The sequence below is a fragment of the Polyodon spathula genome, chromosome 42 (genome assembly GCF_017654505.1).
Source record: "Polyodon spathula isolate WHYD16114869_AA chromosome 42, ASM1765450v1, whole genome shotgun sequence".
NCBI classification, from domain to species: domain Eukaryota; kingdom Metazoa; phylum Chordata; class Actinopteri; order Acipenseriformes; family Polyodontidae; genus Polyodon; species Polyodon spathula.
The window spans coordinates 382,129-526,307 of record NC_054575.1 but is presented as its reverse complement, the minus strand read 5'-3'; the positions used below and the strand labels follow the sequence as shown (position 1 = coordinate 526,307).

Below are 144,179 nucleotides of genomic sequence, written 5' to 3'. Positions count from 1 at the left end.
CCACCGTCTGAGGGTGAAGTCGCCACTCCAACAGATGCAGGCTGCTCCTGGAGAGGAGGTCCGCTGCCCAGTTCGCCACTCCGGGAATGTGTGTCGCCCGTAAGGGACAGTAGATTCCTCTGAGCTCATATCAATAGCTTGAAATCTATACAATGTAACCCTGGGGACCGTAGGCCTCCCTGGTGGTTTACACTGTTGTGTTGTTCGTCTGGATCAGCACATGTGTACTGCTCAGCACTGGAAGGAAGTGGTGGAGAGCAAGGAACACCGCTTGCAACTCCAGCATATTTATGTGCAGGGATGACCAGTGGTCCAGCCAGGATCTGCAGACTCCTCTGCCTTCCCAGACCGCTCCTCAACCCAGCTTGGAGGCATCTGTCGTCACTTGGCTATTCAGTATCACTCCCATTTGCACACCTTTGTGCAGGTGAGAGGGAACCCTCCACCAGCATAGGGCTGCTGAGCACACGTGAGACACAGTCAGGTGATGGTGTCTGTCGCATTTCGCATTTAGGTGAAATGCATTGAGCCATGCTTACAGCAGGCGCATGCGAAGCAGACCCAGCTGAATGGCGAGACAGCTGCGGCCAACAGAGCCAGTAGTTTTTGGCACAATTTGAAGGTGATCTGTGATCCTTGTTGAAACGGGGAGAGGCACTTCTGTATAGCTGCAACCCTGTCGTCCGATAGGAATGCGTGCATCGTAGTGGAGTCCAGCCGGAGCCCCAGGTACATGGTACACTGCACTGCTGTAAGCTGTTTATGGTGAGGCCCAGCTTGAACAGATGCTCTGTCACAATCGCTGTGTTGGCCAGTGCTCCCTCTCGCAGCCATAGGGGAGCCAGGATAGCATCTACGCACTTTGAGAATGTACGCAGAGCTAGGGAGAGGCTGAATGGCAGCACAGCAAACTTGTACATGCTTCCCTGACAGGAAAAGCGCAGGTACTTTCTGTGATCTGGATGAATGGGAACATGAAAGTATGCATCCCTGTCACAAAGACGGCTGCAGTGGGTGACGTCAGACCAGAAACAGGAAATAAACGACAGAGAGAGGTGGAGTTTGGTGGAGCTGAGCGAATGGTTTCGCTCAGTATTTAATAAATGAACAGACAGCCAGAAAATAAACGGTTGTAACAAACACAAAAACAGAGGACACGACACATTCGGCAAAACAAAAGAGACAAACAAAACGGACTAACACTACACAGTGAGCAGGTAACTTAATTTGAGGGGGTTGTTGTTCTCTGTGTGGTGGGTGCGTGTGGGGTGGATGTTATTGTAGCTGGAGGAGGGGGTTGTTGTTCTCTGTGTGGAGGGTGTGTGAGGGTGGATGTTCTTGTAGCTGGAGGAGGGGGTTGTTGTTCTCTGTGTGGTGGGTGTGGGGTGGATGTTCTTGTAGCTGGAGGAGGGGGTTGTTGTTCTCTGTGTGGTGGGTGTGGGGTGGATGTTCTTGTAGCTGGAGGAGGGGGTTGTTGTTCTCTGTGTGGTGGGTGTGGGGGTGGACGTTCTTGTAGCTGGAGGAGGTGGTTGTTGCTCTCTGTGTGGTGGGTGTGTGTGGGGTGGATGTTCTTGTAGCTGGAGGGGGTTGTTCTCTGTGTGGTGGGTGTGGGGGTGGATGTTATTGTAGCTAGACTCTGTGTGAGGGGTGTGTGAGGTTGGGTGTTCTTGTAGCTGGAGGGAGTTGTTCTCTGTGTGGTGGGTGTGGGTAGATGTTATTGTAGCTGAAGGATGGGGTTGTTGTTCTCTGTGTGGTGGGTGTGAGGGTGGTTGTTCTTCTAGCTGGAGGAGGGGGGGTTGTTGTTCTCTGTGTGGTGGGTGTGTGTGGGGTGGGTGTTCTTGTAGCTGGAGGAGGGGGTTGTTGTTCTCTGTGTGGTGGATGTGTGGTGGATGTTCTTGTAGCTGGAGGGGGTTGTTCTCTGTGTGGTGTGTGAGGGTGGATGTTCTTATAGCTGGAGGAGGGGGATTGTTGCTCTCTGTGTGGTGGGTGTGGGGTGGATGTTCTTGTAGCTGGAGGAGGGGGTTGTTGTTCTCTGTGTGGTGGGTGTGGGGTGGATGTTCTTGTAGCTGGAGGAGGGGGTTGTTGTTCTCTGTGTGGTGGGTGTGGGGTGGATGTTCTTGTAGCTGGAGGAGGGGGTTGTTGTTCTCTGTGTGGTGGGTGTGGGGTGGATGTTCTTGTAGCTGGAGGAGGGGGGTTGTTCTCTGTGTGGTGGGTGTGGGGTGGATGTTATTGTAGCTGGACTCTGTGTGGTGGGTGTGTGGGTTGGATGTTCTTATAGCTGGAGGGGGTTGTTCTCTGTGTGGTGGGTGTGGGTGGAGGTTATTGTAGATGAAGGAGGGGGTTGTTTTTCCCTGTGTGAGGGGTGTGTGAGGTTGGGTGTTCTTGTTGCTGGAGGAGGGGGGTGTTGTTTTCTGTGTGGTGGGTGTGGGGTGGATGTTATTGTAGCTGAAGGAGGGGGGTTGTTGTTCTATGTGTGGAGGGTGTGTGAGGGTGGATGTTCTTGTAGCTGGAGGAGGGGGTTGTTGTTCTCTGTGTGGAGGGTGTGTGGGGTGGATGTTCTTGTAGCTGGAGGAGGGGGTTGTTGTTCTATGTGTGGAGGGTGTGTGAGGGTAGATGTTCTTGTAGCTGGAGGAGGGGGTTGTTGTTCTCTGTGTGGAGGGTGTGTGAGGGTGGATGTTCTTGTAGCTGGAGGGGGTTGTTCTCTGTGTGGTGGGTGTGGGGGTGGATGTTATTGTAGCTAGACTCTGTGTGATGGGTGTGTGGGGTGGATGTTCTTGTAGCTGGAGGGAGTTGTTCTCTGTGTGGTGGGTGTGGGTAGATGTTATTGTAGCTGAAGGATGGGGTTGTTGTTCTCTGTGTGGTGGGTGTGTGTGGGGTGGGTGTTCTTGTAGCTGGAGGAGGGGGTTGTTGTTCTCTGTGTGGTGGGTGTGTGGTGGATGTTCTTGTAGCTGGAGGGGGTTGTTCTCTGTGTGGTGGGTGTGGGGGTGGATGTTATTGTAGCTAGACTCTGTGTGATGGGTGTGTGGGGTGGATGTTCTTGTAGCTGGAGGGAGTTGTTCTCTGTGTGGTGGGTGTGGGTAGATGTTATTGTAGCTGAAGGAGGGGGTTGTTGTTCTCTGTGTGGTGGGTGTGGGGGTGGACGTTCTTGTAGCTGGAGGAGGGGGTTGTTGTTCTCTGTGTGGAGGGTGTTTGTGGGGTGGATGTTCTTGTAGCTGGAGGAGGGGGTTGTTGTTCTCTGTGTGGAGGGTGTGTGAGGGTGGATGTTCTTGTAGCTGGAGGAGGGGGTTGTTGTTCTCTGTGTGGTGGGTGTGGGGGTGGATGTTATTGTAGCTAGACTCTGTGTGATGGGTGTGTGGGGTGGATGTTCTTGTAGCTGGAGGGGGTTGTTGTTCTCTGTGTGGTGGGTGTGGGTAGATGTTATTGTAGCTGAAGGATGGGGTTGTTGTTCTCTGTGTGGTGTGTGAGGGTGGATGTTCTTGTAGCTGGAGGAGGGGGTTGTTGTTCTCTGTGTGGTGGATGTGTGGTGGATGTTCTTGTAGCTGGAGGGGGTTGTTCTCTGTGTGGTGGGTGTGGGGGTGGATGTTATTGTAGCTAGACTCTGTGTGATGGGTGTGTGGGGTGGATGTTCTTGTAGCTGGAGGAGGGGGTTGTTGTTCTCTGTGTGGTGGGTGTGTGGGTAGATGTTCTTATAGCTGGAGGAGGGGGTTGTTGCTCTCTGTGTGGTGGGTGTGGGTGGAGGTTATTGTAGATGAAGGAGGGGGTTGTTTTTCCCTGTGTGAGAGGTGTGTGAGGTTGGGTGTTCTTGTTGCTGGAGGAGGGGAGTGTTGTTTTCTGTGTGGTGGGTGTGGGGTGGATGTTATTGTAGCTGAAGGAGGGGGTTGTTGTCTCTGTGTAGTGGGTGTGGGGGTGGATGTTATTGTAGCTGGAGGAGGGGGTTGTTGTTCTCTGTGTGGAGGGTGTGTGAGGGTGGATGTTATTGTAGCTGGAGGAGGGGGTTGTTGTTCTCTGTGTGGTGTGTGAGGGTGGATGTTCTTGTAGCTGGAGGAGGGGGTTGTTGTTCTCTGTGTGGAGGGTGTGTGGGGTGGATGTTCTTGTAGCTGGAGGAGGGGGTTGTTGTTCTCTGTGTGGTGGGTGTGTGAGGGTGGATGTTCTTGTAGCTGGAGGAGGGGGTTGTTGTTCTATGTGTGGTGGGTGTGTGTGGGGTGGATGTTCTTGTAGCTGGAGGAGGGGGTTGTTGTTCTCTGTGTGGTGGGTGTGTGTGGGGTGGATGTTCTTGTAGCTGGAGGGGGTTGTTCTCTGTGTGGTGGGTGTGGGGTGGATGTTATTGTAGCTGGACTCTGTGTGGTGGGTGTGTGGGTTGGATGTTCTTATAGCTGGAGGGGGTTGTTCTCTGTGTGGTGGGTGTGGGTGGAGGTTATTGTAGATGAAGGAGGGGGTTGTTTTTCCCTGTGTGAGGGGTGTGTGAGGTTGGGTGTTCTTGTTGCTGGAGGAGGGGAGTGTTGTTTTCTGTGTGGTGGGTGTGGGGTGGATGTTATTGTAGCTGAAGGAGGGGGTTGTTGTCTCTGTGTAGTGGGTGTGGGGGTGGATGTTATTGTAGCTGGAGGAGGGGGTTGTTGTTCTATGTGTGGAGGGTGTGTGAGGGTGGATGTTCTTGTAGCTGGAGGAGGGGGTTGTTGTTCTCTGTGTGGTGGGTGTGGGGTGGATGTTCTTGTAGCTGGAGGAGGGGGGTTGTTGTCTCTTTTTTCTTGTGGCATGTATTGTATCACTGTAATGTAGAAAAAGTAGAGACAAAGTTTATCAACACTCAAATATTTGTAGAATAACAGCTTATTTACAAAGAAAGTTACCAGTGCCTCTTGAACAGGCTGCTCGTTGACAGACAGCTGCGCCCTTTTCTCAGCAGCGCACATACACAGACAGAAAGGCACCTCCTCAAAGAACAGAGAATCAAACCTGTCAACAAACTGTCTTGGTAAGAAAATAAATATGTTTAGCTACAGTAAATAGTGGAATATTTAGACAAAAGAGTGTTCTTCTCCAAAATCACATACTATACTGTACAAACGTAGAAACAAATAACAGGCTCTAACTATAACAATCAATCAGTCAATCAATCTTTACTTTATATAGCGCCTTTCATAATAATAATAATAATAATAATAATAATAATAATAATAATAATATGCTGCATTCATCCCACATTATGGGAATTCTATTATTTCAAAATGATTTGAATTAATCATTAATTCATCAATATTACAAATAGATAATGATATCTATTTATAATTATATAAAAATTGTCATTTGAAAGAGTATGAAAGGTGTAAAGTATTGCATCTCCATTTGTGTATATTCTGTTATAACTACAGTATTTTGATTAGGCCTATGTTTTTAACAAACGTATAGGAGCACAATACATAGGATATTTCACGTATTTATACAACACTAATATTTGGATTAACAGGTTGGTTTGCATGATAGAATATTACATTGAAAACGAACTTTTTAGCTTTTATATTTAAAATGACGTTAACGGGGTGTCTGAGTAAGTTATTTAACTAGATTATTGAGTTTTATGTGTGGCGTAAATATGATATACTCGTGGGTAAATATTATAATTTTGTAATTTCTTGTTTCTAATATAATATTTGAAATTACATACATAGTGCATATTACTATATGACCCAATGCCCATTCGCGTCTTCATTCTGCACACCGCTTTGCAGGGCTGTAGGTCAATCTCGGTTGAAACGTTACTGTTTTGATTTGATCTTACGGAACACTGAGACAGGGGTGAAATTAACCGCGCGCTTGTTTTTGGAAAAAAAATCAAACAAACAAACAAACAAACAAACAAACAAACAAACAAAAAAGACAAGAAAAAACATCGGCGTCTTTTCAGGTTATTATTATTATTATTATTATTATTATTATTATTATTATTATTATTATTATTATTATAGTATCAAGTGAGCTAAATGATAGATAGATAGATAGATGGATAGATAGATAGAATAAAGTCGTTTGATTTTTACAAAATGTTTAGGGTCGAGCGGATTAAATCGCTCTACAAAATCCTGCAGATCTGTACTAAGTCAGTCCTGACTACAGCATGCCAAACAGCGACTTCTGAAAATTGATTCAGCTGACCTGAACAAGGGGAACAATTTAGATCGATAATGAAGACTAGCCCTTAATAAGCCATTACAAATGCGGATGGAAATTCACAATTTAAAGTATAAAGACAAACTCGGAAATTTACCTGTACATTGTCATAACTAGCATTTGATAAAAAAAAAAAATAATAATAATAATAATAATAATAATAATAATAATAATAATAATAATAATATAATAATAATAATAATATGATATAAAAGCGTTTTTATTACATAAACGTGATTCGGTCAAACATTTAAGTAGGCTACACCTGTATTCATAATGTAGACTGCTACATCAATATGTCTTTTTATGCACATTCCGCACACAGATCATACTCGCATTTTAACTTGCTGGTAGCCTATTGCTGCTTGACATTGAACCTTAAGTCCTGAATGTTTTGTTTATATTTATACACTGACATTTCAGGTTAAATTGAACACATCAAGCGTGCGTGCTTTTTATTATTTAAAAACACAGTATCTTATTGTGCGGTACTTCATTAAAGTTTTTACAATATTTTAATGAAAATAACGAAAACAATCTATTCAGACACTTTGTTCCTCAACCATAATAAATTATATAAAAATGAAAAGGGTGCCACATTGCTATAGTGGTTTATTTAATACCGGATTTGCTGTCTACAGAATCCCCGTTGTTGGGTGGACCTCGCTGGCTGTGTAGGCCCGCCCACCTCGGTGAGTCGGGCCTTGTATACAAACAGTGTGGTCTCCCCTATCCATTCTACCATGGTTTTCTCTGTCTGCTCTGACTCGCCCACTGTGGCGTCGGCCCTCGTGTCTCCCTGGTGCATGCTACGCACTGACCAGGTGTGTGCCCGCGTGGTTGGGGTAGGCACAGTTGCATAGCTGCCCCCTGGTGCTTCAGTACCACGGTGCACGCATAGCCCTTGGTACTTCGGAATCTCGGTGCGCAAGGTGCTCACTGCGTACGGCACACGGTGCCCAGCGCTGCAGCATCGGTGCACAGTCACAGCACTGCACGGTACACGTTGCACATGGTGATCGGCAGATTGCAACAATGTCAGTGCACAAGTGCACAGTGCTGCAAGGTACACGGTTCACATAGTGCTTATGGTACCCGGTGCGCTCAGTACGCATAATGCGCACAGTGCACAAGGTGCTAGGTGCTGACTGCTACACTAGTGCAGGGGCATACGGTGCCCTTCGTTACAACCAGTGCAAGCAGTGTTCGGTGCACAGCCGATGCAGAAGAGCAAACCCATGTCAGGCAAGTCGGGGTTCCACCCCTGCATGGCCTACAATGTAAATATCCAGCAGAAGGATAAGCATACCTTTTGTGCATGGTGCTTGGGTGTCCAACATGCCACCTTGACCCTCGAGGGAGGTGGCCTGCAGCATCTGTGCGGCTTTTCAGCCCCGGGTGAAGAAAAATAGGTTGGAGAGGGCCACGAAAGCACGTCCTCGAGGGCTGGACCTTCCATCCTGGAGCCCCAGAGCCCCTCCTCCATGATCTCCCAGCTGCAGTCCCAGCTCCGTTGCAGCCCCAATTGCCACACCCGCTAGCGGGGTTCCCCCCCAGTAGACTCCAAGTTAAGTTCCCGCTGGTGGCTGGGTTGGCTAGAGACCTGGCGTGCCTGAACCCTCAATGCATGACGACAGTGACAGGCTTGCCCCCACCTGGAAGGGTAGCCACACACTCCACTAAAGGGTTGTCTACATCTTGGGCTCTCTTCAGAGGGACCGCGATGTTCGATATTTATACTGCGGCTAGCTGGGCTGCGCCACATACCTTCTGCAGGTTCTACCACCTTAATGAGAGCTCAGCGATACCTACCCAATGGGCAAGCATATCCCATACATAATGTCATTGGTGGTTGTCTTCTCTTTCAGGGAACCAGGGTTACAGAAAGCAACCTAACATTTTGTGACTCAGCGAGCGAACCTTAGTGAATCAAATACTGTAAAGGGTTCACTAGTTTTTAGACATCAATTCAGAGAACAATGGTGCTGTCTTTGTGTTAAAATGTGCTGTACAAATGTAGGACGAGCAGGCATTCTAAATTTGTCTTATGCTTCATAGTACTAATTTATTCCACTGAAAGGATCATCTCATTTGGTACGCTGCAATCAGGATCTTGTTTAGTCCGATTTAGCAGATGATCCGCCTGTGGTGATTATCTTCTGGTACAAGTACTAACTTTAGTCTAAGCCAGTGGACTAAACCTGCTTAATCCGCCAGTTAGATGCATCAAATGGACTAACTTTGAAATGCTGCAATCGACCCTTACTGTTGCAATGCATTCTGAAACCAGGGATAATGTTGCTAGTGCTTTAAGAAGTGCACACATTGATTTTAAATCTGTCCTAAAGGAGAGTAGTGATAATGTTTCTATAACGAGACAATAACATAGATTTAAAAATATCGATAATAATTTCCATATTGAAATTAAGGTATAGATTTTAAATACCGATAATAATTTTTATTAATATATATATATTATATATATATATATATATATATATATATATATATATATATATATATGATATATAATAGATATATATAGACGATTAGATATATATACTTAATAGTATAAAATAAGAGCTTAATACTGCTAAAAATAGAAACTCAGTTTAATCAAGTTAATTTTATATTAAGATACAATAAACCCGATACATACCAATCATTGTCAGCCTCGTAGACAAAGAAACACACACAAGTATTATTTAACTATTTTATTCCATTGATTGTGGTGATATATCTCCACTGCAGAGCAAGCGGGTGTGTAATCCAGCCCTATTATAGACAAGATGTACTTTTTAACATCAAAACAATATAAAAGCATAAAAACACATCTCAAAATAATGCAAATTTCAGCATGACATCATACTTAATACTTATAGAGCAGCTAAGGATTCTATTAACAACCTCGAAGTGAAGTAAGGAAATATTTAGATTTTGAGGTGGAGGATGATCTAATTCTAAAAAACATAACAAGACCTTGTTTTTCTCCATGGATATTTATTTAGCTAAGCACCACTAAGTTAAATTAAGTTATTGTTTTTCATATGGAAATATCTGTTAACTTCTATAGAATAGAATGAGTTACAGGAAAATAATTTCATCTAGGGTTTCTGTGACGTCAGAAATTATGAGAGCGAAGGTCGAGATGAAATTGTTTTCCTGTAACTCACTGAAGAGGACCCATCTATTATTTTTTATAATACACGGACACCCTTGTGATGCAAATATTAAAGAAGACGAGGTTCAGCAGGACATTTCATTTTTTTAAACATAGTGTTTCAGTGCTGTATAGACGTTCTATGTCATTATCTGCTTCTCCAGTTTCTCTTGAGTGCTGTACAGACGTTCTGTGTCATTATCTGCTTCTCCAGTTTCTCTGAGATATGAATGTACCAGCTTTACATCTCATTTTGTTGATCATTAATGAACATTTCTGTACTGTGGGTGTTGTCGAGTGATTGAAAACGAGACATTTTGTGTTTGAGTTGAAAGTGATGGTCTCGAGGAGTCGAATGGGTCAAAGTTCAAGTATATTTTCCTCTAGAGGAATTATCACTTTTGACGTCACTACTGTGGTATTACGCCTTTTTTCAGAATGGCTCAGGATGCAAATATGGCCTTCATCCATGTATTATATATAGAATACTTTAGATTTATAAAAGAAAATAATGTTAATACAATCGTATAAACATTAGTAGAAGCAAGCAAAGACACACAGGTCACAGCATGCCCTAATGTATACGCTTGTATCATAACACAGACAACCATGGAGTCAGATCAAAGAATTGACTGACGATTAGAACAGAAACATTACATTAAATACTATGAATATATTAGCCTTCACACCCCCATTTCTTATACTCTCTTCCAATCAGTATAGATCCACCCTGCTATCACATACCTCCTGGTAAGGGGGGAAACTCGCCCAAATCTATAACATATTCTATAATGCATCACATTTAAACATTTTACAGACTGTCTTAACCTAATCTGTTTGAAACTGATTCAAGCTAGCCCTTTGTTTGTGGTGTTCTGTTTTCACACTGTGTCTCCACTCCTCCACACATCTTGATTAGACACCTGCTAACTTTCTCTGCATCAAAATATGACTCATACAAATATTACAACTTTATATTAGAACTTTAATATATATATTATATATAATATATATATATATATATATATATATATATATATATATATATATATATATATTATATATATATATATATATATATATCAGCTCAAAGAGTATACAGAATAATTATATTGTAATTGTGTGATTACATTTTTCTTTTCTATTGCTAGTGCTTAGAGAAAGAAAATGAATAGTAAATCCTTGGTTAACTCACCTTTAAACCAGGGATAATGTAGCTAATAAAAATCCTAACATTACCCTCTATAAAGCTCTTAGGTGCCACACAGCCAATCAGGAAACAGAATGGACAACAAGAACACGCCAACCCCTGCCAACCCCAGTCCCCCATCGAAGGAGCAGAAAGATAAAGCAGAAGCTGGATCTCTAGCAACAACCGCAATAAAAACATCAGCTAGCAACATGGTTACCAAGCCAACCAAACACGAAATGACCAACAGAACCAACTGGCCTAAAACCACTTTGGTCCTGTCTGCCCAAACCACCGGAGGAGTCAAAGCCCTCCAGCCAGGTCAAGGGTTAAAGGTCATCTGCCTCGCCCCAGGTTCCAACCCAAACGATATCTGCAGCTTTTCCAAAAATGGCAAAAACTTTGTCATTTCCAGAATGGTCACACCAAGACTACCCCCACCCCCTTACAACAACACCCCACCTCCCAAATCCCTGCCCCCTCCGATGACATCACCAGCCTTTATGACCTCACCACCCAATTTCAATGGAATCGGAGCCCTTTTAAAACCCCCTTTCTTGAATAGCAACAGTAATACACCGAGTCCATTCCGGTGGTATTTAACCAGACCTCCCTGGCAGCAGAGCAGCCCAGCTGCCAGGCCCCAGCGTGTGTCTGTGCCCCTGCTCCAGCCCCCTGCGCCAGCTTCAGTGCCAGGATTACCAGCGGGGTTGAGGTTTGAGCCTCCTAGTCCCGGCTATTCAAGAGGCGTGTTTGAGAACTTCCGAAAATGGCAGGAGTATAAGGAGCTGGCTAAGCAGCACTACTGCACCTCTCCAGACCTCGAGGCTCTCTCCTGCTTCTTCATGTGAGTAGAACTAAGACATGGCGATATAATCATTCCACAAATCTTACACCTTGCACTAGGCTACTCAAACGGGCAGTTTTAAAAGAAACAACTCTACAATTTTTTTGTTTTGTTTTATCTTGTTTGTCTGAAATAATAATTGCAGCCCAGTGAAGAGTTCTCCTTTTGAGATTGAAGTAGTTGTCACATGTAATTCTTTATTCATCACTAGATAGTGAAACAAAAACAGACCCCATATTTTACATAAACGGCACATTTTCATTTTAGCACATCTGGGACTACACTAGGTTAAAGAAAGTTCTCCATTTTTAGGTCTGATTCTTAAGTTCTCTTGCACTTCCTGGGCCGACAGTGTCTTTTGGGTCATGTTACTGGGGGGAAGCAGCTGATTGGTTAATGGCAGAAAAGACTGGAAGGGTGGGGACAAGTTCACCTACCATGTGACCAGGAAGTCTAGTTCTAGTGAATGGAAGTGCAAGGCAGGTGAGAGTGATGAAGGGTTTTCACTTTACAGGTAGTATAAACAAGGTGTGCAAAATGAAATCATTCTCTCACTTGCGGGTCAATTTATTTCTGTCTTTCATCACATCCTTAAACTTATTTTTAGTTTTTTTTTTTTTTTAAGTTTTGCAAAGGTTGACAGCAATTTCTACTGTTACATTACTAGTATGAGACCCAGTGATAGACAGAACTGGTTTGATTATAAAGACCGCTACACACCAGACGTACAAGCGAAAATGTGCAGCAGTGCAACAGAATGAATAGAGCCTATACTTCAGGGGAGTATCTTTCACACCACAGGAATCCTATCTTTTGCAATTTCTTCATGCGACAGCTAGGGAATTGAAAAATCAGAGAACAGCTTCCATGCACAGTGTCCACTTTGGGCGAGACACTATCCAAAATGACGGAGAAAAAAAATGCTTGCCATGGAAAAAAAAAACAGAGCTTTATGACAAAGATCTTCGGAATTATAAAGATAAAGAGATGAAAGATAATATACGGGAGTTCATTTCAAAGGCGTTGGAAATGCCTGTCTAATGACAACATCATTTCGTGCCATCATTTAAAAATACAGATGACCCCATTTTATACACCTTCTTAATATAATACCCCCTTGTGCAAACATAGGTTCTTTGAGAAATTACCTCTCAATACCCAACATCACCAATAAACATCAAGTGCAACGCTTACTTGATAGCTCTCATCAGTCGATAAGTCATGTCTTTTTTAGATAATACAGCTTCGTTCCAGTTAATGATACAAAACATATTTGAATGGGTATTTGTTTAAATGTAAAGAATGACTAAATGTACAGTATTAAAACACTGCTCTTTAATTCACAGTTTTTTGTTTTTTTCTCACACTCGTAATGTGCTGTGTGACAGAAATAGAATAATTCTTGGTGGTAAATCTCCCTCCTGATCTGTGAGGGCGCTAAGTAACGGGAACAGAGTACCCTGGACTGGTTAGCCTTACAATTCATTCACAGGATTAAAAGGAAGTCAGTCATCTAGAAAGGGAGCAGAGCTTTGGTGCACTTACTCATCAACCCGGAAGGGAAACGATGTGGCAGCCACGGATTGGAGGAGCAGCTGCAATCGTTTATCAAGGGGTCATTAGTGACGGTACAAATAGGGGACGAAGCGACGTGATCTGTTCCTTTGTTGTGGTTAAACCAGGAAGGACCCGTATTGTGCTGTATCATAAGTGTTTGTTCATTTTGTCTAATTGTTACTTGTTATTATTAGATGGCTAACAGGCTCCGGAGCTGTTGCCAGAGGCCAGCACAAACCTGTGACAGCACTACACTTGAAGCAGAATAAATTGTGTTTACACCATGAGCGCTACTTACTGAGGACTGGCGACTGTGTATGAGTTTTGTGTGTGTGTTTTTGAATACTGTGTACGTTGTTTCGGACTGCCCCGTGAATAAACTATACAGTCTACAGATCGAAAAAACTAAGAACAAATGCATTAAAAAACCCAGGTATACCAAACATATCACTAACGGTTATAAAAAAAGTATAGCAATAAGTTGCACTTTACTTAGATGGTACGACTTGGAAGTTGAAGTTACTTTCTTGTTTGTGTTTATGAATTATGGGATGACAGCACTATGATGACATTTCGGCTTGGCGTGCAGTGCCTGTGTCTATATAACAAAGTATACTGGAATCCGTCCTCTTGTCCTCTCAGTCCGGAATAGAAACTGAACTTTTGTGAGGATAAGAGGATGGATTCTGGAACGCGTTCTCTAGCATTTACGCTGCTAAAATATTCTGGAATCCGTCCTCTTGTCCGCTTGTTCTGGAACATTTGTGGTAGTGCAAATGCACCTATTGGGTCTCATCTGTATCAATCACTGCTTTTCCCGTGACTGGTGCGTTTTCAGTATTAGTTCCTTCCTGTGCCCTCTCAAAGTACAGCACTGCAAGGACTGCTCAATTACACTTTCTTCTCTAACAGCTTCAAATAAATTATCAATGAAAAGTCAAACTCACCATATGCATTTTTCATGCTGGAAAATCTGAGACCTACATAATGATAGCAATATATATTAAGTAGGTAAGATTTATTGCAATTATTTTGTTAGTACCGTGGATTTTAAGGCAATTGCTTGTAAAATCTGAATATCTGCACAGCCCTAACAATTCCTCATCCCTCTTCTCTTCAGCCCTGTCCTCCGATCCCTGTGTCTCCTGAAGCCTCAGCTCAGCACAGCACAGCAGGCAAGCCGGGCCGCGCAGGAGTGGAGCCAACTGTCCAACTTCGATCGTATGATATACTACGATATGGCAGCCAAGTCAGCAGCTTTCATATCCTTACACCAAACACTGCTCCTGTCAGCCAATTTCATATCCTTACACCAACCACTGCTCCTGTCAGCTGCACAAGACATCACAATGCATCTCCTTTTATTGAAACATCCTGCCTCCTGTTTGTTGTGCAACAGCAGATTTGCAACTCAATGCCATCATTTTCAGTTTACTATTTGCTTCTGACCAGAGATTTCCAAGCTGAGGAAAATCCAATGAAACAGCTGTCAATCACACCTGATGCTTTCCTATTGCTGACTTTAGATATCTCCACCCAACTCAATCACAGCTGGGCAGAAACGACTGCTAAACTGAAAGGGGTGAAGCCTGTTCTGTGATTAACAAGGTGTTCCAATGAAGAACCACAAGAAATACTGTACAAGGGGAGGGATTTCAATTCAGTGACAAACATTTCCACTATATGTCTTTCTCAGTGTCTTCAATTCAGTGACAAATGTTTCCACTAGAAGTCTTTTTCAGTGTCTACATACTTATATCACTGGGTGATTTATAAAGTCTGAAGGATCTCTTTATAGTCCTATTTGGATGAACGTGTGTCCTGGTTTTTAATCCATGGTGTGTCTGTGTCTCTTATTGTATAAGATGTCATCTCGTGCAGTTTAGGCGAGAGGACCGTGAAGCAAAGCTTCGTGAAATGATGTCTCTTATACAATAAGAACCACACTCCACACAGCATACTGATTTATATTCAACACATGAATAAAAGTTCACAGAAGAAAGACTCCACTGCATGATATAATTTTATAGTGTAAGAATAATAATAAATCTTGTCCCCATTGGAACCTATTAGCAGCAACTACACTTATACTGTCACTCAAAGTGTAGATCTCATAAGAGCATAGGAAACTTTACAAATGAGAGGAGGCCATTCGGCCCATCTTGCTCGTTTGGTTGTTAGTAGCTTATTGATCCTAGAATCACATCAAGCAGCTTCTTGAAGGATCCCAGGGTGTCAGCTTCAACAACATTACTGGGGAGTTGGTTCCAGATTCCCAAGATTCTCTGTTTAAAAAAGTGCCTCTTATTTTCTGTTCTGAATGCCCCTTTATCTAATCTCCACTTGTGACCCCTGGTCTTTGTTTCTTTTTTAAGGTTGAAAAAGTCCTTTGGGTCGACCTTGTCAATACCTTTTAGAATTTTTAAAGCTGGAATCAGATTGCTGCATAGTCTCCTTTGTTCGAGACAGAATTCAAGACATTCTGAGTCAACTCCTAGATCTTTTTCATAGATTCCTTCTTCAATTTCAGTATCTCCCATATGATATTTATAATGCACATTCTTATTGCCTGCGTGCAGTACCTTACACTTTTCTCTATTAAATGTCATTTGCCATGTGTCTGCCCAGTTCTGAATCTTGTCTAGATCATTTTGAATGGCCTTTGCTGCTGCATCGATGTTTGCCACTTCTTTTATTTTTGTGTCGTCTGCAATTTTAACAAGTTTGCTTACTATACCAGAATCTAAATCATTAATGTAGATTAGGAATAGCAGAGGACCTAATACTGATCCCTGTGGTACACCGCTGGTTACCACACTCCATTCTGAGGTTTTTCCTCTAATCAGTACTTTCTGTTTTCTACATGTTAACCACTCCCTAATCCATGTACATGCTTTTCCGTGAATCCCTACTGCATTCAGTTTGAGAATTAATCTTTTATGAGGGACTTTGTCAAAAGCATTCTGGAAATCTAAATAAACCATGTCATATGCTTTGCAATTGTCCATTATCGATGTTGCATCCTCAAAAAAATCAAGCAGATTAGTTAGACAAGATCTCCCTTTCCTAAAACCTTGTTGACTGTCTCCCAGGATACTGTTACCATATAGGTAATTTTCCATTTTGGATCTTATTATAGTTTCCATAAGTTTACATATAATAGAAGTCAGGTGTATTGGTCTGTAGTTAACTGGTTCGGTTTTGTCTCCCTTTTTGTGGATCGGTATTACGTTTGCAATTCTCCAGTCTGTAGGTACAACCCCTGTGTCAAGAGACTGCTGCATGATCTTGGTTATCGGTTTGTAAATTACTTCTTTCATTTCTTTGAGTACTATTGGGAGGATCTTATCCGGCCCAGGGGATTTGTTTATTTTCAGAGCTCCTAGTCCCTTTAACACTTCTGCCTCAGTTATGCTAAAGTTATTTAAATCTGGATAGGAACAGGTCAACATGTGGGGCATGTTGTCCGTATCCTCCTTTAGTACTACATTTAAAAAAAAACAGCCATCCTTTTTCTGTGGATGCTTTCTCTATTTTACTCCAGTCTACTTCTGTTAGTCTCTGTTTCATAGTCTGCCTTTCTAAAATTCTAAACCTTTGCTTTACTCTTTACTTTTTGTGTTTTAAAAAGTGCTTTAAATGAAACCATGTTGCAGTCTTCATTATTTGAAAAGAGTAAATCAAGGCATGCTTTCCCTCTAGTCGGTGCCGACAAATTGCGTTAGAAAGCAGTCATTTGTCATTTCCACCATTTCAGTTTCGTCCGTTGTGCTCCCCACCGGGTTTTCCCATTTTAAATGGGGGAACTTGAAATCCCCCATTAGTAAGGCTTCTCCCTTGCTACATGCATTTCTAATGTTATTGTATAACAGATTATTTTGCTCTGTGTCTGAATTTGGCAGTGTATAGCATACTCCTATTATTATGCTCTTTGAAATTGTGTCCGTTATTCTGACCCATATTGATTTGGCTTTGTTTTCTTTGTCCAGGTTTAACACCTGGGCTTCAAGACTGTTTCTTATGTATAGCGCTACCCCTCCACCTCTTCTGTCCTGCCTGTCTTTCCTATACAGAGTATACTCACTAATATTGTATTCGTCTCCATCACTCTTGGATAACCAAGTTTCTGTAACAGCTATCACATCGTAGTTACTTGTTATGCAGTAGTTTCAAGTTCTAACATTGCACTCGGAATGACAAAGTGTTCGAAACATTTAAACCACAATAAGCTCTATAGAAACAGATTAAATGCATGAATATCCGCTTTTTATCTGCTTCTTATTTCGATTTAATGATTTATAATATGTTTCTAAGTATTTGGTGGCTACCTCCATTCAAGTTGAGGGTTTATCTTCTCTTGCACTCTTGTGTGACAGAAACAGCAAAGAGTGCACAGGAATAAAAACGCACTCTTAACTAAACAGAGGCAGCCACCGAAAGCTTGTAAACATATATTACAGTAATAATGACAGCCATGATGATGTCATCGGTGATGGCGATAACGCTCATAATGACATAGATGAGGGGGGTTGTGACACACTCTGGTCTTGCAGGTTCACTGAATTTGAGCTGGAGGAACAAGGCTTAAAAACATCTCAGCCTCCCACACAGACTCCCAGTACAGTCGGCACTACTGAGAAGGGTGGGGCTGTCAGAGGAGCCAAACCAAGCAAGGCACGAGTCAGGGATAGTGCCGGTAAGTAATGCTACAATATTTAAAAATACTAAAGGAAACAATGACAGACATTTCCACTTTCTCAGTGTCTTCAATTCGATGATAAATGTTATTAGAAGTCTTTGTCAGTGTGAACATGTATTTTTATTGTTCTTCCCAGCCTGTGAGAGGATTCTCTTTCGGTTTCCAGTCCTCACCCCTGTATCTCTAGTCTAGTTGTGGACGATCAGATGCATTCTAAAGCAGTTTATTAACTGGCCACTAGGGGTCAGCACAACAGGAACTAACAGAACAGAGATCTTCAGCAATATCAGTGTCCGATGGTTCCTGGGGCAGAGAAAAAAAAAGACCTCAAGAAAAATAAAAGGTTGCCCAAAAGTCTTTAACAGAATAATGCAGATTCTTCATTTCAACAAGCAGGCAGACATAATGTAATCCTGCTGTGCTGTGCTGTGCTGTGCTGCTGCTCAAAGACCAATTGCCTCCTGTGTCAGACATGCCCTTTTATATCCCTAAGCCCCACCTCCCCAATTGGTTAAAGCCAATGAGCTTCTAGTATAAGCTGCCTCAACCAATATGGCCGACCTCGGGAGACGGCTTCAGTAAATGAGTCTGGAGTGCCCTTCAACAAACAGCCTTTTCACAGAATGAACCCCTTTTTTGCCCAATGCTGGGAAGAAGCAGGCCTGGCAGTCCATTCCAGTGCCTCTGATGTCAGGAGGCTGGAGATATCTAGTTCTTCACTAACTCTGTTTGCAGGCCACGCTTTCGGATAGTGCTGGACTTCCCCGCTCATCCAGTCTGTGTCATTAAGAACCAGCTGCAGAGTAATCTGTTTGTTTATACTACATGTAAAGTTGCAGCTTTCCTATGGTTATATTATTTAGTTTACTATGTTGTTTTTATGATATCCTTTCTCATATCTCTGTCAGTAGTGTAGTCCTAAATCTGAAAGTACCAGAACGGCAATTAAAATATAGATTTTCTTAAACAAAAATTATACAAATTTACATTTTATTTGAACTTGAGGTAACATTTAATAGGTAATGTATGTGTCTCATGTGCGACTTTTATAGGCTACTCCTCCTGGTCAGTGTTGGTGTGGAAATAATGGGTTGTCAGGGAGGAGTTGTCATGGAAATGTGGCTGGAGCCATGAATTGTATAAATAAGGCGATCACGGGTGTTAGATTAGTTAGGATAGGATTGATGTTGGTGTTAGAGGTGGCAGTGCATGTTCTGTGTTACGCGTTGTCCTGTGTTTTTTATGTCAGTGAGTGGTTTGTATAGACCTTTTCTTTTGGCCCTTGTGCTGTTTTATTTGTGTCTAGTGTTTTGTTAATTTATTTATAATTATTAAACATGTGCTTTAGCGCTTCACTGTACTTTCTCTGTCTGAGTCTCACTTCCAGGTAAACAACAGCTGTGCCAGTGATGCTGTACTGTCATACAACCTAACGATTTGCTTTACATACGAGTAGGTGTTAAAACTTTATGCTGATATTGGACTCAGCTCTCGCCAAGATAAGCACTAACTAAAACATTATTTTACTGTAAACTAATGTAATCCATTTGTGTTTCCCTCCATCTGATGATGTAGATAGCCTTCTACCTGGTGTTGAGGGCTGAAGCATAATGCTGGCTCCAAGGATCAACCTATTTTGCCTCCCTGGTCCATCAACACACAAAACCACAACCACAGTGTGGCCGCCCTAGTGCATCAGAATAACAACCATCTGGACTGAGCTGCATATGTCACTTCTCTGGGTCTTCAATGGACACCTTCCATCCTTGGTGTTTCATCGTCTAGCCCACAACACCTTAAGAGGGCTCGACAGTGATTATGGTGTCCCAGCATCACCCCCCTCCGTCCCCCACTCTTCATATGGCATATATTTCTAGAATTGGTGGCAAGCTGTTGGTCATGCTGCGCGTCTTCCAATGCTAAGGCCAAGCATCGCAGCACCCGGTCATGATGCCAAGTAAACTGTCCTTAGCTATGACCCACCTGACATCTTGTCACAATGAGTCTTAATGTAGCTGGTATGAACACAAAGGACACCACTGATCATCTCCTACCCATAGATTAAGATTCTGTGGTAATGGAAGGAAACTGACCCTACTCTCGTCATAGATCTTGCTAGCCGATCTTAAGTTGTTCCACACTTTCCCATCTTGTCCATTCTCCCTGCTTGGCCTGGGAAACTGCCTTTAAGCAACTCATCCTCTCCTGCTTTTGCAGCTCGTTGACTACCAGCTCCCTCCGCTGATCTGGGGCTGCTTTGTACCGTGTAGGAGGAGCTGAACTGAGACCGAGGCCTCCTCTTCCATGCTGTACTTCCCCCATGATATCACTGATACGAAGGGCAGCCTTTGCATCTTCCACATCTTCCTTTGCTATCTACTTTCTTCCAGTTTTCAACACAGGTGCTGCCTCCGTCAGACATTCGTTGTGTGACCCTACCAATGTCATTTCCAATCGAACCTTGGTGCACTTAAACTCCTCGGTTAGAGCTGAGACTGGCAGCTGCAGTATCCCTTTACCATAAAGTCTCACTCTGCTGAGGCAGAGTGGAATTCCCAACTATTTCCTGACGTATGAACTGATTAAAGCTTCCAGCTTCTCAACTGTTGTCAAGGAAACCTCGTACACAGCCAGCGGCCACAGCAGTCTTGGCAGTAGACCAAACTGAAAGCACCAGAGCTTCACTGTCCTTTATTACACTTCGCACTGCTTTATTGTGCTTTATTACACTATCAGTGGGTGCATTTTGAATAAAGTACTTCAAAATCAAATTTCGAATGTCTCCCCCTAGTGGGCAGGCAGACCAATGACACCCTTGTGTGTCTCCTGCAGGTTATGTGCTGAAGAAAACCAACAGGAAGGGATCTAGAGCACCCCCTGGAGTTGAAGCTGCTGCCCAGCCACTGCAGTTACCAGGGCTGCCTGAGGGGGTGGTGGAGCAATACTCGGAGGTCATGGGGTCACTGAGGAAGGGGGAGAATGAAGAAGAGGAGGAGGAGGACCCAGAATTCATCCAATACCTGGATAAGTTGTGTGAGGAAAGCAGATTCATAACCCAGGTAACTTCCAGTGTGTTTCTTAGTGTTCCGTGGCTCCTGTTAATCCAGTTTATAGTGTATTGTATTTCTCGCACTCTCAGCATTGTCAGTCTGTCACACAAAGAGCGCAAGAGAAAGTCCACCAAACACTTAGAAACACGTGTCATTAAATCTAAATAAAAAACAGATGAAAAGCTAATATTAATGTATGTAAACATCTAGAATGCTTTGTCATTGACATTGTGAGTGTGAGACCTACACTCTCAGCAAAATATAGGTGTGGTTGCTGCTAATAAGTTCCAATAAAGTATACATTTTGTTGTATGTACTAAGAGCAAATATGTTAATGAAGAGACCAACTGCCCCCTCCCTGCACCGCCTAGGGCTGTCAAGCCTGCAATGCCCGGTGGGGCCTGTCCCGCATTTGTTGTGTCCAGCGGCTGGAGCCCAAACAAAGGAAACTGTCGGCAACAGAGAGGAGTGTAGAGGTGAGATGACCCCCTCCATCTGCAGTAGTTGCACTGCCAGAGTACACAGCGCCACTGCCGGAGTGTCCTGTGCTGAGGGTAGCAGGACCGCTGCCAGCACCACCACTGCGTCCTGAGTGTCCATCGCCTCTGCCACTGCCCGAGTATCCTGCGCTGAGGGCAGCAGGTTCTCTGGCAGCACCACTACTGCGTCCTAAGTGTCCATCGCCTCTGCCACTGCCCAAGTATCCTGCACTGAGGGCAGCAGGACTGCTGCCAGCGCCACCACCACTTCCAGAGTGTGCTGCACCACTGTCAGCATTGCAGCTGCCAGCATTACCTCTGCCAGCATTGCCATGGTCAGCCTTTCTGCTGCCAGGAGCCACCCTTGGAGCTGTCAGCATTTCTGCTTACAGCTTTGCTGCTGTCAATATTTCCTCTGTCAGAATTGCCCTTACAGAAGGAGCCACCATCACCCAGGCCAGCATTGCTACTGACAACATGACCGCCTGTGGGCTCATTGATACCTCCATTCCTGGCCAAACACCCTGACCAAGACTTTGGGCTTTTAAGGGGGAGGTGGCCTTAAGGCCATGTGTACTACGCATGAGGGGGGATATATGTGATGGGGTACTCTTCATCCTTGCGTGTTCTTTATGTTTTGTGCTATTTTGTATTTTCTAGTATTACTGTTTAGAGGTACTGTTTTTTGTTTGAATGTTGTTTAGTTAATTATTTTACAGTTTGATAGGGTTAAACTTGTGTAGAATGTGACTCATGCAGAGTCTCCAGATTGATTAATTTGTTGCTAATCTGGAGACGGTCACATGTGTAAAATGGCTGAACGAGGTTGGTTGTTCAAAGGCGGAACGAGAGTAAAGAGAGAACTGAAATATCGAGAAATAACAATTGGCACGCGTGCTGGTTATACAACAGCACGATGTTTGTTTCTTTTGTTCCATGTCTGATTTGGTCACCCTGCCGCTTTTGTTTTCAAAAGTGTTTTGCTTGTTTAAATGTTTTATTTTATTATTAAACGTTTCCATCAGCGCTTTCATACCCCAGTACTGTTGTAAAAGAAAAAGCAAATTTTCTGAAATAGAAAAGCTAGAAATGAAATCGCTACAATCTGAGCAAGGTAAAATATGTAGGCTTACACTTATTATTCTGTAGCAGGTGATTGTGGATTGAACCATTCCATGATCGGGAGGGGGGGGGGGGGGGGGGGGGGTTGAACATTATACTTTACAGAGATATTAAAGCTATTCCTGAGTGAAATCTTCATTTTTTGTGACTTTTGTGAATTTGTCGTGTGTAGGGTCTCTTATTGTATAAGATTTCTCACAGTTTTGATTCACAGTCCTCTCAACCAAACTGCACGAGATGACATCTCTTATACAGTAAGAGGCAATGACACACCACGGATTAAGTTATAATTTCATGTCTTCAAATATATCCTCAGGTAGAAGCAGTAATTCACCCAGAGTTTCTAGCAGACCTTGTATCTCCAGCTGAAAGGAGTGATCTGAGTCATCTGCTTCAGGAACTAGAGCTGGAAGAAGGCTTGTCACTTTCACAGGTAGCAAACTACAAGCACTGTTAGCTATGCATTTCAAATATTGTCAGGGTGCTGCATACAACGGTCCCACAGTCATTCTGCACTGGCAAGAAATTTATATTTGGGGTACCGCTGTTCCTGGGACCGCTTATCTACTCAGGGTTACCATGATATTTAGTGATTGGGGGCCTCAGTGGGAAAACAGTGATAAAAACCCCAGCCCAAGTTCCACATTCACAATGGATTTCAGGGTAACTGCACCCACAAGCTTTTTGCATTATCAATGTGAGAGTAAAGGTAACAGACCGAGACTAATTGGATTATTAGTCTTCAGTACCTGTACAAGCGTCACTTGAATTGAAAAAAAAACTAATTGTATCTTGTTAGCAGCAGCAATTAACTCAATTAGACATTTCTTGTTCAACACTTGATCTTTGTTCACACACATTGTTTGGAAAAGGTTGAGAAGTTAGAATGCATTACTCTGGGTTTGCTACTGAATGAATCTCTGTGTGCGGACCCTTCCTTGCAGATCATGCAGAAGCGGATGTGTGAGAAGCCTGAAGCTCAAGCAGAGAGCTGTGTCTCTGCAAACAAGGACCATGATCTCCCATTGACTAGCAGCAGCGTCACCAGGGTCTCCGTGCAGCCTTCATCCGTGCCTGAGACTGCCTTAATAAACTGCACCCCTCCGCCGGCCACAACCGCAGCACTCCACACAGACTGCAAGCCCCAGCATGCACTTTTGTCCCAGCTTCAGAATTCCCCAGAGGCACCTGAAATATCACAATGCAACTCCAACATCCAGCCCTACTCCAACTCCCATGATGCACCCTCACAGAGCAACTCCAGTTCCCAGAATTCATCTGGGGGGATCTTCCGGCTATACACAAAGGCCAAGGATACATTTCAAACCCTCCGTATAGCCTTCAACCTCCAGGATGAACTTCAGCCTGTTCAGTCAAACTCCAACCCCCAAGATGCACCTTTGAATACCCAGGTTTCAGACTCCAACTCCCAGGGTGCATTTCAGGGCCTTGAACTAAGCAGCAACTTCCCAAATGTGCTTCCAATTCCCCAACTGTACCCAGATTCCCAGAATGCACCTGTGGATATTCAGTTAGATGCTAATCCCCATAATGAAACTCAATACACTCAGTTGGACTCCATGTCCCAGAATGCACCTCTAGACACCCAGCTGGACTCAATTTCCCAGAGTGCACCTCATGATATCCAGCTGGACTTGATTTCCCAGAGTGCACCACAAGAGATGCAGTTGGGCTTCAATTCCCAGACTGCACTTTCTACACTCCAGCAAATCTTGTTTGATGAACATCTAACACTCCAGCAAGACTCCAGCTCCCAGGATGTACCTGTAGGCCATCAAAACTCAGAGGATGCACCTCCAACACTTCAGCTAGACTCCATCTCCCTAACCCCCCAGCAAGACCCTGCTTCCCAAGATGCACCACTGGGCCTCCAGTCCAACACTCCACAAAAAGAAGCGACTACACCCAATCTAGAAACCTCCAACTGCCATCATGCCTTGGCTGCGATGCACACCGATGAAGTTGCAGACTCCATCCTGTCAATCCTAAGCTCAACGGAGGTGTCAGCTCTACTGGGGGAAGTCTTGGTGCCCTTCTCACCCGAGCCCACCATCCTCCAACTAATGGAGTCTGTGCTGGTGAACAAAACAATCGACTACACTGACTGCCCCAACATTCTTCTTGGACCCTGTACAAGCATCACCACCCAAGAGACCACACTGATCCCACCCAGCACCTTTGAGATCCAAGCAGACCCTGAGATGGGCTCCACTGAAGCCATGGAGCCTGTCCAACACCCAGAGAGTGACCAAGAAGGGCAGACATCCACACCAAGCCTCGAGGGAGGACTGCAGACCCCATGCGAAGCTCCGCTTGCCTGTCTCCTGACGTCAGAACTGAGTCAGGAATCTGCCCTTTTCCAACCAGATCAAGGTGAACTTGCAACTTCTCTGAAAGGAGAACCAGCTGGAGAACTGAATCATGACGTCAGAGCTTTCAGGAAAAGCCAGACCTTAACTTTAACAGAGCAATCAACCAATGAGTCAACAGCAGATGGAAAGATAGGCGAAAAGGACAGAGATAGAAGCCCTCATGGTGACAGCCCATCCACAGAGTTCATCATTGGCCCACCCAATTCCCTCTGCTCCAGCCCGACTGCCATAGAGCCAAATGCAAACCCTGAAACAGTTCAGAAAGAGCGCTCCCAGGTGTCACAGGACAATCTTGATCTTGCAAACCAAATGGTTTTACTTGCTGCTCCATTTACAGAAGATTTGGCAAAATGTGATAATGTAAACCTTCCTTTGTCCCCAGTCATGGATTCGAACTTGGTACAAGAAAAAGACCACACCGTACTTCAAGTTTGCCGAGACGAAGCTGATCGAAGCTGCACAGATGATCCGGTCTCTCCAAATCTGTCTTTTAAAAACCCCAAAGTGGTCTGCCAAGAAGATTTGCTAAAAAATCCAGACAATTCTAGCATTTCCTCCGATTCCAGTGCTTTGTGTGTCAAAGATCAAAACACATCTCCTTCTGACAACTCCCAGGAAAAGATGGGAAAAGGAGGTGCATATCTGTTTGACCTCAGATACATCTGCACAGATACTGTAGGAAAATATCCAGATTTTTCTATTGTTTTAACTGTAGGAGAGAAACCAGCATCAGACCACGAAATGTCAGAAGATAGGGACCCTTCTGAAGGGAATATGGAAAGAAAGGGTGATATGACCCAAGGTATCCCCGATTCAGACATCCAGGCTAAATCAGAAGCCCAATCTAGTGAAGGACAATCCAAACAGATGGTGTCTGAAGCCCCAGGTGGAAGTCTAGAAGACCAGGAAATCCCAACCCTGGTGGAAGCACGACCGTCTGTGAAGCTTATTGGATGTTGCTGCTGCCGCAAAACAAGAACGACATCTGCTTCTTGTTCTTTAAACAGTTTAGGGCAAGCGTGTCAAAGTGGTACCCTAAATCCAGATCCTTCACTGAGTATCGGGGAAGCCGACCAGCTACCCAACAACATGGGAGCCAAGACAAAATTAAAAAGAGGTCGCCCAAGGAAGCAAGACAAACAATCCAGCCATTCAGATGAGATCCACCATCCTACGCTGCCTGCTGAAGATTCAATTTCAGAACTAACCAGTGAACCACTGCCAAAGAAACTCAAATGGCAAAGACGTGGGAGAAGGAGAAAGAGTCCAAGCCCAGATTTGAGACAGATGAGCGATCTCATTGCTGGGGAGGACAGCATTCAAAGCGGTTTTCCAGAAAATGATTTAGAGGGTGGCCAACTAGAAAGTGATCCAGGGTTATGTGAAGAAAATAGACAGGGTTGTGCAGCAAAGGTCAGCAGTGAAACAGCAGTGTTTGGTGAAGATGTGCCAAGGCATGGTGGGCAGAAAAGTAGGACCAATCTAGTCAAACGGTTAAATAGGCCAGGAAAAGGACAGTGTCTGGGGACAAGAAATTCAGAATCCGTCACAAGCCCAAACACGTTTAAAGCTAATTCCAGTTTGGCTGAAATTCCTTTGCAGAGCAAAGCATCTGGAAGTACAGAAAACGAGGCGACGAGAAGCAATCAAGATGAGGAATCAGACGACGCGCCAGCTCTTTCTGTCTCCAGGTCACAACGTTGCCAGAGTAAACAGAATGATGCAGTTCCTGTTCGTACAAGGATCACCACACAACACCACTGCTCCGATTATGACAGCATCGCAGCACGGACCACCAAACGCAGAAAGAAAAATTAAAAGGAATACAAAAATCAGGAACCAAATTGAGTTTCATTTTTTGAATACTAGCCAAGCTATCATTCATACTAGGCTCATTTATCATTCTTCAGTGCCTTGTAAAATTAATAAATCCCTCTCCTTTTAGAGTTATTTATTGGGTTTCATCATTGGAACACCTGTTAACCACACAACAGGTTTCACCACTTTCAGTTTAGGAGTTGTTTCTGACCAGCTCTGATTGAGTGGGTGGAGATTTTCAAAGCCAACAATACAAAAGCATCAGGTGTGATTGTGTGGCGGATATTTATAACTTAATATTGATTATCTCGGGTAAATTAAATAAACCACATAGGTTAGTATATACACTAATTATAGTATCTCAAAAGAAATTATTATCTAAGTTGTATCAGTTAATGTAAATAAATTAAATTAAAATACCAAGACTAATTTACTTCAATATATACTTTTTTATGCTCAGTGTATATAGCTAATTTAATATTTTTAAAATGTTCCCCATTGACTTAATAGGTGTTATTTCTAGCAATGCTTGATTAACATTCAAGATTTCCATTACATGAGAGTAGATGTTGAACTTCATGCTGATTTGAACTCGGCTCTCGCCAAGATAAGCACCAACTAAGATGTAGCTTTACAGTAAACTAATGTGATCCATCTGCATCTCCATCCATTTGAATTGTTTTCCATCTGATGTAGATATCTTTCTGCCTGGTGTTGATGGTTGAAGTGTAATGCTGGCTCCAGGGATCAGCTCATTTTGCCTCCCCAGCGCATCAGCACACATAACGGCTGCGATGCAGGCTCCGGGAATCAACCCAGTGTGGTCGCCCTAGCGCATCAGCATGACAACCGTCTGGATTGAGCTAAGTAGGGTACATGTCTGGGGTCTTCAGGTGGGCCCCTTCCATCCTCTGTGTTTCGTTGACTAGCCCACAACACCTCAAAAGGGCTCAATAGTGATTTTGGCATACCAGCATCACCCCCTTCATCCCCCACTCAGCTCAGCCCAGCTACTTACCTGTACATCAGCGCTGCTTTCTTTCTATTGTGCTTGAGATCCACATCCAGAATCTTTACATCTCAACCACAGCCAGTTGCTGCTCCTGGATGGAGGAATATTGTCTTTTGTGTGTAATGCTTTGATGGAACTGGTGGCAACTTATTGGTCAGGTTAACGCTTGTCTTCCAATTCTAAGGCCAAACATCTCAGCACCTGGTCATAACACCAAGTAAACCGTCCTTGGCTAAGACCCATCTTACATCCTGTCAAAATGTGCCTTAATGCTGCAGGTGATGAACACATGAGGGATCCTCACCCACCCAGAGGTTTAGGTTCTGTGGTGATGGGAGAACATCATATGCTGATCTGATGAGGAAACTGATCCTGCTCTGTTCCATTGTCCATAGGTCTTTCCAGCCGATCTTGCATTGTTCCACTCTCCCATCACTTCCTTGCTTGGCCTGGGAAATGGCCTTTACACACCTGATCTTCTCCTGCTTTTGCACCTCACTGACTACCAGCTTCCTCTGTTGAGCTGGGGTTGCCTTGTGCCATGTAGGAGGAGCTGAACTGAGACCAAGACCCCCTCTTCCATGCTGAACTTGCCCCATAATATCTCCGATTCGAAGGGCAGCCTTAGCATCTTCCACAGCTTTCTTTGCCGTCCATTTTCTTCCAGTTTTCAACACAGGTGTTGCCTCCCTTACACATTTGTCACGTGAATCTACTAATGTCATTTCCAGTCTGACTTTGCTGCACTTAAACTTCTCGGTTAGAGCAGAGACTGGTAGCTGCAGTATTCCTTTACAATAAAGTCCCACTCTGCTGAGGAAGTGTGGAACTCCCAACCATTTCCTGATGTATGAACTGATTAAAGCTTCTCAACTGTTGTCAAGGAAACCTCGTACACAGTCAGTGGCCATAGCAGTCTTGGCAGTAGACCAAACTGAAAGCACCAGAGTTTCAGTTTGCCTGGTAAAGCGCTGCTGTCCATGCTCTTCAACCCATGCTCTTCAATCTCTTGATGAGATTTTGGGATCAATAAGCTACTAACAACCAAACGAGCAAGATGGGCCGAATGGCCTCCTCTCGTTTGTAAACTTTCTTATGTTCTTATGTTCTTATGTACAAATTAGGTAAGATTGATGGAAAATTTTATTAGATACAATGACTTTAACAGTGATAACTGATATTGCACTGAACTTAAAATGACCTCTCACAATTGGAATGTTGAGATGCATGCTCGTGACATCACTGTGATCAAGCCAACCTGCAGCATGACGACGTAATCCAGGGAGCTGGAGTGCGTCGCCACCACCAGGGTGGAGCTTCGGTGGGCGGAGCCATTTGTCCCCTAATCTTTACCCTCATGAAGCCCGGCATGAAGAAAAGGACCAAGCCAGCACTTGAAGAAACCGCCTGTTAAAAAAATATGATAAAAAAAGCTTTATAATATAAAACCAATGCAGGCAAACTTGATCCAAAGTGGCAGATCAAGCGATGATAAAGACACTTGGGTGCCACTTTGCAGCTGCAAAAGGCCCATATTGCTGTGAAAAAAACATGTTTAGCTGGCGTAAAGTGGGACTTTAGCGGTCACTAAAATGCGGCGTAAGTAAAGAATGGCTTTCATCTGCCATTCTGCACCCACTAGCAAATCAGCACTTTGTAATCATTAATCCATTTAAATTATACTGAAATGTATTCAGCTGAAGAAAAGAGCATGGAATTGGGCGGGCATCTGGAATACTAAGCGGGAGCAAACATAGTAATGAGATGTAAGGATTTTGCTTTGCACTTGAGCAACTCTTTTTGGGAATTCATAAGATGCATGAGAAATTTCAGTTCTCAGCACTGAGACAGCACTTACTCGACTGGTAAATGATGTGTTGTTATCCTCTGACATGGGCACACCTTTGGTTCTTACATTACCAGATTTATGTGCTGCATTCGACATTATCGATCACTCTGTTTTAATTGATCGCCTTAAAAACACGGTGGGATTGTCCGGTAGTGAGTGAGTGCAGGATGTGCCCTATAGTCTGGGCATCGCTGGTTTGAGTCTGGGCTATTCCACAGCTGACCGTGGATGGGAGTTCCCAGGAGGCGGCGCTCAATTGGCTAAGTGTTGCCGGGGGGGGGAGAGGTCTAGGTCGGCCAGGGTGTCCTCGGCTCACTGCGCACCAGCGACCCCTGTAGTCTGGCCGGGCGCCTGCGGGCTTGCCTGTTAGCTGCCGGGGAGCTGCGTTGTCCTCCTATCCTGTAGCTCCTGGGCGGCTGCAAGGTGAATCCGCAGATGTAAAAAAGCGGTCGGCTGACGGTCTTCGTCTTCGCCGCTCCCGTGTCAGTGCAGGGGTGGTAGCGGTGAGCCGAGCCTGATGAATAATTGGCCATTTTTAAAATGTGAGAAAATAAAAATGATTGGCAATGACTAAATTTAAAAATAAATAAATAAATACAAAATACTGTTTTCTTTGTATATTATACCTTTGGGCAACATTATTCATAGACATGGACTTTTTATTGTTATGCTGACGATACTCAGTTATATCTGTCTCTCAAACAGGGTGACATCTTGCCTTAAATATTTTGAATACCTGCTGACATAAGAAATTGGATTCTTAAAAACTTTTGAATGTTAACTCAAATAAAACAGATTCTGGGATCTCAGAAACAGCAAAATAATCTACATCTGTTTGATTCCATCCTTCTCTCCTGAATTTAGAGTGGAAATGAGAAACTCAGGAGTGAGCTTTGACCCAGATCTTTCTTTTGAACCACGCATTAGAAATCTCCTTTTTTCATAAAAGAAGTATTGCCAAATTGAAAAGTATTCTTTCCCGACCAGATGCTGAGAAACTGATGCATGCTTTTATGTATTCTGGGATTGATTACTGTAATACTCTATTCTCTGATACTCATACTCATGCTATTTCTCATCTGCGAATTGTACAAAATGCTGCTGCTAGTTTTAACAGGGACTAAGAGACAAGAACACATTGCCCCTATGCTAGCATCTGGCTTCCTGTCCAGTTTAGGGTAGATTTTAAGGTGCTGCTTTTAACTTATAAGGCTTAAAATTTGTGTAACATTTTTTAATGTTTTTATCCTTGTAAAGCGCTTGCGTCAATCTATAGTGAGTGAAATAGTGAAATATAAAAATAAAGATTGATTGAATTGCTGACCATCCAACACTTTGCTTTTCCTCTCGCAAGGTGCAGTCATTGTAGAAGCGAATAACTGGAGCTGTATAAAACCACACACCTTCAGGGGCCTGTCATTGGCTCTTCCAAATAACTAAATTCAGAGTAAGAACTCTCAGCTCCTCAGAAAACTTTTATTTTATTTTTTGTTTGGTCTGATTTTCGTGCTCCACAAATCTCATACAGCACCTACAGCTCCTACTTCACAAGCCTCTCTCAGGTTGGCATTATTAAACACAGAATCTTTAGGTAGCAAGTCCTTGTTAATTAACGATTTTATTTTGGACTCAAAACTGGATATTTTGACTTTAGTTGAGACTTTGCTGAGACCAGATGGCACTGTACCACTTGTAGAGACTTCTCCATGTGCTTTTTCCTTTCATCAGAAGGCACCGTCAGGGTGGCGGTCTTGCTTCAATTTTCGGTAAAGAGTTTCACCTTTATTTTGAAACTATAGACGGATATTCATTGTTTGAAATTCTATCTTTTGAGGTTAGTGGTCCAACTCCATTTCAGCTTGCAATTATTTACTGGCCTGCTGGTCCCTATTCTCTATTTTGACAGAGTTTAACAAACTTCTATCAAGCCTAGATATCAAGCACGATAGAATTGTGGCCTTGGGTGCTTTTAATGTATATGTTGATGTAGAGCAGCGGTTTTCAAACTGGGGAGCACAACGACTGGAACATACCTGACTGGAAGACCTGACTGGAAAATATCTTTTTCTGACTTGCTGGCTATTGTAAAAGCTCTGCGGTAAATGTCAAATCTTAAACTCTGGGGTAAATGGACAACCCCCTCTTAAATCTGACCAATCCCCATCCACAGAGCCTGTGTCGTTTCAGACCTATTGTAGATCAGCCAGATTGCCCAGCCCGCCTTCATCTGAAAGTGCAGCAGTGGTGGGTTTTAATAGCAAATACATTTTGTTCACAAATAAAATTCAAATAAAAAAGTAGATTTAGATACACCTGCAGTTTATATATAGTGTGGTTTAGATTTTCTGCGTGCAGAACATAGAAAACAGACAAACTAGGGTGTAAAGTTATAAATAAAAAAATTAAGCTGGACAAACATTACAATTACTATTAATAATTACATTAACATTAACACAGACTGGTCACTTATTAAAATGTTGAACTTGTTTACTATTTCTTTATTCTGCTTTTAAATGCGAAAGTAAGGTCTTGAGGAATTTAAACTCTTATTTAGTTGTTTCACAACAAACACTGTAGATGAAACTGATTTTATTATTAATAGTATTGTAGTATTTTTAATACAGTATACCTTTTATTTTACAAACATAAACAAATTGAAATTTCAATGATCGTAGAAGCACTAAGGGAGTTATTACTAGTAAGACCAGACTCTGATATAAAGAAAAGGTATACTGTAATAATAATAGTACAATCAGTTTAATTAAATGGGTTTTTAAATCCTCCACGTCCTTACTTTCTCATTTAAATGAGGAACAAAAAAGAGAATAAGTGACTGTATTGATGTTAATATAGTTACTAATAGTGATTTTAATAAAGTGCATTCTGCTTAAAAAAATATTATAAAATAATATAACTTTATTAAGATTAGTTGCTTATCTAAATGTTCTATCTTTGCCACTGTCCCAGCTGCATTGTATCTTGGTAGAACCTACAGCACGCGCAACGATACAATATTGTAACGCCTGGAGATTTCCATGACTGTCCTGGGGGGTGTTGGTTGGCAGTCTGTCCGGGTTCAGCAATCCTGGACATGCATGTGTACCCCTAGAATACTGTTGGGAGATTGGGGTCCAAATGGCCCGCCTGGGCTTGGTTAGGGCGGATGGACGGCAAGTTTAATGTGAAGAGATAAATAGGAATGCGAGTGAGTGACAGTGAGAACAAGAGGTAGACTGGAATTTAACTCAGAGAGCTGTGTTTTTATTATTTAGTTTTGTTTTGGCCTGGTCCTAATTGCTTATTTGTCCTGTGCTAATCAACTGCTGAATTTGAGCACAAAGCTGCTGCCTGTGTTGGCGCCTGATTTCATTTTACACACAACGTTACAATATGGTGTTTTAGGAAAATCATATTTTTCTAAATATTGTACTGTTTACTAGAAGGCGAGGTAGCAAAAACAAAATCTCGAAAGGAGGGCGCAGCTAAAAAAGTTTGTGAACCCCTGCTCTAGTGCCTGCCCTGTTGGGAGGCCAGATTTCCTTCCTCAACCTGCCACAATATTGTTTAGAGTATGGTGCTCGTATATACAAATGGATGCAAAGTTGGAAGAACGACCTTCAAGTCAACATGAAGTCCAGGAGGGTATTAATGGAGAAATAAGCCTCCCTTGCCTACGGGATTAGCGTCAGGGTGGATTAATGGTAGAGTTGCTTGAAACAGCAGAGCTCCCCCATATGTTAGAGAGCAATTAGGAATGAACATGCAGCTTAATTACTGCCCTGCTGCCCTCTCTATTCATTCACTCCATGGCTTAGGAGTCTGGGACTAATTGTTCTTTTGATTCTGCTGCCTGGGAAGAGATGTGCTAGAACAAAGTCTGATCTGAGTTGATTCTGCTGCCTGCTATTCAATTCTTGTGATCCGCTTAGACTCGAGACGACGGGACATTATGATACTGCGGCCTACCGATCGCTCTCAGCCCTCTGAGAATCTAGAGAAGACTCTCGTCTCTTTTCTACCGACTCTGTCATCTCTCGCTCGATCTCTCCTCTCTCGTCGATCTCCTCTTCAACCGAGACTCTCTCTTTCTCTCTCTCTCTCTCTCTCTCTCTCTCTATCTCTCTCTCTCTCTCTCTCTCCTCTCTCTCTCTAGCTGCACGCTATAAAACTGGGTAGACCTATTGCAGCTACCCAACATGGTGTCTATATAGTGTTTTACATTTTTGAAATTTCTGTGTAAAATTATTAACATCCTTGATTGTGATATTTTCATATTGTTGCTTCCCTATATTTACAATAATAGTAAAAAGATATACATTGTGTTTCTAAAATGTGATATGTTGGTGGAGGGAAGAGGGGGTGCTGGGCTGTGATGATACAGTTCTATAGTTTGTAATCCTGTTTTAAGCCACTGTGAAGATTTGGTGACAGAGCAGAATTTGAAAATTGGATTATGGAACATCACTGGATGTACACTCGTTGTCCCAGAGAGAGAGAGAGAGAGAGAGAGAGAGAGAGAGAGAGGGGGGAGGAGAGAGAGGGGGGGGGGGGGGGGTTGAGGGGGGGAGAGAGAGCTCTCTCCCTTCTCCTTCTGTGTGAGAGACTAGGAGAGTACTCTGAAAGACAGAGAAAGAGAGAGAGAGAGAGACAGAGAGAGAGACTACTGAGAGAGCCACAGAGGTAAGAGAGGAGAGACTGACGAAGCATTGGTGAGAGAGAGTCAGGACACGCCTCTCTACCTCACCAAGACTCAGAGAGAGAGTCTGAGTAGACTGAGATGAGAGGAGAGAGAGGAGAAGAGAGAGAGACAGAGAGAGAGAGAGAGAGAGAGAGAGACAGAGAGAGAGAGAGAGGAGAGAGAGAGAGAGAGAGAGGAGAGAGAGAGAGAGAGAGAGAGAGAGAGAGAGGAGAGAAAGAGAGAGAGAGAGAGAGAGAGAGAGAGAGAGAGAGAGAGAGAGAAACAGAGAGAGAGAGAGACTAGTAGTACTGTGAGGAGAGGAGAGAGGAGAGATGAGAGAGAGAGAGAGAGACAGAGAGAGAGGAGAGACTAAGAGAGAGAGAGAGAGTAACAGCAGTACAGTACAGTGCCGCCATTTTTCTACCCTCATCTCCAGAATGGTTTCACTCACATTTTAAAGGTAAGCTTAATGTAACCATTACAACTCTAATGTTTTAAAACAGATGAAGAGTCAACTAGCTGGATGGAAAAGTGACAGTGACCTCAGAGGCTGCAGTCGAAAAACCACAGCCTTCAGTTTCAAGGCAACTTAAAAAAAAAAAAAATGTATAAAAAATGTGTATAGTGTGTACTAGTAGCGAACCAACAATGTCAATATTTTAATTGTAATCATCCATATGGAAAGAATATTTTCAATATATTATAAATATATACAAGCCTATCCTCGATCCTAATGTGCTTAATAATTACAGGCCTATTTCTAATCTCCCTTTTTTGTCCAAAGTGGTAGAAAGAGTAGTGGCTGAACAATTAAATAGATTTCTTGCTGCACAGAACATTTCTGAGAAATTTCAGTCAGGTTTCATGCCTAATCACAGCACCGAGACGGCACTGATTCGAGTGGGAAATGATATGCTGTTGACCTCTGACATGGGCTTGCCTTCTGTACTTGTTCTACTGGATCCAAGTGCTGCTTTTGACACCATTGATCATTCTGTTTTAATTAATCGCCTTGAACATTTAGTGGGATTGTCAGATACTAACTTGTCCTGGTTCAGATCCTATCTCTCTAATAGGTTCCAGTTTTTGTTAAAGTCGTGGAGGAGACCTCTTTTATGTCAAAGGTTACATGTGGGATTCCTCAGGGTTCAATTCTTGGCCAATCCTGTTCTCTCACTATATGCTACCTTTGGGAAATATCATTTGTAGACACAGAGTTCATTTTCAATGCTATGCTGATGACACTCAGCTTTACCTGCCTCTCAAACAGGAGGGTATCTGCTGCTAATATTTTGAATACCTGCCTTGCTGACATTAAACACTGGATGTTTAAAAACTTTTTAATGCTAAACTCAGACAAAACAGTATTGGTGATAATGAGACCTCAGAAGCAATACAAGAACATAGATTCATCTGATTTTCTACTTGACGGTCTCTGTACAGATTCTAGAGCAGAGATATAAAACCTAGGTGTCATTTTTGATCCAGACCTCTCCTTTGAATCACACATAAAAAATGTTACAAAAATTTCCTTTTTTCATTTAAGAAACATAGCTAGACTGAGAGGTATGTTTTCCAAGCAGAATGCATTGAGATTGATGCATGCTTTTATATCTTCAAGGATCGATTATTGTAACAGCCTTTTTGCCGTTATTAGTAACAATGTTATATCTCGGCTGCAACCTGTACGGAATGCTTCTGCAAGAGTTTTAAGTGGGAGTAAGAAATGAGATCATATCACCCCTGTGCTGACATTCTTGCATTGGCTCCCTGTTCAATTTAGGATAGATTTTAAGGTGCTATTATTAACATATAAGGCTTTAAATGGGTTAGGTCCACCCTATTTAAAGGATCTTTTAAAACCATATGTTCCTAATCATCCACTTCAATCACAGGATGCCAGGTTACTTTCCATACCAAGTATTCAGAAACAAAACAGGTGGTAGATGCTTCAGCTACATTGCACCAAAATTATGGAATGACTTGCCTAGTACTATAAAGGACGCTCGCTAGGTGTTTGACGTCATGACAACTACTTGTTATTGTTTATATTCAAATCCATGATTTATTCTTATATGATGTAATGGTGTTCTATATGTGACATCACTTTTACTTATATCTTTAAATCTATATTAATTATAATTAACATTATTTTACATAAACTTATATTTATATTATCATGCAATGCTGGCTCTGAGGATCAGCCTTGATACGGTCTCCCCAGCGTATCAGCATGCACAACTTTTGAATTCATTTTGTTTATTTAATTATTTTTAACTTTTATATATATATTTATTGGAATTAATTAGTTCATTCTTTGCTGTTGAGTCCCGCTGGTATAATTGTGTTCAGTCTATTTATCCATTTACTTTCTTTTATTCTTCTATATGTCGCATTATCTAATTTTACTTGTTCTAATACTACAAACTTTACATCATTTATGTCATGTCCTTGACTGGTGAAGTGCTGTACTATTGGTTCATTCATTTTTTTATTTCTAATTAATGAAAGGTGGTATTTCTATGTGTGTTTTATTACTGATTATATATATATTTCTATATGTGTTTTATTTGCCGATCATATGTGTATGTGTTTTTTATCATGTAAAGCGCTTTGTGGCAACCCCAGTTAAAAGCTCTATACAGAAATAAAGATTGATTGATTGATTGATTGAATGTATACTGCTTCATATGTTACATATATGCATCACATATCCATATATTGATGTACATCTGTTCTTAATGTGTTTTACATATAAGCAAAACAGGAACATGCATGATCAGAGTTAATGATATCATGCAACTTCATTTTTCTGCCATAAAAAAATAAATGAATATGTGTGCATATAGAATGGTAGAGTAAATAAGGAATACGTTAAACATTTTCACAAAAATGTTGTACAGTTTATATACAAAAATGTGAGTTAATGCACTGATTCGAAATATAAAAATAACGAGAATAAGAATTACAAGATTTTTTCTTTAATATATCTTTTTTAATTGATCAATTTACATTTTTATCATAAGCCATAGATTTTTGTAAATAGCATAAAATTACTTTCTGCTTAAAGCTGCTTTTTACCTGCAAAGTGTATATCAAACACACAGGTAATATAAGATACAAGATAGCTTAGTTACACAAGATACAATTAAAGCTAGCGTAGCACCCATATCATCTCATTTTAACATTTTACCAAGGAACAACCCCTGAATAAATATTTGATTGTCTATCCGTTATTACAAAACACAGGGACATATTTCCAAAGCATTTATTTTTTCATTTAATTCTCTTTATCGCTTTAATTCCTGTACTGGAATTAAGACACTAACAAAAAACCTGCTAAGATTTGGGGATCCATTCTCTTGTGAATGAATTGTATTTATTTTATTTGCCTTCAGCTTAATAATTACTTTCTTGTATCAGTTGTGCCCCTATGAAAGCTACCCCTAGTAAAAGCACAGCCAAGTGTAATAAGTTATCGATCATGAAAGCATGTATCAGATTAAGCTTTGTTGCTCAAATTCAGCTTTTTTTAAAAGCTGAGGAATACTAAATCAAATTAGTACATCTTGCCTTTCACATGGATAACACAGAAATTCCCTTGTGGGAAACTAATTAGGAGCATCTTGTACTGGTCTTCTATTTATGGACATCCTATTTATTACCTTTGAAACATCGATTTGCACTGTTGCATTGTAAACCTGTTCAATCCAATCTCAAATACTCTAATCTAGAGGAATATTTCCAGATTCAATTTAAACTTCATGTTTTTTTTTCCTTACAGGTGATTCCAACCACAATACCTATTTGCTATGAAAGAAATGGGAGCCAGCTTCTGTACTATACTGTAGGTAAAACTGTAGGTTATTGGCTGTCTTTGAGTGAGGATCCCGCGTTCTATTGGGTGTCCCGAGGTATCTGCAATGTCATTGGTTGTTGACGAGACAGTGGGGGACCTCCCAGTGAAAGATGTGGGACTGCAACCCAACATCATCGCCGCAGTTCAAGGTACAAGATTGCAGGAGGCGCTGCACAGTCGCAGCTATGGGGAAATGTGCTTGAGAATGAATTCAATAGTGTTTGTAGTGGCATCCTTTTTAAATCATCAGAATCTTATGATATAGTTTACCACAGCAGGAATGACGTGTCCCTTCAGATGTAATATTAATAGAGAGTCACTCTTGGTTCAATGTTTAACTATGCTGCACTTAAATGACTTAACTGTGTCAACTCATTTTAAGATTTTACAGACTTCAATCATGCCCCCCCCCACATTCCTCTTTGCTCTATGCTAAATAGACTCCATTCTTTCAGCTTATTTCTGTACTTTAGCAGCAGTACCAGCCCCATGCTAATCCCTCCATCACTGTAGCAGCAGTAACGTTAGTTTACCTACCGTAAACCTGGTTCCCTGAAAGAGAAGATGGCCACCAAAACATTGTTATGGGATACACTCCTGCCTATTGGTAGGTGTCACTGAGCTCTTTCTATCAAAGCTGCCGATAGGCCCTCTCCCCTCGGTGACAACCTCGAAGGTACTTAACCGCATTGGAGACTCGCTCTCTTCGTGATGAAACTGTGATGTCGACCCCGTGGTTGGTGGCCATCTTCTCTTTCAGGGAATCAGGTTTACAGTAGGTAAACTAACATTTCCTTTCAATTCAAAGAAGGTCATAAAACATCGTTATGGGAAACGTGTACCAGAGCCGTCGTGAGGGCGAAAAGAATGGCAGCATATGAGGGACGCTAAGTCCTGCCTGACCAAGGCCAGCGGTGTGAGCGTGCAACCTCAAGGTCAATAAGGGATCGAACCTGGAAAAAGTATGTGGGGTAGCCCAGCTCGGGGAGCCACGTCATGCGGTCGAAAGATGGAATGGCGTGGCTCTGCCTGCACTGTCCAGGGGACCTAGTAACCGCTAGTAACCGAGGCAACCTCAGAACTGGGGGCCATTGCAGCCAGGAATTCAGGCTTCTCCTCGACCTTCATATCCAGAGGGAAAGTGGACTCCCCCCACGAGGTGACGATGGAGAGCGCTTCCTCGTCCGAACAAAGTGCCCGGTCAATCCGCTCGCCCTTCTCTCCCACAGAGAGGTAAAGGGGCGGTACAGAGACTGCAACCGGCACAGGGGGTGGGATAGATGCCACATGGGGGCCCACGGCCGGAGCCGGAGGGGCCTGCCTCTCCAAAAACTCCATGATCTGACCAATCTGAGCTTTCATATCCATAATGTCCCATGTTTTTAAAATACAAAAACAGTTAAAATATTACAGGACAGATGGGGGAGAGCACACTATCTATTGATTGTGAGACCTACACCCAAGGGTGAAGGCCACAGCCCGCGTGGATCTCAACCCAACAACGAGGGAAGCCTTGGTGAAGAATATATGGCTGGCCTGGCTGAAGCAGCCACGCTGCGGCTAGTCCTCTGCACAAGCACGGGGATACGCAGCTACCATCAAAACAAGACCCAACCTGCAGCCCACAGGTGGCTGGTGGGCTAACTCGACAACGGGGACAAGGCAAGCCCAGCCCCGTGGAGTAACAATGCTCTCCGAAGGAAGAAAGAGTGAAAAACACACACAATTCATAACAATAATACTTACCATACTAGGTCGGACAGACAGAGAGAAGCAGCCTGACTCAAGCAGGTGCTGATAGTTAGAAACAAAATATAAAGGCTACGAATTTAAAACTACTGATTCCGAGAAAAGCAGCAAAGGCCAGCTTTCACTACGAAGTGCAGGGGAACTTTTTTCTTTTAGAAGAAAAAAGGGCTCAATGCAACACAGAGAGGTCTTATCGTACCAATCTTGAGAAGCGAAAAGAGAGCGAGTCTCCCCTGCGTGATGGCTAAGTACCCTCGGTAGGCGGGTCCAAGGGGGGGTCACCGAGGGGAGAGGGCCTATCGGCAGCTTTGATAGAAAGAGATCCGTGACACCTACCAATAGGCAGGAGTGTATCCCATAACAATGTTTTGGTGGCCATCTTTGAATTGAAAGGGAACAGCCCCATGCTAACCCCTCCATCGCTGCTTCCAGCATCCATCACAGCAGCCAGGTTATTGAAGACCTGCAGACTAAGCATGGGAGACTTCTTATTCAGACTGACTGCACAACATAACAATCTGTTTTTTATTTTTTAGATGCTGTTCACAGTGTAAAAACTTGGAGGAAACCACAGGTTTTAAAAATGAAAGGTAAGTCAAAGAAAGGTGACACTGTAAGAAACAAGTTGACAAATGTTTTGGCTCCGTGTCATCTTCAAGGGACTTCATATTCTTGCATATATCTGGAGAGCATGAAACTTGGTATGAAAATTATTTAGCTCAAGTTATTGAAAATATCAGAGTCTGGTGGTATAAGGGGCTGCCAGTCTGTCTGTACATCTGTCCATCTTTAAGACACACTTACATTTTTCCATTTATCTGTAAAGCCGTTTATTAAATTGTGATTCAACATTTCATTGCTGATTCTTGTTCTCAGTACATTTTTCATCATACTTATGGCTCTGATTTGAATTCACAGCCTGGGCAGGGGGTGTATGTTACTGACATGCTTGTTCCACCCAGAACTGCTCTGTGTAATCTGTGTGCGTGTGTGTGTGTGTGTGTCTGTGTCTGTATAATCTGTGTGTGTGTGTGTGTGTGTGTGTGTGTGTGTGTGTGTGTCTGTGTCTGTATAATGTGTGTGTGTGTGTGTGTGTGTGTGTGTGTGTGTGTGTGTGTGTGTGTCTGTGTGTGTGTGTGTGTGTGTGTGTGTGTGTGTGTATCTTTTACTCAGAGTCGGATGTGAAGGCCCGTCAGCGTGTATCTAAAGTGACCCGCGAGGCCCTGGAGGATCACTTCCTGCGTCAGCATGAGGAGAACCTGCTTCTGAAACAACACATTCGCAGACAAGAGGAGAAAAGCAAGAGGTACCAAAACCTTTAAACATGGCTGCTTCACTCTCAGTTTCTTCTAGTTCTTTAAGTAGTTTGTTTTAAATTAGAGTGCCCAATTATTTTACCCCCAATTTTTTCCCCAATTTAGAATATCCAGTTATGTTTCCTCCCTGCATCAACTCCCCACAACAGCTCAGGTGAACTGAAGGTCAACGGACGTTCTCTAATCCCCAAGCCAATCAGCTCTTAACACCCAGGAGCTCCACAGTGGATGTCAGTGAGCTACCACCCTCTGGAGGACAAAATCAGCCTTGCAGGTATCCTCCTGAGCTCACCAGGTGCCTGGCCAGTAGGGGCCGATGTAGTGCAATGAGGAGAAACAGTCCCTGATGATTTTACTTGTGGGAGCACCAGAGCCAATGTGACTCTCCCTCCGGAAAGCCCATTGAAGACCAGCGCCAGACTCAATCTCGTTAGCAGCACATCACAACGCAACTGTCACTAGGGAAGCTCCCACAGGTGTAGATAATCTTTCCTTTAGTCTCACATTGGTGATGCCAAAAGCCTCTCAGCAGCAAGGCCTGTGGCTACCATGCTGAGATTAAACTGTTTAAAATAAGTTTCAATGATGTGATGAAATACAGAAAAAAACATAAGAACATAAGAACATAAGAAAGTTTACAAACGAGAGGAGGCCATTCGGCCCATTTTGCTCGTTTGGTTGTTAGTAGCTTATTGATCCCAAAATCTCATCAAGCAGCTTCTTGAAGGATCCCAGGGTGTCAGCTTCAACAACATTACTGGGGAGTTGATTCCAGACCCTCACAATTCTCTGTGTAAAAAAGTGTCTCCTGTTCTGAATGCCCCTTTTTCTAAACTCCATTTGTGACCCCTGGTCCTTGTTTCTTTTTTCAGGCTGAAAAAGTCCCTTGGGTCGACACTGTCAATACCTTTTAGAATTTTGAATGCTTGAATTAGGTCGCCACGTAGTCTTCTTTGTTCAAGACTGAACAGATTCAATTCTTTTAGCCTGTCTGCATATGACATGCCTTTTAAGCCCGGAATAATTCTGGTCGCTCTTCTTTGCACTCTTTCTAGAGCAGCAATATCTTTTTTATAGCGAGGTGACCAGAACTGAACACAATATTCAAGATGAGGTCTTATTAATGCATTGTACAGTTTTAACATTACTTCCCTTGATTTAAAATTCGACAATTTTCACAATGTATCCGAGCATCGTTAGCCTTTTTTATAGCTTCCCCACATGGTCTAGATGAAGACATTTCTGAGTCAACAAAAACTCCTAGGTCTTTTTCATAGATTCCTTCTCCAATTTCAGTATCTCCCATATGATATTTATAATGTACATTTTTATTTCCTGCGTGCAGTACCTTACACTTTTCTCTATTAAATGTCATTTGCCATGTGTCTGCCCAGTTCTGAATCTTGTCTAGATCATTTTGAATGACCTTTGCTGCTGCAACACTGTTTGCCACTCCTCCTACTTTTGTGTCGTCTGCAAATTTAACAAGTTTGCTTACTATACAAGAATCTAAATCATTAATGTAGATTAGGAATAGCAGAGGACCTAATACTGATCCCTGTGGTACACCGCTGGTTACCACACTCCATTCTGAGGTTTTTTCCTCTAATCAGTACTTTCTGTTTTCTACATGTTAACCACTCCCTAATCCATGTACATGTGTTTCCTTGAATCCCAACTGCGTTCAGTTTGAGAATTAATCTTTTGTGCGGGACTTTGTCAAAAGCTTTCTGGAAATCTAAATAAACCATGTCATATGCTTTGCAATTATCCATTATCGATGTTGCATCCTCAAAAAAATCAAGCAAGTTAGTTAGACACGATCTCCCTTTCCTAAAACCATGTTGACTGTCTCCCAGTACCCTGTTACCATATAGGTAATTTTCCATTTTGGATCTTATTATAGTTTCCATAAGTTTGCATATAATAGAAGTCAGGCTTACTGGTCTGTAGTTACCTGGTTCAGTTTTGTTTCCCTTTTTGTGGATCGGTATTACGTTTGCAATTTTCCAGTCTGTCGGTACAACCCCTGTGTCAAGAGACTGCTGCATGATCTTGGTTAGCGGTTTGTAAATTACTTCTTTCATTTCTTTGAGTACTACTGGGAGCATCTCATCCGGCCCAGGGGATTTGTTTATTTTAAGAGCTCCTAGTCCCTTTAACACTTCTGCCTCAGTTATGCTAAAGTTATTTAAAACTGGATAGGAACTGGATGACATGTGGGGCATGTTGTCAGTATCTTCCTTTGTAAAAACTTGTGAAAAGTAATCATTTAACATATTTGCTATTTTTTTTTCTTCCTCTACGATTTTGCCATTTGTATCTCTTAAACATTTAATCTCCTCTTTGAATGTTCTCTTGCTGTTGTAATATTGGAAAAACATTTTGGAATTGGTTTTAGCTCCCTTAGCAATGTTTATTTCTATTTCTCTCTTGGCCTTTCTAACTTCCTTTTTTGACTTGCGTTTGCAGTTCTGTGTACTCTTTCTGCGTACTTTCTTTTTGGTCCTTTTTTAATGCTCTGTAAAGTGCCTTTTTTCGCTGAATATTTTTTTTTAATTGATCTATTAAACCATTTTGGCAATTTAGTTTTACATTTAGATTTGTCTACTTTAGGGATGTAATTGTTTTGCGCCTCTAGTACTACATTTTTGAAGAACAACCATCCTTCTTCTGTGGGTGTTTTCTCTATTTTACTCCAATCTACTTCTGTTAGTCTCTGTTTCATACCTTCATAGTTTGCTTTTCTAAAATTGTAAACCTTAGCTTTAGTCTTTACTTTTGGGGATTTAAAAAACACTTCAAATGAGACCATGTTGTGGTCTGAGTTTGCCAGTGGTTCTCTGACCTCTGTTTTAGTTATTCTATCTTCGTTATTTGAAAAGACTAAATCAAGGCATGCCTCCCCTCTAGTCGGTGCCTTGACAAATTGTGTTAGGAAGCAGTCATTTGTCATTTCCACCATTTCTATTTCATCCTTCGCGCTACCCACCGGGTTTTCCCATTTTATTTGGGGGAAGTTGAAATCCCCCATTAGTATGGCTTCTCCTTTGCTACACACATTTCTAATGTCATTGTATAACAGATTATTGTGCTCACCGTCTGAATCTGGCGGTCTATAGCATGCTCCTATTATTATGCCTTTTGAATTTTTGTCTGTTATTCTGACCCATATTGATTCGGTTTTATTTTCTTTGTCCAGGTTTAACCCCTGGGCTTCAAGACTGTTTCTTATGTATAGCGTTACCCCTCCTCCTCTTCTGTCCTGCCTGTCTTTCCTATACAGTGTATACCCACAAATATTATATTCGTCCCCATCACTCTCAGATAACCACGTTTCTGTAACACCTATCACATCATAGTTACCTGTTAGTGCAGTAGCTTCAAGCTCTAGAATTCTCTAGAAAGAAATGGAAACCAAGTACCATGAATAACACGTGTGTAACTAGGGGTAGATCGTCTCGTCGAATAGTCAATGAATTATTATCCTGTATTTGATAATATCTGGTGCTCTATTTGCATGAGTACAGTTTTGTAACACTTTGCTGTTTTATACTGCTTGGAATTTTTTTAACAATTTATGAATGTTCTAAAATGTCATGGATTGCAACCACACTTCTCTCCTTCTAAAACCTTCATAATTACTTCACAATCACGCGTGATTAGTCAACTGCCAGTTTCTTAGGTAGACCATCAGTTTTGTATTCAAATAGTCGACTATTTCATGCTCCCCCTATTCCATGTCCCCCCTATTCCATGCTACCCCTATCTGGTGCTCCCCCTTTTCGGTGCGCCCCCTATTGGTGCAATAATAATCTGTTGTTCTAAACACTTTCCAGTCCCCCTTTAAATCTCTGTAGGCCTATGTAAATATTTGAGTTGCTCTGTACTGCTCCCCTGTTCCAGGATGGCTACAAAGCTGCTACGCCTGTCCAGTGGGGCTGGAATCCCAATCAGGGACTCTGAACTGGAGGATATGGTGGAGGAGCTACAGCACCGTGTCAGTTCACTGGAGCAACAGAGGGAGGCGCTACGCTGCAAGCTGAGTTCGGCCCGCCAGCTGCTGCAGATCCAGGGGGACCGGCAACACTCTCCATACAGTCACGTCCCCTCGCGAATCGACATGGGGCAGAGCAGCACACACAAAGGTCAGGGAGCCACGCTGGGACCCCCGTTGTTTCTAATAAAACAAAATATTATAAATGTTTGTCATGTTATTTTGTTAAAAGAGCTCAAAAAGCATAATGCATTTGCTCCTCTTTGAGTACCAATCATTGCCATTCCTATGACTGGCCTGTTTTCATAAAGGAATGAAGTTGACCAAAAGTGTAGCATTGAAGTGTCTGCAAGGAGTGGTTAATAACAGTTTTTTAAAAAAAAATTCCAGGTCACATAATGTGTGTGTCTTTCATATATGAAAGTGTGATATCTAAGAAATGATATCTAACTCATATTAGTTGAGTGTACTGGAATTATTTTGTTAGCACCATGTACTTTAGTGTTAATAAATGTGTTACATGCCAGTCACAAACCTGTAAGATCCAAATGCTAAATGTGTGTTATAGAAGTAGAACAGGCTCACCAAGAGAAAGACCTTGGTGTTATAATAGACTCATCACTGTCAGCAACCAGTCAGTACAGGGCAAGCAATCAAAAAGGAAAACAGAATTCTGGCTATATGATGCACTGGCGAGACCACAATACACTGTTACACTTAAATACTGATGAATTTAAAAAAAAATGCTACAAATATAGTAAATTCAGTGACAAACAAGTATTTCCAATGTCTTCAATTCAATGAAAAACATTTCCACAGGAAGTCTTTCTCGGTGTCTTCAATGTTGAGACCAGACTAGAATACTGTGTCCACTGTGTTCACCACAATGGACAAAGACATTGTGGCCCTGGAGAGATTCCAATAAGCTGAATAATATAATGGATTAAAGGAATGAGCTGGGCGTTTATTTAGCCTAGAGCAAAGAAGAATTAGGAGGGACTTGATTTAAGTCTTAAAATCCTAATAGGAGTTGACAGACCACAGCCAATACTCTGCCAATACCAGGACCAGAAGACACAGTTGGAAATTAAGTATTGGACAGGGGTAGGTGACATGAGGTTACCTAACCATGTAGTTCATGTGGAATCACTGCGATCTTTTAAAACCTGACTTGACAAGGTGTTGAATCTGTGATATAATGATGGTGTGTGTTCTTTCTCTCAGGTCTGAGAATTCAGGGCCCTAATATGGCGGCCAGGAGGTCGACTCAAACTGCCCCTCCTAGATACAGACCCAACATGCTGGACGAAGCGAGAGCTGAAATCGAAAGACTGTGAGTATCAGCAGTGACAGGATCCCATGGGAACAGCACAGTACGGTGTAGCAAAAGATCCCATTCAAACCGTTTCACTAAAAGAACTTGAAAAAGACTTCTAGTTAAAAGTTTGTCATTGGGTTGAAGTTTCTTGTAGTATTTCTATATTCAGCACGGCTCAGTGTTCAATAGTTATGGATGATATGCGTGCCATAGTGTTTATTATATAGAGTATGATGAGCTCCTTTGACATTTCTTCCCTTCTCTCTCTCTTTCTCCTCCCTCTTTTTTCTGGCAGTTATTCCCAGCTGAGGTTAGTACATTCTCAGCTCATTCACTGTAGAAAAAAAAAAAAAATAGTGCTTTACTGCTTTGGTATCTGCAAACTGTAATAAAGCACAGAGCAAATAAGGAATCAACCCCTTTTCAAGCATAACTGATTTGGTATCCCCCTGGTAAAACACAGCACAGTGTAGTAAAGCACAGAGAAGATAATGAACCAGCCCCCTTCTCAAAGCACAAATTAGATAATGAACCAGCCCCCTTCTCAAAGTGTACTGCTTTGGTATCCCCCTGGTAAAAGCACAGCACAGTGTCGTAAAGCACAGAGAAGATAATGAACCAGCCCCTTCTCAAAGTTTACTGCTTTTACTGTAGTTTTTCTGTTTCGATCTCTGCTGCTGATAGAAATGAACGATCACTTTCAAGTCTGTGACAGTGGCAGGTGGAAATGTGGCACGTTCCTCAAAAGCAGTTTCCTTTTTGAATTCCTCGATACAGAGCCACGATCAACGAGGCCCAGCATTCAAAGATGGCTGAGCTGGAACAGACAGCTCAGCTCCTGAAGGAGACTCTGAGATCCAAGGAGTCTGCAATTGAAGACACGCTGTACCAGTTGAGGAACCATCAAGCAGAGGAACACAGGTATGAGCCAGGGGTCCCCCAGAGAGGAATACCCAGACAGGGGTTCCCCAGGGAAGAACATCCAGACAGCGGTCCTCCAGCGAGGAACACCCAGACAGGGGTCCCCCAGTGAGGAACACCCAGACAGGAGTTTCCCAGTGAGGAACACCCAGACAGGGGTCCCCCAGAGAGGAAAACCCAGACAGGGGTCCCCCAGTGAGGAACACCCAGACAAAGAGTAATGTAAGGACTGACTCCAGTGAACTGGCCCCACTGCCTCACCATTCAAAAAACAGATGAACATGTGCTGGTGGGTGAATATTACCAAGTGATTTGTTGTTGGGAATTTAACACACTGAAAGAGATTCAAAGGTATAAAAAATCTAAGTACAATCTTTGATTATAAACATAAAGATAATTTTGTGCGCTGAACACATTTCATAAAGGATGTGTTTAAAGTCCATGACTAATATATTTAACTATAATGTATTTCACCAGAGTAAAACTAGAAAATACACTTTAATTGAGAACAAGTACGTACAGCAACAGCCCAATTATGTAGTTATGGTGTAAGGCCAGGAAAAAAAGCAATTATGGTCAGTCTAAAAGCAAAAGCACAAAATAAATACAAAAACATTGCATTATATTATATTAGAGATCCAAAGTAGCGGATGGAACGATCCCTATTTAAATAAGAGGATCTACTATTTTTTTTTTCGATTTAACCCTAAATTGCTAACGTAAAATTAGTCCCTGGAAAACAAAGCAAAAGCAAAACATAAAAAGCAATCAAACAAATGAAAACAGACTACCGGCACTCTGCCCTGCAAACAAATACTTTGATGCCTTTTGGTTTAAACTGGTCATGTGACTCCACATGCCAGACCCCTTTCACTTAAATGATGTATTTTTAAAACATGGATTAACGATAATATAATGTTATTTGATGGGAACAATTATGCACATTTATAAACTGAGATTTAAGAATGAATGAAAATAACAAGCAGTAGAAAATAATAAATCAGTTATCGAACTAACGACAAGCAAAATGACAGCTCAGACATGGCTTATGTCCCCCTCAATTCAGGATGTCCCAACAAACAATGCGCCTAGGAAAGCTTCTCACATCAACCTGTGTCGAGTTTTATTTTTATACATTAACAGTACATACAAATGCCCAGGCTGTGAAAGGCTTCATTCAAATCCCATCTGTGTGTGTTTCTCCAAGAAGTGGTTAATCTTTCAATTTTCACTTTCTTATGCATAATGTAGCCTCACTGCCTGTGGGTCGACCCACTGTAGCATGTACTGCTAACATTGACTTTGACAAGCACAAGAACTTATACATTGAAAAAAAAAAAAAAACTGCTGTATTTTCTTACTGCTGCATTTGTATTTTAAACTTGGAAGAAGTTTTTTAAAAAGGTCTACAGTTTGCTTTTGGAAACACAATGTTATTTGTGCCACATTGTATTCTTTAAGTAATATTTTAAGTACTGTATGTGCATTTTGACTTCGTTGTTTTTTTCTTTCTTTTTATTAATAGTAAAGGCACCTCTATTGATTTTTAGGACAGTGTTTCAGATGTAGAAATAAAGACAACTACAAGCTGTTGGTGTAACAGCCGGGGTCAAAGATACAATAACACAGTGTGCTTTAACAATGAGCCACAAGATGGCGCAAACCTGCAGTGTAACATCCATAACATCTCCCTTTTTTAATAAACAAAACCTGCAACTTGAATTGCATTTAAATTGGAAATTTTGAAACCGTTAAAGCAACTGTCTTTCTTTACATCGTGCTGTATGATCAGTACCTAGAGCAGCAGTCCGATACAGACCCCACTGAACTGTTGTTAATGAAGCAGCTATGTGATCGTGCAATGACCAAGAGGTCCTCTAATCTAAAGCAATTTAATTACCAGATTACTTCCAGTCCTTATAAACGTGAGTATGGTTATACCACTGTAGGCTATATTCTATTGCAATTTTGTTAGCACTGTGCCTACTTTAAACTTTATTATTACTGTATTAAAAGCCTGTATTGTTTTCTAAAATATATATTTTTTTGTATACCGGTATGATCTAAATGTTTCATGTTTTATTCCTTTGCAAACTGGATTAAAGCAGATTGGATAAACGGGGTTCTACTGTATAGAGAAAAAGTGAAACTTAAAAGTGAAACCAAATGGAATGTTATAGCAATGCTCATTATATTTCAAACTGCTATGTGCAGGTTGTTTTTTTTTTGTTTGTTTTTTTGTGCTGCTTTTTCGACTAGATGATCTACCGAATTCTTCTGATGAGCTGCAGAGATTCTTTTGAGAGGATAAGATTTAACTCATAGTTTGAGAGAAAATAAATAAAACTACCCAGGTAGAACTTAAACTAACAGAGAACCATCCTAGGACAAATTCCTAAAAGGAAAAGAATCCTGTAGATTCTTATTTCTTTCATTATTTTTTTTAGCATTTAGATATGCTAATGAGGTTGCAACCGATGTGCAATTGGTGATTCATTTTTCTGTTTTAGTTTTTTTCTTGTGGGGAATACAAACTGTAAAAATAAATTTGCCAGCTATTACAACATACATTTGTAACTTACTGAGTGATTATTAATCTTAGTGTTAAGAATTGTCATTCCTCTTATTTCAGGCCTTATCAAGATTTGTGCTCAATGTCACAGGAAGTGGTATACCTATAAATTACAGGTGTTGCAACATGATACATACATTTTGCTTCAGAAAGCCCTCTTATCCCAAACAATCAGTGAATACATGTCAAACTTCACATTTTAATCACATCTGACTATCAAATAAGTGTTTAACTCCAGCTGGGTGAAGACGGGCCCTTCTTAATAATCTTGAGATAAGCAGCAAAACTCTAGTGCCTGTAATGCTGTAATTGGAAAGGTAATAATACAGCTGGAGAAACATCATGTTCCTTTATCTGGAATTCTAGTATTCTCCTGCTTTGTCAGGGTTCTAGCACCATAACATGTGAACAACAATTTTGAAATTTTTTTGTTTGTTTGTTTGTTTTTTTTTTTTTTAAAGATATAATCAAACTTGTTTTATTGAGGACAGAATGTTACTTTGATATTTGTACTCCTAGAATACACTGGAAGACCCCACCGTCCTATGAAAAATGCCTAAACATATTTTCAACACACAGGACTATGCAAAAATGCATTGTAGGTGTGGTTGTGCCTGTGGTTCGAGTGCAGGGTCTCCACAGCTTGCAGTACTGCCTCTCGCTAACCCACTGTCTCCCCCCTCAGGGTGACTATCAGGGAAAATGTGGATCTGATCAGACTGCAGAAACAGCTGTCAGACAAAAGTACTGCCCTGCTGGTAATGCAGGAAAAGTGCAAGACACTGCAGGAGGTCAGTCTGTCAGTCGTGTGTCTGTCTGTCTGTCTGTCTCTGTCTGCACCTGTGTCTGTCTGTCTGCTTCTATTTGTTTGCTAGGATCTGTCTCTGCCGGTGTCTGCCTGTGTGTCTCTATCAGTGCTTGTATGTCTGTATGTCTCTATCAGTGCTTGTATGTCTCTGTCAATATCTGTCAGTGAGTGTTTCTCTGCCTGCCTGTCTCTGTCTGCATTTTGTGTGGATGTATCACAGGTGTTTCACTTATTTTATGCTTTCTGTTCTAACAGGTATATGAAACCCAACTGGAAGAGGTAAATATATTTTAACAGATTAATACAGAGCATACATGTATTTATTCACTGACTGCTTACCAAAATACAAAACACAGGCTGTTTTGGTATTGTTGAATTTGCACATCTGTGTATATGTTAGGACCCCCAACCCAAAATACGCACCCATCTAGATCGAGTTTCGTGGTGGGCTTGTTTTTCGAATGACCCATTGCGATACTGCTACAGTACCACATTAACTGTGCAGTACACAACAGAGTACCATCATAAAATAACACATCAGCAACCTAAATATTCTATATTTGTTTCATTCTAACAAATAATAACATTAATAAAATAATCTGACTAGTGCAACAATTCTACATTGTTGGAATGTATTTTTTATTGCTTTGTCCAGGTTACAATATTTCAATCAATCAACAATCAATCAATGTATTTTATATAGCACCTTTCATGGCAATGCCATCCCAAACCGCTTTACAGGAAGAAAAAATATATAAAGTACAATGTCATAACTCAAATAAAAACAAGATTACAAAAAACTATTTATTGCCAAAAAACAAGCGTTTTTTAGCAGTGCTTTCACAAATAGTGGCAATGAGTCCGAAAGTTTAGGAGCACTAGTGGAGAAACTCCAACTTCCCAGAGTGACACACCTGGTCAAGGGAACAGCCAGCACCTCCCAGATTGACACGCCTGGTCAAGGGAACAGCCAGCGCCTCCCAGACTGACACTCCTGGTCAAGGGAACAGCCAGCACCTCCCAGACTGACACGCCTGGTCAAGGGAACAGCCATAACCTCCCAGTCTGACACACCTGGTCAAGGGAACAGCCATCACCTCCCAGACTGACACGCCTGGTCAAGGGAACAGCCATCACCTCCCAGACTGACACACCTGGTCAAGGGAACAGCCATCACCTCCCAGACTGACACACCTGGTCAAGGGAACAGCCAGCACCTCCCAGAGACTCCTGGTCAAGGGAACAGCCATCACACTGACACACCTGGTCAAGGGAACAGCCAGCACCTCCCAGTGACACACCTGGTCAAGGGAACAGCCAGACTGACACACCTGGTCAAGGGAACAGCCATCACCTCCCAGACTGACACGCCTGGTCAAGGGAACAGCCATCACCTCCCAGACTGACACACCTGGTCAAGGGAACAGCCATCACCTCCCAGACTGACACGCCTGGTCAAGGGAACAGCCAGCAGCTCTGAGACTGAAGAGCACAGATGACCCCTAGGGATGTAGGGATGCAGTTTTAGGGCCAAATATTTAGGGCCAGTTTCCCAGACACTTGAAGCTCAACAGAAGAATCTTACAAATAACCGGATATTTGAATGGTAGCCAATGCAAAGTTTCCAAGCAGATGTAATGTGTTCAGTTTGTTTTGTACTACTCAGTGTTCTTGAAGCAGCATTCTGTGCCAGCTGCACGCTTCAGATTATTTTATTAATGTTATTGTTTGCTAGAATGAAACAAAATGTAGAATATTTAGGTTGCTATTTGATGTGTTATTTTATTCTGTAAAATGGAAATTAGCCCTATTAGAATGATCACTTTTACAAAATCTACCCGGATAAAACAATCTCGGTAGTGACTAACACTTAACTTTCTCCAGTGTGAATGTGTTATTCTCTCAATGAAAACAAAGACTTTGGTAGGCTAATTCGAAGATTGTAGCACGAATCATGTGCAACGTATGCAACCGTTGCTGTCTTCACACAAACTGCAACCATGGTAACAGACGAGAGGCGGTAACAAGATTGAAACAGCGTGCATTGAGAAAACCACAGAAAATATTACTGTATTCAGCATGTAAGCGTATGTTTTGTTTGTTCATTTCTTTACTGTTTTCTTTTAAATATGCAGTTTAAATGTTTCAAAGAACTACTGTATACTGTTTAAAGACGTTAAATTCAATTTGAGCGTTTCTTCATTATTCTAATACAGCAAATTGCCAAACCCTATTATAGTGAACAACTTGATATGCTGATATAACGAACATTTCTCCAAGTCCCACAGGGGTTCGTTATAATGAAGTTAGACTATATATATATATATATATATATATATATATATATATATATATATATATATATATAGTAACGTTATCCTGTCTTGAGGCTCGAAGCAAGAGACGAAAACGGAATTCAGGGGCTAACAAAGTAATTTATTAATTAAACAGGTGTCGTGTTTGGGTCAGGACGACACCACAAAACAGTAAATCTTTCCTCCTGTCTATCCTGCAAAAGCTTGCGCACTCGCTCTCATCAACACACCACAGCCTCTCCCCATCTTGATTCGGCCCCTCCCACTTACACAGAGAAGAGCCTACCACTACTCTCATGGGAGGGGAGGCAAGGTCTCTAGGTCACCCGGTCCGCACCCAACAGCAGCTCACAACACATACACACCCACACTACCGAAACTAGTGGTATGGTCCCTCCCCAAAACAATACAGATAATAACGTGAAGCTACAGGACTAGACGAAACAAGACAAACAAACGAGACAAAAGTCCTGCCAACCAGATCTGACCGGGTCGCTACAGATCGCTACATCATCTCCGCCGTGGTGCGTAACTCACATCCCAGCATAAGTAGGGCCGGCATGCAGGAGGTGGAGTCCTGTACGGCAGATCGACTACTGGTAGGCCTGGAGCTGCTCAATCCAGTGGGCAACCTGTCCCTCTGGCACCCAGAAGGTCATCAACCACTGGATGGCACCGTGGTCGGTCAGGACAGTAAAAGGAAACCCGCAGAGGTAATGGCGGAAGTGGTGAACCGCCTCCACCAGCGCCAGCAGCTCACACCTGGTGACACAGTGTCTGCGCTCTGCTTTGTTGACGGTCCGGCTGTAGAAGGCGACCACCCTCTCACCATTGGGCCCAGACTGCGACAGGGCGGCTCCAATGCCCTCATCACTGGCGTTGGTGACTAGCAGGAAAGGGAGCTTGATGTCAGGGGCCACCAGCATGGGGGACTGACAGGGCATTCTTCAATACATCGAATGCCTCCTGGTGCTCGGGGGTCCACAGAAAGGGTTCGACCTTCTTCAGGAGGCTGTGCAGGGGAGCAGCGATGGTAGCAAAACCCTGCACGAACCTCCTGTAGAAGGAGGCAAGTCCCAGAAAACCTCTCACCTGACAGGGGTTGACGGGGACAGGCCAGTCCCGGACTTGTCTGCCTCCATGCTGATCCCCTCTCCACCCACCCGGTGGCCCAGGAACAAGACCTCCCGCCACATCAAGTGGCACTTCTTGGGGTGCAGCTTCAGTCCTGCCTCATGTCACTCGCTTCAGCAACTCTTGCAGGGAGGTCAGGGTGGTTGTGAAGATCTCCCCATGAACCAGCAGGTCATCGAGATACACAAGACACTCCATGGGGGGCACCCCGGTTAGGACTGTCTCCATTAGCCACTCAAATGTTGCAGGGGCATTGCTGAACACCATTACAATAAACCACCATAGACCGCGGAAGGTGGAGAAGGCGGTCTTGGGGCGTGAAGCAAGGGGAAGAGCCACCTACCAGTATCCACTTGGAACCAGCCACCAGGTCCAGAGACTCATCGATGCGAGGGACGGGGTAGGAATCTTTCACCGTCACATCATTGAGGTGCCTGTAGTCCACACAGAAGCTCCACTTGCCATCTTTCTTGGGCACCATGACCACAGGAGACGTCCAGGGGCTGTCCGAGGCCTAGACGATGTCAGCTTCCTTCCTCTCTTGCAACACCTGTTCTGACATGCTAGTAAGCAAGCGGCAAGGGCGCTGCTTCATTGGACGAGTGTCTCTGGTCTTGATCTGATTCTTGACTAGGTGTGTCCTTCCCATATCCTCAGACGAAGTGGCAAAGCTGTGACGGAATTCGAACAGCAGTTCCCACAGCTGGTTCTGTTGCTCCAGGCAGAGCCCCTCACAGTTCTGGAGCCAGACTGTGGTCACCATGGCCACAGTGGAATCTTCCAAGGGGGTCCCATCGGGGGTGCTCGAGGGCAGTTGGAGAGGGAGGCAAGGGGAGGAAGAGCATTGCAGGCCTTGGCATTGTGCAGGACATCAGACATCTTGATGTGGCGGGAAGTCTTGTTCCTGGGCCACTGGGTGGGTGAAGAGGGGATCAGACAGACAAGCTCGAAGCAGTCCGGGACTGGCCTGTCCGCGTTGTTCTGAACGACGCAGGGTTGTGGCGGGGCCGGTCGCTGGGGTTGCAGTTGTGCCCGGGTGGTCTGGACCTGTTGCGCAGGGAGGTCCTTCCTTCGGTTTGCCTGGCCCAGTGGCTGGTCAGGCCCCTCCAGGTATGATAAGTCCAAACTCGGTCCTCCCATTAAATGTAAAGTCCCAGACGGGAGGTCCAGCAGCCCCCCAGTGTGGCGCAAAAAGTCCAGGCCCAAGATGCAGGGATCCTGGACAGCTGCTATCCAGACAGGGTGGTAGACTGTCTGTCCCGCTACCTCAATGGCCTACCTACTTTTCCCCAACATTGGAGCCACTTCTCTGGTCTTCTCTGGTCACCTTGCTCACCGTCACTGTCGATCCCGTGTCGACAAAGGCCATGCAGGGGACCTCCTCAAGGTGGACCGGAATGTGGCAATAATCCCCGGTTGTGGCCCTTCCCACTACCATGGGAGGCCTGTATCGGTGGTTGGCAGCGGCTTCTGGTGAGAGAGGGGCCCCACTCTCCCAGATGGACTCAGGAACCCCAGTTGATGTTGGTACAGGCAGTTGGTAGAGGACTGGTTGAGGAGCCGGCGTCGTCCTGCTTACACAGGCCCTTGGGAGTTTCCCTGCTGTTGCTGTCTCAGGTGGGTGGCGGTGGTCTTGACAGTCGAGCACTGGTGTTGAAGTTGGCCGGTCTGACTACAGCTCCAACATAGCCACATGTGGGGTTCAGGTGCCCAGGTGGGGGTTGTCAATACAGCCTTGATCAGCAAGATGACCTCTGCAGGCCAGGCACTGCCTCTGCCCGTTCAGCTTGGGCCAAGGCAAGCCTCAAGGAGGTGGGGGCAACGAGCCAGACCTGCTGGCGCAGGGTAGTGGGAGTCAGCCCACGGATAAAGGCCTCCATGGCCAGGTCCTCTTGGGCCGTTGGTAGAAAATTGGGATAACCCCTCCGTGCCAAGTATCCCACATCCACGGTCAGCATGCCTAGCTTCTCCTCTGGCAGGTGGAAGCGGGTGACTAAGCATTGTGTAAGGCAGAAGTGTTAAAGGGACTAGGAGCCCTTAAAATAAACAAATCCCCTGGGCCGGATGAGATCCTCCCAATAGTATTCAAAGAAATGAAAGAAGTTATTTACAATCCGCTAACCAAGATCATGCAGCAGTCTCTTGACACAGGGGTTGTACTGACAGACTGGAAAATTGCTAACGTAATACCGATCCACTAAAAGGGAAACAAAACTGAACCAGGTAACTACCAATAAGCCTGACTTCTATTATATGCAAACTTATGGAAACTATAATAAGATCCAGAATGTAAAAACAGTATCCTGGGAGACAGTCAGCATGGTTTTAGGAAAGGTATAGCGTATCTAACTAACCTACTTGATTTTTTTGAGGATGCAAATAATTGCAAAGCATATGACATGGTTTATTTAGATTTCCAGAAAGCTTTTGACAAAGTCCCGCATAAAAGATTAATTCTCAAACTGAACGCAGTAGGGATTCAAGGAAACACATGGCAAATGACATTTAATAGAGAAAAGTGTAAGGTACTGCACGCAGGAAATAAAAATGTGCATTATAAATATCATATGGGAGATACTGAAATTGAAGAAGGAATCTATGTAAAAGACCTATGAGTTTTTGTTGATTCAGAAATGTCTTGATCTAGACAATGTGGGGAAGCTATAAAAAAGGCCAACAAGATGCTCGGATATATTGTGAAAGTGTTAAATTTAAATCAAGAGAAGTAATGTTAAAACTGTACAATGCACTAGTAAGACCTCATCTTGAATATTGTGTTCAGTTCTGGTCACCTCACTACAAAAAGGATATTGCTGCTCTAGAAAGAGTGCAAAGAAGAGCGACCAGAATTATTCCGGGTTTAAAAGGCATGTCATATGCAGACAGGCTAAAAGAATTGAATCTATTCAGTCTTGAACAAAGAAAAATACACGGCGACCTAATTCAAGCATTCAAAATTCTGAAAGGTATTGACAATGTCTACCCAAGGGCTTTTTTCAACATGAAAAAAGAAACAAGGACCAGGGGTCACAAATGGAGATTTGACAGAGAATTGTGAGGGTCTGGAACCAACACCACAGTAATGTTGTTGAAGCTGACACCCTGGGATCCTTCAAGAAGCTGCTTGATGAGATTCTGGGATCAATAAGCTACTAACAACCAAACGAACAAGATGGGCCGAATGGCCTCCTCTCATTTGTAAACTTGCTTATATTCTTATGTTCTTATGATCTATTGCCGAGGTTGAATTACATGGCTTACATATTCCCTATTCCTGTTAATTGAACAGAATGCTCACAAAGCTTGTTTTTTTGCTATGTTTTGGTTTTCTTTTGTGTTAAGATCTGTTATAAAGGTGAGGAATACAATGTCCAAAGAAGCGAAGAGGCCGTGGCACTATGAGAGGGCGACACTGTCTCTAAAAGCAAATCCTGAATTGGTGAAAAAGGAAGTTGTGCTAAATCATAAATAAATGTATATAACTCTAAGGGATAAAATGATAAGTAAACAGCTGCAGTGAATCGGCTTCCAGTAAAGGAGATCTTATACAGGCATGGGTATGCACGGGATCCACAGTGTCCAAGGAAATGTGGATTGGAGAAAACAGTTTAATAAAGCAATAGGTACATTTTTCACAAATAAACTAACTTAAACATAGTAACTCCTCTTCATAGTCACAGAGGCAGCTGGATACATAAAACTTCAACCCCTTCTCCAACTTGCTTGTTGGTGCTAGATGATGGCTAGAGTCGTTTATTGTTAACGGTGCTAAGTCTTGAAGGCACCGCGTGTCAAATAGTCCATTGTAATACTTCTGGATAAAACTGAACTCGCAAGGCAGAAAATACAAGACTGAAATACCACTGGTAACAACAAACAACACAGAATGTGCGCTCACCGGAAATTGCTATAGCAGCATAGCGTAATGCGGAAGTACAAGGTGCAAGTAACGTATTTGGTGGCTTATTTAATGAAAATCCCTGCATTGAAAGTCTGGTGGTTTGTATCATCGCCTACAACAGATTTAAACACTGACAAGGTCCTGTGCAGTCCTGAGACTCGCCCAGCCTATAGCACTGAATTCAATGGGAAGATTAATTCATTATTTAAACAGGTGCATCTTTGCTTCTATCCTTTACTGAATATCACAGAGTCAGAAAGCCCTGAAACTGAGCCACGATTCTTTACTGGAGAAAGCTGAGGAACTGACAGAGCAGCTCAAAGAAGAAAACCAGAGGAATATGACACTGGAGAGTCAGCTCGAGACTGCCACCATCTCACAGCGAGCATTGGAGGAGGTACTGCAGTCTAGGCGGGGGAGGGTCGAGGTGGAGTGTGATATGGCAATATAATCTCTTGGTGTCTGTGTTAGTTTACTACATTCTTAAAAGTTTAGTTTCATTTAAGCTGCAGACAGACAGAGCCCCACAATCCTGTTAAGTTGGACTCTACAATATAATTACTTCTTGGTGTCTGTGTTTATTTGTTTGTCTGTCTGCCTGTCTGTCTGCAGCTTTAATGAAACTAAACTTTTTTCAGAATGTAGTAAACTAGCACAGACACCAAGAAGGAATTATATTGTAGTGACAAACTGAACAGGATTGTGAGACCCTGTTTCTTTCTGTCTGTCTGTCTGTCTGTCTGTAGCTTTAATTAAACTAAACTAAGCTTGTATTTTTCAGAGGCTCACAAATTAATAAACTCCTCCCCTTGTTAATCACAGAACAGGTTTCATCACTTTCATTTTAGCAGTCCTTTCTGCCCAGCTGTGATTGAGTTGGGTGGAGATATCTAAAGTCAGCAATAGGAACGCGTCAGGTGTTGGATTTTCCTCAGCTTGGAAATCTCTGGTCAGAAACAAATAATAAACTGAAAATGGTGGTACTGAGTAGCAAAGCCCCAGCAACCAGGTGCACAATGAACAGCATTCATGAGGTTTCAATAAAGAACTCCAGTCAGATACTCTAAAAGGGGATTTATTATATTGTGAGCCACTGAGAAGCAACTGTGGAAGAGGAGCATTGTCCCGTACTGTGCCTGTACTCTGTATTAGTTTCAGGACAGAATCACTGACCTGGAGAATGAGAAGTCTCTGCTTAAACAAGACTATGACAAGCTGCTGGAAAGGTGAGTTGGTGTGTGTGTTTATTCAATACAGGAATTGGAATTGTAGAAATTAAACAAAATAGTTCCAGAAATCCCATTAGCAAAATAGCTGTCCAAGAAACACATGCAGGAAGTGGGGACAATATCACCCTCCCAGGTGACCCAGGAAGTGCAACACTATCTGAAGCAAGGCTTGCAAACAGACCTTTCTTTGACCCCACATAGTACCAGTTATAATGTTTTAACATGAAAATGTTTGCTAAAACATGTCTTTCTTTCAAATCTGCACATTTTAGACCTATTTTGCTAATGGTGTTATCTCTTGAATGAGCTGTTCTGTGCTATTATTAATAAAAAACATACAATTTCCTTGTATTTACGTTTGGTGTCTAATCCTTGATGAACGGATGTATTGTTATTGCATTTGTAGTTAAACTGCCACCAAAATTCATTATAAATAAAATATCGTATTGGTAACTTACCATTAGGGTTAATTGCTGTCAGAAGACAGTTGCTGCAAGTCTTCAGCTATCTGTCTGTAAAGTACTCTAATGAATGCTTTGTGGATGTCTGTAACTCAAGCTACAATGGGAACACATTCTTAAACATGAACGGGTCTGATCTGAGCTGCTGTGTAGTTTGGGCCGGTAAAGCTTCCCGTTCTTCAGCTGCTCTGATTTTGTTCTGCTATCCCTGCCTAGCGCTCTTGACCTGGACACTGAGAGGAGCTGGCGGGAGAGGGAGGCTGCTCTGAGGAAGGAGGTGTGCAGACTGGAGGACGCTCTCCACACCGAGCTGTCAGAGAAAAGACAGGCCCTGGAGCAGAGGGAGCGCGAGAGAGGTGAGGGGGGCATACACTGACACAATCATTCCATACATCTTCAGAGGGAGTGTGAGAGAGGTGATGGGGACATACACTCACAGTTATTCCATACATCTTACCTGGGGTGCACCTCCATCAGATGCACAGGTCTCTACAGATTCAAAAGAAATAAATGTTAGATAACACATATTTTTTGCTTTTTTTATTGTGCAATGTGATACTGCATTAGATAAAAGAAAGTTCTCCATTTGCTTGCCTTTCCATCCAGGAAATCTGTTACGGTTGCCCTTCCTACTTGTTACTGATTGAAAGCATGTCTGTCAATAGGAGAAGCAGTTTGGTTGGTTATTGACCAAAAAAGGCCCTTTCTTTCTTTCTTTCTTTCTTTCTTTCTTTCTTTCTTTCTTTCTTTCTTTCTTTCTTTCTTTCTTTCTTTCAATGTAATGTGAACCAAGCAGACAGGGGATATGATAGGATGCCATACTGTATAAAAGTTCAGTTTGAGCTCAAAAGGAAAAAAACAACAAATATAAACTTTCTTTCTTCTCTTCTCAAGGGAAGTAGTGTTAAAACTGTACAATGCACTAGTAAGACCTCATCTTGAATATTGTGTTCAGTTCTGGTCACCTCGCTATAAAAAAGATATTACTGCTCTAGAAAGAGTGCAAAGAAGAGCGACCAGAATTATTCCGGGCTTAAAAGGCATGTCATATGCAGACAGGCTAAAATAATTGAATCTGTTCAGTCTTGAACAAAGAAGACTACGTGGCGACCTAATTCAAGCATTCAGAATTCTAAAAGGTATTGACAGTGTCGACCCAAGGGACTTTTTCAGCCTGAAAAAAGAAACAAGGACCAGGGGTCACAAATGGAGTTTAGACAAAGGGGCATTCAGAACAGAAAATAGGAGACACTTTTTTACACAGAGAATTTTGAGGGTCTGGAATCAACTCCCCAGTAATGTTGTTGAAGCTGACACCCTGGGATCCTTCAAGAAGCTGCTTGATGAGATTTTGGGATCAATAAGCTACTAACAACCAAACGAGCAAGATGGGCCGAATGGCCTCTTCTCTTTTGTAAACTTTTTTTATGTTCTTCTTATGTTCTTTCTTTCAGAGATCAGTGAATCATTGCGAGAGAGACACTTGTCACTAGAACAGGAAATCCTGAGGCAGAGAAAGGAAATGACATCACTGCAGCTGAAACTGGACTTCATTACTAAGGTTGGCATCTCTTCACCATGCTGGCAGACAATGTGTAACTACTCCAATAATACTGACTACAAACATCTCTTCACCATGCTGGTAGACAATGTGTATCTACTCCAATAATACTGACTACAAACATCTCTTCACCATGCTGGCAGACAATGTGTATCTACTCCAATAATACTGACTACAATCATATATTTTCTTTGATAAAACCAGAGTTTGTGAGTAGTAAGCTGTTATTCAAACAGTAGTCAGTACCAATTACACATCCTAACCATTGTGCAAGAGATAAAGCAAAGCCTGCTTTAGTGAACAAAACAATTCAGAATTAACAATCACAGCCACATATGCCCTAACAAGCAAAGTCCATAAATGGAACCCCTTAGTTTACTCACAGTCCCTTTGATTCCAAGAGACTTCCTATAAATCTTTAACAACAATTCCAAATTGAAGGCCAATGAAAAAGGTCTCCAGAACTGCATTCCAAGCAATTGAACTCAACAGGTGCATCTTCGCTCACTACTCTGCAGCAAGACAAAGTTCATCAAAATGTAACACAGACGTCCTCAAAATGCAAATCCTCATAAAGGGGAATATCTCCACTTAAGATAGGATTCACCAAAAGGGTTCAGTCTGGAATGAACTCCATTTAGTGGTTTGGTTTTGCCGGGATAAAGAGCAGCCCTACTCCAAGGCATGTCTGTGCTGAACCATCCTCCCGAGTGACACTGAGGCTTCAGTTTATATCAGCTGTGTGTGTTAACCTTGTTAAGGAAACCTGATTCAATTAACTATTGGAATGGCAGAAGTCATACATTACCCAGTCTGTTATATGGTTACTGTATGAAGACTGGTTTCATCTATCTTGTAGCTTCCTGAGACCCTTTGGTCCTTCACAAAAATAATTTATTTTAACAAATTATTTCCATTGTGTTTATTTTTTATTTGAGCTTTTCTCTTCACTTGTTTTGTTTGGGTTGTACAATGGCCCCTGACATTGCAAATTTATATGCTGGTAATTCTGAGAATCAGTTTATGTTGAATTCCAACAAAAATGGTTTATTTCTAAAATATTGATCTGTACAGGTGTATTGATCTGGTACAGGTATATTGATCTGTACAGGTGTATTGATCTGGTACAGGTATATTGATCTGTACAGGTATATTGATCTGTACAGGTGATCTGTACAGGTATATTGATCTGTACAGGTATATTGATCTGTACAGGTATATTGATCTGTACAGGTATATTGATGATTTTGATATGGAAAGGGACTAAATAGAACTGAAGGAATTTCACCACATTCTCAATTAGTGGAGTTCCCATAAGGAATTCACCCTTGAACACAACAACACAGAGACCAATTTTTTGGACATTAAAATATCTAAAAGTGATTTGGGTGTTTAGATGATGATAAACAGAAAAATAACTCACAGAAATACTTTTCTTCTGTCATCCAGTTTCCAACCTAAGATGTTGAAGGATAATTTACCTGTAAACCAATTCTGTAGACTCTAGCGCCTCTGCTCCAGTGAAGAAGAATATATAGATAAAGTGCAGGCAAGGGTTACAGAGTGTGTTATGGGTTATAGAGAGGGGTTATGGAAAAGTTTATAGAGAGCGATTATGGAAAATGTTATAGAGAAGGGTTATGGAAAAGGGATATAGAGAAAGGTTATGGAAAAGGGTTTATAGAGAGGGGTTATGGAAGAGGGTTTATAGAGAGGGGTTATGGAAATGGAATTGTTGAAAAAGCTTTGAAGAGGCCACTGTATGCACAGAGAGAACATTTACACAGCCGAAAAACAAAACAAAAGAAAAAAATGTAGTTTGTTTTCTCAAATACTCAAGTTTATTGTATAAAATCAGACATATTATTCAGACACTGGCGTGTTTTATGTTGCACACTATTTTCCAGGTTCATCCAATTTTTGCATTTAGATGTAATAAAAACATTAAAGATTTTGTAGTTCATGCAGTGCACGAAAAAGCTTTAGAGGTGGCTCAGCTGACAAATGACTCTTGAGAAGGGAAACTTTTTGGATATATTTTTTTAATTCTGTTGCACGACATTAATTAAAACTTTAACTATGGCACTTTTTTTGTAGCAAGTTTGTATGTACACACAGTGGCTCTAAAAAGTATTCACCCCCCCCTTGGACTTTTCCACATTTTATTGTGTTACAACATGGAATCAAAATGGATTTAATTAGGAGTTTTTGCCACTGATCAACACAAGTCCATAATGTCAAAGTGAAAAATAAAATCTACAAATTGTTCTAAATTAATTACAAATACAAAACAGAAAATAATTGATTGTATAAGAATTCAACCTCTTGAGTCAATATTTGGTAGAGGCACCTTTGGCAGCTGTATGTTTGGGGTTATTGTCCAGCTGGAAGATGAATCTTCTCCCAAGTCTCTGGTCTCTTATAGACTTCAGCAGGCTTTCCTCCAGGATTTCTCTGTACTTTGCTACATCCATTTTGCCCTCTATCTTCACAAGCTTTCCAGGCCCTGACGCAGAGAAGCATTCCCATTCTTTTTGCCACTCTCCCATAAAGGCCAGTTTTGTGAAGCACCTGGGCTATTGTTGCTGTATGCACAGTGTCTCACAGTGGAAGAGGCCTCTTGGTGGCCTCTTTGACTAGTGCCCTTCTCGCCCGGATTCTCAGCTTTTCTTAATAATGGACTTTACTGTGCTCCAGGGGATATTCAATGCCTTGGAAATGTTCTTATATCCTACCCCTGATTGGTGCTTTTGAAGAACCTTATTCCAGATTTGCTTTGAATGTTTGTTTGCCTTCATGATGTAGTTTTTGTTAGGAAACGTACTAACCAACTGTGGGACCTCCCAGAGACAGGTATATTTAACCTGAAATCATGTGAAACACTTAATTGCACACAGGTGGACTCCATTCAACTAATTATGTGACTTCTAAAGACAATTGGTTGCACCAGAGCATATTTAGGCATGTCATAGCAAAGGGGGTGAATACTTATGCAATCAATTATTTTCTGTTTTATATTTGTAATTAATTTAGAACAATTTGTAGATTTTTTCACTTTGACATTATGGACTTTTTTGTGTTGATCAGTGGCAAAAACTCCTAATTAAATCCATTTTGATTCCATGTTGTAACACAATAAAATGTGGAAAAGTCCAAGGGGGTGAATGCTTTTGAGAGCCACTGTAACTCCATTCTTTATACCTCCGTTTATTATTCAAGTTACAGAGTAAAAAGAAAAAAGTAACTTTTACTCTCCTGTAATATGCAACTCCTGGGTTAAAGACAAGATATTTTAATGGTGAGTATGTTGTGTTGCTTCGAGCGAGACTGATTCAGAATTGCAGCGCAAGCAGGGGGCATGGCTTCTGGATTGCGTGTTCTGTTTGTGTGTGTGTGCAAGTGTTCTGTGATTTGTTGTTTATTTTCTGCTAATGTTCTGTTTAGGGCTGTCAATAAACCACAGTTAACTTCACAGCATACCATAATGAATTCCCTGTGGCACTATTTTAATATGCTCGTGCATGCAACTCAATGAGTGCCAGAAATGTCCAAACCCAATTAAAAAACCCAGAAACAATGGTTAACCTCGAGGTCCAACCAGGGGCATTTACCAACTTTTCTATTTACCACTACATCGCTGCATTATATACAGGTTTGTGTCTGCGGCTGGAGCAAGGCGACAATGGTCAGGGGTTTGAAGATTCATCAAGGGAGAATGAAATGCTTGAGGGAGAAGGGCATTGATCAGTACTTCTTACGAAGTCACTCAAGTCAGTCAAATGAAATCCAGCGGCAGGAAGCAGACCACAGTTCGCAGGATATCAGCACCCCTGTCATAGATGAGAGGAGGACTTGCGTGGATACAACTAGTGATGAACCTAATGATCCTTGTGAACCCGGTCAGATGAACCAGTGTAAGAGAGATAAGAACCTCAATGGGCACAAGCCTGGAGTTAAATGGCCAAGAGCTTGAGAGAAAACTGCATGGGACACAGTAAACATGGATCTCTGTTTTACTTTGGAAAGGTTAAATGGAACAGTTGAAAAGAAGCTGGATACATTTGGGGACATCATCTACGCATATGAGAGGTTTGGAATTGAAAAAAAAGGAATGAAAAAGTACAAACTATTCCTGGAAAGTCTAGACGGCAGCAGGAGATTGAACGCTTAGATAGAGAAAGGAGGCAGTTGAGGAAGCAATGGAGAAGAGCAGAACAAAGTCAGAAGGAGAGAGTCAATCTATTACAAAGGGTCATAAAAGATAAGCTTGCAACATTGCGCAGAGCTGAGCGCCTACGGAAACGTTACAAAAAGAAGGAGCGTGTGAGAACTAACTTTTATAAAGATCCGTTCAAATTTGTAAAGAAGATATTCACCAGCGAGAGAAATGGCACACTAAAATCATCTAAGTTTGAGCTGGAGAGATATTTGGAGGAAACACATACAGATTCAAAAAGGCAGGAGCCTATGTCAATTCCTTCAGATATTCTACCTATCAATCCACCCGAATACCAAATGGAGGACTGTGCACCTAAGTGGAAAGAAGTAGAGCAAGCTGTGAAAAGCAAGGGCTTCATCATCTCCAGGGTCTAATGGAGTTCCATACAGAGTATACAAGAGTGCTTCTGGAGTTCTATGAATCCTGTGGAAATTGATGAAAGTTGCATGGGAAAAACAGGTTGTACCAAGAGCATGGACCCGAGCAGGTGGAGTCTTTATACAAAAAGAAAAGGATTCTACAAGCATCAGTCAGTTTCGGCACCATGACCAGATGCTGTGATGTTTGGCCTTGGCATTGGAAGACAAGTGTAACCTGACCAATAAGTTGCCACCAGTTCTATCAAAGCATTACACACAAAAGACAATATTCCTCCACCCACGAGAGCAACCACCAAGAAAAGGTGTTAAAATCAAGCCTCGCTCAGGACAACTGGAGGCTGCTAAGAGACTGGAAGATGCTGGCAGATGTTGGTCAACGGCTTATTTTTCCACCTGAGATTGCTACCACTAACCTTCGACCAGACATTGTCTTGTGGTCTGGATCAGCAGGCCTTGTTCATCTGATAGTTAACAGTGACATGGGAAGATGCTATGGATGAGGCGTATGAGAGGAAGAAACTTTGATATGCTCAACTAGCTGCTGAAGCGGAACAGCGAGGATGGAGAGTCCGAGTTTACCCAGTGGAGGTGGGTTGTCGAGGATTTGTGGCACACTCTACAACCCGGTTTCTCAGAGACGTCGGGTTCAGTGGCCAAGAGTTGCGTTGCACAGTGAAGAACTTACCTGAAGCAGCAGAAAAGAGCAGCAACTGGCTGTGGTTGAGATGGAAAGATTTTGGATGGGGATCTCAAGCACAATAGAAAGAAAGCAACGCTGATATACAGGTAAGTAAACTGGGCTGAGCTGAGTGGGGGATGGAGGGGGGTGATACTGGGGCACCAGAATCACTGTTGAGCCCTCTTGAGGTGTTGTGGGCTAGTCGATGAAACACAGAGGATGGAAGGTGCCCACTTGAAGACCCCAGAGATGTACCATTCTTAGCGCAATCCAGACGGTTGTCATGCTGATGCGCTTGGGAGACCGCACTGTGGTTGATCCCCGGAGCCAGCATCGCAGCCAGTGTGTGTGCTGATGCGCTGGGGAGGCAAAATAAGCTGATCCCTGGAGCCAGCATTACACTTCAGCAATCAACATCAGACAGAAGGATATCTACATCAACAGATGGAAAGCAACGCAAATGGATGGAGATGCAGATGGATCACATTAGTTTACTGTAAAGCTACGTCTTAGTTGGTGCTTATCTTAGCGAAAGCCGAGTTCAAATCAGCATGAAGTTTAACATCTACTCTCATGTAATGGAAATCATGTACTGTCCAATTCAATTGTGGGACGCTGCCTGCCTGCCTGCCTCCCTGTATGTCTGTCTGCCTGCCTGCCTTAGCATCAAACTGAGCGGGATTGTGGGGCACTGATTGTCTTTCTGTAGCTTTAATGAAATTAAATAGTTTTAGAATGCAGTAAGCTAACAAAGACACCAAGAAGGAAGTCTACTGCAGTGTCAAAGTGAACAGGATTGAGAGTCACTGCAGTTTCAGCTGACTTGTCCGTTTTCTCTTCTCAGGAATGTGACCTGAGTCTAGAAGACCTCAGTGAGACGCTCATGCAAATAAAGGTAAGAAGAGGCAAAAAAAAGCTTCTGAAGGAGTTGTCTTCACTAATATATTCCTCTTGTTGTTAAGAATCACTTTAGAAACATTTTCTCTTTCAGTCGTCACATCCTGGGGACTTTTAAAAAAGTTTACCGCTGTGCCCTAAATAGAGCTCTCAAACATGTCTCTAAGTGCAGCTGGAACACCAGGGTGGAACGGGTCAAATGTACCCCAGAACATTCTGCCCCAGTGGGTGTAAGAATATACAGAATGTCTTATGTATGCATTTTTCTATTTTTATCTATTATTCTTTTTTGTTACAAACGTTATAGCAAATATGTTATTAAAGTAAATAGTTTAAAATTGAATAACTTTGTTTGTTTGTTTTTACGGTCCCTTATCTTTTAATGGTGTTTGCAATCAGTGCCAACACTAGGATTTACTGGGCCCCGAAACTGTCAAAAGCCTCTTCTTTTACCCCCCCCCAAACAAAACATATTGTGACGTTGTTTTACGATGACTGTGAAAAAGACAGTAATCAATCCAGTAACAGTATATCCAGCCATTTTAATAAATCAAATATGTAACAAGATTCATTCATTTGATTAATATCTCGATTTAGTTAATATTGAAACATATTAATTGCTTAAAATTAGTCTTAAAAAAGTATTTATCATATCATAGGCATCACTGGATTTTTAAATTCATGTTATCATCGAGCACAAAAGTTTGTATGAAATCGATTCTATAAAAAAACACGCCTGCATCTCAACTTAGTACAAATGTAACTGCAACGCATAAACGAGAACAGCATTCTACGAATACATGACAAATTAATATCCCAAAAGCTTGTCATTTTTTTTTTAAATACTGACATATTGCAATCGGTTAATATCACATCTGCCAGCAGAGCAATCACATGACCTTAACACTAGCCCTTTTTCCATCTAACTTTTTAACACACTAAAACTTATGCACACAAGCAAATTCAGACCAAAAAACAGTATGGAAAACATTGGGTTACTTGCCATAACCCTGGTTCCCTGAAAGAGAATACGACCACATTATGTATGGGATATGCCTGCTCATTGGATAGGTATCGCTGAGCTCTCTATACCAGAGCTGCCGAAAGGCCCCTTCCTGGGATGTAAAACTGTCATTCCACGGAAGCCATTTCTCTTTTTGCATCGACCACAGCTGGGACTCCTCTTCTCATCCACCCTGAACTCTCCTGGGGGAGGGGGGGCAATTTGGGATGCGACGGAGGCTGGGGCCGCCATTGCCTGTTTGGTCAAGAGCTCCAGGACCTGGGCCACTTGAGTTTTGAGGTCCATGATGACCCTCGCCTGCTTGGAACACACCACCCTTCTTCCTTGCGGAGATGGGGAGCGACTGCGGGAGGCCTGCGCATCTGGAATGCCCAGCAGGGGGTCCTGGGACAGGTCATGGAGGAGGGGCTCTGGGGCTCCAAGAGCCACCGACAATCCGGCCATAGAGGATGCAGAGCACAACCTCGTGGCCTTCTCCAAACAAGCTTCTTTCACCCAGGGCTGAAAAGCCTCACAGATGCAGCAGGCCACATCCCTCTTGAGGGCCAAGTTAACATGCTGGATGCCCAAGCACCGCTTACAGAGGGTATGTTTATCCTCTTGCGGGATGTTAGCTTTGCCCAGTCAAGTCAATCATTAAGAAGTGGAAGGTATACGGCACCACCGAGAATCTGCTTAGAGCAGGCCGTCCTCCCAAACTGAGCAGCCAGGTAAGAAGTGTACTGGTCAGAGAAGACACCAAGCGGCCAATGACAACTGTGCAAGACCTACAGAGTTCCATGGCTGAGATGGGAGACACTGTCTATGTGTCAACAATAGCTCAGGTGCTCCACAAATCTGGCCTGTATGGAAGAGATGGCAAGAAGGAAGCCATTTCTGAAAAAAAAAAACATTGGAATTTGCAAAAAGGCATTGGCAGACTCTGAAAAGATGTGGCAAAAAATTCTGTGGTCCCATGAAACAAAAATCATATATACTGTATATAGACACACACACACACACACACACACATACATAGTGTACACACACACATACTTTTTTTGTAGAAATTTTACTGAGTAAATTACAAACTTGCCTGATACATGGATGGAAAGAGGGCTGTTGCCAGAGCGCTGGTGTCCAGCCTCCAGAGAGACAATCTGTCATCTCAATTGAGGATTTATGTTTGATTGATCCGACAAAACTACCTTGCTACGGTTTCTTTTTTGAATCCCAGTAGATAATAAGATAGTCATCGTATATATATATATATATATATATATATATATATATATATATATATTTTTTTTTTTACATTTAGTCATTAAAGTGGCCTCAGGGAAAAAAGAACTCAAGGCTGAAAAAAGAACTCAAGTTGAATCCCCCCCTCCGTCATTCTAAGTGGTTACTATGGCAATTACTTAACTAGGAAACACGTATTGACAAGTCTGTGTTAACTTCAGGAGCTGCCCTTCAGTTCTAGCTGCCTGCTATTTATATAATGCCAGCATCATCTAGTAGATAGCTAGTGTACTGCCAGCAAAACAAAATAATCCAAAATATCAAATCACTGGATAGCTCTTACCTCTATAAAGACACTTTGGCTGGTCTAGGCTAGGTTACATATATAAATGAAAGGTAACTAGAAGAGCAGCTCCTGACCTCAGGTGAAAGCACCTTAACACAAACTTAGCAAAAAATGCCTTGAATTAATTGCAATAAGAAGCATTCAGAATGATAGCAAATATTTTGTGAGCTGCTTACACCCACAGTATCTTTCTGAAGATACCTCTCATCAAAGGCACTGTAAAGAAACTGTTTTCGATCACTTAGACATTCCGACTACAGAGAGCTAACGAGCAGCTAGAAGACTCCCTACAGAAAGAGGAGGGTTGTGGGAAGGGGGAGGATCTTTCACGCTCGTTTAGGGAGCTCCAGGCCTCCCATGCAGAGACGATCCTGGAACTGGAGAAAACCAGAAACATGCTGATCCTGCAACACAAGATCAACAAGGACTATCAGGTGCTCACACACACTGTATTAAATATGATGATCAGTGATGTCTGTCTGTTTATGTTCTGTGTGTACGTGTGTCTGTATCTGTCTGTGTGTCTGCGTGTGTGTGTGTCTGTGCTGTGTGTGTCTCTGTGTCTGTATGCGTGTGTGTATGCTTGTGTCTGTGTCTGTCTGTGTATTTGTGTCTCTCTCGTCTGTGTGTGTCTCTGTGTATGCCTCTGTGTGTGTGTGTGTGTGTGTGTGTCTCTTGCTGCGTTTACACTGCCACCTCAGACCTAAGCCGACTCAAACTGATAGCAGAGATTCTTGTCATTTTTCACGTCGCGTTTACACTGCGGTTGTGCCCAAGACGGCTTAGGTCTGAATGTGCGTGCGTACCATCTAAATTACAATGCGTGTTTGGTGATGTCATAACGACCACTGACGGGATGACGACTTTTCACCTTCACTGATCCTACATTTATTTTATTTTTCTCTCTCCTCTCGCTCTACTCCCCTTCCCCCCCCGGAGTTCAGAGAGCTGCAGGCTTTTATGCAGGTGACCATCTCCCGATTAGCAACAAATTAATCACTTAATTAATTTGGGAGATGGCCACCTTCTGCACAAGGTTTTTAATTATTCCTGGCAGAGGACGAGTTGCCAACCTTACCTCTGCCAGAACACACCCAAACAAAACCATAACAAAAACGCAGCTACACTGTCAATACATTTAAAAAATAAATACAAATACACAATAACACTGCTTTCACAGTCATAAGCACAATAAATAAATCATAATAAACAAACAAAATATCACAGGGGCGGAGGGGAGACCCTGTTCTAAAAATAAACAAACAATACTGTACAGGGCTCCTCGCCCTATTACACAGTGTTTGACACAACATAGTGGTTCCTGACCCATTTGTTATGTAAAGGATTTCACCTTCAGTAAGATAAGTAAATTTGCTGTTTATAACTCCAATAATAAAGACGCGTTTGTGTTCAAAATTCAGTGGCTCTCAAAAGTATTCATCCCCCTTTTGACTTTTCCACACTTTATTGTGTTACTTAATTGTGTAATTTAATTTGGAGTTTTTGCAAATTGAAAAATAAAATCTACAAATTTTTCTAAACAAATACAAAACAGAAAATAATTGATTGCATAAGTATTCACCACCTTGAGTCAATATTTGGTATAGACTACTTTGGCAGCAATTACAGCCATGATTCTATTGCACGTCTGGACACTGCAATTTTTGCCCATTCTTCTTTGCAAAATTGCTCAAGCTCCGTCAAGTTGGATCGGGACCTTTGGTGAACAGCAATTTTCAACTTCCAGGCCCTGACGCAGAGAAGCATTCCCATAGCATGATGCTGGCACCACCATGCTTCACGGTAGGGAAGTGGTGTTCTTAGGATGATGTGCGCTTAGCATTGAGGCCAAAAAGCTCTATTTTGGTCTCATCAGACCACAGAATCTTCTTCCACTTGGTCTCAGAATCTCCCACATGCCTTCTGGCAAACTCTAGCTGAGATTTGATGTGATTTTTTTTTCAACAATGGCTTTATTTTTGCCACTCACCCATAAAGGCCAGTTTTGTGAAGCACCCGGGCTATTGTTGACATATGTACAGTGTCTCCCAGCTCAGCCGTGGAAGACTGTATCTCCTTTAGAGTTGCCATAGGCCTCTTGGTGGCCTCCCTGACTAGTGCCCTTCTCGCCCGGATACTCTGTTTTTGAGGACGGCCTGTTCTAGATAGATTCACAGTTGTGCCATATTCTCTCCATTTCTTAATAATGCACTTTACTGTGCTCCAGGGGATAGTCAATGTCTTGGAAATGTTCTTATATCCTAGCCCTGATTGGTGCTTTTGAAGAACCTTGTTCCGGATTTGCTTTGAATGTTCCTTCGTCTTCATGATGTAGTTTTTGTTAGGAAATGTACTAACCAACTGTGGGACCTCCCAGAGACAGGTGTATTTAACCTGAAATCATGTGAAACACCTCAATTGCACACAGGTGGACTCCATTCAACTAATTATGTGACTTCTAAAGACAATCGGTTGCACCAGAGCTTATCTAGGTGTGTCATAGCAAAGGGGGTGAATACTTATGCAAACGATTATTTTCCATTTTATATTTGTAATTAATTTAGAACAATTTGTAGATTTTTTCACTTTGACATTATGGACTTTTTTTTTTATTGATCAGTGGCATTTCTCGGTATATGTATTTATTTTGTGTTTTTGCTTAGTGCACTGTGGATTTGAGTTTATCCCAAAATGCTATAACTGCTCTTCTCTCTTGCTCTCCCCAGTTCACACCGTGGTTGTGAAAAAACTATTCCGTGTTTAAGCTAATCATTGGTACAATCAAAATATTGATTTAAATAACAGTAAAAACAAACAACAAAAAGACTGTGTGTTAAAGTATGTTTGAAACTAAACCAATAATAAGTGGTTTACAATAAAATAACTGGGAAAAACACAATACAGGACAGTTTTGAATATATTTTTTTAAATAATTCTCACCAATATACTCAAATATTACACTTGTGTTTCTTTGACGTCCACTGGCGTCTGCACCTGTTTAACAAAGCAGAAAAGTTATCTGCAGAAGTTTACACAGCCCAATGTGTGGATATTTGGGGTATGTACGCTTTTGACGACAACTTAATAACAAAACGTAGATAGCTACAAATATTCCCTAATATAAACAGTCAATAAATTCAAATATTCAGGATGCTTATGTCTTAAATCGTTCTTCTTTTTGTGACGCTTCAATGGCACTGCTTCCTGTTTAGTTTCCATGGGGGAGGAGCCGAGCGGCCCTCATGTTGTGTGTGAGTCGTCCTAAAGTCGGGTGAGTGTACACTGCCTTTCGGACGGACCTAAGCTGGCTTTAGTCTTTAGTTGCCCGTTTCTAGGACAGCTGAGAGTCGGCTGTGTGCGTTTACACTGCAGAATAAAGACCTTAGACGGCCCAAAGCCATCCTAAAAATGACCATCTGTGTCTTTCTCAGACGGAGCTACAGACAGTGATGAGGAATGCGGAGGCTGACAAGGAGGAGAGTGAGAGGAAGCAGGAGCAGAGCACTCGGCTGCTGGAACTCAGAGAAAAGCGGATCCACACTATGGAGGGTGAGAGCAGACACATACAGACACACCAAGCCTTTCACTGATCTATATCAGCTACAGGAGTTTACAGCTTATTATATTACATTGTCATGTGACCATAGACTACCTACTGGGCAGGGTCAGAAAGAAACAAACTAAAATCCTGGGAATCGAACACGTATCACGAGGAGAGACAAAGTATTAGGCCACGCCCAACTCCCAGATTTCTGTTTATTTGAAACTTGATTAATGTGTACATTGTCACAGTTCTGTGGGGGAAACACAATAATACATTAAAAGGCATGGGAAAAATTAATCAATACAAAGAAATTGTCTTGTTCATCTCAATCCCAAGTATGCCAAGTTGTACTGTGTTCAGTTCTGGTCCCCACAGCACCAAAGGGGTATTGTGGCCCAGGAGGGAGTCCAGGAAAGAGCAACCAGACTAATCCCAGGACTTAAAGACATGAGCTACAAAAATAGGCTGAAAGAACTGAATCTAGTCTAGAACAAAGAACATTTTGAGGTGAAATGGTTGGTCTTTAAAATCTTAAAAGGAGTTTATATAGTTAACCTCAAGCAATACAGAAGCACAGAAACCAGCACAGATTTAAACCAGAGGGTAGGAGACACTTCTCACACAGAAATTGTGAGAGTATGGAAAGGGTGAATCAGATCGCTGTGTAGTCTACTTTGTTCAAGAATAAATTATTTTATCCTGTCTGCATATGACATGCCTTTAAACCAGGAATAATTCTGGTCGCTCTTCTTTGCACTCTTTCTAGGGCAGCAATATCCTTTTTGTAGCGAGGTGACCAGAACTGCACACAATATTCAAGATGAGGTCATACTAATGCATTGCAGATTTTTAACATTACTTCCCTTGATTTAAATCAGCATGGTACTTTTCTCCATACAGCCCAGCTAAAGGACATTGCCTATGGCTCCCGACACCTCAGACCCAAACTGGACGTACCAACTGGAACAAGCGGGGGTGACCTGGAAGATACCATCTCACTTCGGCGGGGAGAGAACCTGTTCGAACTCCATGTGGGCGGGGCTTACTTCACTCCAGAGGGGCTGAGGATCATGGGCGATGATGACCCCATGACCTTCTGCACATACACCTTTTACGATTTTGAAACCCAGGCCACACCGGTGGTGCGAGGGACCCAGCCGGTGTACAACTTCACCTCCCAGTACCCTGTGTCAATGGAGGAGCCCTTCCTGCAGTACCTCCGCAGAGCCTCGGCCAGGCTGGAGGTACATCAGGTCTGCGGGACCGACTTTATCACCCTTGCTGCCAGCCAGATCAGCTTGTCAGAGGTGCTGGAGAGCAGGACAGACAGGGTCCACAGCACTGCCACCTTAACAGGTAGGGTTCATAGAGCAGGAAAACAGGATGAGTAGCATACAGAAAAACAACACAACAAAACCAAGGCTATGGGAAATACGGAAATTGAAGAAGGAAGCTATAAAAACCTAGGAGTTTATGTTGATTCAGAAATGTCTTCCTCTAGACAATGTGGGGAAGCTGTAAACAAAGCCAACAAAATGCTCAGATATATAATGAAAAGTGTTGAAATTAAATCAAGGGAAGTAATGTTACAATACATTAGTAAGACCTCATCTAGAATATTATGTTCAGTTCTGGTCACCTCACTACAAAAAGGATATTGCTGTGCTAGAAAGAGCGCAAAGAAGAGAGACAATAATTGTTCTGGGTTTAAAAGGCATGTCATATTGAATCTATTCAGTCTTGAACAAATAAGAATATGCGCGATCTGATTCAAGCATTCAAAATTCTAAAACAATGTCTCAACTCAAGGGACTTTTTCACCCTGAAAAATCAAACAAGTACCAGGGATCACAGGAGATTAGATAAAGGGGCATTCAGAACAAAAAATAGGAGGGACTTTTTTTACACAGAGAATTGTGGGAGTCTGGAACCAACTCCCCAGTAATGTTGTTGAAGCTGACACCCTGGGTCCTTCAAAAAGCTACTTGATGAGGTTCTAGGATCAATAAGCTACTAACAACCAAACGAGCAAGATGGGCTGAATGGCCTCCTTTCGTTTGTAAACTTTCTTATGTTCTTATGTTAAAATTTTATAATGCATTAGTAAGAATAAGCATTTAGAATATTGTGTTCAGTTCTGGTGACCTCGCTACAAAAAGGATATCGCTACTCTAGAAAAAGTGCAAAGAAGAGCAACCAGAATTATTCCGGTCGTATGCAGACATGCTAAAAGGATTGAATCTGCTCAGTCTTGAACAAAGAAGACTGCACACCAATCTGATATGTTCTAAAGAGAATGTGGCCTGTAAATTAGAAAATTCAATGGGGTGGCCAGTCTAAGAAGTATGGTAGAGTAAACGTAGTTAAAATCAAATCCTATTATGGAATTAAACCCTCATACTTCCAGTGGGGTCTATGTGGCATTTGCTGCATATTTTTAGTGACGCAATAAGCACGTCAAATTGCAGGTTCTAGTACAGACTACAATTTGCCTGGCCAGGTAATTATTTATTTTTTTAACTTATATTATTAGTATTTTTACTGTATCTGTTGTGTCTCTGATTTGTTAAACTGAGAGATATTTGCCCGCCTCGCATCTTTTAAAAAAGGATGTATGCTAGTTTCATTCAGGTCTGTTTGTGTGTTCGTTGAAAAGAACAAGTTCGGTTAAGATCAGGTTAACTCAGTTCAGAGAGAGCTGACTCGCTCTGTTTCTCTGAACATGCTTTTTTGATTCACTACACTGTCTCTGTGTACCTGCATTGCCATGCCTATCTTTCCCTTGTGGATTACAAACTAATGAAGAAGGAAGATTTAATTTGAATGCTAAATCTCAGAAGGTCCCATTGCTATACTTCTCTCAAATGCATGAGATAAACACAGTTTAATAATTTTGAACTTGGATATTATTTTTAAATGCTAATACTCTTTTGCTGCTGAGCTCGTAGCCCACGTTTTTTTTATTTTTGTTTTGATTTTTGCTTTAAACTGGCAGAACATGGCAACCTTAGTCAATGAATTCATGGGGGAAGAAGTTTAAATGTACGCTCTTCTGTTAATATTGTTCATTCAGTAAGAACTGTTTGTTGTGGTTGTTGCATTGAATTGCATGTGCTTGCCTGTGCTGCGTTTGTTATTGTTTTTTTTTTTTTTGTTAGCTTGATTCAGGTCCTCATAAGAGTGCAAATGTGTGAAGAAATGCTTTTCTTGTGTTAAGCAAATGTGCAAGTTATGTGTTTTTTTGTTGCTGTCAATCATTCCTTCTGTACTTACTGTAAATATTTTGGATATTCTTATATTTAGCACAATAACTACTTCAAAATTCTGGGAACTGTGTAGTGGGGAGACAGAGCAAGCTGTGTAGTGGGGAGACAGAGCAAGCTGTGTAGTGGGGAGACCGAGCAAGCTCTGTAGTGGGGAGACCGAGCAAGCTGTGTAGTGGTCAATTACAACGGATTGAGCCACCGACCCCTGGAGGACAAAGGCCAGCTCTGCCGATGTGCCTGGCCAGTAGGGGGCGCTATAGTGTGGAGAAACTGGCTGTATGACTTATACTGTGGTCTTTGTCAGGTTCTCGGGGTCAGAGCTGTGGGGTTCTGGAGTACTGGCTGCGTCTCAGGATACCTGTGGAGCGCACAGTGAGACTGCACCGGGACAGGATGACAGCGCTGGGGTACCTGTCCTCCCACAGAGACTGGCTGCAGGTTAGACACAGGGATAAGAAGACAACCCATAACCTGCAAAAACACCATTAAAACAAATACACTGCCTATAGGAAGTATTCACCCCCCTTGGATGTTTTCACAGTTAGTTGTGTCACAACTGGAAATCTTGATGCATTTAAATTTTTTTCCCTTTGATTTACACAACCTACTCAACACTTTCAATGTGTGAAAAAATGGGGGGGGGGGGGGGGGGGTGAAAAAGCAAATCAATTAAAAATAAAAACCTGAAAAGTCTTCATTAGATAAGTATTCACCCCCTTTGCTGTGACACTCCTAAATAAGCTTGGGTGCAGCCAATTGCCTTCAGAATTCACACAATGAGTTAAATGGAGTCCATCTGTGTGCAATAAAAGTGGTTCACATGATTTCAGATTAAATACACCTGTCTCTATAAGGTCCCACAGTTGGGTAGTGCATTCAAAGCAAAGATACTACCATGAAGACCAAGGAGCTTTCAGAACAACTCTGGGATAAAGTTATGGAAATGCACAGATCAGGGGTGTGGTATAAAAAGATTTCAAAGGCATTGAATATCCCTTGGAGCACAGTCAAGTCGATCATTAAGAAGTGGAAGGTATACGGCACCACCCAGAATCTGCTTAGAGCAGGCCGTCCTCCCAAACTGAGCAGCCAGGTAAGAAGGGTACTGGTCAGAGAAGGCACCAAGAGGCCAATGACAACTCCGAAAGACTTACATCATTCCATGGCTGAGATGGGAGAAACTGTCCATGTGTCAACAATAGCTGAGGTACTCCACAAATCTGGCCTGTATGGAAAAGTGGCAAGAAGGAAGCCATTTCTGAAAAAAGCCTGTGTAAAATCCTGCTTGGAATTTGCAAAAAGGCATGCGGGAGACTCTGAAAAGATGTGGCAGAAGATTCTGTGGTCCCATGAAACAAAAATTGAACCATTTGCCCTAAATGCAAAGCGTTATGTCTGGTGCAAACCCAACACAGCACATCACCCAGGTAACACCATCCTTACTGTGAAGCATGGTGGTGGCAGCATCATGCAGTGATGATGCTTTTCATTGGCAAGGTCTGGGAAGCTTGTCGGGGTAGAGGGCAAATGGATGGAGCTAAATACAGGCAAATCCTTGAGGAAAACCTGCTTCAGTCTGCAAAAGACCTAAGACTGGGATGAAGATTCACCTTTCAGCAGGACAATGACCCCCAAGCACACAGCCAAAGTGACACTGGAGTGGCTTAAAAACAAGAAAGTGAACGTCCTAGAGTGGCCCAGTCAAAGCCCGGACTTGAATCTGATTGAGGGTATTGCTGTTCACCAACGATGGGGACCAACTTGACAGAGCTTGAACAATTTTGCCAAGAAGAATGGACGAATATTGCACGATCCAGGTGTGCAAACATGGTAGACACTTACCAGTTGAAAAAGACAGTTTTTTTTTTTTTCATTAACTGTTGTTTCACAATAAAAATTGTCTTGCCTCTTCAAAGTATTGAGTAGGCTGTGTAAATCAAAGGAAAAAAAATCCAATTTAAATACATCAAGATTTCAGGTTGTAACACAACAAACTGAAAATATCCAAGGTGGGTGAATACTTCCTAAAGACACTGTATGTCTGCTTTATTGTGGGATGTGCAGCGACTGCATTGTTCATTAAATGTATTTTCAATCAAGTCTATAATACAGCACCATGACTAAAACCATAAGGAAGCTGTAATTCTACCACTACATGATTTTTTTTATGTCATTAAAGTCTTTTGTATTGCGTTGTCTGCAACGCGAATACATTCTATTACTAAGCATGCTGTGTATCATTTAAATGAGATGGAAGTAAACTTTTATGTCAACTTTGACTTGGATGAGGATATTTTTAGTAGAGGAATTTAAAAGAAAAACTAGACATCAAACACATTGAGTTTCTACCATGCTGTGTTCCCCATATCCACAGTGATGCATCTTTATGCAATCACATCAGAGGCACCATATTAGAATTCCATTACACTCCAAAATCCGTTCAAGACGGTGACATCACCACTTACAGTGTTCTCTTCATCAAGCTGCTCCCTCTTTTCAATGAAGAGGACAGTGGACTAAATAAAGTTGAATGATTAGAAAACAAATACAGCTGGAATTGTAAATTGTATATTAATAATAAAGCTGTATATAACAAAGTTTCAGGACTCGAGTGTCTGTTTGTGGGTTATATCGACACTCGCAGCGCATAAACACAGCCTTGCATTACCCACACACACATAATATAAAACAGTGGAATAGACATTTCTTATTCGTTGATTGGACAATTCATAGCCTAGTTTCATTACAGGAAAGCCGCTCCTTGTCCTCCCAGCATGCCCTGGGGGGTGGCGGTGGAGGGATCTCGTGCGAGCTGGAGGTGTGCGTGGAGAGCTGCAGCGGGCTGAGCGCTCGCTGGCCGGGACTACTTCCGGATGCCTATGTGGTGTACAATCTCTACAACCTGCCGGACCACGACTCGCCCATCATCCCTTGCAGTGCCGATCCCGTCTTCAGAGATCAGGCGACCTTCCACCTCCCCATGACCTTTGACCTCCACAGGTACCTGAGGTTCGAGTCGCTGTGGATCTACATTTTTGACGACGCGGACTCTGAGCAGACAGCTTACCTGGGCAAGGCCAGTGTGCCCCTCATCTCTCTCGCGCTGGGCAAGGACGTCAGAGGTAACCACTTATCATACATTAGCACAGTGAGAGCTTCGAGTGCAGCCAACAAAATATTGCCATGAGTCTTAGAAATACTAAAATCTTTCTCAGTTTCTCAATTCAATGACAACCTTTCCACTAGAAATCTTTCTGCATATCTTCAATTTAATGACAGACGTTACAACCTGAAGTCTTTCCCAGTCTTTTCAAAGAAGACATCGACAAAGACTTTGAGTGGAAACGTTTGTCATTGAATTGAAGACACAGAGAAAGACGGCTAGTTGAAACGTTAGGGTTAGTTGGCATTTAAATATATTGAGTTTCTTTTAGTATTTGTATACATCACTGCAATAGATATGTTATTCCTAAGAGTTTAAATTGTAGTTGAATGTTTAAATAAAACTAGCAGGCAGATGAGCCCACACTTATACATGGAAATCTTTATTGCTTTGTGGTTTTGGGTGAAACAAACAGAACTAACAGAAAAGGAGAATACCACACCAGTGTTTGTAGATACTTGTGATTAGATTAAATCACTTTGCATAGACACTGAAATGCATTACTGAGCATTGCGGAAGGTAACCACACACCAGTATGTAAATCCTGTTGTGGAAAATAAAACTAGCTGTAAAAGAAGGATAGAATATCAACATGTATTTGACAGTCAAAGCACGATAGTGTAGCTAACTCTGTATATCTCTGTATTTGTGTGCTTCTGTATGTGTGTGTTTGCCTGTGTATGTCTGTATTTGCCTGTGTATCTCTGGTATTTCCCCAGGTGATTTTATTCTGCGAGACCCCGCTGGTCGACCCAGTGGCTCAATCAAGGTGTGTCTGAGCTGGAAGTCCCTGTACCAGCCTCCAGGGACAGTGCTGAGGCAGGCAGCAGAGCCCACAGAGAAGCTACTAGAGAGGGAGAGAGAGCCCAGTGTGGGAGCACTGTCACGACACACACCCATCGCCAAGCCCAGGGTGAGAGCACAGCCAGGGCTGCTCCGAGATCCAACACAGTGTCTTTGTATTAGCAAAGAGCAGAGTGGCAACAAAACCATCCCACTGAATCTTACCTATTATATATATATATATAGCCGTCATTTCAGAAGTCTCAGATTTTCCTAAATGAATAACACATACAAGGTGAATTTTCTAATTGATTTGAAGCTATTAGTCAAAAATATTTATTGAATGCTCCTTGCAGATACTTCAGTGCTAAAATTGCATGAAGGAATAAAGTTGACACTGAAAACAAGTCAGTCATGCAAGTCTCTGTTTCATACTACATCTTTTAACCTTTTCAGACAAAGCTAGTGTCCAGTCTAGCTCAAGCCCCAACCAGGCTAATGACTCAGACAGCAAAATCCATTCAGAACACCACAGCCAAACAGCAGGTAAGAGAACGTTAGTTTACTTACCGTAAACCTGGTTCCCTGAAAGAAAAGATGACCACCAAACATTGTTTATGGGAAAACAAATACCAGAGCCTTCGCAAAGGAGGGAAGAACAACAGCACATGAGGGACGCCTCAGCCCTGCCTGACCAAAGATCAGCGGTGCAAGCATACAACCTCAAGGACCCTTGTGCCCATTGAAGGCAATGAGAGATCTATCACATTAAGGCAATAGAACCTAGAAAAAGTATGCGGTGTAGCCCAGCTAGCCACATTACAAATCTCAGCCATGGAGGAACCTCTAAAGAGGGCCCATGACATAGCCACACCTCTCGTGGAATGTGTGGCTACCCGCCCAGGCGGGGGTAAGCCAGCACCATCATATGCAGTCGAGACTGTGTCCGCAATCCAATCGACAGTCGCTGCTTCGAAAGGGGCTGTCCCATGGTTTGTATCCCGTGGCAGACAAAGAGCTGATCAGAATGATGCAATGCTCTTTTCCTGTCCACGTACATCTCAATGCCTGAACCAGGCAGAGGAAATTCAACTTCCTATCCTCCTCCGAAGTGAACGGTGGTGGATGAAAGGACTTCAGTTCCACAGACTGATTAATGTGGAAGGCTGTAACCACCTTGGGGAGGAAAGCAGGGTTTGCACGCAGTGACACTCTGCTACCATCATCCCAAATACGCATGCAGGAGCTCTGCACAGACAGCGCCTGCAGATCACTAACCTGCTTCAAGGAGGTGATAGCCAAGAGGAAGGCTGTCTTCATAGACAGAATCTTCAACTCAATGGAGTATATAGGCTCAAACAGGGCCTGCGTGAGAGCCTCCTGTACAATCTCAAGGCTCCATTCGGGGAGAGTAGCCCTCCTAGGAGGGCGCAACCACCAAGCGCCTTGGAGAAACTGGGTAGCCAGAAAATCCTGGGACACTGAGTCAATGGGGGCATGGCAAGTAGAAATAGCTGCTAGGTATATGCACTTTGAGAACGTACCGGGAGCCAGGGAGAGGCCAAACAACAGCACAGAAAACTCGTAAACGCTGCCTTGAAAGGCAAACTGCAAAACTGGAACGAAAAAATAAGTGTACCGCAAGTTCACCCTGGTAAACATTTGCCCGGCCGGACAGACTGGAGTATGTGATGATGAGTCAGCATTTGGAACCTCCTCTGTTTCAAAAACCGGTTAAGGAACCATAGGTCCAGTATGAGGAGAAAGCAGCCGTCCTTCTTCGGCACCAGAAAGTACCTTGAGTAGAACCCCTCCAATGAGAGGTGGGGTTTACGAGATGAATGGTGCGCTTGCACAGCAAGGCTGTCACTTTGGTCTGGAGCACTAAGGCCTGGAGCAGATCTGTCACGAACATAGATCAACTTACTTACGCTCAGCCTACCCCGCACCAGACCGGGGCCACCTGCCTAGACGTCTCGCATTCTCAGTGAGACCACTGCAGGATCTTCTCCACTGCTGGACTGAAGGTACGGCCTGGAGATATAGGTGTGTCCAAAAGCACATCCGCATCAGGCACCCGCACCTGCGACAGCTACAGCCACAATCTGGGCTTTCATGTCCATAATGTCCAGCACCTGCCGAGGCTTCTTCACCCATTTCGCTGTAGGCGAAGGGGAGTGGCTGAGGGTGGACACAGACACCTGCGCACAAGGAATCCGCGCAGATGCTGCAGAATCCTGTAGGGCTGAAGTGGCATGTTCGGCGCTTAAGCACCGAGCACACAGAGTAATGCCTGTCTTCCTGCGCGATGTTAGTCCCACAGGCCATGCAGGCTTGAAACCAAAGAAGGAGGCTGGCGGGCTAACTCGACAATGGGGACAAGGCAGGCCTAGCCCCGGTAAATAAAAGCACTCTCCCAAGTAAAAAAGGGTGAAAGACACCCACTCACTCCTTTAAAATCAATACTGCACAGGCAGTCGACTCACAGACGACAGACAGTAAAGACAAAGCAGCCTGCAACACAAGCGAGCAGATGCTGAAGGTACACTATTAGAAAGAGAAAAAAAAGGCTACAACTTAGGAGCTACTGATTCCATGAAAGCGGCAAGCCAGCTTTCAGCACAAAGTGCAAGGGAACTAGCAGCGAGCTCAACGCAGCACTTTTAAGTAATAAAAGAGGGCTTAATGCAGCACAGGTGGTCTTACCTTACCAACTTGAGAAGCGAAAAGAGGTCGATCCTTCCCTGCATGACGATTTCACCCCCTCGGTAGGCGGGACCAAGGAGGTCATCGGGGGAAGGGGGGCCTATAGGCAGCTTTGATAGTAAGAGCTCAGTGACACCTACCAATAGGCAGGCGTATATCCCATAAACGATGTTTGATGGCCATCTTCGATTTGAAAAGGAACTACAGCAGCACCCAACATAGTGTCTATATAAAGTTGTAATCTAGCACGCTGGTATTGCCTGTTGTGTGCTGGGCAGAGCTCAATGCAGGTCAGTGCTGGCGGGACTTCACTATGGTTCTCATTCACTAAACAGCAGTAAGATGTTGTGAACTAAGCCCCTTTTACTGCTTGCTTCGTACACTGCTGTATTCACTAACCAGTGGCAGGCAACCTAGCACGTGGAAAAAGTACGCGTTCAAGTCATTTAAATATAATCAATAATGTTAATGTGTGGAAATGTATGCAAATTATATCACAAAATACTGTGAGGGAGGTATTTGATATGCAAACCACATTAAGAACGCTAACTTTACCAGGTGCTTCAGCGTGTGTTAAAAGTACCGCTTATTGAAACCAGGTGGTGTCACAGAACCAGCAGAAGAGCTGCACAGGATGAGATCCTCCCAATAAGAACATAAGAAAGTTTACAAACGAGAGGAGGCCATTCGGCTCATCTTGCTCGTTTGGTTGTTAGTAGCTTATTGATCCAAGAACCTCATCAAGCAGCTTCTTGAAGGATCCCAGGGTGTCAGCTTCAACAACATAGTACTGAAAGAAATGGAAGAAATTATTTACAAACCGCTAACAAAGATCATGCAACAGTCTCTTGACACAGGGGTTGTACCGACAGACTGGAAAATTGGAAACATAATACCGATCCACTAAAAGGGAGACAGAACCGAACCAGGTAGCTACAGACAGCTGACAAATAAAAAAAACAAAGCTGAATTCATTTCAACAGAAGATCTCATTCGGAGCTTGCATGCAGACGGTGGGATTCTGTTTTGCTCAACTTGTATTAATGTGTCTTTGGATCGTCTAAGAAAAGATGTCATTGACAAGCATCTCGACACACAGTACACAAAAACAAGAAAATCAAACTTGAAGTTCAGGCTAAACGATTACAGAACAAGCCGGTCACAATCACAGGATTGTTTAAAAAGAGCACAGAAAGTGGAGAAGCACGTAATGTCAACACGTTTGAATTAGTGGAAGCCTTTGTGTAGCGAAGAGACCGATACATGGCTGGTTAATGAAATATTACAATTTTTTTTTGTTTTATGAAAAAAAATCCCGAATTGTGGAGCCGTGCCTAACAGTGACGTGCGACGAGAGTAACTCCCTACTCAGCACGCAGAGAATATTTAAATGGAGAAATGAACAATTATGAAATTGACTCAGAAATTTCTTCATCTAGACAATGTGGGGAAGCTATAAAAAAGGCCAACAAGATGCTCGGATACATTGTGAAAAGTGTTGAATTTAAATCAAGGGAAGTAATGTTAAAACTGTACAATGCACTAGTAAGACCTCATCTTGAATATTGTGTTCAGTTCTGGTCACCTTGCTATAAAAAAGATATTGCTGCTCTAGAAAGAGTGCAAAGAAGAGCGACCAGAATTATTTGGTTTAAAAGGCATGTCATATGCAGACAGGCTAAAAGAATTGAATCTATTCAGTCTCGAACATAAAAGACTACGCGGCAATGTTATTCAAGCACTCAAAATTCTAAAAGGTATTGACAATGTCGACCCAAGGGACGTTTTCGACCTAAAGAAAGAAACAAGGAGATTAGACAAAGGGGCATGTGAGGGTCTGGAACCAACTCCCAAGTAGTAATGTTGTTGAAGCTGACACCCAGGGATCCTTCAAGAAGCTGCTTGATGAGATTCTGGGATCAACAAGCTACTAACAACCAAATGAGCAAGATGGGCCGAATGGCCTCCTCTCATTTCTAAACTTTTTCATGTTGTTATATTTGTGACGAGAGCACTGATGATCAGGCAACTGTGTTTTATACATATTTTCATCCCACAGAGCTTTACAACTGCTAATTCAGAGGCTCTCACTGCTTACTTAGTAGATACACTGCATCTTGACTCTAACCACACAACAGCTGTAAATCAGGATATTAATAAGTTGCTTGTGGAGAATGGCATTGATTTCAGTTGTGTGTCTGCCCTTGCAATAACAGACAATGTAACAGGGAGAAACAACAGCTGTTCAATATATATTTTTTATTATTATTATTATACTTTTTTAGGTTGCTAGGCTCCAGTGGCATATATGATGTTATATCATTTACTAATAATTTGATGGTATCTGTGGCTTTATAACTTCATAAATAATGTCTTTTTTTTATAAAGAAACACAAAGGCTTTGGTTTTGTTATTTCAGGTTTGCGGTTACTTTTGAAATGTAAATAGTGAACTTTTAACTGACTGAGCGAGTGCTTTGCTGACATTTGATTAATGTTACAAAATAAATCACAGGGAGATCAAGCTGAACAAACACATATTCATTTGATTTGCGGAGTTAATGTTCCATTAACAATTACTGTCTCTGCTTTGGCTGTCTCACAGGGTCTCTGATTTGAGACAAGACCCTCGCCCTCCTACAGAGAGCATTTATTTTGTTCTCAAGTTAATGTTCTCGCTGTTCAGCACCAAAAAGACATTCATTATTCCCCACTACTTCTTCTGCTAATACATTTAGCTCCTGGTCTGTAAACGTTATTTCCTCACTTTGTCCTCCTTGGTCACTGTTGTTGTGACAAACTCAGAACCAAAGCCTACTTACCTTTTCTTTTGAGCGGCCTTTATATACACACACACACACACACACACACACACACACACATACATACACTAATACAGTGTGTGTAAACCTCATGCATAATTCCGCGTGTTGAATTCTGCGTGCTGAATTGTATGCATTGTGACAATCTGCAAACAAATAATTTAGCTTGTTTATTTGTGCATATAATTAGCTTAATGAATAGAACTACTGCTGGTTCATTTTTGCTTGCGGTGTGGCTTCCCCCTGCCGCGTGGTAATTCTGGTCATTTACTGCCGTTTAGTGAATGAGGCCCTATATGTTTAGAGTAAATCACTTTGCATAGACACTGAAATGCATAATTGAGCTTTGTGGAATGAACCCATACACCAGTATGTAAATCCTGTTATGGAAAATAAAACTGTAGCTGTACAGGAAGGATAGAATCTGAATTCAAATAAAACAGGTTATGCTAGTGGGAAGAACCAACTAAAAGGAAATGTGGGATTATATAAGCTCGACCCTTGCAGTCTCTCAACAAAACTTAAACTAGAAATTAAGAGTTTGGGGGTCGTCTTTGAGCCCGATCTTTCATTTGAGACTCATATTAGTGAAGTTACTAAAGCATCTTTTTACCATTTGAGAAATCTAGCCAGACTTAGACCAATTATTTCCGTATCTGATGCTGAGAGACTAATGCATGTCTTTGTTTAATCTAGAATTGATTATTGTAATGCACTTTTTTCTGGTGTCCCAAAATGTGTTGTTTCTCACTTACAGCTTGTTCAGAACACCGCCACTAGAATTCTGACTAAAACCACGAAAAGTGAACACATTAGAGTATAAAATTGATTTTAAGATGTTGTTGTTAACTTATAAAGCCCTGAATGGATTAGCATCTAGTTAGTTGCAAGAGTTACTCACCCTGTATCTTCCAAACTGCACTCTGAGATCACAGGATGTGGGGGTGCTGGTTATTCCCAGGGTCAACAAAAGTAACACAGGAGGAGGCAGGGCTTTTTCTTATAGAGCTCCTAAATTATGGGATGCTCTGCCTTCGTTTGTCAGAAAGGCTGGGACAGTTACAGTTTTCAAGTCAAGAATAAAAATGCACTTTTAAAAAATGGCTTTCTTATCTTAGTGGTTTAATATAACTTTGAAATAGTTGCTTTTTGTATTATTATGTGTATATCTGTTATTTAAATGGTATGACTGTGGCAGTTCGATGTGTGACATGCTATACAGATGTATTGTGGTTTGTTCTTTTTTTCTGCTATGTACTTGTGGCATTCTTATGTGTTGTTCCCACACTGAAGCAGGCAGGCAAGCAGGTGAGAGCCGGAATGGAGGCACGGAGACACCGAAGTGCAGTGAAACACGCCAGCACAGTGCTCAATATTTATTAACACACAAAACAAAAAAAACAAACAATAACGTCATGTGACACTACCAGCAGTGGTAGCGCACAGAGGACAGTACAAGACTGTAAAAACACTAAAAATAAAAGTACAACAAACTATAACTCAAAGGTGCCATGAAAACGGCAGGCCTTGCAGCAGCCCCAATCACAGCGATCGCCATGCTTTTATACTGACGCTCCACTGATACACGCCCACCTGCCTGCTGGCACAGATGATTGCTTTCAGCTGCTGCTCCATGCAGACGGGTAATCGTCCCTGGCAGTTAGACAATTAATTAAATCAATCTATGTACAACAATTAACCCAAAAACATACAATAAACTGCATATTTCCCATGTGCAGGGCTTCCGCCCTGCCACAGTACTTTGCAATACTTTTGTATAAAAAGCGCTATATAAATGCAGTAAATAAATATATAACACCAATATAAAACCCTATACAGAACTACAGCAGCTACCCAACATGCCTATATAAAGTTGTAATCTAGTGCGCTGGTATTGCCTGCTCTGTGCTGGGCAGAGCCTCTGTGCTGTGCTGTACACAGGGCAATGCTGGTGGTACCACACTATATAACACATATAAAACCCTGGACAGAACTACAGCAGCTACCCAACCCAGTGGTCTGCTGTGTGCTCTTGCAATTGAAGACGTCGATAAAGACTATTTGAAATGTTTGTCAGTCAATTTATTAAGTTTCTTTTCACTATTTCTAAACTTATTCTAACTCTGACAGGCTCGTCCCCCCTCAGCCCACGCTGTACCCCCCCGGCGCCCACCCTCTCACCGCAGGAAGAAACTACGCCTGGCCATACCCCCCAGCAGCCACGACACTGTGAGAGGAGAGCAGGAGGAGGAGAGGGTGAGTGAGGGGTGGAGAGGGGGTGAGGGCAAAGGATAAATGATAGACAGGGTGGGAAGAAAGAGAGGGGTAGAAGTGGAGGAAGAACAGTTGAGAGGAGGGTGGATAGAGAGAGCAGGAGAGAGAGTTGGGAGGGGAGGGGGAGAAAGGGCACAAAGGTAGAAGAGATAGAGGAGTGACAGTGCTGAGGATGGGGAAGGATGAGAGCTGAGAGGAGGGGAGGGAGGGAGGTGAAAAGGGGAAAGGAAGGAGGGGCTTTACTCATCACTTCCTTTTCACCACTCTGACAACAGGAAGTGACAGAGGATGCCATGGAGGAAGAGGAAGTGCAACAGGAAGAGAAAGCAGGACAGGAAGTGGAGTCAGAGTATTCTGGGAGGAGCGAGGAAGCCCATGCTTCTGAGGAAGTAAAAAATGAACAAGGTGTTGATTTTTTTTTTTTTTTTTGCTACAAATATTTTTACATAGTCACAGTGTGAAATGGGGGGGGGGGGGGGGGGGGGGGGTGGGGGGGGGGGGGGGGGGGGGGGGGGGGGGGGGGGCAGAAGGTGCCATAGACCGGGCCTTCCGATTGAACAGAAAGAGCTTTCAATGACATTCTCTTTTTCTTTTACTATTGTTTATGATGTTTGCATTCACACTGAGTGCTTCTTATTGCAATTACTCAAATAGTAGATATTTTATACTTCTTGAGAAGTCTGTGTTGAGGTGACTGAGTTCAGGAGCTGCTCTTCATAAAAGCAATTGAAGGGTTAAAGATGTTTTTATTTGCACAAACACGGCTGAACTCTAACAAGAAGGTAATTTAAGGAACACCCTGGCTACGGTAACGAACGAATATCAATTCAGGTACAGAGTCCAGTGCACATGCAAGTGCTCAAACATAATAATGAGAACAAAAGCCGAAAGAAATAGGGAAAATAAAACACAATAATAAAACTGCAAAATAAAGGTGCTGCACTCAGCAGCGTTACCCCGACCGTCGCTAACCGCACGGCCCGGGGCTCCGTCCTACACTGCTGTGTTCCCTCCACCTATACACACTAATCAGGGTCTGCCCAAGTTTTTCCCCGCTGCAAAAATATTATTTCCTCTCTGTTTTCATTTCGTCTCTGAGGGGGCAGACCCGAGGGAACCCCAGTGTCATTTTATTAGTGCAGCCCCAAAGCCCTCCCCTCAGCCACTCAGAGAGGGGGAAACCCACACCCTCTTTCCCACCTCTCCGTGTCAATGCCGTGACTGACAGACGGATATTGCAGGGCTGCTGCCCTCTTCCCGCAGCACTACGAATGCGCTCAGAGAGTCAGCGCAGGTCTCCCCCTGTTACAGGCTGTCTTACTCGAGTTGTTGCCCTTGTTGTGATGAAGTCTCCCTTCAGTTTTTTGTTTTTTTCTTCCCCTTCAATCTCGGATTAATCTTCCTCACAATTCTTCTACTTGCTCTTTGGTGAAAGAACCTTCTTTCTTCCAGACAGAAAAGAATCATGCCAAAACCTCTTTGAGAAATTGTTTAAAAGAGGTTATTATTGGTAAAGGTGCCTCAGCTATCTGTTAATTTAATTTTTCTTGTCAGGGTATGAAAACTTTTGAGTTAGCATTTTTGGCGTTTTGCAAAAAAAATTGCTTAAATAAATAACTGCAGACATCTACACAGATTTTTCCTATAATTTGAGAAATTTCTAGAAATTACAAATTTCCATTGGGATATATAAATGTTTGACTATAACTCTGTGTGTGTGTGTGTGTGTGTGTGTGTGTGTGTGTGTGTCTTTATAGAAGAGACAGCATCATCTAGTGATCTAAACACATAGATCAAGTTTTGTTTTGCTGGTAATACACTAGCTGTGCACTAGATGGCACAATGTTTACTTTTATTAAGACCCTTGGTCTGATCTAGCCTAACTCTATCAAATATATAGCCGCTGGAACTGAAAAGTAGCTCCTGAACTCATAGATAAAGTACCTTAACAAAACATAATACCTAAAAACAAAACCACTTTTGAGTAATCGCAATAAGAAGCACTCAAAAGGGGCAGTAAAAAAACAGTGCAAATGTAATTCAGAGCTTACAATTTAAATCTGAATCCGTAAAACGGGACCTCTTGTAATACATGGAGGTCACCACACAGTGGTGCTGTTACTCTAATATAAGAGTGCAGAAATGTTGCTCATGGAAAATGCACCATGGTCTTGTTTCAGCTCAGGAAGAGGCGTGTGATATCACTGCAGAGTCCAGCGAATCACAGAGCACCGACAGTGATGTCATTGTCATACCCCCTCACCGGCCAACCAAGCAGGTCAGTGCTTTCTTTTTCAAGGCCATTGTGAAAACATTTAAAATGCATTTGAAATGTACAGGAAAAGGATTATTCCTGATAACGGCAGTAGCCAAAATGTTTGTCTGTTTGTCCTGTTCAGAGATTTAAGTTGTGGAAGAACTATCTATAATTTCTCTCGTACTCATTACACAGCAGTTGTTATAAATCACTGTTTAGGATTTTTCTTCTTCTAGCGTCTAATGTTGTACAAATGTCAGTCCCTGCACAGAATACACAGCACCACTGTGAAGTAAAATACCATTTTAGTTGGAAGTGATTTTTACACAGCAGCCATAGTTGCACAAGCTGGCATCTCTTATAACAGTGAGAGACACTCGCAGTGGTGACATCATGAACAGAGGAGGAGACGGCTGCTGATTGGTGTTCCCTGTGTCAGGGGTCGGAGCGTGTGCGCGTGGAGATCCTGTCCCTGACTTTTGACCCCCAGTCTCCGGTCGCGCTGGACGAGGGGGTGCAGAGGGTGTACGTGGAGTACAGGCTGCTGGGGGTCCCCATGGAGATGACCGAGACCCCCATATCACTGAGGACCCCCAGAGAGGGGGAGGAGGTGCATTACAACTTCACACGAGGTAGCAGAGCGGGAGCTCCTGTCTGTCTGTCTCTGCGAGAGTGTGTGTCAGCGGGTCTATGAATGATTGACTCTGTGCGCCTGTTTATAGTACTTGCAGGGTCAAAGACTCCAGACTATGCAGCAATACCCGACAAACGTTATCTTAAGACACTGGTCATGTTTAAACACGTATTTCCAGCTTAAAACGCAGGAGTATTCCCATCAGCCCATTATTTTCATTCTTGTGTCGATATTCCAGCAACAATGAGATCTTCATTCAGATTGAATCTTTCGTTTTCTTCTTGGTTCGTTGCTTGATGTGAAGGCGCTATACAAATGGAATGCCTCTCTGCTCTTGTCTCTTGACAGTGATCTACGTTGACAGGACTGTGAACTCGGAGCTGCGGCAGTATCTCTACACCATGCTAGAAGGCACTGACCCCAACCAGGGCAGGTAAGGAGACAATCTTGAAACCCCCAAGCACTAGAGGTCTGCTTGGGCCTAAATTTAAAACCCAATCCGACCAAACAAATCTGAACCCGACCCAAGCTCTTTGAAATATTTCCATACCCGACCCGTACATCTACACAAAAAACATAATTCCAAACATGAAACAAAGTACCATGGAAAAAGGTTCACTGTTTTTAAAAAATGTAGTACTAGAGGCACAAAACAATTACATCCCAAAAGTAGACAAATCTAAATCTAAAACAAAATTGCCAAAATGGTTTAATAGAAATTAAAATTAAAAATTAAAATTAAATCAATTAAAAAAAAATAATCAGAGAAAAAAAGACTATGAATAATAATGAGCTTGCAATACACAACCATGTCTAGTGCTACAATCAGAAAACACAGACAGTTACTAAACATACACAGAGAAACAAACAAAATACACTCACGAATATTTACAGTATGCTTTCTCTGCATCTCTCCCGGTCCTTCCAGTTTCTCACAAAAACCCAAGCAAAGGAAAAAATTAGCATTTCTCTGCCCTCTTTTATGCAACCCCGCATGACCCCTTGTTAATCGATTCCAGCTGCGTCTATTGCTTGCAGCTGTGACCTTGTTTACCTTCTGGGTCAATACGTTCCTACAACAGAGTCTCCAGGCTGACCGACTTCCCGACCTCGGAAACAATCTGTCAGGCCAGCCCGTCCAGATACTTCTCCTTTTGCTATTTAGCACCCTCACAGGTCGAGAGGGAGATTTACAACCAAGAATCATTGTATTACTGTCACATATCCCACCGCTCAGTGGAGCTGAAGGAACACTCGGCTGAATGTATCTTTACTATATAAGTATCTTTACTCCCCCTTCTCATTTTGATGGTCTTTCCCAGCACGGTGTACCATGTGGTACATGAAGGGTTGCAATGCCAAATACCTTCGAGTTATCTGGACATTGCTATCCTGCATTGCGCTTAATCAGTTGAGTGGGGTGTCGTCTGTACAAGATGAAACGAGTGCCCCAGCAGGTAGCATCATAAAGAGTGAGTAGCCCATTTAATGGCCAACACTCCTTTTTGACTACGGATAGTTGCGTTCCCGAGGTAGCATCTTTTTGCTGATGTACAGTATCGGGTGCTCTACTCCAGCTACCTTTTGGGACATGACAGCACCCAAACCTACATCCAATGCGTCGGTGTGGAGGATGAATCTCTTCGTGAAATCTGGTGTGATAAGAGTGGGGGCCTGGCAAAGTCGACGCTTAATAGTATCAAATGCCCCCTGACACCATTTAATTCAATTTGGAGCACTCTTTTTGGTGAGGTTGACTAACGGGTTAACCACGGTGGCACACTCAGGGATAGTGGCAGTAATAATCCCAGTAGTGACCCTGACGTCACACTCCATGGCAGCGGGGTATCACCGGTTGGTTGCACCTAAAACACGTGGGATGGACAGAGGGAACAGTGGTTAGGTATTTGTCCCTTTGCTGGTATGGCAACGGGGCAGGGGCAGCACCTCTACCCCAGCTGGGGGCCACCCTTGGTCTCCATGAAGAGGAGGCAAGGGGGCCCATTGGGGTCGGCGGTCTCAGAGGGCAGGGTCCCAGGACTGCTGGTGCAGGTGATGTTGGAGGAGACGGAGGTAGGGGTCAGCTGCTCTGAAGGGCGTGAGTCAACAGTATCCCAATCCTGGTAGAAACCAAAGAGTCCTCATAATCCTCCGCCAGTTTTATTGCGGTTTCCAGGGGTTGTGGCGCCGTATCCAGGCTTGGGTATCGGCGCCGACCACATGGCAGAATTGCTTCATGACCACGGCTTCCCCCAGTTGCGGGATGGTTTTTTTCTCGGGGGTCAGCTAATGAATCATGTGGTCCCACAACCGCTCTGCAACCACCCTGGGGCATGTCTAGGGATCTTCGGTACTCCCTAAACCGAGCCCGGTGGGTCTCTGTCGAGATGGCGGAGAACGGCCAGTTTGACCAGGTTGTAGCTGGCGCATTGAGGTCGCTCATAGCCTGGTAGGCTGCCTGACCCTCCCCAATCAGGCAGGGTCCCAGCTGGCTTGCCCAGCACTCCCGCAGCCATGACCCGGTGGTAGCCATCCTCTCAAATGCCACCAGGTACTCCTCTGGGTCATCCCAAATGAAGCTCACCACAGGCTGCTGGGGGGAGGAGAGGCAGATGAAGATGATGGCTCTCCCCTGGCACAGAGCCATGGGTTGAGGACTCAGGCATCTCTCTAACAGATGGTGATGGGGAAGAGCCCTGTGCATGAGAGAGGGACGCAGAGTGCTCTGTAGAGGTGCAGGAGAGACGTTTCTCCAGTGTACGCATGGAGAAATAAGCACAAAACTTGCAGAAACTGTGGTTTGTCAGTGCCTCCTTTGCATGCTCTGGCCCCAGACAGGAAAAACATCTGCTGTGCTTGTCCTCCACAGGCAGACTGGCTTTGCATGTTTTGTGGGGCTAAAACCCAGGAGTTCTGCAGATACAAGCAATGTATAGTAAGAATGTACAGTTGTTGCCTGAGTTGCTAAAAAGACAGCAACAGGACTGTTCAAGACCCAATAAGACCTGCTTGGTACGAGACTGGGGATGTAAACACTGGGCAGCAGCGGGTTGGATCAGTGCTAGTCTTTCTAACAGTCCTTGTAATGGTGATGGAGTAGTCGCCAAAATAGGCATCAAGATGCTGTGGCAGAGATTGCAAACAAGCTCAGCCGAAGCAGCCTCTTGGCCCTGCACAGCACTGAGTTCAGCAGCAGAGACATGTGCTTAGACACTGTGAAAACAGAAAAAACCCAGTGAAAAAAGCAAAATCTCACACAAAATACAGTAAATAAATTCAGCCATTAATAACATTAACAAGCGACTGTTAGTGTAAACACAATTAATGCAAAAATTGTGTGCAGAAAAAAGTAACAAGTACTTATCTGAATAGGCTCTCCTGTCAGGTCAGTTCCTGAAATAAAAAAATGGCGCAGAGGTTGTGGCTGCTGTCATTTTATGCCCGGGGGGGGGGGGGGGGGGGGGCAGACCATTTATTCAGGTTTCTGGTTTTAAAGTGTTAATACCCATTCGGCAATGGTTACGTTTCGTACTTGAAAGGGAACCAGCACTGTTGCAGGAGGGAGAGTGATCTGGATTCACTGGGATCCTTAGAAGAGAACAGAGATCCCCATGATGTGTAAATTAAAAACAAAAAAATGGAATTGAGTTTAAAAATATACAATGATAAACAAAGAAAGATCCAGGTAACTATGGATTGACACAACATACATGAAGGAGAACTATACGCTACTGACAACCAAATGAGCAAGGTGACCTCCTCTCGTTTATGAACTGACACTGCTGGACCCACAGAAGAGTCAGTATTGTACATGACCAAAAAATATATATATTATTATTATTATTATTGACAGTGTCCTCATCACACCAGTGTCACCTAATTGGATTTTGCATTTTATTTTTCACCTCAAGGTTAAAGTTCACAGTGGTGAGTGAGCCAATGAATGAACAGGAAGAGGAGTGTGTGGACGTTGGCTATGCCTACCTTGACCTCACAGAGATCCTGCTGACAGGAAATGATGTCATTGAGCAGCAGATCGACAGTGAGTCCATTACACATCTACAAATAGCCAGGGTCTGAAGGGTTAATGGATTCACTTATATTAGTTTAGTGAGGAGGCAGACAATAGTCTTGTACCATAAGAGACAGGGAAGGGGGTGGGGGGGGGGGGGGGTCAACTGGACAGATTCACTTCTATAGTTCAGTGAGGACACAGGACAGCAGTGTGGTACCATTCCAGAGTGACAGTGTTTGTTGTATTTGTGCTTCAGTCATCAGTGTGGGAGACCCAGACGAGTCGATTGGGAAACTCAAAGTGTCTCTGGAAGCAGCCAAGACCTTCTGCAGCATCTACTGGGAGTTTAAAAACCTCTGCAAGGAGGAGGAAGAGGAGCTCGACTGAGCGAGCCAGATGCCCATCGAGTTCTGCGGTAAAGAGCACAGCTCAGCTCAACCCCTGTTGTCAGAACAGTTGTTTTGTTATTCTTAGTATTTGTTCTCCTGCCCACAAGAGAGGATCTGAGAATTTAAACAGCAATTGCTCTACAGTCTGTATTTAGTCTGTCAAATTCAGTTTTGGTCGCCTCACTACAAAAAATACATCATTGCGCTCGAGAAGGTGAACTATGCTGAACAAAAATATAAAGGCAACATGTAAAGTGTTGGTTCCATGTTTCATGAGCTGAAATAAAAGATCCCAGAAATTTTCCATATGCACAAAAAGCTTATTTCTCTCAAATTTCATCCACCTGACAGGTGTGGCATATCAAGAAGCTGATTAAACAGCATGATCATTACACAGGCGCACCTTGTGCTGGGGACAATAAAAGGCCTCTCTAAAATGTGCAGTTTTGTCAACTTCACAACCGCAGACCACATGAAACCACGCCAACCCAGGACCTCCACATCCAGCTTCTTCACCTGCGGGATCCTCTGAGACCATCCACCCAGACAGCTGATGAAACTGTGGGTTTGCACAACCAAAGAATTTCTGCACAAACTGTCAGAAACTGTCTCAGGGAAGCTTATCTGCGTACTCGTCGTCCTCACCAGGGTCTTGACCTGACTGCAGTTCGGCATCATAACTGACTTCAGTGGGCAAATGCTCACCTTCGATAGCCACTGGCACGCTGGAGAAGTGTGCTCTTCACGGGTGAATCCCGGTTTCAACTGTACCGGGCAGATGGCAGACAGCATGTACGGCGTCGTTGTGAACAGTGCCCCATGGTGGTGGTGGGGTTATGGTATGGCGAGGCATAAGCTACGGACAACGAACACAATTGCATTTTATCGATGGCAATTTGAATGCACAGAGATACCGTGACGAGATCCTGAGGCCCATTGTCATGCCATTCATCCACCACCATCACCTCATGTTTCAGCATGATAATGCACGGCCCCATGTCGCAAGGATCTGTACACAATTCCTGGAAGCTGAAAATGTCCCAGTTCTTCCATGGCCTGCATACTCGCCAGACATGTCACCCATTGAGCATGTTTGGGATGCTCTGGGTCGACGTGTACGACACCGTGTTCCAGTTCCCGCCAATATCCAGCAACTTCACACAGCCATTGAAGAGGAGTGGGACAACATTCCACAGGCCACAATCAACAGACTGATCAACTGTATACAAAGGAGATGTGTCGCGCTGCATGAGGCAAATGGTGGTCACACTAGATACTGACTGGCTTTCTGATCCATGCCCCTACCTTTTTTTTTTAAGGTGCATATCTGTATTGCCAGTCACGTGAAACCCATAGATTAGGGCCTAATGAATTTATTTCAATTGACTGATTTCCTTATATGAACTGTAACTCAGTAAAATCTTTGAAATTGTTGCATGTTGCGTTTATATTTTTGTTCAGTATAGGTTGACCCCAGGACTTAATGACATGAGCTATGAGGACAGATTATAAGAAATAAATCCCTTCAGCCTAGAATATAATAAGGGAAATTTCAAAGTCTGTAAAATCCTAATTGGTTAACCCAAGACCCAACTTCAAATTTAGACAGAACAAAAGGGCACAAATAGAAGCTGAGTAAAAGTAAATTTAGAACAATAGGTAGGAAGCCCCCCTTTTTTTACACAAGGTTTAAAATGCATGGAATAGCCTCGCCGGTGATGTAGTACGATCTAAAACACTGGGAACATGAAAAAAATAAGGTGCTAACAAGGGACATGCCTTGATGGGCTGAATGGCCTTTTCTCATGGTCTTATTTAATCACCAGACACATTAAACTGGTGGAAACCAAAAATAACTGGAGTGTTTGGGATAATATTTGGGTGAGCTGGAGTTGGACAGACAATTCATTGCAGTCACTTCTGGAGACCTGGCTACAGGATACTTGAGAAGCAGAATCCTGCTTCGTTGTTGTGAGATCTGAGCCAATTACAGTCCCAAAGGAGGACCTGACTAGGCCTGACCCTGCTGCGTATCTTTGAGAGCCAAGCCTTGGGCTATAGAAATCATTGGTTACCAAGTCAATAAAATAAAATGCTTACAATAATACAAAACAGAGTCCTTGTTGATTCAACTTACAAAAAACAGCACAAGAAAAGAAAAAAAATCCACAAGACCGATTTATACAAAATGTACATTAGTTTTAACCTGCTGCAACCTGGATTGCAAAGATGTGCCAATATAGCCATTGACCCTGTTTATTATTATTATTATTATTATTCATTGCTACATTAAGAAGTGATAATACAGGGATTACCTATTCTGAAGAACTGTTTGAAATGGAACAGCAAAACTGATTCTTTTCAATCACTGGTTTTACAGACCATCCTATCCTGAACACAGCTGGTTTGCAATTTCTTGCTTAACTATTTCAACCCTACGGATCTTGTAAAACTCCAGTCAAAACATTAACCAGCCCATCTTGGGTATGCCCTTATAGAATTGTATGACCCCCCCCCCCCTTGCATAAGAAATTATAATTTGTTATGTTAGGAAATGCCTTGTTCTTAAATTCAGTGCAGAAACAGTTATGAAACTGTATTGGAGTCACAAAGTTGTTACAGCAACCTGAAGAACTACAGCTCCCATCATCCCTCACTGGTGCAGCAGGTTGAGGCATGCTGGGACTTGTAGTCTTCTGTTTCTTTATGTAGTTCTAGAGTAAACACACAGCTGAATGTTTCAGAGTTCACCAGTATATTTAGTGGTCACTAGTTAATACAACCTTCATCTGTATTCCTCCTGCCCTATTCAGAATACCAACACTATTTAGAGTTAACTCTGGAATACATATTCGGAAAACCAATTATTCCATTCAGAAACCTAATCCTAGCTGTGACAAATGCAGCTGAATGTGACGGGGCTCTTAAAACACAGCCAAACACATATTACAGACAACTTCTCTTCCATAGAAACACATACTACAGCAACCTGTCTTCCATACAAATACAGCCCAACACAGACTATCGACAGTCTGTCTACCTACAAATCATCACAAGGCATAACAAACTTTAAAAGCAGCTGCTCTCAATTCAGAAGTATAGACTGATAATAAGCATCCGTCCAGCACTGCCCATTGAAAGACACTACTCCAGCGGTTCAGCTCTTTGGTTACTGTTCTGCTTTAAGAGAAACAAAAAAACTCCCTGGTTGCATTTGAATATTGCTGGTTGCATTTGAAAACGTATTGCTGCTTTAAATCACTTTGTGAATTAGATTTTAAAACTGCTTGGAATGTTTTTTCAACCATGTACTAATGTTCTAAAACGCCATTTATAAGGCAATGGATTGGCACTGCTCTTCAGTCCACTTTAAACTTCATCTACGACTGCTGCTTTGCTATTGGACTACTCCCTGCTGCTTTGCTATTGGACTACTCCCTGCTGCTTAGTCAGAAACAACTGAATTAGAGTTCTTGTACATTTGAGTTTGTACATTTGTTTCAGAAACAGGATCACTCAGTCACAAGTTCTTTATTTTTGTATAAAGAAAGAAAAAGCAAACAAAAGAAAAAAATAATTGCTTGGCCCATTCAAACTACTAAAAATTAGCGGGGTGAAGAAATGCCACCTCAATAATCTGTGTGTATGTGGGGGGGGGGGGGGGGGGGGGTAATCAATTGTATTGATAGATCAAGACATTCCAGCACTTGATCTCGTCTCTAAAGCTGTCCAACATAATTATTTTGATCACTCAATTTGAGTTTAAAAGCAACTATTCATAAAGCTTCAAGCACTGTTTAAAGGGATATTATGTGGATGTTGTCTATTTACAGCTCATTTTGATTAATTGCAGATCATGAAACATGTTTTTTGAGTGTGAGAAATTACTTTAAATGCTAACAAACCCCTCACCTTAGAGTCGGGACACAGTTAACCACCTGTCACTACCATGAAATCCAGCTAGCATCTCAGACCTGGCGCGATCTCCCATCCACACACACAGACTAGCCACCTATCACTACCCTGAAATCCATCCAGCATCCCAGACTGAGCGCGATCACCCATAATTTCTTCCTTTCTAATGCATTCAATCAAACAAAACTCTGAAAACGAATTACAGTGATGAAGGCACAGGCCAAACCATTTAGTCAGCTGGACTTTTATCCAAACAGCAGAATGCAGAAATACTACAAGAAACTTGACTTTGTTTCATTTGGTATTGCTACTTCTTCACTTCTGGTTTTACCTCAATAACTACCATCATAATTATTTATGTATTTATTTATTGTGAGAGCTGTGCCCTCTGTCACCCTCCTCCGTCATTCTGTAAAAGGAAAGCGCTATCGGGCAGGGTAAGGTGTCGTTTGTTGTTTTAGTTTTTCTTCATTTCGATCGGTTAATAATTGGACAGGTGGCGACGGTATTCGTGATCGGTTTGGATCTGATTTGACCCTGATTGAAACTTGTTTGAATGTGGATTGAGCCAGGATTGTGTTTTCATATGAATCTGTTATTGAAGATGGACTGATCCCTGGGCTGCGTCTGTATTTCTTTCTTTTCTTGCTGGAGGACTAGGGTGCAGAATGGCCTTTCCTCTTGCGGCTGGCAGGCTCCTCCACACCTCCTCGTAGCGGCTCTCCCAGTCCGCTGAGGGGAGAGAGGACCGAGTTAGCACAGTGGGACTGTCTGGCCTTGTCCTATCCTGATTCAAATCATTTCTTTCTAATACGTTTCAGTTTGTCTCTATTGGAAGTTGTCTGTGGTGTTCCACAGGGCTCCATTCTGGGTCCCTTGTTGTTTTCAACTGATAATGTCATTGGGTGACATTATCCGCAGACACGGAGTGACGTTCCATTGCTGTGCTGATGACACCCAGCTACGTTTTTCCCTGAAGCAAGGAATTTCTTCTGCCTGGGTGTTACTAGCTACTTGCCTTTGTAATAGAATAAATTAGAAATGAAGAGTTTGGGGGTCACCTTTATACCATTTGAGAAATACATCTGAACTTAGATCAATTGTCAATGTATCTGATGCCGAGAGACTGATTTTAAGATTTTGCTGTTAACTTACAAGGCCATGAATGGATTAGCACCTAGTTATTTGCAAGAGTTACTGACCCCATATCATCCAAACCGCAATCTGAGATCAGAGGATGTGAGGCTGCTGGTTATTCCTCGGGTCAACACAAGCAGCTCAGGAGGGGGGAGGGCTTTTTCTTGTAGAGCTCCTAAATTATGGGATGCTCTGCCTTCATTTGTCAGGGAAGCTGGGACTGTTACAGTTTTCAAGTCAAGACTCAAAACATACTTTTCTAAAATGTTTTTCTTATCTTAGTGGGTTTTAATGTAACTTTAAAATTATTGCTTTATTATTATTATTATTATTATTATTATTATTATTATTATTATATGAAGAACTTATCTGAAGCAGCAGAAAGGAGCAGCAACTGGCTGTGGTTGAGACGGAAAGATTCTGGATGGGGATCTCAAGCACAATAGAAAGAAAGCAACGCTGATGTACAGGTAAGTAAGCTGGGCTGAGCTGAGTCGGGGGCAGAGGGGAGTGATGCTGGGATGCCAGAATCACTGTTGAGCCCTCTTGAGGTGTCGTGGGCTAGTCGACGAAACACCGAGGACAGGAGGTGCCCATTTGAAGACCCCAGAGATGTACCCTACTTAGCTCAATCCAGACGGTTGTCATGCTGATGCAGCTGGGGAGACCGCACTAAATGGTTGATCCCTGGAGCCAGCATCTAAATAGCAAGAGCCAGCCGTTGTGTGTGCTGATGCGCTGGGGAGGCAAAATGAGCTGATCCCTGGAGCCAGTCAACACACACTAAAACATTACACTTCAGCCATCAACACCAGACAGAAGGATATCTACATCATCAGATGGAAAAAACAACGCAAATGGATGGAGATGCAGATGGATCACATTAGTTTACTGCAAAGCTACGTCTTAGTTGGTGCTTATCTTGACGAGAGTCGAGTTCAAATCAGCATGAAGTTCAACATCTACTCTCGTGTAATAGAAATCAATTATTATAATTATTATTATTATTATAAATATTATTACTGTTATAGCAAGAAACCAAACAGAACAGTTAAATGGCAAGACTGTGGCAGTTGTACGTGTGACATGCTAGCAAGAAACCAAACAGAACAGTCAACACACACTAAATAGCAAGAAACCAAACAGAACAGTCAACACACACTAAATAGCAAGAAACCAAACAGAACAGTCAACACACACTAAATAGCAAGAAACCAAACAGAACAGTCAACACACACTAAATAGCAAGAAACCAAACAGAACAGTCAACACACACTAAATAAGCAAAGAAACCATGATGACAGAACGGTCAACACACACTAAATAGCAAGAAACCAAACAGAACAGTCAACACACACTAAATAGCAAGAAACCAAACAGAACAGTCAACACACACTAAATAGCAAGAAACCAACCAAACAGAACAGTCAACACACACTAAATAGCAAGAAACCAAACAGAACAGTCAACACACACTAAATAGCAAGAAACCAAACAGAACAGTCAACACACACTAAATAGCAAGAAACCAAACAGAACAGTCAACACACACTAAATAGCAAGAAACCAAACAGAACAGTCAACACACACTAAATAGCAAGAAACCAAACAGAACAGTCAACACACACTAAATAGCAAGAAACCAAACAGAACAGTCAACACACACTAAATAGCAAGAAACCAAACAGAACAGTCAACACACACTAAATAGCAAGAAACCAAACAGAACAGTCAACACACACTAAATAGCAAGAAACCAAACAGAACAGTCAACACACACTAAATAGCAAGAAACCAAACAGAACAGTCAACACACACTAAATAGCAAGAAACCAAACAGAACAGTCAACACACACTAAATAGCAAGAAACCAAACAGAACAGTCAACACACACTAAATAGCAAGAAACCAAACAGAACAGTCAACACACACTATTAATTCAAGTAGAAACAATGTTTCAGCTAATGACTTAATCACAAGATTGAGTACTCTAAAGGTGTAGGTGCAGCACTACTGAGAAATGCACCACGGTATTCCAAGAAAATGATTAACTAGATGAAGAAAAGTTTGTTAGTTAAAGTACAGAATGTGTGAGAACATAACAAAGTTTACAAACGAGAGGAGGCCATTCGGCCCATCTTGCTCGTTTGGTTGTTAGTAGCTTATTGATCCCAGAATCTCAACAAGCAGCTTCTTGAAGGATCCCAGGGTGTTGGGAGAGGAAACATGACAACTTCATGACAAAAATCACTAGGTGGCCAGAAAGAAATAACACAAGAATTTCATACTAAATGGTAAATGTGAAATTGGCTACACTTCGGCTGGTCCAGGTAATGTCTTTTGTTTTTAAGATATATACACACACACACATATATATATATATAGACAGCCAAACCTGTATTAAGAGACCACTCAAGGGACAGTCTAATAGTGGCCTCTTAACACAGATGGTCTCTTAAGAGGGCCCATAACTTTTCTATGTGTCTCTGACATGCTTTCCTGTAAATAATTTATGTCTCACATACACTGTAAAAGCCAGAAGATGTAATATGATCAAAAGGAAGTATGTAATTTAATATACTATTATAGTTACCCAGCTGCATGGTTGAATGAAGCCTGACTAAGCCCACTTCAGAATGTTTTATGAGACCTGACACTGTTTGTTAGGGCAGGTAATGTCCTTGGTCAAGAGCTCTAGTTCAGGCGCCTGCACTATTGATGCAATAGCAGCATCTACCCGAGGAAAGTGAACCAAACCCAGTTTTTCTGCATCATGCAGGCTGTATAATGACTGGAGCTTTAACACGGTGATCCCATGACGATTGGACTTCAAAAAGAAAATCCAGGTGCACTGGGGGGGGGGGGGGGGCATAAGGGAAGGGCACGGTAGACGTAACAGCCCTGCCCAAGTGGAATGGACATGGACTGGACAAATGCTTTTCGAGCGTGTGCTTAAAAAAACTTGCACAAAACTTGCAGAAGCTGAGGTCAATGGGTGCCTGTCTTGCACACTCTGGCCCTAGGAGACTGATCTTGCATATGGTCACAGGAAACCGGCATGATGCAACAGCAATGCAGTGAAAACTTGTTGCCTCAGTCTACCCAAGCAAATACAACTGCACAATAATGTTCAGCAGCAACACCACTGTACAGAATGTAACAGGGCGATAATAGAATACTGTGGGGTGAAAAACAAAAAACAACAACTACCACTTCAGACTGCTCAGCAGCAGCACCACTGTACAGAATCTAACAGTGTGGATACAGTACGCAGTACTTTAAAACTGCACAGTAAACTGAAACAGTAAACACTGAACAGGCTCGGCGCTAAGGTACCCTGGGTAAAGTACATGTGCGGTGACTTCAGGGCTTGAAATGAACTTTTCCATGCACTAGCCACCATGGCTGTGGATGGAAAAATCCACCGGCCACATAGACATTTTACCAGCCAATTGCAACACCGTTTCACAAGCTATTGTGAAGTGCTTGAATAACTATGATGTTGTTTGATGATGTCAGTGCATTTATGTCTATATTTATGTCTATATTTGATGTTTAAACAAAAAAATAATCTGTACACATGATTTATAAAATAGTGAAGGTGAAGGGGATTTGGAAGATGAAGAGGAAGAAGACAAGGTAGATATCTCAGCTTTACCTCTTCCTAGCGCTGCTTCCCCCTCCCCTTGGCACAGAACCTCGGGGGGAGGGTCCAGCCTCACTGATCACTGTTCTTTAGAAGGTAATTATACCCCAAGTAAGGCAGTTCAAAATACTTGTCATGTCAAAAGCACTATTTTACATATAAAAAAATACTTTTTTTTTTTTTTTCAATTTCAACAGTATAAACTTAGTTGCAGGAAGGACCAGGACCTGACTGGTCCTTCCTGCAACCAAGTTTATACTGTTGAAATTGAAAAAAAAAAAGTATTTTTTTATATAGTGGTTTCTTGTTTTACAATATTAAAATGGTCTTATTGCACTAAGAAATGGTGTATTTGCCTTCATGCTGCTTCTAAATATGGTCCATTGAGTTAGAGGGAAAAACAATAACGTATACCAATAATGTAACTGCTGCTAGTCTTTTCTTGCTAGTTTTAAAATATGTATATTTTTTACTTTAATATTCAGGCACTTGCTTCAGACTGGGTACATTATTTATATCTTGAACCAGGGCTGATCGGCAGGGAGGGTATAAGCAGTTTAATTACTTTACGATTCAGGTGCCTTTAAAGTAAGATTAAACAATTGTCATAATTTATACACATATAAGAACATAAAAAAGTTTACAAACGAGAGAAGGCCATTCAGCCCATCTTGCTTGTTTGGTTGTTAGTAGCTTATTGATCCCAGAACCTCATCAAGCAGCTTCTTGAAGGATCCCAGGGTGTCAGCTTCAACAACATTACTGGGGAGTTGATTCCAGACCCTCACAATTCTCTGTGTAAAAAAGTGTCTCCTATTTTCTCTTCTGAATGCCCCTTTGTCTAATCTCCATTTGTGACCCCTGGTCCTTGTTTCTTTTTTCAGGCTGAAAAAGTCCCTTGGGTCGACACTGTCAATACCTTTTAGAATTTTGAATGCTTGAATTAGGTCGCCACGTTGTCGTCTTTGAGATTACTTCCTGAGATTTGAATTCAACACTTTTTACTTATATCTGCACGCATTTTGTTGGCCTTTTTTATAGCTTCCCCACATTGCCTAGATGAAGACATTTCTGAGTCAACATAAACTCCTAGGTCTTTTGGGACTTATAAATGTGTTTATTTGTGTAGCTTTGTGTGAATTCGTATTTTGTCTTTTAAGAGAAATTGGTTGTCTATTTCTAATTTAAATTTGGAAAACAATAATGCATAGTTAACTTAAGTTTTCCTACAAACCTTATGAATATACCAATTGATTGCACCTGTACCAATTCTGACAGCATACCACTTTCTGACTTTATTCGGGCAAAGTTTTGTTTTGTGTACCGCATTCCGATGATGTATCACGTTCTGGCCGTTCACTGGTATTCGTACATTTACTAATGGTTAAATGGTTAGTTATATATCTAGATTTATCACAATGATGGCTAGGAAATCGAGCCAAGGGTGTAGATAGTTTGCCATAGCAGATTATAAAATTACTGTATAAGTTATCTTATGTTTAAACTTAAATGTTTATAAAGCTAAGCAATACAGTTCAACTGTCTGTCTGCATCTAAAAGTCTGCCAGCAGTAAGAATGTACACAGCTTCAGCCTAGTTTTTTTTATCGTACACGCCCGGTTCCCTGCTTATTCTCAAGCAGTGGGTATGAGCACCATACTTATTTATTTTTTGCTCTAAGTTACAAAATGACTTTCTTGGTATTTTAATTGGTTATGAGTATAGTTTAGCCTGCTTCATTAGAAACAGGTCTTTGTTGGCCCCCCAGTTTGTTTGTTGGGGACTCCATATTGAGAAACACAGCAAGTTCAGTTCGCAGTTTGGACCCCCTTACTACAACAGTGTGCTGCCTTCCGGGAGCCTCGGTCAAGCACATCACTGAGAACGTGGACAGGCTCCTAGAACGAACAGGAGACGACCCGGTAGTAGTCGTCCACATCGGTACAAACAACATTGGAAGAGACAGACCAAAATCCCTGCAAAATAAATTCAGAGAGCTAGGAAGGAAATTAAAAGAGAAAACCAAAACTGTGGTATTTTCTGGTATACTACCCGCACCTTGCAAAGAACCATATGGACAGCTGGAAATAATTAATCAAAACGCATGGCTGAAGACGTGGTGCACACGGGAAGGCTTCACCTATCTTGATCATTGGACCACATTCTACAACGAGGACTATCTGTATAGACGGGATGGACTGCATTTAAATAACAAGGGAACTAGTCTACTCGGAGAAAAGATCCTCGAGCAGGTTCGGAAGCATTTAAACTAGAAAGGAAGGGGGGAGAAATCAACAAAAAAACAGAAGGGAGACCGCATCAAAACAAGAACAACAACTCAGGTAAGACAACCATTAAATGTATTTATCTAAATGCTAGAAGTATCAGAAACAAAATTCTAGAACTTGAAGCTACTGCACTAACAGGTAACTATGATGTGATAGGTGTTACAGAAACGTGGTTGTCTGAGAGTGATGGGGACGAGTATAATATTTGTGGGTATACACTGTATAGGAAAGACAGGCAGGACAGAAGAGGAGGAGGGGTAGCGCTATACATAAGAAACAGTCTTGAAGCCCAGGTGTTAAACCTGGACAAAGAAAATAAAACCGAATCAATATGGGTCAGAATAACAGACAAAAATTCAAAAGGCATAATAATAGGAGCATGCTATAGACCACCAGATTCAGACGGTGAGCAAAATAATCTGTTATACAATGACATTAGAAATGTGTGTAGCAAAGGAGAAGCCATACTAATGGGGGATTTCAACTTCCCCCAAATAAAATGGGAAAACCCGGTGGGTAGCGCGAAGGATGAAATAGAAATGGTGGAAATGACAAATGACTGCTTCCTAACACAATTTGTGAAGGCACCCACTAGAGGGGACGCATGCCTTGATTTAGTCTTTTCAAATAACGAAGACAGAATAACTAAAACAGAGGTCAGAGAACCACTGGCAAACTCAGACCATAACATGGTCTCATTTGAAGTGTTTTTTAAATCCCCAAAAGTAAAGACTAAAGCTAAGGTTTACAATTTTAGAAAAGCAAACTATGAAGGTATGAAACAGAGACTAACAGAAGTAGATTGGAGTAAAATAGAGAAAACACCCACAGAAGAAGGATGGTTGTTCTTCAAAAATGTAGTACTAGAGGCGCAAAACAATTACATCCCTAAAGTAGACAAATCTAAATGTAAAACTAAATTGCCAAAATGGTTTAATAGATCAATTAAAAAAAATATTCAGCGAAAAAAGGCACTTTACAGAGCATTAAAAAAGGACCAAAAAGAAAGTACACAGAAAGAGTACACGGAACTGCAAACGCAAGTCAAAAAGGAAGTTAGAAAGGCCAAGAGAGAAATAGAAATGAACATTGCTAAGGGAGCTAAAACCAATTCCAAAATGTTTTTCCAATATTACAACAGCAAGAGAACATTCAAAGAGGAGATTAAATGTTTAAGAGATACAAATGGCAAAATCGTAGAGGAAGAAAAAAAAAATAGCAAATATGTTAAATGATTACTTTTCACAAGTTTTTACAAAGGAAGATACTGACAACATGCCCCACATGTCATCCAGTTCCTATCCAGTTTTAAATAACTTTAGCATAACTGAGGCAGAAGTGTTAAAGGGACTAGGAGCTCTTAAAATAAACAAATCCCCTGGGCCGGATGAGATCCTCCCAGTAGTACTCAAAGAAATGAAAGAAGTAATTTACAAACCGCTAACCAAGATCATGCAGCAGTCTCTTGACACAGGGGTGGTACCGACAGACTGGAAAATTGCAAACGTAATACCGATCCACAAAAAGGGAAACAAAACTGAACCAGGTAACTACAGACCAGTAAGCCTGACTTCTATTATATGCAAACTTATGGAAACTATAATAAGATCCAAAATGGAAAATTACCTATATGGTAACAGGGTACTGGGAGACAGTCAACATGGTTTTAGGAAAGGGAGATCGTGCCTAACTAACTTGCTTGATTTTTTTGAGGATGCAACATCGATAATGGATAATTGCAAAGCATATGACATGGTTTATTTAGATTTCCAGAAAGCTTTTGACAAAGTCCCGCACAAAAGATTAATTCTCAAACTGAACGCAGTTGGGATTCAAGGAAACACATGTACATGGATTAGGGAGTGGTTAACATGTAGAAAACAGAAAGTACTGATTAGAGGAAAAACCTCAGAATGGAGTGTGGTAACCAGCGGTGTACCACAGGGATCAGTATTAGGTCCTCTGCTATTCCTAATCTACATTAATGATTTAGATTCTGGTATAGTAAGCAAACTTGTTAAATTTGCAGACGACACAAAAGTAGGAGGAGTGGCAAACACTGTTGCAGCAGCAAAGGTCATTCAAAATGATCTAGACAAGATTCAGAACTGGGCAGACACATGGCAAATGACATTTAATAGAGAAAAGTGTAAGGTACTGCATGCAGGAAATAAAAATGTACATTATAAATATCATATGGGAGATATTGAAATTGGAGAAGGAATCTATGAAAAAGACCTAGGAGTTTTTGTTGACTCAGAAATGTCTTCATCTAGGCAATGTGGGGAAGCTATAAAAAAGGCTAACAAGATGCTTGGATACATTGTGAAAAGTGTTGAATTTAAATCAAGGGAAGTAATGTTAAAACTGTACAATGCACTTGTAAGACCTCATCTTGAACATTGTGTGCAGTTCTGGTCACCTCGCTATAAAAAAGATATTGCTGCTCTAGAAAGAGTGCAAAGAAGAGCGACCAGAATTATTCCGGGCTTAAAAGGCATGTCATATGCAGACAGGCTAAAAGAATTGAATCTGTTCAGTCTTGAACAAAGAAGACTACGTGGCGACCTAATTCAAGCATTCAAAATTCTAAAAGGTATTGACAGTGTCGACCCAAGGGACTTTTTCAGCCTGAAAAAAGAAACAAGGACCAGGGGTCACAAATGGAGTTTAGAAAAAGGGGCATTCAGAACAGAAAATAGGAGACACTTTTTTACACAGAGAATTGTGAGGGTCTGGAATCAACTCCCCAGTAATGTTGTTGAAGCTGACACCCTGGGATCCTTCAAGAAGCTGCTTGATGAGATTTTGGGATCAATAAGCTACTAACAACCAAACGAGCAAGATGGGCCGAATGGCCTCCTCTCGTTTGTAAACTTTCTTATGTTCTTATGTTTACATTCCCTCATGGTAGTTTTAGCTGCACGTAGGCAGACACACAAGTTTCCTCCAACCCTGAAGCTTTCTTTCTGTTGCTCTAATGTGAACTAAACACAGTCAGGCAGACAGACAGCCATCCATCCATCCTCCTGCTATTCCCTGTATCAGCAGCAGGGGCTATGACAGGAACCCCATGTGAACTAAAACACGCACACAGACAGACATCCTCCTGCACCTCCCTGCAGTGGCAGCAGGGGCTATGATGGGAACACCATGCAGTGTGGAGGCTTTGAGCTCCGGGAAAGAAAACACATTTATAGAAAAACTATTTTCACAGAAAGTTTAACCTACAGCACAAGATACAGCAGTTGCATTAGAAATATTTGCATATCAAAATAAACCAGATGTTTCTCAGCTTAAAAGGCAGCAATAATAATAATATAGATTTTATTACATGCTACTTAAAAAAAACCTTACTGTGCTATTGTTCACGTTTCCTGGATATTTCTTGTTTTGTCCATCAGTAGGGAGGGAGGGCCACTTCAAGCTCCACCTACTCTACACACACAGACAGTAGGTGGGCTGGCAGGAAAGGTCACACCGATCGGAATGGAATGAGGAAGGCTGTCCCGTGCCTGGCAGTTAGGATTCTGAAGTCAAGCTCCGAGCAGCAGGTAAAGCAGATTTAGAGACAAATGCAACAGAACCCAGAACAGCTGAAAACACCAGTCAGGAAAATATATAAAAGCTAAAATTGATGAAAAAAGAAAGCTCAAGACACACACTACTTTTTATGTACATATTTATAGTGGTTTTTCAATATGACATTTATTTACATAATTTTAGTCAACATTTACTTTAAACTGTTGTATGTTGGCCCAACACAATCAAACCTGTCTTAAATATCTTCTATGTAAGGACAACCTGTCTATAGTATTCTTCAGGTAAAACCAAGAGCTGAGACATACTGGAACAAACACAACTTGAAATGTATTCGTTCATGAATTCATGAAAGACAGAATCAAAATGATGCAAAGGATAAGGTCTGAAATAAATAACACCAATTCTACTGTAAAGAATTCCCTCCCCTTTCTTTAAAGGAGATGATGGCGTGCCACCGGGTTTATTTTGAAAGCTTACTCACACATGAAAACCTGCGTTTCTCGCAGCAGATGTAAAAGCTGTGATCCAGGGAGGGGCACTAGGAAGGTAGTCTAGGGCCTGCTTGATGCATATTTAAACGGTGAAATCAAGCTATTAAAGAGCATGGCCCTGGCAAAGTAACTCCAGTAAATCTTATCTAGCATATATTGCTATAATTTTGTTGGTCTCTAATTTTGTTCCTATATGAAAAACACATTCTGGTAAAGGTGAACATAAGCATCTATTTCATATGGGAAAATAACAGGTCTTTCCGTGTGCGCCCTTAGCAAGCTTCAGTTTAAAATTGTGTAAGCAGCTCACAAAACGCAAGTTTGGCATACAGACAGACAGATTGACAACCTCCACACACAAACAAATTCTGTTATTCTCAATCGTTTGTGAGCTAGAATGCCCAGAGCTCCATCACAACTGAATAACCGGTTCTCCAGATCCAAGTCCAAATGCACATTCAGAAGGTGCCTCCTTAGCCCCCACCCCCCACCCACAGATTCTGATATTGCTGGGACAAATATTGAATTATTCAAATCAGACCATGTCTGTACTCGTTCATATATAAATTCTATCAAGATATTACACAAAGGAAACCAATGCATATCAAAGACATCTGATAACATTCATTCTACTGCACAAAAGAGCGCCTCTCTACTTTCTTTGATATGTAATTTGATGGGGTAAAGTTTTTTTTTTTTCTGTAGTAGAAGATGTACTTTTGGTTTCCTGCTAATTCTAAATTAAAATAATATTAAATACACTTTTGAAAGGAAATACAAATGTAAAAATAAGTAAGTTTGTCCCGCACTAGATTCTGATCCTCTAAATAACCTGTGCTGCAGAATGTCCTCAGTAAACTTTCATAACAATTGGACAAACAGACAGGATGCCATACATCTCCAGATTCCGATATCCTTCCCTCAATAACTTGTCCCAAAAACATTTTGCCCAAGTTTCATCACAATCAGATTCTCTTTATATTTGTAAAATTGAAATTCCCAGCGAATGTTTCTAAAACAGAGAAATAGAGTTAGAACTGAAGAGGACTGAGTGCAGGGTGAAGAAAGCTCCCCTCCTGTGTATGTATGTTTTTCTGAAGCTTCTTGTTTCTGCTCCTTGGTCCAGTATGTTTTTTATTTCACAGTCGCTGCCATGTTGTGTCCTCTGATCGAACACCAAGCCATGAAGATATCCCTGGGAAAACACAACAAAAAACAGCCAGGTCGTTCCATGCCAGCTCAACCAAAAAAGGGGTATTTTGTTCTCCGACAGCCTAAAATTTTGCTAGAAAAATTAACTTGGGGTTTTCTGCCTCCCCCCCCCCCCCCCCCCCCCCCCCCCCCCCCCCCACCCCCTTTGAGCTGTGACCTGGCAAAGGTCAACAACTTAAAGTGAAAAATCACCCTGGGCTCAACTTAGACGCTACTATTGTGTGCAGCACCTTGTTTGACTCGTAATTAATAGGGGTTTCAAGAAAAAAATACCAGAAGAGCCTAATTCACTTCTCCTCAAGATGCCAGATGAGGGTTAAGTGATGAGTTTTATTCGAACTTCAGCCCAACCCTTTAACATGTAGGGGATGCGGGTCCTAAAATTTTAGTATTGCTGTAAGGTATTGCTGTAGTATTGCTTAGGGACCACTCTTCAGAGGGGGGGGTTACCGGTAATTGGGGGGCACTTTAACCTTAACAACTATAAAGATGGTTCAAATCCGGTCTTATTAACCTATGTGTGTGTGTGTGTGTGGGGGGGGGGGGGGGGGGGGCTCCAAAATTTTTTTTAATAATTTTGTATACATTTTTTGAAAAACCTTTATATAGTACCAGTCAAAAGTTTGAGTACACTTGCTGGAAACAAAAGTTTTTTTTCATAATTGACAATGTTTTACGTTGTATACGTTTCTGTAAATACTTGAAAATGAAAACACATGTTACAATATACAAAACAAAACATGAGTATCAAAGCAATGTTCAGAAAAAACGAAAATTGTCTAAAGCTTGGATTCCTCAAAATAGCCACCCTTTGCCTTAATAACAGCCTCACAAACACGAGGCATTCGGTTAACAAGTTTCAGCAGGAAATCATCCGACATGTCTTCCCAGCTCTTCTGCAGCAATTCCCAGAGATGTAGGGCACTTGTGGGTAGCTTTGCTTTGACTCTTCTGTCCAGTTCGTCTCATACAAGTTCTATGGGATTGAGGTCTGGAGACTGGGCAGGCCAGGTCATTAGATTGCATTGTCCTTCACTTTCCTTCTTCGCCAGATAGTTCTTGCACAACTTTGAGGTATGTTTCGGGTCATTATCTTGCTGAAGAATGAAGGACTGCCCGACTAGCAGTAATCCTGATGGAATGGCATGCCTCTGAAGTATATGATAGCAACGCTGGTTGAGCTTGCCATGGACTTGGTAAAGATCACCAACTCTGTCACCAGCAAAGTAACCCCAGACCATGACACTGCCTCCTCCATGCTTGACAGTGGGAACCACACATGCAGAACTCATGCGCTCACCCTCTCTGCGTCTTACAAATACTCGGCAGTTGCACCCAAATATTTAAAATTTTGACTCATCGGTCCATAAGACCGACTTCCACTGCTCAAACATCCACTTTCTGTGTTTTTTGGCCCAGGTAAGTCTCTTCCTCTTATTCTGCACTCTTAACAATGGTTTATCTGCAGCAATTCTTCCAGTTAGGCCAGCTTCACGCAATCGCCTCTGAACAGTTGATGTTGAAACATCTGTACTTCTAGTAGCATTTAGCTGAGATTGTATTTCAGGGGCAGTTAATCGTCGGTTTCGCAGACCTGTGACTCCAATGAACTTGTTCTCTGATTCTGAGGTCCCCTTGGCCTGCGACCTTGTTCGGTCCTCATGAGTGCCAGTTTCTTCAAATCGTTTGATGGTCTTGGCCACAGCAGTTACAGACACTTGCAAAGTTCTTGCGATTTGTCTTTGTATTTTTTCTTTGCTTAACTGAGCATATTTTGCCATTTTCTGCTCCCTTACATCCAGGAATGACAAACTTGTGCCTATGCGACCTATATTTAAAGTAATCATGGACCCTTACCTGTTAACAATAATTGGTGACAAAATGTTAATTAGGTAACATGCTAGTTAACATGCTAGAGAACATCTAACAAAGACACTTTTATACTTAGGCCAGTGTTCTAACACTGTGTTATACACATTTCAGACTTTTAACTGACTTGGGCTTCAGACTAAAATCCCCTTGCTTTGGGTGACCATTTCATTGAAATTGACAAGATTTACATTTTCATTTAAAAGTGCAATTCACTTATGATTATCAGCTTATATAATTACACGTATCATATAATGAAATATTAAGTGTTTAGACAAGTTTACACAGTTTAAAGCACAGATAATCATAAAAAACCTGGTTTCAAGCAGGTGTACTCAAACTATTGACTGGGACTGTATATATCACACACTGCACATACCTGTAAAGAGATCAATATTTAGAGCTATTCCATTATTCATATCAAGCTCTCCACAGACGAGGATCACTGGTGTCGATCGGGCTGATTTACCATTCCAAGTAAAACTAGAACTGCCAGGCAGTTGTACGGCTCCCAAGCCCCAGTATCAGTGCGCGTCTAAGCGTGTTTAGTTCTCAAAAATGTGTCAGGCAGCCATCTTGTTTAACGCAAGTTTCTTAAAAAAGTCAGTTGTATTGCTACAGTGTCAAGGATGATGAAGTTTCGAGTTAGTCAAATAAACCGTTAAATTAAATTTCAGACGTAAACATACACCTGGCAGCCACCTTGTTTTATAAAACATCACCATTTTGACATTTGTATTCCATTGTTACTGGGCCAATAACTGCCATGTTTGGAGTTTGTTGGTCAAACAGTGTTCAAATAGCAGCAGTTTGCTGTTAAGGGCGCGTTTCGATAAGATTTGTGGCAGCCATTTTGACATTAAAATTTATCACCACAACTTCTGCTTCGCAAACTTGATTGCAGTTTGGATGCTGATGATATATGCCAAGTTTCAGATCAATCACTTCACCGGTTCCCAAGAAGATGATTTCAAAAGGTTTTATCAAAAAATGCATCACGGTGCCAATTGCAAGGACGCAGCAGCAAACATTTTTTCAGCATCTGATAGCCAATGAATCCAGCTTGTTAGCTGCCAAGTCAGAACCCGATCAGTCTCACAGCTTCCAAGCGGCAGCAGCAGTTTAAAGTTTTGGGAAGAAAATAAATAAATAAATAAATGTCTTAATAACAATAGGGTTCCCAGTCTTTGGCTTGGCAGCCTAACAATAATAATAATACTAATAATAATAATAATATATAATAATAATAAATAATAATAATATAATAATAATAATATATAATCATAATAATAATTGAAGAAACAGCTGCCTGGGTTTGTTATGTTGGCTGCTTTTCTTAGACTTTGTGGAGAAAAGCAATCAACAAAAAAGCCAAGCAGCTGTTTCTTCACTCGTTTCTCTCTGATAAATCAGCCCGACCGACACCTATGACCCTCACCTGAGTTCTGTAGAGGGCTTCAAGACATCTCCCTAGTCACACTTATAACCCAACCACGTCGGATATACAAGTCATGGATATCTGGACACAGATGGGACGTCACCAGTCGGTGCGTGCCAACTACGTCATAAGCAGTCCAGGGGTCAGGAACCGGGGAGAGGTGCCCCCACGGCACGCACACGTCGCCTGGTAGGTTTCGCTGACCCACCCCCCAACCCTCGGGTAGTGTCGAAGGTGGAGGTACTCTCGGTTGTTTGGGGGGGGGGGTGGTGGTCAATACAATGCACAATGTATGAAGATATTAGAAGTCACCGTGCTACCAAAGAATGCTGTACGAAAGGTTGGAAAAGCCTATCAAGATAATGTTTCAAATGTTGTTGCATTACGCACAAGAACAGACTTGTATGTGTAACTACTACTGTTCTGATGGGGGGAGGATTACTACAATAGCAATAATAACAACAACAACAACAACAACACAACAACTAGAACTGCCAGGCAGTTTTACGGCTTCCAAGCTCATTAGCAGTTGGAAATTTTGGCAAGCTGTAGCACTGCAGCACAAGTGTCAGCAAAAGATCAGTTTCAATTCAAAATACTGGATTAGTTCATTATCTCATGATGCTTTAAAGTGTTTAACCATAGTAACCATGACCCTATGTACCCACTGTAAAGAGTTATAATGTAATTTTACACTTGACCAAAGATTTTGAAAGGTTTTTAAAGAAATGCATCAGGTGGCCATATTGGTTTAGGCACAAACACCATTTTTCAAGAAGTCAATTGTACCGACACAGGAATGATGCTTGTCAACTTCGAGTTAATCGAATAAAACATTTTTGATCTGAAGCAGTTTTAAATTTAACGGTCTGGCCGCCATCTTGTTTTTTTGTATTTGAATTCCATTGTCCCCAGGATGACGCCTACCAAGTTAGGAGTTAGTTGGTTAAACGGTTTGCAAGCAGAAGCAGTTTGATGTTTGGGCGTGTTTTGTACGAAAGCCACTTTGATAGCAAAATTTAATGCAGCAACTTCTGCTTCGCAAATTTGAAGCGGGTTTGGTTGCTGATGACACATGCAAAGTTTCAGGTCAATCGGTTCACAAGAAGATGATTTTGAAAGGCTTTTCCAAAAAAATGCATCAGGCCGGTGATGCTTGGTTGACGCAGGAGCACAATTTTTGCATCTGAACTACAATCTACATGGGATGATACCTGCCAAATTTCATGTTGACTGGCTACACCACGTGCAAACAGGAAACGTTTTGGGAGCAAAAACTACAACTATCTGACTGACTATTTACAACAACAATAGGCTTCCCAAGCAAGCTTGGAAGCCTAATAACATAACAGGGCTTGGAACTCACACTGGCCCTGCTAGCACCCAGTCCTGGGGTTCACAACTTGACTTGTTTAGATATCTTATTGAAATGCACAGGTGCCAGCAGTTTGAACAATCAGGCACAGCATGAATGCGTCTCACCTGTAGGTTTACCAATAGAAGTTGTTCATGCAGCTATTAAGGAGGTACTATTTATTTAACCTCAAACTCATGATCATGTGAATAATATACTACCTTGAGGGGAGCTCTGAACCCCAACAAACCCTGCAATAATAACAATGATGCTAAAACGAGACATAAATACCTCTCCAGCATTGAAGTCCTCGGCCTCTTCCTGCATTTGAGCCCCAGGTAGGGGAGGAGGAGAGGAGGAGGAAGTAGCAGAAATCAGTGGACCCCCCCCAACAGACTGTGCCACTTCCAAACAGGCAGGGGGGGAGGAGGAAGCGGTGGAAGCAGAGACCGCACCAACTATGAGAGCAGGAGGAGGAGGAGGGGGGCTGACAAGGACAGGAGGAGTGGTCGGGCTCGAGACCACAGTAGCAACAGGCTGAGCCTGAATCTGCAGAGGGGAGGATACTGGAGCAGGAGCAGGGAGTATCTTGATCTGCAGGGGAGGGGGAGGAGCTGTGGTGATGGTCAGCCCCGCCCCTCTAGGTTTGGCCTGCAAAGGGGGCGGGGGCAGCTGCTGGGAGGTATGCACCATCTGCTGCAGGCGGGGGGGTGGGGGCTGCTGCATTTGCTGAAGAGGAGGGGGTTGGCTGAGAAAAGGGCGAGGATTAGAGGCGGGGGTGACAGTGGGAGCAGTCTGCTGGATTTGGAGCCCCCTAGAGGCGGGGATGACTGTTACCACAGAGGTTGGGATTTGCTGGTGGTGTGAGCTGGACGCCAGCATCTGTTTGGAGATGATGATCTTGGTGACGGTGCGAGTGTGCTGGCTGGGGCTGCTCTGGGAGGAGAGAGGGGGGTGCGAGGGTGCAATAGCCCCTGTTCTGGACCGGGTGATGACCTGTGGGTGGTTCAGGATGATGTTGGAGGTGCAGATGTTGGTTATGGTATTGGTGTTGGCACTAGGTGAGGTGGCGTGTGAGCGGGTCTGCTTGGGGGCAGCTGGGGGTGGGGGTGTTGAAGGTGGCTCTGTATCCATGACTTCCACTGCGGTCTGAGAAGAGAAAAATAATAAAACGTCAGTGACAGACAGAGACAGAGACACACACTAGGGATGAAACGATTTTTCGATAGTACGACATATCGTGATTACAAATATTCGTGATAATCGTATCGTTAACATTTAATTATTCGATAATAGTCACATACTATATATACTTACTGTATATAGTTTGCGCTGCTCTGGAGTTTCAAAATTAACTGTTACATAATGATTATTTACAATATTCAATAACGTTAAAAATAAATAAATAAATGATAAGTGATGTTAAATGCAATTTTGGAGGAAGGATCAGCTAGTGGGTATGCAATTTGTGGTAAATCAATTTGTATTATTATCATTATTAGTTTTTCGTAAACTCGTGTCTAGTTTATATAGATTACATTCCAAAGTACTGTAATCTGTTTGGAATAAATATTTTAGTAACACTCTTGTAGTAGGTTAAACTTGCTAGGCTTGTTGCAAATGCTGTGTTTTTTTTTTTCTCTTGATGCTACCAAGGCATAATTGCCCCTCGCACTCAATTGTGCACAAGCTTTTACTGAACTGCAATGATATAAAAATAACAACGTCAAGGGAGAAGGAATACACTGAAAATGCGTGGTGCAATCATCAATACTTACTAGAACGATTATATTTTGTGTGCCCAATTAATCGATTGCTATTTTGAGGCTAACAGACAGCCCTAGTGTGTACTTGTGTACTTTCACTACTAATATATCTCTCTATCTATCTATAGATCTCTATCTATCTCTATCAGTGGCGGTTCGTGTATACGGGCGCAAAGGGCGCCGCCCCACCAGTTTAAATTAATAAGTAATAATAATGATCTAAATTAAACAGGAGCTACTATTATTAACATTACGATAATTGTTACCTGCATTATGACCCATTATTTCTCACCCCTGCCTCACACAGTAATGGGGTGGGAGGAACAGATCAGAACCGGTTCAGCGCCCGTGACAGTTATGAAAGTGTATAGCTGTCATGACTACAGTATGATATTCCAAACAATCAAGCCACTTTTAAAATAGGTGAAACGAGTTATAATATCATAACTACAGTATGCTCCTGCAGAAAAGTAAGTAAAAATAAAATAAATCGTGAAGATTCATCATCTATTGTCCGATTAAACCTGGTACCCTACATTTGTTTTCCCCCTGCACTAATACTTAAGCATAGGGCGATATGGTTATTCATACTGTATTTACATCAAAGGCTAGTTATTTACAAAGCCTACTACTTCTGTAGGCCTATTTATTTGAACATACAGAAATCAGTAGCTTAGTATCTCTGGTCATGTATATCACAGGCTTTCATTTCAGTAATGTAATGCACAATAGCAATTACAGGAGGATAACTGAAGAACAGTTAAATACAGTACATCGAGTGCAAGTAGTATGCTATGTTTTTATGTTATATGTGTATTTAGGAGAGGTGAAGTACGGGGGTTATGGTTGGGGGATAAGAGTTGGTTCTCCGACACCCCACCCCTCTCAGAGTTCACCAGCCGCGATTGATTTTATTTTATATATATATATATATATATATATATATATATATATATATATATATATATATATATATATATATATATATATATATATAGTGTACACACATACAGTACCAGTCAAAAGCTTGAGTACACCTGCTTGAAATCGGGTTTTTCATGATTATCTATGCTTTTAACTGTATAAACTTGTCCATAAACACTGAATATTTCATTATATGATACGTGTACTTATATAAGCGGATAATCATAAGTGAATTGCATTCAAAAACATAACTTTAAAATGAAAATGTAAATCTTGTCAATTTCAATGAAATGGTCACCCAAAGCAAGGGGCAGCAAGTCAGTTAAAAATCTGAAATGTGTTAGAACACTGGCCTAAGTATAAAAGTGTCTTTGTTGAATGTTCTCCGAGTTAATTAGCATGTTACCTAATTAACCTTTTGTCACTAATTATTGTTAACAAGTGAGGGTTAGGGTTAGCTACCTATATCTGATTACTATAAATATAGGTAGCACAGGCACAAGTTTGTCATTCTTGGATGTAAGGGAGCAGAAAATAGCAAAAATACGCTCAGTTAAGCAAAGAAAAAAGACAAAGACAAATCGCAATTACTACTGTAATTACTTTAAGAAATGAAGGTCAATCTTTAAGACAAATCGCAAGAACTGTAACAAGTGTCTGTAACTGCTGTGGACCATCAAATGATTTGAAGAAACTGGCACTCATGAGGACCGAACAAGGTCGCAGGCCAAGGGGACCTCAGAATCAGAGAACAAGTTCATTCGAGTCACAGGTCTGCGAAACCGGCGATTAACTGCCCCTGAAATACAATCTCAGCTAAATGCTACTAGAAGTACAGATGTTTCAACATCAACTGTTCAGAGGAGATTGCGTGAAGCTGGCCTAACTGGAAGAATTGCTGCAGATAAACCATTGTTAAGAGTGCAGAATAAGAGGAAGAGACTTACCTGGGCCAAAAAACACAGAAAGTGGATGTTTGAGCAGTGGAAGTCGGTCTTATGGACCGATGAGTCAAAATTTTAAATATTTGGGTGCAACTGCCGAGTATTTGTAAGACGCAGAGAGGGTGAGCGCATGAGTTCTGCATGTGTGGTTCCCACTGTCAAGCAGTGAGGAGGCAGTGTCATGGTCTGGGGTTACTTTGCTGGTGACAAAGTTGGTGATCTTTACCAAATCCATGGCAAGCTCAACCAACATGGCTATCCTAGTATACTTCCATCAGGATTATGGCTAGGTGGGCAGTCCTTCATTCTTCAGCAAGATAATGACCCGAAACACACCTCAAAGTTGTGCAAGAACTATCTGGCGAAGAAGGAAAATGAAGGACAACTCAATCTAATGACCTGGCCTGCCCAGTCTCCAGACCTCAATCCCATAGAATTTGTATGGGACGAACTGGACAGAAGAGTCAAAGCAAAGCTACCCACAAGTGCCCTACATCTCTGGGAATTGCTGCAGAAGAGCTGGGAAGACATGTCGGATGATTTCCTGCTGAAACTTGTTAACCGAATGCCTCGTATTTGTGAGGCTGTTATTAAGGCAAAGGGTGGCTATTTTGAGGAATCCAAGCTTTAGAGACAATTTTCAATTTTCCTGAACATTGCTTTGATACTCATGTTTTGTTTTGTATATTGTAACATGTGTTTTCATTTTCAAGTATTTACAGAAACGTATACGATGTAAAACATTGTCAATTATGAAAAAAAAACTTTGTTTCCAGCAAGTGTACTCAAACTTTTGACTGGTACTGTGTGTGTGTGTGTGTGTGTATATATATTAATTTATTCGGGGAAATACAGTACCATACAATGAAAAATACAGTACCATACGATGAAAAATACAGTACCATACGATGGAAAAAAAAATATTTAAACAGTGTGTAAAAATAAACAGCATGTATGAAAATAAATTGGACCTGAAACGCCTCACAAGTGCTGAATAAATGGACCGCAAAGGGTTAATAATACACACCTCAACTTGTTACCTACATATTGGGGCAAACAAGCTTGTAATACAACCTGGAATGGGGGAATCTGTTATGCAATGGGAGTCTGACTTCGATCCCTGTACAGTACTTTATACTCAGCAACTCCAGGTTAGCAACGTGATTACCTGAGAGACTTGATTGGCCCGGTAGGCTGCCAGTGCTTTCAGGTACTCCTTCTTGGCAGCTTCAGTCTTCCTTTTGTAAACCTGGAGAGGGAGGGAGAGGGTTTAAGCCTAGTAATGTGTGGTGCTTGCATCCAAAGTTCAGAAATATCCTTACCAACACATTAATAAGACTAGAGTGCCTTACTGTGAAACTGCCCCGTGGTTGCCTTCTTGGCTCAAAACTGTCCATAGTCCCTGAGCAGTGAGCTGCCTCTGCACAGGAGCCAAAATACAGCATATGTCGTCCACCTTGGCTCAAACCTCTCCACAGCCCCAGAACAGGCCACTACCTCCGCACTACAGCCAAAGGGCTTTAGTTTAATCAAGTTCCTCAGAGTCAACCCAAGTATCCATCCCCACCTGTTTTTGCTCCTCTCCCAGGCTGTCCCACATGGAAGCCACGATCTTGCTGACCTCCCCAAAGGTGGCGCTGGGGTTCTGCCCCTTAATGGCTGCCTGCGTGTCCCTGAAGAACAGCGCATAGGCCGACACCGGCTTCTGGGGCTCGTTCGGATCTTTCTTCTTCTTCTTCGTCTTCTTGGGGGGCTTCGCTCTGCGGACCACCACGCTGCCCCCTCCCCCCTCACTCACTCCCAGCAGCCCAGGGGACATGGTGACAGGGGACTCCACTATGATGTGCTTCTCAGACAGCGAGAGGGGAGGGACAGAGAGAGGGGAGAAAAGGAAATAAACAATTTGACAAACAAAAGCCCGATTCTGATAAACTACGGCATGTCACAATCAAAATTCACTCTAATCGGATAAGCGGCTCTCTAGGCATGTGTAAAAATGCAAGTGTGACCTATGGGTGTGCTGCTACTCAGATCGTCCAAGCGATTCCCTTCAACATGACTGATGGCAGGTACAGTGCTACCCCATTATAACGTGACCTGTTATAGTGTGGAATCGCTTATAACTCGCAAACGTTGGGTGAACGTTCCAGATACTTTAAGTTAGAGGTGGGGAACCCATATTCCTAGAGGGCTGGTGTCCCTCCTGGTTTTTGTTCCAACTGTGCCCTAAATTACTTAATTAGACCAATAACTTAGGGCACAGTTGGAACAAAAGCCAGGAGAGACATCGGCCCTCCAGGACCAGGATTCTCCACCCCTGCTTTAAATGATCCTGGTGATGTTATCGTGAATTACGCTAGGATAAATTGTACCATGGATTCTGTGTTATTTATTTACAGTTTACAACATTTATTATGAAAAATATACACTTTAAATAAGAATAAACTTTAAACAGGTGGAATAGCAGTTTCTGTTATACTGTATATATTGTAACGACTGGGATTTATACTGTTGCAGGACTGGTCTGCGGACTCTGTGTGTGTGTGTGTGTGTGTGTGTGTGTGCGTGTGCGTGTTTGTTAGCAGGGACGCGGTAAGCTTGCCACAGTTGGGACTGGTGGGTGACGTCCGGAGAAGCGGGGACATGAAAGCATATAGGGGGGTGCCCACATCAGCGCGGGCAGTGCCATGTGAGACAAGCTGCTGTGTTAATGTGTGAGAGTGCCGTTTGTTGTTTTTGGTGTGGCCCAGGGAATACCCATCCCAATAAACCGTGAACTTGTGCGTCTCCCTCATTTTCCCACAGTATGCTACAATATTAATTTGGCTTGTGGGCATTGTAAATTACTTCAGGTAACATTATTTGTTACAAGGCGAAACACTAATTACGCGGTCTCCTAATTATGGACCCTGACAACCGCATTATAACCGGGTAGCATGTTTGATATAAAATACATTCTCTCTTTATTCTCTTGAACACCAAGTCCCAGTCTTTTAAGGAGAGTCCAATCATTCAGCAGTTTCAGGGACTCGTATTTAACATTGTATCCAGTGAACTTCCATGTGCTCTGACTCAATCAAAAAGGGTTATGAAGGCATGAACTGATGAAAGTTAATTGCACACAAGCATTTAAATGTTAAATACCAACTCCCCAAATGTGTACTGTATTGCAACGTACTGCACACCATTGTATTATATTGCACTGCACTATACAACACAGCACTGTACTGCACTGAGTAGTACTGTATAGTACTACACTGTACTGTAGAATGCTGTACTATATTATATTGCACTGTACTGTATTATAATAACTGATGAGCAAAAAACACGCGCTCATTTACACCAGCAACAGAGCATGACCCCAGCACAAGCTGAAAGGAATTCCAACCGTACCTCACATTGTTACTGTCTTCTCTCGCTCGCTTCTCAAGCAGGAATAAAAAAGTTCACCAGATATTATAAAAAACACTGCATGGGGGTAGAGTGTGATAAATGAGAATTGTATGCCATACAATTACTACCCCATGCATTATTCTCTATATGTTGTACTGTATTGTCTTGAAGTATGCTGTATTGCACTGTACTGTATTTCAATGTTCCATACCGTATTACATTGTGTTTCAATATTGTGTACTGTACGGTACTGCGTTATACTGTACTGTGTTACTTTACACTACACTGTACTACACTGCATTGTACTGTATTTCACTGCACTGTGCTGTGTGCTGCAGGTGCCCCACCCTCTTGAACTCTTCAGCCGCCTCCTCCTGCAGGGAGCTGGAGGGGGAGGGCGTAGCAGACAGCGGCTCCTCTGGGGACTGTGGGCGGGGCACTATGGTCCCTCCCCCCAGGCTCAGGCCCAGCTGCGAGGTCAGCTCTGATTGGTCAATGGTGGTCAGTTGCCCATGGCCCAGCAGCCCATGGTGGTTGAGGTCTGACAGAGGCACATCAATGGTCATGGAAGAACTGGAGCTGTACTGGGAGCCCAGTGAGTGAGACAGGTCCTGGGGGAGAGAATCAACATAAAGGAGTTAATTATACAGCACAGCCTCTTTCCTAGAGACCAGACCAATCTCTCTCCCCCTCTCCCTCTCAGACAGACAGACAGAGTCAGCCCACTCCCTCTAATCACTCACCATACTGAGTGCTGCTCCCATCAGCTCCCCCCCTCCGCCCTCCATGTTGAGGTGTTCGAGCCCCTGGGACGTGAAAGGGGCGCTGTATCCCACGGGGTCGGCCCCAACACTGCCCCCTGCAGTCAGGGCAGGGTCCTGCAGCTCGTCAAAGTGCCCTACATCGGAGACCGCCAGGGAGGGATCAGGATCCAGCGAGATGGGGGGGATCTCAAACTCCTCATCCCCTAGGCTTGGGGTGTGGAAGGTCTGGAGCCAGAAACAACAAGGAACACAGAGTAAAGATCAGTCATGACAGAAAACATCTACTACATCTTAAACTGTACAAAACGTTAAGTTCTTACCATAACCCTGGTTCTGAAATAGAAATGCCAAGACATCTATTCCCAGCTGTTCCCCAGGCAAAGAGGTCTATCTCTGCTCTTCCGAATCTCTCCCAAATGAGGCTCACCATTGCGGGGTGAAGCCTTCACTCTGAGCTGCTGGGGACTCCCCTTGAGAGGAGATCCGCCACCCAGTTTGCTACGGGCAGTACATCTGCCCATAATGAAAGGAGGTAGTTGTGCGCCCAGAGTTGTGGGCCACACGATGGAGACTGGCCGACTGCAGGCTGCTCTTGTGGTTGATGAAAGCCGCCACTGTTGTGTTGTCTGCGCGGACAAGCCCACGTCTCCCTTGAACTGCCTGCAAAAACCTCTGCAAGGCCAGGTAAACTGCCGGCAGTTCTAATATTGATGTGCAGATCCTTCCATGAGTGGTTCCACACACTTTACACACCCCAACCATTACACACAGCCCCTAGCCCAGTCTGAACGCGTCCGTGACTCGGTGATGCTGCCCAGTGCTACGCCTAGGCATAGATAGGCCTGCTGTTTCCTCCAAGAGTGTGCCCTTAGACAGAAGTGGGACATTGTCAATAGACAGCCGTGGTTCAATGTGGGCTGCAAGATCCTGTGGTTGAACCAAGCCTGCAGAGGGTGCATATGCAGGAGACCCCATGAAATGGTCTGGGATGCTGTAGCTGCCATCATGCCCAGAAGTTTCTGGTAGAGCTGAAAGAGCTCTAAGCAGGCAGCTACTCTGCACTCTGCCATCCGACAAAGTGGCCAGCATGGACCTGCAGTCCAAGTACACTCCCCGATTGGAGGCTGTCTGGGAAGTGGGTCCATCACTGATGATGTAGTCACGCCCCGAAAGGGAGAGAATAGTCTGTATCAACAGCAGTAAGCACTCAGATGTCTGTGGTGCACGGACGCCAATAGTTGAAATGGCTCCTCGAGAAAGGGCCCTGGGCCTGTGGCAGCAAATTCCTAAGCAGTGCCCAATTTGTAAATAGAGGTGCCAGGGGGCAAGCAATGACAATACTACCATTCTTAAGAACCGCACATTCAAAATCATGCACGTTTATCTAAAAGAGTATCGTATGTACTTACAACCACATATTCTACATGATTCATATATAAAGTAGTAGTAGTACATGTAGAAAAACTTACTCAAGGCAACTGCAAGACAATAAATAAATAAATAAATAAAATAAAATAAAACCTGCATACATAGTAGAGTTGCCACCTTTGAGATGCAAAAAAACTGCCACCAACAATGCAACTGCCCCGCCCCTCAGTGAATTATGTATGTTAATAAACAATATTTACTTATTAAGCCAAGTATATATACTATAACAGTGACTTACAGTAGCACATACACAAACAGGTAGTGATAAACAGATACCAGTAGATAAGACTAGACATTTTTCTTACCTTAGTCGTGTTTTCAGCAACATTTTTTTTTTGTTTTGTTTTCAACAGCACAGAGAACATAAGAAAATAAGAAAGTTTACAAAGGTGAGGAGGCCATTTGGCCCATCTTGCTCGTTTGGTTGTTAGTAGCTTATTGATCCCAGAATCTCATCAAGCAGCTTCTTGAAGGATCACAGGGTGTCAGCTTCAACAACATTACTGGGGAGTTGATTCCAGACCCTCACAATTCTCTGTGTAAAAAAGTGCCTCCTATTTTCTGTTCTGAATGCCCCTTTGTCTAATCTCCATTTATGACCCCTGGTCCCTGTTACTTTTTTTCTGGTCAAAAAAGTCCTTGCGTCGACATTGTCAATACCTTTTAGAATTCTGAATGCTTGAATTAGGTCGCCACACAGTCTTCTTTGTTCAAGACTGAATAGATTCAATTCTTTTAGCCTGTCTGCATATGACATGCCTTTTAAACCCGGAATAATTCTAGTCGCTCTTCTTTGTACTTTTTCTAGAGCAGCAATATCCTTTTTGTAGCGAGGTGACCAGAACTGAACACGATATTTAAGATTAGGCCTTACTAATGCATTGTACAGTTTTAACATTATTTCCCTTAATTTAAATTCAGCCATTTTCACAACACATCCAAGGATCTTGTTAAACTCAGATAAAATTGCAAAGTATAAAAGTGCAAAGTGCCAAAATTACTTGACAGCGGACCGTCTCTCTAGCAGAGTCACAAGAACTGTGGTGACAATTTTAAGAAAACGCATTTGAGAAAAAAAAAATTGTATATTTTTAACTTCCAGAACTGAAGAGGTTCCGGCACTGCTCCTAAGGCTGCTGCATTGCCTGTAGGTTGGCCTGTGGAAAGTGTGATGGCCTCTGTAGCGAGCCAGTCCTCAGCATCACCTTTGGCAGCGGACGCAGCTGGCTGTGCCGGTTTTGGGAACGCTGGTTTACGTGCCAGAGGTGGTCTCGCTTGGGTGCCTGATGGGGACACAGTGGTGCTGTATCCCTGTCAGGCACCCATGCCTTGGAAAGCCAAATCTGCCTGCAGGCGGCTAACAGCAAAGCATGTTTCTGCCTACAGCCTGTCTGTTAAGCTTGGACAACCACAGCTGGTTTTTGTTCACTAGGCGCAGCTCATCCAGCTGTTGTGCCTGTGGTTTGTGGAGAGGGACTGCAGCAAATATGACCGGTAGGCTACCAGGATGCTGTTGTAACTGTCTAGCCGGGAACGCCCCGGCTGCATAAGCCTTCTTAAGGATTACCTCAGAAACCCAGCACCGCTTGTTAGGACGGGAGGCGTCCTTGAATAGCGGTGCCAAATTAGGTGCCTGGACAGACGGAAAATGGGCTAGGCCCAGCTTTTTTGCGTCATGTATCCTGTACAGGCCGTCCATTATATGGGAAACAGGAGAAGCTGTTGCCGATTGGTCCCAGGAGGACTGGATCTTCTACAAGAAATCCAGGTGATATTGGGGGGGGGGTTATGGGTGAGGCGGTAGGCTCCTCATCAAAGATGTAGGCCAGGGCACTTGCAAGCTTGCAGTGGCCCTCTTGATTAGTGGTATGAGTTCTGCCAAGAGGAACAGCTTTACCACTGGGGACGTTCTCAGAGGGGAACGTCAACTCCTGTTCGCCAACCTCTACAAAGCGGCAATCGATTACACGTCCTGTTGTGTCCAATCTGGGTTGCTAGCAGCCCCGTGGGGCCCCAAGGGGGTAGACGGGGCCGAGTGCTCCTGCAGCAACTCAGCAAGAATAGTTCCCTAGTGGGAAACAGTTTTTTTTCCATTTGCTCAGAGTCTGCCGATCACCTGTAATGGTGACTCTTCTTCCTCTTCTGTGAGTGAGTGGAAGAAGAGGCAGAGCTTGAGGAGGATGAGGAAGACTTGAAGACGGTTTTCTGGCTGGGCTATTTCCCCGGGTGTGTTGTCTGCTCTCCCTTGGCACAGAGCCATGGGGTGAGGACCAACGTTCCCTCTAAGCTTTTTAGATACTGAGAAACTTGCCGTTTTGACTGAGAAAGGGTAAATTATCAGTGAGAAACCTTCAGCCACACATGAACTCTTAATATATTTTTGTTGCATTATACAATATTCCAACACAAGTACCTCAACAACTTCACAATTTACTTTAAATTTAAACAAGACATTTATTGTGGCTCTGCCTCTGATTTTGAATCATCGATCCTATGCAGCCCTGTCGGTTGTTATCATACGTATAGAATGCATAAAATTGCTTTATACTACTGCATAAAACATGGCATCTGCACTGCCTTCAATTGTAACCATCTTTAGGGCTACTAATTGTTCCATTCTTGGGAATACCAAATTCCATTTTTCAAAAGTGGCCAATTCCATTTGTTCCCACTTTTTATCAACATATTAATAATTAAATATGGCATCTGAACATACATATAATGTTGCTAGTTAAAATTATAGTCTTCCACTAACATAGTAGTTCAGTCTACAAACAAAGAGGTTTTGAAGACCTGTTTAGCTTATTGTTGGCATTTACAATAACAAAAATAAATAAATAAACAAACAAACAGTTTAGTAACAGTCCAGCAATGTCATGTGAGAGTAATCCTATGTACAGTACTCCACAAAGTTTATTGTTTTACTGGCATTATAATAATAACCAGGATAAAATATGAAACACCGATAAAGGCGTGCTGACTGACTCATTGCTCTAAAACAGGTTCACTGCTATGTATTACCTGATTGTAATTTAAATAACGCCCCCTTTTAAATTAAACGCATTATTAATCCTCTAAATGGCTTTGTTCGTAATTCTGCAGTGTTATTTGCAAGATTTAAAAAGAAGCAAAAAAATAAACTAATCAATAATGAAAGACGCGATGAATTTAGCCTACTTCAGAAAGCACAGCCTTGAGCGCAGGACCTTTGAACTTAATTTTTCAGCCTAGAATGCAGTGCTTTGTCATTGTTACCGTCTTATTTGCTTTCTTATTCTATGCGATTTTTGACTGGCATTATTTTATTTAATGGTATTTATTCGTACATGATAAAGCGATTTACAGCAAAACTAAGAATAATATCGCACCATCCTTATTTAGATAATCAGATTTCTTCTAGCTCTATCTTACTGAAACATCGCTTTTTTTTCTCCATTGGTGCAGCCGCCATGTTGAGTTTCAGCAGACACGACTAAACTCGCAAAAAACAAATAATGTACATGGCATGTCTTCTTCAATTACTATACACTTAAATCTGTATTTTCGACTAATGTGCTGACTACATTTTTTACCAGTTTCAAAACACTTGAGAAGATTTCTCAAATGATTGTTTTAAAAGGGAAATTAAAAAAAAACTGTCAAAGTGTGAGTATTGTGAAGTTTATTTATGTTTACCAGAATCTTTATACCTCTAAATAAAGCAGGAACATTCTGCATCACTGATTTTAGTATTCAGTTATATATCGTTAAACTGTAAAGTTCACGAGCAACACACTATAGAGGCAGAATTGCCAGACGCCTGCTTCGCCCACCCTGTACCAGTAGATTCACTGGTGCCAGAGTGAACACTGCACTGTGACGTGCACTTTTACAAAAGAAAATTAGAGAATCAGCTGCAAGACAGACACAAATATGCTTATGATAACGCTTTGTACTAATGGTCTCAAAATAATACGTTTACCTCGAGAGGCTAGAGTCTCGACTGAGGTTGATATTTATGATAAAAACTTGCGAAAGTTAGTAAACAGAGTGCAAAGGTTGTTGCCAGTTACTGATAAAAATGTGTGTATTTTAGCCTTCGAGGGAACGCTGGTGAAGACGCAGCACCCTCCAGGGTTCTCCCCAGAAATTCTGTACTGCCAGGCGGCAGAACACTATAGCCGGGAGCACTTTTAACAGAAAACTAAACTCGCCTTACCTTAAATATGTAATATGACAAATAATTTGAATAATGTGTTGTCTTTCTTTGACTATAACTGGTTGCGCTTTTTTATCTTCTACATTTCCTTTTTCATTACTGTTTTTTATGATGGTAAATGACCGTGCTTATTTAGCACTGTATAATTTGACTGGGGAAAGAGAACGGAGGTTACTGGAGTTTGTCAAGTTTTCAGTTCTCTATTTTTATTTTTCACTGTTCTATATTTTTTTAATGCAACTGTTCATTTTAACCTTTTTTTTTTTTTTTTTTTTTTTTTACACAACAGTACTTGCACACGTTTGGTCACCATCATAACTGCTGCATGAAACTGTTGCATGAAATAACCCAGCACCTCGGTACTTACGCATTTGTATATCAGCTGACAAGTTCAGCTGATATCCCAGCACGCCTTTCTTCTTAAAAAGGCGTACAGCCTCTATACATGGTCCCCCAATATATCTCACAACACCTGGTCACATTTTTACAATATCACAATAGGAATACTTTTTTTTTGGTGCCAGATGTGGTCTCTGGTGCATATGTATAGTTATTATGTACTATACATCACCTTACAGTACAATAATATGACAACAAATGGACTGAATGATAACACCCTAAAATAATCTTAACATTTTTAATAAAGTAGCCCTAATTAATCTAATATTAGGCGGTGGACTGCGCCGATCGGCGGCTTATTTTGAAAACCCTGCATTCATTGTCACTATGCTCTGAAAATAATCTTATTTTTTTTTGCAGTCATTTTTAACGTTTTAGCCTCTTGAAGTGCTTAACACAGAAAACCCGTCAGGTCAACTCTCGGATTGATTAAATGCTGTGTCAAGTCGTAACACAGCTGTGTTGTATTGCCAAGATTTTTATTTTTTCGCCCATCAACGTGCAAGTGATCTAGTCTGCTAGATGCACAATCAATCCTTATCTGCAAGATGGGCGAATCTGTTTTTTTTAAAGCCAGGCGTTGACAGCCACTTAGTCTGAAAAGGCCTGGGGAGAACCCTGTTACCACAACTTTGGTTGTAACAGTAAGTAAAGCACCTGAAGACACTTGCATGTCATAATGTTTATAAAATTGGCTCACTGCTGGCATTAAAATAAGCAGGAAAACTTATTTATATTACAATAGTTCAGCAAACAAATGTCCAGCACTGTGTATTCCAGTCTACAAATGAAGTTTTCAGAACACCTGTTTAGCTTATTGCTGGCATTCCAATAACAATACAAAATATGAAAACATGTGAGACTAATCCTATTTCCAGTACTCCACAAATTAAGTTACAGTGTGTAAACATGCAAGTCTGACATTCGTGCATCTAAAAAGAAATTCTGATACTCTCCATAACTGCGCTAAGAATGTGATGAAACTTGGTAAGGACAATCTGGAGCTGAGGTTCTCTAGATATGCAAAAATCTGACACATACATACGGAGAGACAGACACCTTCACATGTCCCCAGATTCTGATACAATAATTGACTTGTTTACGATTAATTGAATATATGTACCATCCATAACTACTAAACACTCAAAAGTGCTGAACTTAGAAATACTAAAAGAAATGTACATGTTTTGACGAAGTCTTTTTCAGTGTCTTCAGGACACAACAAAAGTTTGCTATTAAAATGTACTGTATGTCGAGGTGGAATGGGAACCTTCCAGAATATATATTTCACACCTTGCAGATCCACTGCCTGCCACATCACACATCGTACACTGTCAGTGCCTACAGGGTGTTATGGCAGGTGTTTGTATAACTTTAATCCAACCTTTGACAGACGTACAGAGTTGACTAAACTTAAGCAGTTCTCAGCATGAGGGCTCAGAAATCAATTTTCTTGTCTCTTAGTAGGGTCATTCCAACTCAACCAGAAAAGGGGCATTTAATTGGTCCAATTAAGTAATTTAGGACAACCCTGGTCTTAGTTGAGCCCAGGGTGATCAGGGTCACTTTTTCTCTTCAGGTTGACCTTTGCCAGGTGACAGCTCAAAGGGGAAATAAAAAAAAAAACAGCTCTGGTTGAGTTGGTATGGAATGACAAAGTAGAGCAAAAGTATCACTGCCATTAAATTAAACTCATCTTCCCAACATCTTCTGTACATCACACTTACAAACCCAGGCATACAAAACAAAGGGAAGTGGCCATGCAGTTGGACGTGTGCCACACACACATTCTAGATGTTAACTGATTCTGCACTAATTGATTCACCTTGTTATTGATCAATAGCGTGCCAGTATTATGAGGGAGGCACAGTCCCTACTTTAATTTTGTGTTCCCCTATACACTGTTCACAAACATGATCTCTACCTCTGCCGACGAGAGGAAGGGGTGTCCAGCTCCACTGATGGTGAGATAGTGATCGTTCCCTCCAGGAAACTGAAAGACACAATAAGAGAGGATTGTTCTGAGAGGGTAATCCACTAAGAGTTAATTCTGTGAAATCAGGTACAATTAACCCTTCAAGTAGTGAGTTCTAAAATGCACTGCCGGTCCTACCAGAGTGAGGTTTTTTTCTTCTGTCTTCTGCATACGCTTGATTATTACGTACAGTACAGCGTACAAACAAACTGAAAGCTATATGTTTGTATGTATGTAACGAATACTGACGGAATACAGACAAATCATTTTTACCATAAAATAACAAATATATCTTTAGTCATAGGGAAAGGTTTCGACTAAAAAAATAACATGTAGGCAATAAACAACAAGGTGGAACAACCCCAACAACACGTCCTAACAAAAAAAAAAAAAGTGCGAGAGAGAGACATGAATAAATCCTATCCAGGTAAACAGACTGTGGGGGAGTGACAGAGTCTGATGCTTCAGCGTGTGATTCTCCTTGAAGCATGAAGCAACGCACAGAGCTTTGCGCCGCCTCTTCGCTGTCGCTTGATGTTGATGGTAAATATTCTTTGCTTATGCCTTCACTGACACACTCGCTGACATCCAATTCAGTGGAAGAATTGTATGTACTTGAATTTAAATCGGAGTCTGAATTCAGTATTATTACTAATACTTTCTAGAGTGATTTTCGCCGGTTTACAAACACTGCTGACATTTTTGTGACTGGTTTTATTAAATGTAATTCAGTCAATATCTGGCAGAGGGTCCAAGAGACCAATAAAAGGTGTTACAAAAACCTATACAATTTTCACACAGAAATGCTGCTAATGTGTCGTCTCTGAAATGTTTTAACGAGCGTGTAAAACACCCTTTCACACAGCATGAAATCTGGGTGTAATACCGTCATAACCCTTTCACACAGCCAGAGATCGCACGAGCACAACTGGCAAAATGACTGTTCTCGTACAATCTGAAACACTGACAAGACCTAACACACGCACGCAGTGCTTCACTTGTAAAGAAAGACGTGCCGGGCACAAGCAATGACAATAATACCGACCCCAAGAAGCACATATTCAAAAACATAACACATTTATGTGAAAGATCATTGTATGTACTTGTGTTAGATGTTTATAGCCACATATTCTACATCATATACAAAAGCAGTAGTGTGTTAATTATTAATTTCTCTGCACAATCGCAAGGTGGTTCAAAGACGGCATAAAATATGATGGTTCTGTGGCAGTACAGGCAATTCACACAGACCTATAAGCCACTTCAGTGGCGGTTCTGAACTGTCATAACTGACCTGTGTGTAAGCACCTCTAGTGTTACAATATTATGTGATCAGGAGTTTTGTAGGCTCAGTAATTCAAGTAATTCGTACTACTCAAAGGGTTAAGGCTGGAAATCTTTAATAGAGGACTACTTAGTGCAGTATCCCATTCAAGGCTCCTACAGTATACAGGACTAACACAATAATGTGTGTCACATTTTCCTACATGGCAAATATTATGTTAAACATGCATTTGATTTTTAATAGTGCTAGGACAAACACACGATTTTCAAGTTCGGATATTTGCTCAATTTAAATATTTGTTCGGACATTTGCTCGTTTTTCAAAAAGTAATAAAAGCTATTATAATGCTCTGAAGGCATAGCAGCAGGGGCAGGGGGCGTGGCGTGGCCATGTGTGTGCCTTTATTTTACAGCAAGACCTTACAATATGTAACACTTTAAAATTGAAAAATATCCCAGAAGAATAAGTTGTGTAGGTCTTACTTTACCCCAGTGAATTAACTACAAAACAAAGGATGCCTAATAGCAGTTCAAGTTAAACATTGGTTTGTTTATTCCCAAAATAAATAGTATATAGAGTTATCACTTTTTTCATTCCTTGCCATTGCCATTTCTTCACAGTAAACAGTGGCCATCAACACGTTTGTCATAAAGTAATAACATGAGGTTTACTTGTAGCTCAACAAGCAAATGAAAACGTTAGTTTACCTACCGTAAACCTGGTTATCTGAAAGAAAAGATGGCCACCAAACATTGTTTATGGGATACAGTACTGCCTATTGGTAGGTGTCACTAAGCTTACTATCAAAGCTGCTGATAGGCCCCCTTCCCGCGATGACCTCCTCGGTCCTGCCTACCAAGGGAATATAATCGTCATGAAGAACGCCCCCGTGCGACTCGATCCAGGTGACAGGCAAGCACTCAGGGCTGAAGATGCTGCAAGAGCCTTGTAGGGATGAAGAGGCGTGTTTGGAGCCTAAGCACCGAGCACACATGGTATGCCTGTCTTCCTGTGGGATGCTAGTCCCACAGGCCATGCAGGCATGAAACCCAGCCCTGCCCGTCATTGCTGGGTCGCACAGTGTGTACGGGGTGCCTACAGTGTAAGTGCGTGACATGCACCGACTACCGTGGTACTAATGCACCGTGTACCGAGAGCACCACGTGCACCGAGTACTGTGCAGCGCTGGATACTGTGCGCACCAAGCACTGCGCCGTGCGTACCATGTGCACTAAGCACGGGGCAACAGGTACCGTGAGCACTGAGCACCATGCACTCTGGGTGCACCGAGTGCCATGCACCACTGGGTACAATGCACACTGCGTGCACCGTGCACAGGGCGCATCGCTTGCCCTCGGGTACCGTGCACACCGAGTACCACGTAGCGTCAGCGCACTGCCTGTATGTCAATGAGCACCGTGCGCACCGTGGTACCGAAGTAGCATGGGCCGAGCACGCACCGCGGCATTTAGAAAACTCCTGGGGCAGCTATGTAAATGGTGCCTACCCTAACCGTGTGGTCACACGCCTGGGCAGCGAGTAGCGTACAACAGGGGAACGGGACCGAAACCGCGGCGGGAGACTGACTTTACAAAACACAGTACAATAATAACACAGCAGTACAGATGGGGGAGAGCACACTGTCTGTTCGATTGTAAGGTCCAACACACATGGTGGTAGGCCAACGCAGCCTGAAGGTAAACCATAATCTGGTTTGTTTACTTTTTGCTGCCTAAAACTTTTAAATAGAGGCTCGAGCTGCTGTGTTGATTCTGTGTTTATATATATATTTTTTTAATCTCACATATTACATGGAGCCCTTTTTCATTTACCATTTTTTTTCAACTGTCACGCAAATTCTGGTGAGATGGTAAATAAGTACAAGGTATTTTTGTCATTTGAAGCAAATACGAACATCTCAGTTTTGTATCCGAATTCATGTCAAAAAATATTAATGTCGAATATTCGGATATTTGTCCAAGCACTAATTTTTGAAGGTATTTTTTTACTAGCATTTGTAAAAGCTGCAAACGTCTCTTGCGCTATTTTCCATGCTGCACTTCCTGAATTTATCCACACAAGTAAATCTGCATCCTTCTAGGAAAAACAATTTAGATCATATATATTTTAAATGGGGAAAAAAAAATTGAAATGTTTGCCATTTTTTGTTTAAAAGAGATCAAACTCCCAGAAGCTAGACGCACGCGCTTTTCTTATGACTTGCATGTTTTCAGTGTTAATTCCTTCATGTGATTTTACAAGGTTGACTAAGTGTAGCATTGAATATCTGCAAAAAGTGTTCGATCAATAACAGCTTCAGATAAATTACCATAAAAAGTCAAAGTCAGCTTTACCAAAGTGTGTGTTATTCATATAGGAAAATCTGACACCCATGAAATTACAGCAACACAAACTGGGTAAAATGTAGGGGAATTACTTTGTTAGCACCACTGACTTTAATACGTTTGAAGGATTAAAAGTTTAAACATTCTGTCTAAGAAATGTCTGTTTACCATTTAAAACTTTTGCATTAGAAAAAAATCCTAACTTGATTTTACTTTTCTGTTCATCTAGTGCCAGTTCTTGATAAAACACACATTAAGTTAAATGTTTAGTAAAATACTATTTAAAACATGTACAGCTTTATAAACAATCCACCACTTTGCGAAAACTGTGGATCATTTATTTATTTCAACAGCCATGTAATACTCTGAGTTATTACGCTCCTTAAAAACATTTCTAATTCCCACTGATAAGAATGGCCTGGATATAAGTGGGAAGTAGAACAATGTGCATTGTTCAAAGGGATGGAAACAGAACCCCTGTTGCACAGTTACTTATAAACTGTGGTTAATCAAGCACATATTACAACAGGAGTCTTATTTCCATTCCTGCACTGTGTTTACTGTATCTGTTCCTTATATCGAGTGGAACTTGCACAGTTCTGACACAACTTAAAACAATCACAAACTCTGCATAAGCAAAACTAGAAGAAACTAAGACAGCCAAGCTGTCTTAAAACAATGTATCATTGTTTTTCTTATGTCATTGCTATACCACATACTGGCAGTTCAACCCAAATTGACCAATTGTGAATTTCTAAACAGATAGATAGAACAGATTTAGACATACTGTATATGTGTATCAAGAAAACACTTAATAAAACCAACACCTGCAAACAAGAAGCAGCCGAGCCATTTAATTTCTGACAACTTATTAGTAGCACGAAAAACAACTTCTGACCTAACTTTGTTGTGTTATGGCCAATTTTAAAGCAAAAAAAAAAAAAAAAAAAAAGAAAATCTACAAATTCCATTACACAATTTCAAACTGTAAAAGTTCACGTTTTTTTTTTTTTTCTTTCAAATAAATAACCGTTAGTGCAATAAAAACAAATCGTACACCAACTTCAGTACATGGTAAAAATGTCACAGCTGACATAGGCCTAGTTCGTTCGTTAGAAACTCGCTCGACAGTCCGTGTATTGCACTTGCTACCAGCTCTTTACTTGGGAATTTACCCTTAAGACAATATTTTTACAATAAGTTTAACTGCTATTTGTCGAATTATTAATTAGTACGTAATTATGTATTTATTCTCTTATTTGACTTTGCTCTAATTTACTACTGACTTCATTGTATTTTATGACTGCTCTTATCTGTAATGTGATATTTTGTAACAACTGTAAGTCGCCCTGAATATGGTCGACTGGTAGAGATATAATAATAATAATAATAATAATAATAATAATAATAATAATAATAATAATAATAATATCATCAATTGAACATACACAGAACAGGGCTATGTGGGGCTGTAATCGTACACGTTTATGTTGATTCTGTTATCGAATTAAACACACAACAGCACATTATTTATCCGTTCACTCACACAATAAGATCAATAATCAACCGTAAATGCTGTTTTAAGAATGTCACCTTGTTTATAGTGTTGAAGCCGTTGTAGCTGTGCGAAGTATCCAAGAATTGCTGTTCGTTTGACTGATTTAAGCCGTCTGACAGACCGGAATAAAAATGCAGGTCCATTTTCAGTGTTGTTACTTGGTATTATAAAGCAGTAATCTGTATTTATAACGGCACGGTATGATATATTGCTGGGCCCAGCAGGACTGTGTTTTCTCAGCCACTGACATCACACAGACAATGCCATTATGAGCTTTGGCTTGATTCGTGTACCCAAAACCTTCAAATATCGCAATAAAAGCTCGACTTCTGACCTATTATTAAATGCCACTGCGGTTCTGTGGTTTTTCGGTGTGTATTCTTCTTTTCTAACATTTTTTTTTTTTTTTTTCTTTTTGCTTGCAAAGTCGAACACAACCCTGCTAATCGAGTCAGCTTCGCTTTTAAGATCAAATGGTAGGCCAACACGGAGAGTCCATTGTACAACATAGGGGTAACAGACCGCTTCTGAAAACTCTTTTTTTTTTTTAAATAAGTACAGTTAGGACGATTAATCGGGATAAGAGTAATGCTTACTTGGTAATAGTAAAATAAATCCAATCAAAAAGACAATCCACAACTTTTTGCAATTATAGAGTGGAAAAATGTGATTTTATTCCCCCCAAAAATAACAATGGACTGCTCCAGTGCAAGATGTCCGATCGCTTGCTGTGGGCTTGCGTTAACCATCTCATGGCCAGATCACGACTGTTTCCATATAACCCCAGCTGTAACGCTAGGTTTGTTAATGTTAAAACTGTACCACGATCACAGTCATTTTTAGATAATAATATGCGTGTTTCTACTTCACTATTTCATAGTTAACCCTCTGAGGGCTCTGCTTCTTTGGAAACCAGACACTTGGCTTGCCAGTTTGTTTGCATGTGTTTTGTAGCTGCAGGTAGGCAGGCACACAATATTCCTCCCTCCTTGAAGCTTTTTGGTCACTGTCACTCTAATGTCAAATAAACGCACAGGCAGACACCCTTCTGCTCTACCTGCGGCAGCAGTACTGTAAGAAAGCTCTGTGTAAAATGTGATCTTTTTTATTCCCTTGGTAAGGCGTAACTAAAATAATGTTTCCAGTATATTTAAAATAGTTTTTATAATTTGGCCCTATGAAAACTTTGTCAATATAGTATTTCATAATACAATGTTACATTTACACTTCAATTATTAATGCCCTTCTACTACCTTCCTCAGTAGTTATATAGTAGCCATCTATGTTCTCTAGGTTATTTTAAAAGGGACAGTGGTTGTTGACAGTTTTCACATGCTACCCCAAAGGAAGTTAGTCTCAGGTGTTTTGACACAAGCTTCCTGTACCTCTTTGAAGCCACATAAATGGTTCCCAAGCGATAGTTTCAATATATCACTATTAGCCCAGCTAGTGGCCAGTACTGCACAGTATACCATTCCAGTGCATTCACAGTATGCATGCAGGTTCAGATTACATTTTCCTCCTGAACTATAACAAGCTTCAGTATTTCACGTCTTACCTCCTATACTACAGTTGCATTTAGTAGCAGGAGCATGTCTATTCTATTCTATTGTATTCAGCTTACAGAGTTACACACACATAGTGGCAAAAGGGTTTCCAACAAAGCTTATAGGAAGGGGAGCTTATGCCAGGACAAGGCAGTTATTGTGGGCTTCATTTTTTTACTAGTATAGGCTTTTGATGCCATAGTAACTACACTCACTAATTTCTATTTAAACCTAGTTAATGATGTAACAATCAACTATTCCTTTTATTTAAACCTTCAGGCATTGTGGTATTGAGTCTATTACCCATGTATTTTCCTTTATTCTGTATTGTACATTATCTAATTGTATTTCTTCTAAACTACATTCATGTTATTTTTTTATTTTATTTTTTTTGTAGTGATGAAAGGTAATTCTTTATTTGTTTATATAATGCTGCACCTGCCTTTTACATATTTTATTTTGTGAAATGTTTGGCAAAATATACCATAAACAAGTTTGCAAGTTGTGAATGACAGATTGCTTACGTGTGTTCAGGTCCAGGTGTTACTGTACTTTAATGTGTCTATGACCTGTTTATGTTTACTGTGGACCAAAATGTCAGCCACATTCGAATCTCTTCTAACCTTATGTCAGCCACATTCGAAGCTTCTTGACCGGTTATGCATGACCACTACACGGAGCTTTTTGGAACTCGCTTTTTCTCCCTCAAAATCCCTGGGTACTTTTGTTAAATGCAAGTTTTACAAATGTACGGTTTTCCAAGGTTTGGTTAAAAATTTCACAAACCATTATAAATCTTATACATTTCAAATTACCAGATGAAGTTCTTGAAGAACAAGCAGAAAGTTTGGTCGTCCGTCAAACCAGTTCACCAATTTCCAGGTCCCGAACATCCAGTGGCCAAGTTTTTAGGTGGGGCCGGTGAGACTGACTAGGGACTGACTCCCACACTGGGCTCGTTCAGTGAATTGAGGAACGAGGCCGAGCGCCTCTCTGCGGATGAGAATGTTAATATCAGGTCCTATTGCAGACGTGACTCTGGCAGTGTGTAATGCACAGTTTCACAGCCTATCTCTATAAAGCGCATTTTGTGATGGTGGTCTTATGAAAAATATATTATATCGAATATATAATATATATTATATATATATTATATTATATATATATATATATATATATATATCTATAATAAGATATATAATCTATTATCTATAATATAATAGATATTATATCTATTAGATAATAGATATTACTATTATTGTACTAGTAGTTCATCTCTTTTGAGTTTGTTCTTAATTCTCTCTCAATAAAGTGTTCTTTATATCCTCTTTAATATTTATTTTCAATCTCTTTGTGTTTTTTTTTTTTTAAAAGTAATTTTCAGCAGAACATATTTCTATGCTTACACCCAGTCTTTCAGGAATGGCTCTTAAGTATGAATCAGATGTGCAGATGATTGTATGGCATATCACTAGGTTTTGATCTGTTAATGGATCCGCTTTTCATCTTAACAGGTCACACATCATATGCGACATATTTATACAAAACGGCATTAAATGCATGTCTATATTTTTGTTTGGAAACATGTCAAGTTTGGAGTATTTAAAGGCCAGAACCAGATGCTGACGTCACTGCGATTTATTTCTAGGCGTGATAGGTCTAATTATTTAATAAACAAACGTCAATCGAACTAATTCAGCAGTAAGATCAAATATCTGTACAACTAAGTTTCTGTCTGTTTATAAATGAAACAATTCAGTGTAAGACAACCACAACATAAACAGCTAGCAGTCTGTCTCGTTAGCCATGTCAGCAAAAGCGACAGAACATGTTTTAAAACTTACCACGAAACAAACAAACAAACAAACAATTAAAGCAAACCCGCAAAAAAAAAAAAAAAAGCACAAACACACGACTTTTACAATTCGAGACTATTGTACTGCAAACAGGCCGGGTATTACTCTTACAGGGTTTGTTTTAAAATGTAATTTAATTAAAATTACTCCTCACCTCCATTCTCACGGACCTCAAACGACACTTCCTATTAACATGGAACCGGCTTCTGGGTTCCGGTATCCAGGACGTGACGTCACTCAACCCGCACCGCGGCGCTGCGGTGTCAGCGATTTATGTTATTATATTATTATTCATGCTTCATGACACATACATACATGCCAACAGTCTCTTTATGGTCGGGACAGTCCCTGTTTCCTAGCAAATGTCCCTATTCTGCAGTGAAACCCACACGCTCTTCGTGCGGCAGGCACATCTGCTGATCACTAACTTACATACAAAGTTAAGAAATGTTGACAAGTATGCAACATATCTGTCATGTTCATAATTACGTATTTAAATACAACAGGTCACGTTTTATTTGCTCGGATTTGATGTGTAATTTCAAATGGAGAAAGAGAGAGAGATGGGTCAGGGACTGGATTACTGACAGGGGGCAGGATTGAGTTGAAATGAGGTTATTTTTGAAGGGAGGTTCTCGAAATATCCACGAGGGGGCGTGCATCTGTTATTTCTGCCCCTTAAAACAAAATGAGAGCATTAGTGAATGGCAAATATCTGTACAAATCAAGCTTCACACAGAGGAGGCGTGAATTACAGCTGACCTCACCCCCTGTGGCCCTTTCTAAGGCGCCCCAAGCAAGTAGAGTACGTCTAGGGGCGCGCTTATAAGTACAAAATATTTATATGTGATTTAAACTTAGAAAAATATATATTAAGGAAAAAATAACAGAACTTCTATCGTAAATATCTACGAAACAAGACAGTGCTGTTTGTTCAGTTTCCCTTCACACTTGGCAGCCCGTGACGATGTCGTATTCATACCTGTTTAAGTACATTATTATAGGAGACACAGGTGCATTTTTATGGTATTCAGTATTGCTTTTGTTTACTAAAACGGAAAAGCCCTATTATAAAAGTATGTTTTTAATTTATTTTAAATTGCCAGTGTAGGTGCTTCTCTCACTGTGCATGGTAGAGCACTCCAGAGTTCAGGTGCCCTATGACTGAATGCTCTACCACCCATCCTTTGTTTTAAAACCCTTGGGACAGATAGCAGCCCTGCATTTTGGGATCGGAGTGGCCTGCCAGGAGCATGCAGGACTAAAAGATCCTTCAAATAGACAGGAGCCAAACCCTTTAGGGCTTTATGGTTAGCACTCTGCTGGCGGGTACCTAGGCTGTGGACGTTCGGCCTTCCCCTTCGTGGGCTGTGGACATCTAAAAGAACAAGGACTGTACATTGTTTATGATTATTGTTGAATTTCTATACAATACCAGCTAATAAAATACTGTTGATAGTAAATACTACGCTAACAGGAAACTTGTTATTATTATTTTTGTTGTTGTTGTTGTTATAAAGTTTCAAAAGTATTATCTGAAAAATTGTTTTGTTTATTTTGCATAAATTGACAACCGGTGTGGTGTGATTTTGTGGTAGGACTTAAAACGTTGCACAACCGCACTTGCCCTGGCATGCCAAATTAATTTAGTTTAGAAAACAAGGACACGCCCAACAGGTACGATGTACAGAGTTTGTCTCTTAAAGTGTTTTTTAATATATATTTTTTCACAATTCAGCAAATGTAGGTAATGTTAACTGATGACACAGTTCTGGTCCTACACCAGTAACGCACCATTTGAGAATTTGTGATTCCGTAAAGTGGTACCTTGTGTATACGAATAATTACATAATATTACAGAAAAGTGAAAAGTGTTGAATTTAAATCAAGGGAAGTAATGTTAAAACTGTACAATGCACTTGTAAGACCTCATCTTGAATATTGTGTGCAGTTCTGGTCACCTCGCTATAAAAAAGATATTGCTGCTCTAGAAAGAGTGCAAAGAAGAGCGACCAGAATTATTCCGGGCTTAAAAGGCATGTCATATTCAAGCATTCAAAATTCTAAAAGGTATTGACAGTGTCGACCCAAGGGACTTTTTCAGCCTGAAAAAAGAAACAAGGACCAGGGGTCACAAATGGAGTTTAGAAAAAGGGGCATTCAGAACAGAAAATAGGAGACACTTTTTTACACAGAGAATTGTGAGGGTCTGGAATCAACTCCCCAGTAATGTTGTTGAAGCTGACACCCTGGGATCCTTCAAGAAGCTGCTTGATGAGATTTTGGGATCAATAAGCTACTAACAACCAAACGAGCAAGATGGGCCGAATGGCCTCCTCTCGTTTGTAAACTTTCTTATGTTCTTATGTTCTTATGTTCTTAAATAATTTAACTAAAATGAACTTTTCCAACAGAATTATCTGAACAATAATCTATTAACAATCTGGTCATCTAGTTTTTGTGTTTTCTATCAGTTCGTAGTTTTTAAAATGCATCTAATTGAGGTTTTGGTGGTTTCAGATGTGTCACTGTAACAAAGAATTGTAAATTCCACACACAAGTTCATAACTCCTCAGCTCCAAGCTAGTGCCACTGGAAGCACACCCTGTCACAGTTTACTCTAGAGCAGTGGTGCACAACTTGGTCCTGGAGGGCCGGTGTCCCTGCAGTTTTGTATTCCAACTGCAAGCGTAAAGTACTTTATTGGATCTTATTAGAAGCTTAATTCGTCCAATTAACTAATTTAGGGTATGGTTAGAAAAAAAACAGGAGGGACAGCTGCCCTCCATGGCCTGAGTTGTGTACCACTGCTCTAGATCCAACCCCAGACAATGCAATGCAGTCAGGACTATGTTGTACCTTAGCCTCACCAAAGTGTCCATAAGCAATGCTTGAATGCATGACAAATGCAACTTCACAAATCTGCAAAATCAATCAATCTTTATTTATATAGCGCCTTTCATAATGGACCACCATCACAAAGCGCTTTACGAGGTAGTGAGGATTCGCACCATTCAAAAATAAAATAAACAATCTTATGGATTATTTGTTGAATCATTCTGATTATGTGATTATCATGTTTAAGTAACTCTAATAGCTGATCCATTTTTAAAATCTGCTTTTTGTA

At 41.9% G+C, this 144,179-nt stretch overlaps 2 protein-coding genes across 3 annotated transcripts; one reads left to right on the top strand and one right to left on the bottom strand.

The window, feature by feature from the left end:
- The first annotated feature begins 37,941 nt into the window (after positions 1-37,941).
- On the top strand, positions 37,942-96,072 carry rpgrip1 (RPGR interacting protein 1). Its single transcript, XM_041236724.1, has 28 exons — positions 37,942-38,026; positions 40,163-40,216; positions 40,800-40,932; positions 44,849-45,090; positions 46,164-46,272; positions 46,553-46,567; positions 47,035-47,178; positions 50,436-50,541; positions 50,814-50,837; positions 58,159-58,305; positions 59,061-59,134; positions 59,815-59,954; positions 61,053-61,159; positions 67,282-67,332; positions 70,171-70,359; positions 73,357-73,474; positions 74,370-74,825; positions 77,040-77,173; positions 79,485-79,857; positions 80,618-80,811; positions 81,138-81,227; positions 88,339-88,464; positions 88,758-88,887; positions 90,663-90,760; positions 91,179-91,371; positions 91,722-91,806; positions 95,285-95,415; positions 95,645-96,072. The coding sequence occupies exons 1-28, from the start codon at positions 37,942-37,944 to the stop codon at positions 95,773-95,775; spliced, it is 3,879 nt and encodes a 1,292-aa protein (XP_041092658.1). The 3' UTR covers positions 95,776-96,072.
- A 20,784-nt stretch (positions 96,073-116,856) lies between these two features.
- On the bottom strand, positions 116,857-141,268 carry LOC121305229 (TOX high mobility group box family member 4-like). Of its 2 annotated transcripts, none has more exons than XM_041236775.1 (7): positions 141,207-141,268; positions 132,411-132,479; positions 124,441-124,686; positions 124,045-124,308; positions 121,872-122,150; positions 121,473-121,553; positions 116,857-117,819 (listed from the first exon to the last, which is right to left on the bottom strand). In XM_041236775.1, the coding sequence occupies exons 1-7, from the start codon at positions 141,210-141,212 to the stop codon at positions 116,872-116,874; spliced, it is 1,893 nt and encodes a 630-aa protein (XP_041092709.1). In that variant the 5' UTR covers positions 141,213-141,268; the 3' UTR covers positions 116,857-116,871. The 2 variants fall into 2 exon arrangements, with proteins under 2 accessions (XP_041092709.1, XP_041092707.1); XM_041236773.1 differs by lacking the exon at positions 141,207-141,268 and adding an exon at positions 137,685-138,106.
- Between the last annotated feature and the right edge of the window lie 2,911 nt (positions 141,269-144,179).

Bases quoted from the DNA above. Each gene is read 5' to 3' on its own strand.
- rpgrip1 (XM_041236724.1), top strand. From the start codon at position 37,942: ATGTCATTGGTTGTTGACGAGACAGTGGGGGACCTCCCAGTGAAAGAT. The intron at 80,812-81,137 runs GTGAGAGCACAG...TAACCTTTTCAG, and splicing joins CACCCATCGCCAAGCCCAGG to ACAAAGCTAGTGTCCAGTCT. The intron at 88,888-90,662 runs GTGTTGATTTTT...GTCTTGTTTCAG, and splicing joins GGAAGTAAAAAATGAACAAG to CTCAGGAAGAGGCGTGTGAT.
- LOC121305229 (XM_041236773.1), bottom strand. From the start codon at position 137,792: ATGGACCTGCATTTTTATTCCGGTCTGTCAGACGGCTTAAATCAGTCA. The intron at 121,554-121,871 runs GTGGGGATGGAT...CTCCCTCTCCAG, and splicing joins TGGGAGAGGAGCAAAAACAG to GTTTACAAAAGGAAGACTGA. The intron at 117,820-121,472 runs GTAATCACGTTG...TTCTCTTCTCAG, and splicing joins GGGCCAATCAAGTCTCTCAG to ACCGCAGTGGAAGTCATGGA.